Source organism: Pristiophorus japonicus, chromosome 14, assembly GCF_044704955.1.
Source record: "Pristiophorus japonicus isolate sPriJap1 chromosome 14, sPriJap1.hap1, whole genome shotgun sequence".
NCBI classification, from domain to species: Eukaryota; Metazoa; Chordata; class Chondrichthyes; family Pristiophoridae; genus Pristiophorus; species Pristiophorus japonicus.
In genome coordinates, this window is record NC_091990.1 from 10,501,448 (window position 1) to 10,623,612 (window position 122,165).

The 122,165-nt window shown below is 45.5% G+C and overlaps 3 protein-coding genes across 3 annotated transcripts; 1 reads left to right on the forward strand and 2 right to left on the reverse strand.

The window, feature by feature from the left end:
* Window positions 1-18,711: 18,711 nt before the first annotated feature.
* tmem234 (transmembrane protein 234) lies at window positions 18,712-31,002 on the reverse strand. Its single transcript, XM_070898412.1, has 5 exons — window positions 30,961-31,002; window positions 26,609-26,760; window positions 24,266-24,332; window positions 22,399-22,491; window positions 18,712-20,484 (listed from the first exon to the last, which is right to left on the reverse strand). Exons 1-5 carry the CDS (start codon window positions 30,971-30,973, stop codon window positions 20,408-20,410), a joined length of 402 nt encoding a protein of 133 aa, XP_070754513.1. The 5' UTR covers window positions 30,974-31,002; the 3' UTR covers window positions 18,712-20,407.
* A 42-nt stretch (window positions 31,003-31,044) lies between these two features.
* Window positions 31,045-64,840, forward strand: eif3i (eukaryotic translation initiation factor 3, subunit I). The gene is made up of 11 exons (XM_070898413.1): window positions 31,045-31,154; window positions 34,478-34,570; window positions 38,305-38,392; window positions 41,062-41,127; window positions 42,193-42,342; window positions 44,956-45,083; window positions 49,654-49,764; window positions 52,545-52,634; window positions 61,660-61,733; window positions 63,741-63,833; window positions 64,691-64,840. The coding sequence occupies exons 1-11, from the start codon at window positions 31,152-31,154 to the stop codon at window positions 64,770-64,772; spliced, it is 978 nt and encodes a 325-aa protein (XP_070754514.1). The 5' UTR covers window positions 31,045-31,151; the 3' UTR covers window positions 64,773-64,840.
* A 2,203-nt stretch (window positions 64,841-67,043) lies between these two features.
* LOC139280300 (L-threonine 3-dehydrogenase, mitochondrial-like) lies at window positions 67,044-90,776 on the reverse strand. Its single transcript, XM_070899971.1, has 8 exons — window positions 90,581-90,776; window positions 88,404-88,446; window positions 85,866-85,936; window positions 84,517-84,666; window positions 83,109-83,281; window positions 77,193-77,283; window positions 73,910-74,179; window positions 67,044-67,177 (listed from the first exon to the last, which is right to left on the reverse strand). The coding sequence occupies exons 1-8, from the start codon at window positions 90,774-90,776 to the stop codon at window positions 67,044-67,046; spliced, it is 1,128 nt and encodes a 375-aa protein (XP_070756072.1).
* Window positions 90,777-122,165: the final 31,389 nt, after the last annotated feature.

The following is a 122,165-nucleotide window of genomic DNA, read 5'->3' on the forward strand; positions in this document are numbered from 1 at the left end:
TGCTATTAGGCTGCAGAGTGACTTGGATAGGTTAGGTGAGTGGGCAAATGCATGGCAGATGAAGTATAATGTGGATAAATGTGAGGTTATCCACTTTGGTGGTAAAAACAGAGAGACAGACTATTATCTGAATGGTGACAGATTAGGAAAAGGGAAGGTGCAACGAGACCTGGGTGTCATGGTACATCAGTCATTGAAGGTTGGCATGCAGGTACAGCAGGCGGTTAAGAAAGCAAATGGCATGTTGGCCTTCATAGCGAGGGGATTTGAATACAGGGGCAGGGAGGTGTTGCTACAGTTGTACAGGGCCTTGGTGAGGCCACACCTGGAGTATTGTGTACAGTTTTGGTCTCCTAACTTGAGGAAGGACATTCTTGCTATTGAGGGAGTGCAGCGAAGGTTCACCAGACTGATTCCCGGGATGGCGGGACTGACCTATCAAGAAAGATTGGATCAATTGGGCTTGTATTCACTGGAGTTCAGAAGAATGAGAGGGGACCTCATAGAAACGTTTAAAATTCTGACGGGTTTAGACAGGTTAGATGCAGAAAGAATGTTCCCAATGTTGGGGAAGTCCAGAACCAGGGGTCACAGTCTGAGGATAAGGGGTAAGCCATTTAGGACCGAGATGAGGAGAAACTTCTTCACCCAGAGAGTGGTGAACCTGTGGAATTCTCTACCACAGAAAGTAGTTGAGGCCAATTCACTAAATATATTCAAAAGGGAGTTAGATGAAGTCCTTACTACTCGGGGGATCAAGGGTTATGGCGAGAAAGCAGGAAGGGGGTACTGAAGTTTCATGTTCAGCCATGAACTCATTGAATGGCGGTGCAGGCTAGAAGGGCTGAATGGCCTGCTCCTGCACCTATTTTCTATGTTTCTATGTTTCTATGCTACCGGCCCCGGACTAAAGTTGCCAAAACTCGTGGTTTGCGCCACGAGTCATCGTGCAATGCTGACTTTACCTAAAAGCCGAAATTTAGGCCTAAAAATGGTAGTGCAGCGAAAACGGTAATTTTGGCGTCAAACGACCGTTTTCGCCGAAAAACAACAATCTAGCCCGTTATATCTTTGTAATGTTACAAATCTCATTTTCAGCTTTGTGCAGAATCCACGAAGGTGGTTGAAATGTATGCCCCTGTGAGTATGCTCACAGGTCAGTTCCTCGTTGGTATAGTGGTGAGCATCCCTGCCTGTCACACGGGAGAGACCAAGGTTCAATTCCCTGACGGGGTGGAAACATTTTGGCAGTGGCCGCGTGGCCTAATGGATAAGGTATCTGACTTCGGTTCTACCCTTGATGTTATCAGAGGATTGCAGGTTCGAGTCTGGCCACGGTCAATTAACTCGAGGCGCAAAATTTTACCAGGGTGTCCCTGGAGATGGAGCACGCGGTGTCCACTGGTACGCTCGCGGCCTTCCACGAGAGGTGGGCACTGGAAGGACAAGAGTGCGTCATCACCCCCAGCAACCCAATTTTAATTTGATTTTAAATGTCTAAAGTTTAATTTGTTTATTGTGCCGTTTTTTGTGCCCACCCCCCATTTTAGCCAGGGGGCACTTGTATAATTTGTGTTTTTAGTGCCCTAAAAAAAAAAGGGCACTTGTTTGAAAGTCTTTGGTGTGTTCCCTCCAGCCCCCCCACTTTAATCAGGGGGCATATGATTTAATTGTTTTCTACAAAAATAGTTGTAGAGCTGTTGCATTGTGAGTGGCTTAGCCAGTCATGTGATGTTCACAAGACTCAATAAAACCCCAGTTAGCTGGGTCTAGGTCATCTACGATGAGGTACGCAGTTGTGAGCCTGGTGGATGAATTGGTAACGTGTAGTGTGATTGTTAAAACTTTGTTAATAAACCAACTAGTTCTTAATAGCAATGTGTTGCTACAAATTCTTAAGCAAAGAACCCGTGAAGCAAATACATTTTCAAAAAAATATTTTCAGCTAATTGAATGGATCACCGTTATTTATTGGTAGCATAGTTGTAATGTTACTGGACTAATAATCCAGAGTCCTGGACTAATGATGCAGAGACAAGAGTTCAAATCCCATCAAGATGCCATGGACTTGAGTGGACATATATACATGTGGACCTAGATATTTGTCTCGGGTGGAGACACAAAACGGGTGCTATCGGATTTCAGTAAGTAGAACTGAATATGACCATCTCCAACAAGAGAGTCTCTAACCACCGCCTCTGATGTTCAACGGCATTACCATCGCCGAATCCCCCACCATCAGCATCCTGGGAGTCACCATTGACCAGAAACTTAACTGGACCAGCCACATAAATACTGTGGCTACAAGAACAGGTCAGAGGCTGGGTATTCTGCGGCGCATGTCTCACCTCCTGACTCCCGAAAGCCTTCCCACCATCTACAAGGCACATGTCAGGCGTGTGATGGAATACTCTCCACTTCCCTGGATGAGTGCAGCTCCAACAACACTCAAGAAGCTCCAGACCATTCAGGACAAAGCAGCCTGCTTGATCAGCACCCCATTCACCACCTTCAACATTCACTCCCTCCACCACCGGCGCACCGTGGCTGCAGTGTGTACCATCTACAAGATACACTGCAGCCACTCGCCAAGGCTTCGGTGTCAGCACCTCCCAAACCCACGACTTCTACCACCCAGAAGGACAAGGGCAGCAGGCACATGGGAACACCATCATCTCCACGTTCCCCTCAAAGTCACACACCATCCTGACTTGGAAATATATCGGCCGTTCCTTCATCGTCGCTGGGTCACAATCTTGGAACTCCCTCCCTAACAGCACTGTGGGAGCACCTTCACCACACGGACTGCAGCAGTTCAAGAAGGCAGCTCACCACCACCTTCTCAAGGGGCAATTAGGGACGGGCAATAGATGCTGGCCTTGCCAGCGATGCCCACATCCCAGGAACAAATAAATAAAACACCAGGCATTGCGTATAACGGGCGGCTGATCCGATACCGTCTGTTTTGCACCATCGCCTGAAACAAATTCTGAGCCTGTGATATTTATACTTGGATAGAAAGAAAACATTCAAGCCTCCTCTCCTAATTTATATTTCTTCTATTTATGACACTGGCGACACATTTTTGGCAGAATTTGGCCGAAATGTCATTATTATTGCCGTTCTTTGTTACAGTCACATGGACCAATAAAACATGGCTTACCATTGACCAATGGCAGGTTACATTTTTCAGTCACATTGCTACCACAGACCAATCATTGCACTCAAAAACAAAGAGCAATGGTCAGCAGGGACCTAAAGAACCCAATAATGTGCCTTAACTCTGAGCACTGAGGATCACTTCTGTGCCAGAGTAAGTTTTTCTATTTCTAGTGCCAGCATCTATAATGTTTTTCTATGAAAAATCTCCAATTCGACAGGTGCCAAATTATGGGCAGTTTTATACTGTGGGTCCAGGCCTGGTACATCAAGATTATCCAAACTCATTTCACATAGGACTCTCACAGCTGGCAGTCAGAGAAGACAATCATCCTCAGTCCAAACTTGTTTGGAACCCAAGTCCCAAAAAGAACACTCGATCTCCTGAACATTATTTTTCCACACAGAAGATGATTGTGGCCCTTATTGAGCTGATGGGAATATAGCAACATTGGAACAGAAGGAGGCCATTCATCCCCTCGAGCCTACTCCACCATTCAATGAGATCGTGGATGATCTGCGACCTAACTCCATTGACCCATCTTTGGTTAATAAAAATCTATCAATCTCCGATTTAAAATTAACAATTTATCTAGCACCAATTGTCGTTTGCAGAAGAGAGTTCCAAATTTCTACGTGTAGAAGTGTTTCCTAATTTCACTCCTGAAAGGTCTGACTCTAATTTTTAGACTATGCCCCCTAGTCCTAGACTCCCCAACCAGCGGAGATAGTTTTTCTCTATCTACCCTATCTGTTACCCTTAATATTTTGAAAACTTCGATCAGATCACACTTAATCTTCTAAAAGTATTATTTCTTTTGATTATATTTTATAATCCCTTAAGACGACGTCATTAAAACATTCTGAGAAGGAAGAAGTTAATTTTAGAAGTTGCTGTAAACATTAAGTTGTTGCTCAGAATAATTAACTTGAAATTTGATGGGTTAGGTAAGCACGACCCTTTTCTTACAAAAACCCTTGTGCTGCTTCTGATATAAGGAAATACCTGCAGGACTTAATTGCTGGAGTTTGTTCACTACTTCCCTGGTAATTTCTCTTTAAATGGTGATTGCTCCCTTTACAGTTGCTGCATTCAATGCATTTCTGTAGAAAGAGAAGGTAAGTATCAAATATTAACTTTGTTTTTGAAGTGACTACACTTCAAAAAGTACTTAATTGGCTGTAAAGCGCTTTGAGATGTCCAGTGGTTGTGTCAGCTGTGGCTCAGTGGGCAGCACTCTCGCCTCGGCATCAGAAGGTTGTGGGTTCAAGTCCCGCTCCAGGAACTTGAGCACATAAACCTAGGCTGATGCTCCAATGCAGTGCTGAGGGGGTGCTGCACTGTCGGAGGTGCCATCTTTCGGATGAGACATTAAACCGAGGCCCTGCCTGCTCTCTCAGGTGAACATAAAAAATCCACTATGGTAATCCAAGGAAATGGCATACAAATTGGCCAGAAATTGCAGCGAACCTGGGGACTGGGAGAAATTTAGAACTCAGCAGAGGAGGACAAAGGGTTTGATTAGGGCAGGGAAAATGGAATATGAGAAGAAGCTTGCAGGGAACATTAAGACGGATTGCAAAAGTTTCTATAGATATGTAAAGAGAAAAAGGTTAGTAAAGACAAACGTAGGTCCCCTGCAGTCAAAATCAGGGGAAGTCATAACGGGGAACAAAGAAATGGCAGACCAATTGAACAAGTACTTTGGTTCAGTATTCACTAAGGAGGACACAAACAACCTTCCGGATATAAAAGTGGTCAGAGGGTCTATTAAGGAGGAGGAACTGAGGGAAATCTTTATTAGTCGGGAAATTGTGTTGGGGAAATTGATGGGATTGAAGGCCGATAAATCCCCAGGACCTGATGGACTGCATCCCAGAGTACTTAAGGAGGTGGCCTTGGAAATAGCGGATGCATTGACAGTCATTTTCCACATTCCATTGACTCTGGATCAGTTCCTATCGAGTGGAGGGTAGCCAATGTAACCCCACTTTTTAAAAAAGGAGGGAGAGAGAAATCAGGGAATTATAGACCGGTCAGCCTGACCTCAGTAGTGGGTAAAATGATGGAATCAATTATTAAGGATGTCATAGCAGCGCATTTGGAAAATGGTGACATGATAGGTCCAAGTCAGCATGGATTTGTGAAAGGGAGATCATGCTTGACAAATCTTCTGGAATTTTTTGAGGATGTTTCCAATAAAGTGGACAAAGGAGTACCAGTTGATGTGGTATATTTGGACTTTCAGAAGGCTTTCGACAAGGTCCCACACAGGAGATTAATGTGCAAAGTTAAAGCACATGGGATTGGGGGTAGTGTGCTGACGTGGATTGAGAACTGGTTGTCAGACAGGAAGCAAAGAGTAGGAGTAAATGGGTACTTTTCGGAATGGCAGGCAGTGACTAGTGGGGTACCGCAGGGTTCTGTGCTGGGGCCCCAGCTGTTTACATTGTACATTAATGATTTAGACGAGGGGATTAAATGTAGTATCTCCAAATTTGCGGATGACACTAAGTTGGGTGGCAGTGTGAGCTGCGAGGAGGATGCTATGAGGCTACAGAGTGACTTGGATAGGTTAGGTGAGTGGGCAAATGCGTGGCAGATGAAGTATAATGTGGATAAATGTGAGGTTATCCACTTTGGTGGTAAAAACAGAGAGACAGACTATTATCTGAATGGTGACAGATTAGGAAAAGGGAAGGTGCAACGAGACCTGGGTGTCATGGTACATCAGTCATTGAAGGTGGCATGCAGGTACAGCAGGCGGTTAAGAAAGCAAATGGCATGTTGGCCTTCATAGCGAGGGGATTTGAGTACAGGGGCAGGGAGGTGTTGCTACAGTTGTACAGGGCCTTGGTGAGGCCACACCTGGAGTATTGTGTACAGTTTTGGTCTCCTAACTTGAGGAAGGACATTCTTGCTATTGAGGGAGTGCAGCGAAGATTCACCAGACTGATTCCCGGGATGGTGGGACTGACCTATCAAGAAAGACTGGATCAACTGGGCTTGTATTCACTGGAGTTCAGAAGAATGAGAGGGGACCTCATAGAAACATTTAAAATTCTGACGGGGTTAGACAGGTTGGATGCAGGAAGAATGTTCCCAATGTTGGGGAAGTCCAGAACCAGGGGTCACAGTCTAAGGATAAGGGGTAAGCCATTTAGAACCGAGATAAGGAGAAACTTCTTCACCCAGAGAGTGGTGAACCTGTGGAATTCTCTACCACAGGAAGTAGTTGAGGCCAATTCACTAAATATATTCAAAAGGGAGTTAGATGAAGTCCTTACTACTCGGGGGATCAAGGGGTATGGCGTGAAAGCAGGAAGGGGGTACTGAAGTTTCATGTTCAGCCATGAACTCATTGAATGGCGGTGCAGGCTAGAAGGGCTGAATGGCCTGCTCCTGCACCTATTTTCTATGTTTCTATGTTTCTATGTACTATTTCAAAGAAGAGCAGGGGAGTTATCCCCGCTGTGCTGGGCCAATATCTCAACCAACATAACAAAAACAGATTATCTGGTCATTATCACATTGCTGTTGGTGGAGCTTGCTGTGCACAAATTGGTTGCTGTGTTTCTCATATTACAACAGTGACTACACTTCAAAAAGTACTTCATTGGCTGTAAGTGCTTTGAGACATCCGGTGGTCGTGAAAGACACTATATAAATGCAAGTCTTTCTTTTTGTTTTGGTGCCTGCTATGATGTAAACAGCAGTGTACAAGCTAAGCGGACAATGAAGTTAGTTCTTTGAAGCACATTATATAGTAATTATAGTGAACTGTTTGATGAATTGGATCAAGATTTCACCTTAGGCTACCAAGATTGCTGGGCTACTGAATGTCAAAAGTTGTGAAGCTGATTTACCATTTATTTTGCCCTGTTGAGATCCTTATTTTATTTAACAACAAGCATAGTGCCCTCATCAAGTAGGAACAGGGTTCACCACTTTTCGTTGTTTCACTACTGTTTCACATTCATGTGCATCTGCTGATGTGCAACTATTCCATCTGAGAGGAGTCTGTTGGCTAAATGCATTTTGTAAGTTCAAGTAGGACAGAATGGATTATTATTTTAATGGAGCACAGCCTCCAAACATTAGGAGGCATTGCATAAAACTAGATACTAAATAGGCAACTGGACAAGACTTCCACGCCCCCACAACCTTAAGCCAGAAAGAAGGAAGGAAAGGAAGGAAGGAAAGGAAGGAAGGAAGAAAGGAAAGAATGAAGGAAAGAAGGAAGGAGATGGAAGGAAGCCAATTTGTGCACAGCAAGCTCTCACAAACAGGAATGTGATAGTGACCAGATCATTTGTTTTAGTGATGTTGATTGAGGGGTAAATATAGGCTGCAGGATGCTGGGGATAACTCCACTGCTCTACCTCAAAATAGTCCTGTGGATGTTTTATGTCCACCTGAGAGAGCAGATGGGGCCTCGGTTCAACCGTCTCATCTAAAAGGCGGCACCTCCGACAGTGCAGCACTGCACTGGAGTGTGTCAGCCTGGATCTTTCTGCTCAAGTCTCTGGAATGGGTAATTGAATATGAATGGCGGCCTTGCAGAGAGATTTCCGCCATGAAGATCAAGCCCACTATAGGGCCCAGCCGCACAATCCCAGTTGTTCTGCAGCGGGAATTTAAAAGGGTAGAAAGGCCTCAAAGATTACGGGGTCAGCAGCCTTGTAGGCCTTGACATGGATTGAGATTTGCTCAGGTTGAGGGCTTCTACTGTTGGAGAGACAGCTTCTACTGGGCACTCTCCTTTCATGCCCGGAACTCGAGGCCACTATCCATCGGACGACCATGGGAAGCAGAGTAACTGGGTCAGACGGGAGGGAAATGGGCTTAGGGGTTCCTGGGCCCTGTGCTCCTGGCAACATCTGAATCCAACTCAGGAAATGGGTGGTCAGTGGTGATCCAAGCTGGGTGGGGGAGGGAAACAGAAGTTGGGGCGCTGCAGTCGCAGTAGGCCTCAGTGCTCGATTTTGCCTCATTCACCTCCACTAGCCCCCACCCCATTCCAGCTGGAATCACAGAGGAAATTCTGAGTCAGAAGGTTGTGGGTTCAAATCTCACTCCAGAGACTTGAGCACAAAAATCCAGGCTGACACTCCCAGTGCAGTGCTGAGGGAGGGCAGAGGTGTCACCTTTCGGATGAGATGTTAAACCGAGGCCCTGTCTGCTCTCTCAGGTGGACGTAAAAGGTCCCACAGCACTATTTCAAAGAAGAGCAGGGAAGTTACCCCGGTGTCCCGGCCAATATTTATCCCTCAATCAACATCACTAAAAAACAGATTATCTGGTCATTATCACATTGCTGTTTGTGGGAGCTTGCACAAATTTACTGCCACATTTCCTACATTAGAACAGTGACTACACTCCAAAAGTACTTCATTAGCTGTAAAGTGCATTGCGACATCCTGAGGTCATGAAAGGTGCTATATAAATGCAAGTCTTTCTTTCTATCCCTCTTTGTATTTATGTGTACATAGAGTCACATATAGGACAATAATGATTGGTAACTATGTATTTAACTTCAGAAAACGATACTCTTTTTCACATGTCATGTTCTGCTCCTAACAGTTATGAAGATAACATCTGAATGTAGCAGATTTGCATCAGACTTTAAAGAGAGACGTGAAAAAATTCTGCGTCTCATAACCTCATCATTTATGGCCACATAGAAGCTAATGGTTACTTGTTTAAAGGCTTATTAAATATGAGGATTTGTGGCTACTGTGAATTTCCAGAATTATTCTAGATTGAGCACCATTATATAAGCAAAGGAGTGGAAATAATAACATCAAATAGGTGATAAATCAGGGGGCCTGTACACAAATGGGATAGAATAGTGAATTATTTACGATAGTTGGCTGGAACCACTCCAGGCAACACTGCTGGTTTCTTGCATAAAACCTAATACCGTTTGGAGGCCTACCGTTATTTCTTGCAACGAGAAAGCTAGAAAATTGGCTTTTTTATTCTATGTATGTTATTATAAGTCTAACTATACTGAGCTGTTTTTCTATCACTTACCTCCCGTGGGTACTTTTTATTCTGCTCAATAGCTTTCCTCACTTTTGTACGGACTGAAAGCACTTCACAATCCTTGGGAAGAGCTTTAATCTCTGTATTTAATTCCACTGGCTCAGCTTGAGGCTCAGAGTCCACCGATACCTCAGTCATGCTTTTAAAAAACCTGTAGAGAAAAATATATATATATTTCACTGGTTTTCTGAGGCTGTAAGCCCAACTCAGTATTCAGATTAGAAATTGTTTTAGGCTTATTCCCTTTGCCTATGATGTAATTTGAAAACCTCATTGTGTTTATAGCCTTGTAACCTCACCAATCATCCATTATTCCTTATATAATTGAACACTATTTCATATACACGGCATATATATATATATATATATATATATTACATCAAAGATATGTCTGTATTGTATACACATTGTTTAAAAATATATACTTGCCTTTTATTTCCCAGTAATTAAGTGGAACATCACATCACATCACTACATTACATCATTAATCCATGGTAGTGGATACCAAGACATATTAACGACTCAGAGCATGCAGCCTATCAATATCTGCAAAGACATCTATCACTGGGGGAAAGGGATGGTGGGTGGGTCAAGCACATAATAAAACCTTTCCATGAATTCAACAGTATTCATTGTAGAAATAATAGATATATGGAAAGGGGTAAAAATCGATCAACATTCCCACTCCTAACTGTTATCTAGTGACCCATGCTGCACTTGTGTTTTGTATGTGGGGTGAGGGCAGACTGGGGATATGGTTGTGATGCTTGGTATGATTCAACAGTCTGCTGATGATCACTGATGACAAAGGCCACTTGGATGAGGCTACTGACACCTGTGGAACCAAATCCCTGAATAAATTGTCAGGAGTGGTGGTGGGTGGGATGGTTGGGGGGAGGCGGGAACACCCTCTAGAATTTGTCAGAAGCAGGTTAACTATTAAAATCTTGTCAACATCAGAGACTTTGGGGGAGAAATTGCCCTGCGCCCCGATTAGTGGTGGTAACCTTCTGGGGCCGGTACATTCTGCGGCCAGCGCAGAAGTCCCGCGCCCCGCCGAGGAATTGCCCTTATTGCCCCTCAAAGGAAGCGGACGCAATCTCGCACTCTGCACTTCCTTTGGGGGCGGTAACCGGGCGCTACTGGGGAGCTGAAGGAAGCGCCGCGTACCGCTGACGTGCGTCAATGCACCTCCCCTTCAATTAAAAGGGCCACCAGGACAGTGTGCGACCGCGCCTGTAGCCCGGCACCCAAGACAGAGCGCCAAGCTGCACGCTGGGGCCGGCATCGTTGAGCCGACCCGAGAGTCGGCCGACAAAAGAAGATGGCGGCCCGTAGCGCTGGCGCCCTCCCCTTTAAGGGACGGCCAGAGAGCGGATGTCCGCCAGCCTCACGGGCTTCAGGGCTATTCCCCCTGCCCCGCCCCGCCCCCTGGCCAGGGCGGTAAGGGGTTGGCGCCTGGTAGTGAGTGGTCATCGCGCACGGCAATGACATCATCAACAGTTGCATGGAGACCCGGGGCGCTAACCTCGAGGTGCGCTCCGCAAACTCCCAGCCAATTTCCCAGGAGGCGGTAGCATCCCTCCAGGGGGCTATAAAAAGGGGCAATTTCACCCTCTGTATGTTTTATTTTAAGACATGAAGAAATATACCAGTGACTGCATTGGTCAACTGACTCCCAATTCAATGCTGGTGAGTTAAAGGCCCAGGGCTGCCTCTCACCCAAACTTATTTGCTGCTAATTTGTTGAGCATTGTCACTTTTCAGCCAGAACCCTCTCGGGTTCCGCAAGATCCTGCAAATCCCTTGGCAGGACAGACGCACCAACGTTAGCGTCCTCGACCAGGCCAACATCCCCAGCATCGAAGCACTGACCACACCCGACCAGCTCTGCTGGGTGGACCACATTGTTCGCATGCCCGACACAAGACTCCCAAAGCAAACGCTCTACTTGGAACTCCTACATGGCAAGCGAGCCCCAGGTGGGCAGAAAAAACGTTTCAAGGACACCCTCAAAGCCTCCCTGATAAAATGCAACATCCCCATCGACACCTGGGAGCCCCTGGCCAAAGACTGCCCTAAGTGGAGGAAGAGCATCCGGGAGGGCGCTGAGTACCTCGAGTCTCGTCACTGAGAGCATGCAGAAATCAAACGCAGGCAGCGGAAGGAGCGTGCGGCAAATCAGTCCCACCCTTTCCCTCAATGACTATCTGTCCCACCTGTGACAGAGATTGTGGTTCCCATATTGGACTGTTCTGTCACCTAAGAACTCACTTTGAGTGGAAGCAAGTCTTCCTCGATTTCAAGGGACTGCCTATGATGAGATGGGAGCAGAGAAGTAGCCCTGTTTGAATCATGCCTGCTGCTGGTTTAACGTGGAGTGTCGTGAGTGATTGGGTGCGGTTTGCAGCCCCCACCATTGCGTCTTCCAAGATATAAACATAGAAAATAGGTGTAGGAGTAGGCCATTCGGCCTTTCGAGCCTGCACCGCCATTCAATAAGATCATGGCTGATCATTCCTTCAGTACCCCTTTCCTGCTTTCTCTCCATATCCTTTGATCCCCTTAGCTGTAAGGGCCATAGCTAACTCCCTCTTGAATATATCCAATGAACTGGCATCAACAACTCTCTGTGGCAGGGAATTCCATAGGTTAACAACTCTCTGAGTGAAGAAGTTTCTTCTCATCTCAGTCCTAAATGGCCTACCCCTTATCCTAAGATTGTGTCCCCTGATTCTGGACTTCCCCAACGTCGGGAACATTCTTCCTGCATCTAACCTGTCCAGTCCCGTCAGAATCTTATACGTTTCTATGAGATCCCCTCTCATCCTTCTAAACTCCAGTGAATAAAGGCTCAGTTGATCCAGTCTCTCCTCATATGACAGCCCAGCCATCCCTGGAATCAGTCTGGTGACCTTCGCTGCACTCCCTCAATAGCAAGAACGTCCTTCCTCAGATTAGGAGACCAAAACTGAACACAAATATTCCAGGTGAGGCCTCATCAAGGCTCTGTACAACTGCAATAAGACCTCCCTGCTCCTATACTCAAATCCCCAAGCTATGAAGGCCAACATACCATTTGCCTTCTTCACCGCCTGCTGTACCTGCATGCCCACTTTCAGTGACTGATGAACCATGACACCCAGGTCTTGTTGCATCTCCCCTTTTCCTAATCTGCCGCCATCCAGATAATATTCTGCCTTCGTGTTTTTGCCTCCAAAATGGATAACCTCACATTTATCGACATTATACTGCATCTGCCATGCATTTGCCCACTCATCTAACCTGTCCAAGTCATCCTGCAGCCTCTTAGCATTCTTCTCACAGCTCACACCGCCACCTAGTTTAGTGTCATCCGCAAACTTGGAGATATTACACTCAATTCCTTCATCTAAATCGTTAATGTATATTGTAAAGAGCTAAGGTCCCAGCACTGAGCCCTGCGGCACTCCATTAGTCACTGCCTGCCATTCTGAAAAGGACCCGTTTATCCCGACTCTCTGCTTCCTGTCTGCCAACCAGTTCTCTATCCACGTCAGTACATTACCCCCAATACCATGCGCTTTGATTTTGCACACCAATCTCTTGTGCGGGACCTTGTCAAAAGCCTTTTGAAAGTCCAAATACACCACATCCACTGGTTCTCCCTTGTCCACTCTGCTAGTTACATCCTCAAAAAATTCCAGAAGATTCGTCAAGCATGATTTCCCTTTCATAACTCCATGCTGACTTGGTCCGATCCTGTCATTGCTTTCCAAATGCGCTGCTATTTCATCCTTAATGATTGATTCCAACATTTTCCCCACTACTGATGTCAGTCTAACTGGTCTATAATTACTTGTTTTCTCTCTCCCTCCTTTTAAAAAAAGTGGTGTTACATTAGCTACCCTCCAGTCCATTGGAACTGATCCAGAATCAATAGACCGTTGGAAAATGATCACCAATGCATCCACTATTTCTAGGGCCACTTCCTTAAGTACTCTGGGATGCAGACCATCAGGCCCCGGGGATTTATCGGCCTTCAATCCCATCAATTTCCCTAACACAATTTCCCGCCTAATAAGGATATCCTTCAGTTCCTCCTTCTCACTAGACCTACTGTCCCCTGATACAATCGGAAGGTTATTTGTGACTTCCTTTGTAAAGACAGAACCGAAGTATTTGTTCAATTGGTCTGCCATTTCTTTGTTCCCCATTATAAATTTACCTGAATCCGACTGCAAGGGACCTACCTTTGTCTTCACTAATCTTTTTCTCTTCACATATTTATAGAAGCTTTTGCAGTCAGTTTTTATGTTCCCTGCAAGCTTCCTCTCGTACTCTATTTTCCCCTCTTAATTAAACCCTTAGTCTTCCTCTGTTGAATTCTAAATTTCTCCCAGTCCTCAGGTTTGTTTATTTTTCTAGCCAAATTATATGCCTCTTCCTTGGCTTTAACACTGTCCTTAATTTCTTTTGTTAGCCATGGTTGAGCCACCTTCCCCGTTTTATTTTTACTCCAGACAGGGATGTACAATTGCTGAAGTTCATCCATGTGATCTTTAAATGTTTGCCATTGCTTATCCACCGTCAACCCTTTAAGTATCCTTTGCCAGTCTATTCTAGCCAATTCACACCTCATACTGTTGAAGTTACCTTTCCTTAAGTTCAGGATCCTAGTTTCCAAATTAACTGTGTCACTCTCCATCTTAATGAAGAATTCTACCATATTATGGTCACTCTTCCCCAAGGGGCCTCGCACAACAAGATTGCTAATTAGTCCCTTCTCATTATAAATCACCCATTCTAGGATGGCCAGCTCTCTAGTTGGTTCCTCAACATACTTGTACTTGTAGCGTGAGTACCCTGCAAGCAGCAAAAAGTATAATTGACGTGGTGTCCTTCAGCAGCTGAAGTGCCTTTAAGGTCTTCCCTGAACAAACTTAAAAAAATGAAATAAAAGTTTCAGACTTTAAATCATTTTGATCGAAGAGGTGGTATTTTGCACCAAATTACTTAAAAAGTGCAAACTGGAAATATTCCCAACATATAAAGTATTTATACAGGATTATATGTTACATAGAATGTTCAGCACAGAAACAGGCCATTCTTCCCAACAGGTCTATGCCAGTGTTTATGCTCCACGTGAGCCTTCTCCCACCTTTTATCTCACCCTATCAGCATTACCTTCGATTCCTTTCTCCCTCACGTGTTTATCCAGCTTCCCATTAAATGCATCAATGCTATTCGCCTCGACCACTCCCTGTGGAGTGACACATTCTCACCACTCTCTGGGCAAAGACGTTTCTTGCTCTTTTTCATGTTTATTAAACTTACCTGCTGCACAGTGTAAATGCTAAATTATTAAGTGAAAAAATGATTGACTTATTAGAGCTGGATAAACCCGAAGAGTTTTCCAAACAGACTGAGCACCAATGGGAGAGAAACGTTCAGATATCGAACGAGTATCAAAGATTCTAAAATGACAAATACAATTGTTTCCCAGCGATCACCTTAGTAACAGAGATTCTTAACTAGATACTTGTGATGTCACAGAGCAAGAGAATCTGCAACCTTTTATCGTTATCATTTACTAAGACTGGAATCTATAGACACTTTGACTTTCATTTGCAATGTTGTTTCGTCCCACAAAATCTGTAACATTAGGGGCTGGATTTCCGACTTTGATGTTTTTCGGGCGGTAATGGCGGCGGGACGGTAAAGTTAGCGCCCGGGAACAGTTTGCGCCTCAGTCGGTAAGTTTGGGCAGCTGGGCCCTGAGTAAGGGGACGCAGTGCGAAGGGAGGCGTTGTACACCTCTCTCAGGACGCTAGCATGGGAAACTCCCGAGCTAAAGAGCCGGGCCGGGAGCACTCCGAGAGATGCCATGGGGGGGGGGCACCCTAAAAAACCCCCACTAAAACATTCCCAAAACATTGCCCATGTCACAACACAAATCGCAAAAAAAAATTAAAAGAAAAAACAATCGCACTTACCTTTGGAGTCCATTACTCACCTCTCCGCTGTCGAGATGGTTGGACCGCCCGATTTCCCAGGCGGTCAGTGTGGGGCGCGCTGCTGGGCGGACAAGAGTCAAAACTCGCGCTGGTGTCGCAACCAGGGGCATTGCACACTGAGCGCAGCTCTTCCGGGCACTGCTAAACCGGACCCGGGGATCACTGCGGGTGCTAGAGGCTGACCGCCCGCCCAGAGCACCTTCCCGCTGCTCCGGGACACAGAGGAGCCAAAAATTCGCCTCCTATAGATTTAAATCGGTGTTCAATATAGGTCCCAATTTTCCTTCCCTCCCTTCTGCCTGGGCATAGTTCAAGCGAAGCGCACCCCACTCGATATGACCTGCAGCCGCCTGTTTTTCCAGGTCTTGGTCAGTAGCATTGGCCCAAAGTTCCCGAAGCCATAACAAGGGCCTGCACCCAGCTCCTGTTGTTCCAGCTCAGCAGCCAGACAGCCTCCAGCCCAAAGGTCCCTGTAACCAGTTTTTGCAAAAATGGTCCCACTTGCCTTTTTCAGCCTTTTGTGGCCTTGCTGCTTGTCCCATCAGATCCTCTAACTAAGTGTGTGTATGGAAATAAAGCATAACATTTAACTTCTGTGTCTTCTGGTGGCCCTTCCTAATGGATGGGCCTATCACACTTTCAGGAAAATGAGGCAGAGGACATATATTTAAGGCAATTGGCAAAAAGAACCAGAGGCGACATGAGGAGACATTTTATTTACACAAAAAGTTATTATGGTCTGGAACACACTGCCTGAAAGGGCGGTGGAAGCAGATTCAATAGTAATATTCAAAATAGAATTGGATAAATACTTGAAGGGATTTTTTTTTTTTTTTTTTACAGGCCTATGGGGAAAGAGCAGGGTGAGTGAGACTAATTGGATAGCTCTAACTAAGAGCCGGCACAGGCCCGATGGGACGAATGGCCTCCTTCTGTGCTGTACGATTCTATGGAGCTGCAATTGCCCTTTTCTATAAGGCCCATTACTGTCTGAAAGCAGCGGCCACGGGTCAGTGCGCTGACTGCCGCCGTTTTGTATATTGCCCTCGTTTCGTTTTGGAGCGGTGTAGAAGACCCGCCCGTTTCCCCGCCGCATCGTGCACATACCGACCCCTTATTGACCGGCAGCGACCCCTTTCCGAAATTGTCCCGCGGGAACGGCAGCGCCGGTCGGTGCCACTGACAGCCTTTTCTGTCGGTACCCTTTCTGTGGCTTGGGGCCGCCCTTCAAGGGGAGGTGGCACCACCGGCAACTCCCATTTTTTTTTTTTTTTTTAAGTGCTGACTGCCAGGTCGGGCCAACAATTATGCCCACAGGTTCGGCCGGGCTGCCAACCCCCTCTTGGGTGCCAGGCCGCTCGTCCGGCCGATACCCTCCCTGGTGGCCCAGTGTTGTGTCACTAAAGCGGCTGCAGAGTTCACAGCGGCCCTCCCCTTTTACTGAATGTCGTCGGGCCGGCCAGCAAGGAGGCCCCGAGGCCAGGGCAGCGGCAGCGAGGCCCGACGTCGGCAGGGTCATCATGTCCGGATTCCAGGACATTTTACGAACTCCGGACGACTGTCCCAGAATTTGGACTCCGGTACATTCCGGACCCTCAACGCTGCACCTGTAACATCAAGATTCAGCAGTGGCAGAAAATCCTTGTGCCAATACAAACCTTTATCAGTAACAGCGGGGGGCAAGTGGACAATGAAGGGATAATTTTCAGACTGTGCACTACTAGAAAATTACACAATTAGAATATTATATTCCTGGTTGCAGTTTTAGTTCCACACTATCGTCTTTATCTTTTCAGTAGTCTTTGGTGTTTCTAAAATTGATACTTTATACAAAAAAATAAACTAGATTTACTTCAGTGGGCAGCATTTAGATATATATATATATTTTTAAAAAGGTCCTGAACATGCTTCCATGATGCAAACTGTCATTCAATAAACTACTTTTATATGCAGTGAGAATACGCATGGTGTGGGCTTGTTAGCTTTTTATTGCGATATGTGAGCGCACTAGACCCGTGCGGCAGAGCAGGTCTCCAGTCGTCTTGGTTAACAATTGCCAGTGGACCAAGACCGAGCTCTGTCAAGCCCGTGCGGTGCCTTGTGTGCAACGACCACCCCATGTTAAAAAAATCCACAGGCATCTTCCACTCTTCAAGATTTAGTTTGGGATCTGGAATTTTAGGTCCTTCATTGAAATATCTGTGAACTTTTTGACGTGGAAGCAAGTCATCCTCGATTCGAGGGACTGCCTATGATGATGATGATGATTTACATGCTGGCCCTGTTCAGTAAAATAATGGTAATATTTATCTATTTATCGATTAACAATCAATGCAGAAGGTCCTTTGCTGGATTTGCAAGCTTTCTTAAAAGAACTTGCATTTATATATCTGCTTTCGCCACCTCAGGATGTATCAAAATGCTTCACAGCCAGTTTTAAAGTGTAGTCGCTGTTGTAATGTGAGGGAACACAGCAGCCAATTTGAGCAGAGCAAGGACCCACAAGCAGCAATGATATAAATGACCAGATTGTGCGTTGGTGATGTTAATTGAGGGATAACAGGGGAACTCCCCCGGCTCTTCTCTGAATAGTGCCGTGGGATCTTCTACATTAACCTCAGAGGAAAGACAGATGGCCTTAGTTCAACATCCCGTCTGAAAGACCACATCTCTGACAGTGCAGCATTTCATTATCACCACAGTGAAATGTCAGCCAGTTGAGGTACTGATGATGCAAATCAGGAAGCTACCAGATTTCATCTTTGGTCAGCGCTGTATTGGCAAACTCGGGTGAGACATCAATGGGAGCAACAATAACTTGTGTTTTCCCGAAGGCAGCTTTCTCCAGGGGCAGCGGTGAGCGCCTTTGCCAATATTGAATTCAACCACAGGTCCTTATCGACATTTGTATACCATGGTTTTAATATTCAAACTGGCAATGGATTGGGTGGCTATTGCATATGAATCCAATGTCTACATTTCTCCCTTTTGTGCCTATATTCTGCAATGCCTGTTCATACTATAGTACAGGTTGCACCTTCCTTATCCGCGACTCCCTTATCCGGCATGATTCTGGTGGCCGGGGGCGCATGCGCAGAACGTGGCCGACCTCCACCCCAACGTTGGGACCCGCCGACACTCGGCCCACTGGCGACCAAGCCGACACCCGCTGGAGCCTGCCGACACTTCAGGCCCGCCCGGGCACTGACTCCTCCCCCCCGACCTCGAGCCGCCCCCCCCTGCCTCCTTCCCCCCCCCCCCACCTCGGGCTGACCTCCCTTAATCCGGCAAAATCCCTTACTCGGCACAGGCCAGGTCCCCAGGGTGCCGGATAAGGGAGGGTCAACCTGTATTTTATAAGCCTGTTGTTGAGAGAAGAAATGGCTATCCCCGCCATATTCAGCTCAATCTACTGCCTAGCAGTTTTCACACGACCTACTATTTGGAAGAGGAAGAAATTTCCTGCATGTACACACATGTATTAGGAAAATCCAGTGACGAAAGTAATTTAAAAAAATAATAAAAATGGTCTTTTAATTAAAGGAGTTCAAATGCTACACAATCACCCTCAGCCAAACATTGTATCTGGCTAGATAAAAAATGTTATTCAACAAGATGACTTCACAATAGGTCATTCCACGTCATCACAAAAAACCCCTTTTTGCATGTCGTCCAATTTGTCCTTCAGACTCAAGCTCATCTTAATGCAGCAGGTAAATTATTTCCCGTATCCCACAGCTCCCTGTAGGAAACTCCATACATATTCTATCATAATTACAGGCACACCGATGAAAAAGGATATGTTATTTGGGAAAATCTTAGAAATTCCACAAAATATTGTGAAGATACTGTATGTGCTCATAGATTTAGGGATATAATAATCAGTTCCTGTTAAAAAAATGCTTTATAAATGCATTAATACCATCTAGTGGCAAGAAAAAAGTATCACAGACTTAAAATTTACTGGTCAAACTCTAATCAATTATTCTGGGATTATGCTTAAAATAATAAAAAGGTGTTAAGAGCAATGTTCCCTCAAAGATTTTTGAGGCCGTGTGACCCATTCAAAATTCCGCGCACGTGCGATTTTTCTGTTTAAAACCCTTCAATTAAAGGGGAGAGCCACTGTGAGCTCTGCATACTTTTAAGTTGGGTCCACTGGACCACCAGGGAGGGTTTTGGCCGGGCCAGCGGCCTGGCACCCAAGAGGGGGTGGCAGGCTGCCTGTTGGCGGCCCGGCCAAACCCGGGGGCATAACTGTCGGGCTGACCCAGCAGTCGGCCGACAAAAAAAATAACATGGCGGCCGCGGCAGTGCGCCCTCCCCTTTAAGGGCGGCCGCGGCAATGTGCCTCTTTAAGGGCGGTCGGGCCGCCATGCTACAGGGAGTGCACCGACAGCAAAAGCTGTCAGGGGGCACCAATCGGCGGCAGGGCACTACCGGGAAAGGGGCCATTTTGCGAGGGGGTCCCCGCTGGTCGTGAAGGGGTCGGCGTGTGCTCGTCGCGGCGGGAAAACGGGCAGAGCGGTCCCGTGCACCGCTCCAAAACTGAGATAGGGCAATTTACAAAATGGTGGCCCCGCCGCGGAGAGCCGGCGGCTATTGCACGCCACCCTGCGGCCACCGCTTTCAGGCGGCCAGAGGCTTTATCGGGAGGGGCAATTTCGGCCCCTCAGAGCGCCTGGCGGGTGTGCAGCTTCAAGGGAACATTGGTCAAGAGTGCAGTACACTGACTTTGCTTGTCACTACTGTTCAGCTTTGCACAGTGGATCTACCTTTGCAATCAGCTGCTGCATGGCTTCCAGTCTTTGATGTTCAGTATTACAAAGCCTTTCACTTCACTGGAAGAAAAATATACATGATTGTTTTATGCCAGGGCATGGCTGTGTCCTTGCTGCAATCAAGAATTGAAAATTACTGGCTTCTAACCCAACACCAGCTTGAAGATAGCTGTTGTCTTTTTTTTCTGTGCAGATCTCCGGTATCATAAACACACCAACTGCATTACAGTTTTATATTTACAAAGTGCTTGTCTTAGATATTGACTATCCATTCTGCTCCAATTCGGAGATACATCCAGATAAGAGTTTTGTTCGTTTGCCATTCTGCACTTTGTTTCTTCCTCGTTTGATGAGATGATCAAATATAGCTGTAGAACTAAAGGCTTGATTGCATCCCTTTGATACATCAGGTTCCCTCTATGTCAAGTCTCCATGCTGGTTGTACTGGCAACACACAAAGTTACACCCACGATAGTCAGCAGCATTCCCGTCATAGCCTCTGGAAATAAGACATAAAAAAGGAAAACCGGAGCATGTTTTTAAAGAACGACTTGACAAATACAAAATAAATAAAGAAGATTCGCAATGTCATCACAATGCCCCTATTTACAAGAAGTTGGTGTGTGTTCATAAAAATTTGCTGTTGATTGATGGCTAAGACAGTGGATAATGCAGTGAAGGTTAAGGTCAGCAAATCTGACTTTGTTCATGCTTTATATGAACTTCAGTATAGACAAGAGATGATGCATTTTAGTAGGAAGAATAAGGCAGCAACATACTCAACAACAGTTTGTATTTATATAGCGCCTTTAACGTAGTGAAACGTCCCAAGGCGCTTCACAGGAGTGTTATGAGATAAAAACAATTTGGCACCGAGTCACATCAGTAGAAATCAGGGCAGGTGACCAAAAGCTTGGTCAAAGAGGTAGGTTTTAAGGCGCGTCTTGAAGGAGGAAAGAGAGGTAGAGAGGTGGAGAGGTTTAGGCAGAGAGTTCCAGAGCTTGGGGCCCAGGTAACAGAAGGCACGGCCACCAATGGTGGAGCGATTATAATTAGAGATGCTCAAGAGGGCAGAATTAAAGGAGCGCCGACATCTCGGGTTGTGGGGCTGGAGGAGATTACAGAGATAGGGAGGGGCAAGGCCATGGAGCGATTTGAAAATAAGGATGAAAATTTTGAAATCGAGGCATTGCTTAACTGGAAGCCAATGTAGGTCAGTGAGCACAGGGGTGATGGGTGAGCAGGACTTGGGTGCGAGTTCGGACACGGGCAGCCGAGTTTTGGATCACCTTTAGTTTGCATAGGGTAGAATGTGGGAGGCCAGCCAGGAGTGCATTGGAATAGTCAAGTCTAGAGGCAACAAATGCACGGATGAGGGTTTTAGCAATGGATGAGCTGAGGCAAGGGCGGAGACATGCGGTATTACGGAGGTAGAAATAGGCGGTCTTAATTATGCTACGGATATGTGGTAGAAAGCTCATTTCAGATACTATTTGGAAAATAGTGTCTAAATGGGGTGGAAGAGCAGAGGGATCTGGGGGTACAGATATAGTAATTATAAACGCTGTGAAGCAGGTCAATAAGGCCATAAAACAGCAAACAAAGCACTGGGGTTCATTTCTAGAGGGATAGAATTGAAAAGCCAAGAAGTTCTGTTAAACTTGTATAGAACCTTGGTTAGACCACACTTAGAGTACTGTGAACAGTTCTGGTCATATTGTAAAAAGGATATAGCGGCACTGGAGAAAGTGCAACAAAGATTTACAAGGATAATACCAGAACTGAGAGGTTATACCTATCAGGAAAGATTAAACAGGCCGGGGCTCTTTCCTCTAGAACAGAGAAGATTGAAGGATGACCTGATGGAGGTCTTAAAGATTATGAAAGGGTTTGGTTGGGTAGATGTAGAGAAGATGTTTCCACTTGTGGGGGGAGACCAAAACGAGGGGTCTCTTTGGAAAATAAGTGTCTAAATGGAATGGAGGAGCAGAGGGATCTGGGCATACAGATACACAAATCACTAAAAGTAGCGATGCAGGTCAATAAGACCATAAAAAAGCAAACAAAGCACTGGGGTTCATTTCTAGAGGGGTAGAATTGAAAAGAATATAAGACAGACAGTCACCAATAAATCCAATAAAGAATTCAGGAGAAATGTCTTTACCCAGAGTGGTGAGAATGTGGAACTTGCTACCACACAGAGTGGTTGAGGCAAATAGTGTCGATGCATTTAAGGGGAGGCTAGACAAGCATATGGGGGAGAAGGGAATTGAAGGATAGGTTGATGGGGGTTAAATGAAGTAGGGTGGGAGGAGGCTCGTGTGGAGCATAAACACCGGTACGGACCTGTTAGTCCGAATGGCCTGTTTCCGTGCTGTAAAAGATTTTGTATTAATATACATATTGTACTTACGTTTTCCGCCCATTTCTTCCCCAAGCAACTTTCCAGTTAGTAATGTGAACAGAAATGTTAGCGAATTTGATAAGAGCACAGCCAACGACAGGTCTGTAAAGACAGACATTTTCACTCAATAATTACCTCCATAAGTTATGAGAGTAAGAGTAAGTATGTGCATCTACTATCGTCATTAAATAAACACATTTCAAAAGTGAATCGAAATGAAAGCTAAACATATTAACCTTTCTCGATTCTGTCCATTTACCCTAGAGCTTGACAGTACTTAAACAAGTTAAGTTTTAGTTGATGAAGTTGTCGAAATTCTGCTTGAAATTGATCCAACCTGATACACTGGGCACCATGTACAGTGGGTAAATCGTGTTTGCACGAACGAGCCCGCTATAAACGGTGAGGACTGTAGTTGCAATGACAGACTCCCATCACACAATGCTCACCAGCAACGTTCCCTGTAAGCTATGCAGCACCAAAAATAATTACGAAGAACATTGGTCACTAGTGCAGCTGTAACTGCGATGTCACTTATCAAGTGCAGGGAGCTGATGCATGTACGTCTAGATCACAATTGTTTTTAAAGTGTGGAGATTCACTAGGTTGATTCTGGGGATGAGGGAGTTGACTTATGAAGATAGGTTGAGTAGGTTGGGCCTCTGCTCATTGGAATTCAGAAGAATGAGAGGTAATCTAATCGAAACATATAAGATAATGAGGGGGCTCGACAAGGTGGATGCAGAGAGGATACTTCCACTCATAGGAGAAACTAAAACTAGGGGACATAGTCTCAGAATAAGGCGCCGCCCATTTAAAACTGAGATGAAGAGGAATTTCTTTTCTCAGAGAGTTGTAAATCTGTGGAATTCTCTACCCCAGAGAACTGTAGAAGCTGGGTCATTGAATATATTTAAGGCTGCGATAGACAGATTTTTGAGCAATAGGAGAGTAAAGGGTTATGGGGAGCGGGCAGGTAAGTGGAGCCGAGTCTAGGATCAGATCAGCCATGATCTTACTAAATTGTGGAGCAAGCTCGAAGGGTCCTGCTCCTATTTCTTATCTTCTTATGACTCCTAGTGTCAGCTGAGCCGATCACATCGATGCTTAGCATATTTTCCCGAAGAAAGAAAACATCGGAGGTTGAATCAACCCACACTATCATAATGCACCTCTTACAGGGCAGTTACAAAACATCACTGGCATTGGTCCAGGAACTGGCATTTTTGGTCAGGAAAGTTATTGTATTGAGAAGCTGAAAAGGAAAAGTGACAGATCAAGATAGCAGCTAAGCAGTACAATCGAGCTCCTGGTCCCCGATTCCTGGCAATAGTCACTAATGTTGCAATAAGAACCAGTAAACAGCATTTACTTTAAATTGTTCACATGTAAAAAAGATTTGAATGAGAACAACATGAGAAATTTATTCTTAAAGAAAATTTGCAGGCAGCCAACAAGATATCCACGCTGTTACACCGGAAACTTTGGCCTGGATATCCAACTTGGATATTGACGTTTGATTTGCTTTGCTACTGCCGTACGAAAGAAGAAAGAAAATTCCATTACAAAGTTGTTTTTTTGGCAAAGCGAAGGAGATGGGAATAAATAGAAGGCTCCAGATTATGCCTCCAGTTTCAAGTAATTGGAAAGGGCTCAGAGAGTGGCATTTGATGAAGAGGCTGCTGTAAAAGGCAACAGCTTTAATAAAACGGCGGCAATGTAAAGCGTCTATTAGAATGATCATCATAGGCAGTCCCTCGAAACAAGGATGACTTGCTTCCACGCCAAAAAGGGATGAGTTCACAGGTGTTTCAATGAAGGACCCAATATTCCAGATCCCGAACTACATCCTTGTATAATGAATAAGTACACTGACCTGTAGAAGCCAATGTGAAGTAATAGATAACTGATCCACTTTGGTTTAGAAGAAAAGGCACCAAATACTGAAAAACATAAAGGAAAACAGACAAGTGAACACTGTTTCTCAGTTCTTCCAACACTAGCACATGGGTTGCCTGGAGACTGGAACAGGTATGATGCTTTGCTCTAAGCAGACTAATCCAGGTAATTGGAGCTGGTTTGAACTACTGCGGGTATTTATGGGGCAAGTGTGAATCCAGGTTCAGCTCAGTGCTAGATAACACTTTTGCATATACCAGCGGATCTCCCGCAATTTTGCTCATGGTGAGTAAAAGGATACACTGTTCTGTGCTGTGCAATACACAAATTATAAGTACATAAGAAACAGGAGCAGGAGTAGGCCATTCGGCCTTCGAACCTGCTCCGCCATTCAATAAGGTCATGTATAATCTTGTACCTCAATTCCGCTTTCCCGCATCTATCCCCATATCTTTTATCCCGTAGTATCCAAAAACCTGTCATGAATATCTTCAATGACTGAGCATCCACAACTCTCTGGGGTAGAGAATTCCAAAGGGGGGAGATGGCAAGGGAGGGGGGAAGAAGCAAGGATTAAACCAATGACTCAGGATTGTCAGAGTTGGAGAATTGGGCAGGGCTAGTGAGACAGCATTAAACCAGTGAAGTAGAACTTGGGTTCAGTTGAACAGTCTGGTAGGGTTAGGGAATAAGCAATGAAAAACAGAAAGGTACTCTGGCATAACTGCAGGGTGCAGCGGGCTGCAAATAAAGTGCTAAAAGAATGCAAGTTTTTTTTGAAAGGCAATAAGAGCTGAAAAATGCATTTTTTCACTTGGTTTTAATTTTTTTAGTTTTGAATGTATTGCCCCTTTAATTAATCGGCACTTTAATTGCTCAAAATGCCGTGCGAACTCCCAGAGGCTGTAAGAAGCAGCAATGCTGACTGTGGACGGAATCTTCGGTTTGGAGGCCTCTGTTAAAGCCACTAGCAGGGCGCTGCGCTGTGCTGTAAGTTAGAGCTGTGCTCCACATCGCCAACCCCCAGAGCCAAATTTTCAACGGTAGCACAGTGGCCATTTTCGCTGGCCGCTAACTCTGGGCCGTGAATTGCGGCCTCTCCGGGCGTGTACGATGTGCGCACGCGCCCCAAATAACCAGGGCTGTAGAGAGGGCTTTAAACTAATTAGTGGTGGGGGGGGGAAGGATTCAAGTGAGCAAAAATGTAAAAAGTCAAAGAACAAGGAGAAGGCAATAGGGCAGGGAAGCACCGGGGGAAATGAAAACCAGAGCGTGCCAGGAAGGGGCAGAATGTATAAACATAAAGGTGAAAGTGGGGTCAAAGCAGGAAAAAATGGTAAAAAAACAAATTTAAAAGCTCTTTATCTGAATGCAAGCAGCATTCGTAACAAAATAGATGAGTTGACGGCACAAATAGATATAAATGGGTATGATCTGATAGCCATTACAGAGACATGGTTGCAAGGTGACCAAGGCTGGGAACTAAATATTCAGGGATATTTGACAATTCGGAAGGACAGACAGAAAGGAAAAGGAGGTGGGGTAGTACTGTTAATAAAGGATGAGATCAGTACGTTAGTGAGAAACAATATTGGCTCAGAAGATCAAGATGTTGAATCAGTTTGGGTGGAGATAAGGAATAATAAGGGGAAAAAGTCACTGGTGGGCGTAGTCTACAGGCCCCCTAACAATAGCTACACTGTTGGACGGACTATAAAGCAAGAAATAATGGAGGCTTGTTAAAAAGGAACGGCAATAATCATGGGCGATTTTAACCTTCATATTGATTGGACAAAGCAAATTGGCCAGGGTAGCCTTGAGAAAGAGTTCATAGAGTGTATCCGGGATAGTTTCCTTGAACAGTATGTTGCAGAACCAACCTGGGAGCAGGATCTTAGATCTGGTACTGTGTTCATTGGTGGTCCAGGCTCACGTGATCTCAGGTTGCGCTTACATTCCTGGGATGTGTGAGCCCATATGCTGGGCTACGAATGGAGGCCCTTGGACCATAAGTATACGTTCCTCCGGGACCACCAGGTACTTTCATTTAAAAAAAAATTTGGTCAAAGGTGTTCGCCCGCAGGAAGGCTCCGACCGCAAATTCTGTGTTTTTTGGTGTTAACAAATAAACACAGATTTCAGAGCGGAGAAGAGACTGATGGTAAAGCAAGGATAGGTCCAGAACCTAGACCAATCCACCAATTTTATTCTTATTTAAAATAAAATCGCAAAAAGTTCAGAAAATGGTGACTTCTCCATATGGCATTTCTCACGTGATATTTTGAAGAGTCAGTGCAGTATTTCAAAGTAATTTTCTTACCTTGTAATTGAGAAATAAAAATTTAATCTCTGCAAAGAGCTGAGTGACAAAGTTTCTGGACTTAACTTTCTCTATCCCCTCTGTGCCCTTCTTCAGAAAGGGGTTTGTTCCACCCCAAAGCAGTGCCACCAGGAGCAGGCAGGAAACTTCAACTGAGAGAAAAAACAAGGGATAGTCCTTAGCAGCTTCCTATTGACTGATATTCCTGTTACACTGATGGCAGATCACGGACAGCGCTACAATCTAAGACCAAACCACTGTCCTGCAGAATGTGACTGCTTTGTGGTAGGTTCTAAAAGAAGAAATGAATGTGAGGATTATGCCATGTTTTATGAGCGTACAATGCCTCAAGTCTTTACCAATAGACAGCTTGTCACAGACTGGCGCAGCACTTGGTACTCATATACATGCATATCAGGAATTATGCCCTGATGTCAAGCAACAAGAATGCAAACATCACAAATTTCAAAACCTCCATTTCAGGGACACAATACAAGGCATTGTTCAATTCGCTGCCTTTATCCAAAATAATCCAACCATATTTTAAGGCACATGTCATCATGGTCAATGTAAATCCTGGAGAAAATTTTGCATTTGCACAAGAGCAAAAGTTTTGATGGTGACTGGCTTCAACCTTGGACATATTGAGACAACTACAATCAGAACTTCAAGGACTGATGGGGCCTTTTGGAATGGATTGCAAAAAGCTCAAATATTCCAAAATTCTTCACCAACAAACATGATTGCCAATTCACTGAGGAATCACATTAGGTCCTTATACATGACCAAAAATAGATACCTAGAAGAGACCATAAGCATGGCAAACAAGCCTCATTGTTTCTAGGCTAGTTTAAGAACCTCAGTGAGAAATCAAAAATTTCAGATTGTTAGAACACCTAAAATTATATACCACTTTGTATAGCGTCCTGTTCATAGAATTATAGTCTAATACGGCACAGGAGGCGGCCATTTGGCCCAGCATGCCTCTTTGAAATAGCCATCTTTTCCCACATTACAACAGTGACTACACTCCAAAAGTACTTCATTGGCTGTAAAGCACTTTGAGACGTCCAGTGGTCGTGAAAGGTGCTATATAAATGTAAGTCTTTTTTCCCCCCAATTAGTTCCAGTCCCTGCTCTTTTCATATAGCCCTGCAAATTTATTCTTTTGAAATATTTATCCAATTCCCTTTTAAAAGTTATTATTGAATCTACTTCCACCGCCTTTTCAGGCAGTGCATTCCACATCATCACAATGCGCTGCGGAAAAAATGTTTTCCTCACATCGCTATTATGTCTGCAATGTACCTATGAATGACTCCACGAGGCACTGTGTTGTACTCAAACTGTAGTGATCTTGGTCCTTTATTCGTAACTCCAGAGGCACAAGCATGGTGGCTCCCCTTTTATACAGCCCCTGCCACCAGGGCAGGAAACCCCGGTCTCCACCAGTTGCACCCTCTAGTGGTGCCAGCATAGTATATATACAGAGTAAAGCTTATTGATAGTACATCAGGTAAACAAGTCTCCATCTCATGCAACTATACAGTGACTACACAGAGAGTATATCTGTAGGCTGCATATACAACAGTTGCGTCTGTTTTTTTTTTGTCAATTACTTTAAATCTGTGTCCTCTGGTTACTAACCCTTCTGCCACTGGAAACGGTTTCTCCTTATTTCATCTATCGAAACGTTTCAAGATTTTGAACACCTCTATCAAATCTTCCCTTTACCATCTTTGCTCCAAGGAGAACAAGCCCAGTTTCTCTAGTCTCTTCACATAACTGAAGTATTTTATTCCTGGCACCATTCAAGTAAATCTTCTCTTTACATCCTTCCTAAGGTGTGGTATCCAGATTTGGCCACAAAACTCCGGTTGGGGCCTACACAGTGTTTTATAAAGGTTTAGCATAACTTCCTTGCCTTTGTATATGCCTCTATTTATAAAGCTCAGGATTCCATATGCCTTTTTAGCACCCATCTCAATTTGTCCTGCCACCTTCAAAGACTTGTGTATGTACACCCCCAGGTCTCTCTTTTACAGCGCCCCCTTTAAAATTATTCCACTTTGTTTATATTGCCTCTCCTCATTCTTCCTACCAAAATAAGTCACCACACTTCTCTGGGTTAAATTTCATCTGCATGTGTCTGCCCATTTCACCACTCTGTCTATGTCTTCCTGAAGTCTGTTACTATCCTCCATATTTACAACCTTTTGAGAGTTTTGAGTCATCTGCAAACTTTGAAATGATGCCCTTAATACCCAAGTCCAGGTTATTAGTATATATCAAATAGAGCAGTGACCCCACAAGAATCAGGAGCTGTGCAGAGTTACTGCGAGAAGGCCAAGAGGGAGAAGTGATTCTCCGAGCTTAGGGTTAGCGGAGATACTTTGTCTCGATTATGTGACCAAAACCAAAAATCAACAAACGCACTGAAATATAGGAAGCCAGCTTGTTTATATATAGATAGAGAGATAGATAGATAGGCAAAGAGAGAGAGATAAAGAGAAAGATAGAGAGACAGAGAGAGAGAGATAAAGAGAAAGATAGATAGGCAGAGAGAGAGAGAGATAAAGAGAAAGATAGAGACAGAGGGAGAGAGATAGAGAGACAGAGAGAGAGAGAGATAAAGAGAAAGATAGATAGGCAGAGAGAGAGATAAAGAGAAAGATAGAGAGACAGAGAGAGAGAGATAAAGAGAAAGATAGAGAGACAGAGAAAGAGAGATAAAGAGAAAGATAGAGAGACAGAGAGAGAGAGATAAAGAGAAAGATAGATAGGCAGAGAGAGAGAGATAAAGAGAAAGATAGAGAGAGAGAGAGATAAAGAGAAAGATAGAGAGACAGAGAGAGAGAGAGATAAAGAGAAAGATAGAGACAGAGGGAGAGAGATAGAGAGACAGAGAGACAGAGAGAGAGAGATAAAGAGAAAGATAGATAGGCAGAGAGAGAGATAAAGAGAAAGATAGAGACAGAGAGAGAGACAGAGAGAGAGAAAGATAGAGAGACAGAGAGAGAGAGAGAGAGAGAGAGAGATAAAGAGAAAGATAGAGAGACAGAGAGAGAGAGATAAAGAGAAAGATAGAGAGACAGAGAGAGAGAGATAAAGAGAAAGATAGAGAGACAGAGAGAGAGAGATAAAGAGAAAGAGAGACAGAGAGAGAGAGATAAAGAGAAAGATAGATAGGCAGAGAGAGAGATAAAGAGAAAGATAGAGACAGAGAGAGAGACAGAGAGAGAGAAAGATAGAGAGACAGAGAGAGAGAGATAAAGAGAGAGAGAGAGATAAAGAGAAAGATAGAGAGACAGAGAGAGAGAGATAGAGAGATAGATAGATAGGCAAAGAGAGAGATAAAGAGAAAGATAGAGAGACAGAGAGAGAGAGATAAAGAGAAAGATAGATAGGCAGAGAGAGAGAGAGATAAAGAGAAAGATAGAGACAGAGGGAGAGAGATAGAGAGACAGAGAGAGAGAGAGATAAAGAGAAAGATAGATAGGCAGAGAGAGAGATAAAGAGAAAGATAGAGACAGAGAGAGAGACAGAGAGAGAGAAAGATAGAGAGACAGAGAGAGAGAGAGAGAGATAAAGAGAAAGATAGAGAGACAGAGAGAGAGAGATAAAGAGAAAGATAGAGAGACAGAGAGAGAGAGAGATAAAGAGAAAGATAGAGAGACAGAGAGAGAGAGATAAAGAGAAAGATAGATAGGCAGAGAGAGAGATAGAGAAAGATAGAGACAGAGGGAGAGAGATAAAGAGAGACAGAGAGAGAGAGATAAAGAGAAAGATAGATAGGCAGAGAGAGAGATAAAGAGAAAGATAGAGACAGAGAGAGAGAGAAAGATAGAGAGACAGAGAGAGAGAGAGAGAGAGAGAGATAAAGAGAAAGATAGAGAGACAGAGAGAGAGAGATAAAGAGAAAGATAGAGAGACAGAGAGAGAGAGAGATAAAGAGAAAGATAGATAGGCAGAGAGAGAGATAGAGAAAGATAGAGAGACAGAGAGAGAGAGATAAAGAGAGAGAGAGAGAGATAAAGAGAAAGATAGAGAGACAGAGAGAGAGAGATAAAGAGAAAGATAGAGAGACAGAGAGAGAGAGATAAAGAGAAAGATAGAGAGACAGAGAGAGAGAGATAAAGAGAAAGATAGAAAGATAGAGAGAGAGGTAAAGAGAAAGATAGATAGGCAGAGAGAGAGAGATAAAGAGAAAGATAGAGAGACAGATAGGTATTGAAAGATAGATAGACAGAAATATAGAAGAGAAAGATAAGAGAGATAGATCGATAGAGATTGGCCAAAATGAGTGAAAATTACTGGCTTTGCAACTTTTAACAAGAGACAGCGAGACTTACAGACGGTCGCCATGACAACGCCGGCCGAGTGACCTCTGACCGTCCACCGGAAGCCGTGCGGGTGGGTTTTCTTCCGGGGGTGAGAGGGCGCGGCGCCTGCGCACTGGCTCGCTGTGCTGTCCATGCTGCGGCGGTGCGGGTGAGGCGCGGAGGGAGAGTGAGAGGCCGCGGGCATCCAGCAACCAGCAACCATGGTGGGTCTGGGGTCTGCGAGTGTTCCCCCCGGGGGTCAGATATACCCCCCCCCCCCCCACCCCGGGCTTAGCCTGAAGCGCTCGGCATTCACTCTTTGATTCTAATTCTGCCCTCCTGAGCCTCCCCCCATTTTAATTACCCCGACCATTGGTGGCCGTGCCTTCTGTTGTCCAGGCCCCAAGCTCTGGAACTCCCTGCTTAAACCCCTCCTCCTCTCTACCTCTCTTTCCTCCTTCAAGGTGCTCCTTAAAACCTACCTCTGTGACCAAGGTTTTTGGCCCCCTGCCCTCATTCCTTATGATGTGGCTCGGTGTCAAATTGTGTTTGATAATTGCTCCTATGAAGTGCCTTGGGGGCCAATGTTCCCGCTACTTTTTTTTTGGATGGGGTGGGTGCTGCTTCGCTGCCCCTTCACGGTTATGTGCACGTCCTAAAACTTACCATTCAAAAATTCCGGGAAACTAAAACTAGGGGGCATAGTCTCGGAATAAGGGGACACCCATTTAAAACTGAGATGAGGAGGAATTGCTTCTCTCAGAGGGTTGTAAATCTGTGGAATTCTCTGCCCCAGAGAGCTGTGGAGGCTGGGTCATTGAATATATTTAAGGCGGAGATAGACAGATTTTTGAGCTTTAAGGGATTAAAGGATTATGGGGAGTGGGCAGGGAAGTGGAGCTGAGTCCGTGGTCAGATCGGCCATGATCTTATTAAATGGCAGGCTCGAGGGGCCAGGTGGCCTACTGCTGCTCCTATTTCTTATGTTCTTCTGTAAACCCGCGCAGCTTAGAGGGGATGTTGCTTGGGACGTCATGCCACGTTAAAGGCACTATACAAATGCAAGTTATTGCTGCTGGGATAAATTCGGAGCCCCTGGCATCACCGAGGGAGAAACCTCTGTGTCAGGAGGGTGAGAGGCCTGTTCCAGCATCATTGCCTTAATCACGTTGGAAAATGATTTGTAATTTCTATATTCCTGCACCAGAGCTTTATCTTCATGATTCCGAGCATTACTTTCATCTCTGTGTACTCTCTGACGCAAAATGGAAAACTTGCGCTGACCATCACCCTCCCCACCTTCCTCCTCCCAATTTTATTTTCTTAAAGGAAAGAATTTATACCAAATAGTCCCCCTTCAGGTGCTCTGAAAAGTCAGCCAATTCCTGACTTTGTTCTGACGAAAGGTCATCAACCTGAAATATTAACTCTTTCTCTCTCTCCACAGATGCTGCCTGACCTGCTGAGTATTTCCAACATTTTCTGTTTTTATTTCAGATTTCCAGCATTTGCATTATTATGCTTTTGTAATCTGTCTCTGATGTTGGTTGAGGAATAACTAGTGGCCAGGAATAGTCTCATGGGATCTTTTCCGTCTACCTGAACAGGCAGACAGGGCCTGGGTTTAATGTCTCATCCGAAAGATGATGCTTTCAGTGATTATGTGATCACTTTCTGGAATGGAGCTTGAACTCAAGATATTGTGACTCGGGTCAGAGGACTATCAACTGAACCAAGCTTGCACTGAAGACGACTGCTGGGATAAGGTTCATGTAGGAGATTTAGGTGCCCTTGTACAGGAAACACAAAGTTAGCAAGCAAGTAAAACAAGCAATTAGGAAGGCAAATGACATGTTGGTTTATTGCTTGAGGGTTGGAGTACAAAAGTAAGGATGTCTTGCTACAATTGTACAGAGCTTTGGTGAGACCACACCTGGAGTAATTTATACACTTTTGGTCTGCTTATCTGAGGAAAGACATACTTGCCATAGAGGCGAAACAACAAAGCTTCACTAGATTGATCCCTGGGATGAGAGGGTTGTCCGGTGAAGAGAGATTGAGTAGATTGAGCCTATACTCTGGAGTTTAGAAGAATGCGAGGTGATCTCATTGACACACACAAGATTCTGAGGGGGGCTTAACAGGGTAGATGCTGAGAGGTTGTGTCTCCTGGGTGGAGAGTCTAGAACTAGGGGGCATAGTCTCAGGAGAAGGGACTGGTCATTTAAGACTGAGATGAGGAGGAATTTCTTCACTCGGAGGGTTGTGAATCTTTGCAATTCTCTACCCCAAAGGGCTGTGGATGCTGAATTGTTGAATTATATTCAAGGCTGAGATAGATGGATAGATTTTTGGACTTTAGGGGAATCAAGGGGTATGGGGAATTGGGTGAGAAAGTAGAGTTAAGGTCGATGATCAGCCATGATCTTATTGAATGGCGGAGCAGGCTCGAGGGGCCATATGGCCTATTCCTGCTTCTAATTCTTGTGTTAGGTGCTGGGCTCCCAATGAGACCCTGATCAAGTTGCCATTGTTCACGTGAACCTGGGCAGTACCAATTCTAATCTGGTGCTGTTAGATGTTTTAATTACCAACTAAGTTATTGGGAACCTCTGCAGTAACAATTTAAAGGCAGTGGTTAGTGTCAGCAGAAGTACATGTAGTGTTATGTACTTGGCTCTTGTATCAGCTAAAAAAAAATTTAAATCACCCAGTAGTATTAATATACTTTGCAAGAAAACAGTTGTTCCTTATCTTTCAAACCATCCATTTTTTTAATTGGAGCAAGTGGTGGTGTGTGAAGACTGGCGGGGTGCTTGTGAATCCTAAAGTTACAATGCTTCCATGTCAAGCCAGTAGAGAATCAAGCTTGCATTTCAGACTGGAAACTGCTCGGCAACACTTCTGTTGTGAAGAGCCTAACGTTGAATGTAGGAGGCATTTTGCATCTCTTAAACTAGCCTCCGTGTCTAGTGGAAATTTCTTTTAGATTGAATGAGTGCAATTGTTTAGATACATGTACCTTTAAAATTAAATTAATATCGCACAAATTGACAAACCATTGAAATAGCTTAATAGTTTGGATGTCACAACAGAGGCTGAAACATTATAATCCTGTCTAGGTAAAACTGGCAGAACATGGTATCTTAATTATGCAGTACAACCAGTTTGATAAAACCATTTGACACTTCATCTGTTGGAATGACTGGAAATGAATCTGCATCAAAATGCTGTGCTTGCATCATGTGCATTGACCTAACTCCACTTTAGCTGCCTTCTGCATTGTTTCAGCTAATTCTGGTTGTCCTGTTACCTATGGCCACTTTTTACAGACACTGTTCTTTATGTTACAGTTGAATGTTTTCAGTTGTATTTCAGATTCAAAAAACATTAAACTTGAGAAGATTTAACGAGCTTTGGGAATTTATTTGCAAGTTTACTGAACTATACTTCAGGACATTAGCTTTGACGTGTTTATGTTGAATGATTTATCTATCATATCAAAATTGTGATGTATCCCAATTTCATTTTTTTTGCTCTATACTAGAAACCCATCTTGTTACAAGGCCATGAAAGATCAATCACACAGATTAAATACAATAGGGAAGGTGATTTGGTGTTCTCCTGTGCAAAAGATCCTGTAAGTATAATGTGTATATATATATAGTATATATATTAAAAATAACTTATTCTATGGAATTGGTATTGTCACACTTTATGAATGTATCAATAGTCAGGAATTTGTGAAGTAATGGCTGGGTGTATAATAACCCATATATGATCACTGTTGGTTGAAGCTAAACATTCTCTTGTGAGCAAAACTAGAGGCCGTCAATATAAGATAGTCATCAAGAAATCAGATGGGGAATTCAGAAGAAACTTCTCTACCCAGAGTGGTGAGAATGTGGAAGTGGTTGAAGCGAATAGTATCGATGCATTTAAAGGGAAGCCAGATAAGTATATGAGGGAGAAAAGAATAGAGGGTTACGCAGATAGATTTCGATGAGGAAAGACGGGACGAGGCTCGAGTGGAGCATAAACGCCGGCATGGACTGGTTGGGCCGAAAGGCCTGTTTCCGTACGAATATTCTATATAATTATATCTAAAGTCCCAGATAACTCGGTTCAGTGGCAGTACTGCTGAGTTTACTGACTTTCCTAAAAGCACAAAATTAAATCCGTACTATTACAATCAATTATGACGAGATGTTTTACCAAATCACGTTCTTCAATATCTACTTGCATCTTTAAAAGCACAAAGAATGCACCCATTTCTTGGTCCAGATGCATTTTCTTGTGGTCCATGTTACTTTTTCGCAGCGTGTAAAATGGTGGACTAACCTCTTGTTTGCTGCTGGTTTTGACATGATGCATTTTCCCCCAATATTCTCTTCTCCTCCATGTGCGTGGGCCCTCCTGTATATCACCCGAATATTTATTTTTAAGCTGGGCAGCGAGTATTGCAGGCTGTTTGACTTTGGAGCGCATCATTAGTTCTGTCCTTGCCCACTGTCAGGGGACATGGGCTGCACAGTGATGAGGAGTGGGAGCCCTGGCTGGTTTTATTTCCATGTTGTCTCCAGCCCAGAGGCAGGGAGACCGATTGTATTGCCCCAGCTGAAAGCTAATTCAGCACAGGCTGGAAATTGAATAGGTATCCTCTATCACTTTCTGCCGCTCAATGCAGTGGCATTAAGTCTTTGGTGGAACTATATTATATTTAACTCTTTCTGACATCAGTACTGCAAATGTGATACTGTTCCAAATGTATTTGTGTCATTGTGGCTGTAAGTACGTTAAACCATAATGCTTCAAAATGAATTGATACTTTTAATGTCAGGCTTGTTTAAAGACTAACTTCTGAGTTGTTTTTCCATTCCTTTGCTTGAGACTCCAATGCCACAATGCTATCTGCTTGTTGGCCCAGCCCGTAGCCAGAAATAACATCTATGCTATCATCATGAATCAGCAGTTTAACTGTAATCTCGCTGCTTGGCTCAATTCATATTCACATTTTTTGAGGAAAATTAAATTTTATATTATGGTTATTCTAAAGTTTATTAATGCACTCCTAAAGTTTAAACGAGAAACTCTAAATGGATGGCTTCAGCACAAATTGTTTCAAGTATGAGTGGCATTTTGTACACCACACGGAATAACAGTGATGACTGTCAGTCTGCCTATCTGCTCATGTCTTGGATAGCCACAGCTATGATGTTGCAGGTTTTCAACCAGTAATGTGCAGAAAAATATTTCCAACTTTATATTGTGAGGCCCAGAACCTTGATCCCTTTCTAATACGGAAAATGAAATGGAAACACGCTGCAGTTAATTTTCTCAATCAGGCTCCTCTTGATGACTGGAAGACCATCAAACAATAGGATTTTCCCCTGCCCCTGCACTTGCTTAAAAACCTGTTACATCTCTAACTTTTTCCATTCCTGACGAAGGGTCATCGACCTGAACCGTTAACTCTGTTTCTCTCTCCGCAGACGCTGCCCGACCTGCTGAGTATTTCCAGCATTCTCTGTTTAGATTTCAGATTTCCAGCATCTGCAGTATTTTGCTTTTGTATCAGACAATAGGATGTCACTTTATATATTCACGGTGCTCTCGCTGAGTCATACCTTTACAAAAGGCACAGTGGATTCAAAATCCCACGTGAACATAAGAAATAGGAGCAGGGGTAGGCCATATGGCCCCTCGAGTCTGCTCTGCCTTTCAGTACCATCGTGGCTGATCTTTTGCCTCAATTCCACTTTCCTGCACTTCCAGATCAGCCATGATCTTATTGAATAGCGGAGCAAGCTCGAGGGGCCAAATGGCCTACTCCTGCTCCTATTTCTTATATCCTTATTCCCATATCCCTTCCCTTAATATGCAAAAATTTATCGATCTTAGTCTTGAATATACTCAACAACTGAGTCTTCATAGCCCTCTGGGGTTCCCCCTTTCTCCAAACCCCCCTGACATCTATCCCCCCCCCCGACACCATTTCCCTACTCCAGACCCCCATTCTCCCTCTCTGAGCCCATTATCCTCTTCTTGACTCCCATTTTCCCTCTTTCTCTGACCCCCATTCCCCAGTCTCCCATCCACCAATCCCATTGCCGCTCGCTTCTCCCTGAGCCCCATCTCGCCCTCTTCTCATGTGCTAACCTTTCTGAGCCGACAACTTTCTACAATCCTAGCTGGCACATTATGTGCAGAATATAAATGTTAAATGTTTTAAGTAGTGCCAACATTTCACTGGCTAAAAGAAAATCTAATTTATAACGCAGCCCAAACAAAGCATTTCTTTATAAATGAGTGCTTCAACCCAAGGGCTTGTTAGATTAAAATGTAATTTATTTGTATTTTTATTAAAGAATGCAAGTTACCCACAATTTAAATTTCAAGATCAATGAGACTGAGCTGGTAGGGACAACGCTATTGGGTTTTGTGTAACAAAATACTTCTAGTTTGCTTCATTGATGGATGCAATACTGGTGAAAATTGAGGTGTATAAAATTATGAGGAGTCTAGACAGAGTGGATAGGAAAGACCTATTCCCCTTAGAGAGGTCAATAACCAGTGAGCATAGATTTAAAGGTTCTGAGGGGGCTTGACAGGGTCGATGCAGAGAGGATATTTCTCCAGGGGAAATCTAGAACTAGGGGGTATAGTTTCAGAATAAGGGGTTGCCCATTTAAAACTGAAATGAGAAGGAGTTTCTTCTCTGAGGGTCGTGAATCTTTGGAATTTTCTACCTCACAGAGCTGTGGAGGCTGGGTCATTAATTGTATTTAAGATAAACAGATTTTTGAAGGTTATGGGGAGCGGGCGGGGAAGTGGAGTTGAGGCCAGGATCAGATCAGCCATGATATTATTGAATGGCGGAGCAGGCTCGAGGTGCCAAATGGCCTACTCCTGCTCATATTTCTTGTGTTAATTGGTAGAAAGATTAGAGAGGAGTTTAGAACTTTTTTTTTCACCCAGAGGGTGGTGGGAGTCTGGAACTCACTGCCTGAAAGGGTAGTAGAGGCAGAAACCCTCATCAATTTAAAAAGTACTTGGATGTGCACTTGAAGTGCCGTAACCAACAGGGACCCATAATGGCCGACCGAAAAAGAGCTATCCAGCCTAATCCCTCTTTCCAGCTCTTGGTCCGTAGCCCTGTAGGTTATGGCACTTCAAGTGCATATCCACGCATTTTTTAAATGCGATAAGGGTTTCTGCCTCTACTGCCCTTTCAGGCAGTGAGTTCCAGCCAGACCTCCTCTGCCGTAAATTTCTATCATTGTAAGTGAAATTAAGTATTGAGAGAGTTGATATTACATAGTTCCTTATGGACAGCCATGATGTCTTCATTCTCTTTTTTTCTCTGTTGCGCAGGCTGTTAATGTCTGGTATTCTCTGAACGGCGAGAGGCTCGGCACTTACAGTGGACACACCGGAGCAGTATGGTGTGTAGACGTTGACTGTATCCTTATTGGCAAAGTTGCCATTTGTGTTTATCATCTCATTAGGTCGTAGCCAACATATGTACAGATAAATTCACTACATATATTCATAGTGAAAATCTAAAGTCTTGGTCAAGAATACCGTACAATGATCATGGTCAAAATTGCCGTTGGTAGAAATAGTCACAGTACCTTCATTTCGCAACCTAACTGTTGTGTATGTTTCCCACTGAAATACCAATTTCTCTAGATGTTTTGGTTTGATGGCAAATTTAACACAGCCAAGTATTGTTCTGATGTTGAGAAAACTTTGCTGTAAGCCCACAAACTGTTATTTTCTGTGTGTGTAAAACATTTTATTTGGCTTTAGATGTGCCTGGCCATCCTGCCTTGAGAATAAAGGCATGGCGGGATCGGCTCAATCAGTCAGTTAAAATTGTGAGATGGTTTCACAATGTGACCATTGGGGCATTTCTTCAACTTTCAGGGCGTAGAGTGCCCGTAAATTCCAGTTACTGCAAAGCCCTTCGGAGACTTCATAATTCTCCTCGGGAATACTCTTTGAATCTCCCAAGGAGTTTCCAAGAAATTGTAACACTGCATCATTTAAATTTTTAAAATTCTTACTGGAAGGAGCGTTACCCCTGCTATTGTGGGCATGATATTGTATTTGTCTTCGGGGAGCAATGTCAATTATTTTGCAGTATCATAAAATGAGTAATTTTCAAAAGAAATCACATTTTCAGTTCCTATGAATATTTACCCAATGGGCAAAAGTACAATGGCAAGGCTGAAAAGCCCATTTTGATTACATTTACTCTTGATAAAAGTAAGGAAGTCCTGGTACAACTGTACAGGGCATTGGTGAGACCACACCTAGAGTACTGCGTACAGTATTGGTCTCCTTATTTAAGGAGGGATTATACTTGCATTGGAGGCAGTTCAGAGAAGGTTTACGAGTTTGATTCCTGAGATGAAGGGGTTGCCATATGAAGAAAGGTTGGGCCTATACTTATTGGAGTTTAGAAGAATGAGAGCTGAGTCTAAGAGGACTGGACAGGATAGATGCAGAGAATGTTTCCTCTCTGGGGGGAATCTAGAACTAAGGGGCATAGTCTCAGAATAAGGGGTCGCCCATTTAAAACAAATGAAGAATTTCTTCTCTGAGGGTCGTGAATCTTTGGAATTCTCTACCACAGAGAGCTATGGAGGCTGGGTCATTGAATACATTTAAGATGGAGATAGACAGATCTGTGAAGGATAAGGAGTCGAGGGATATGGGGAGCAGGCAGGGAAGTGGAGTTGAGGCCAGGATCAGATTAGCCATGATCTCATTGAATGGCGGAGCAGGCTCGAGGGGCCAAATGGCCTACTCCTGCTCTTATTTCTTATGTTTTTATTATGTTCTTGTTGATGCACCTGGATACCATGCATGTCTATGTGGTGTTGAGGACCACAGAATCTCTGAAGTTTGATGCAGGACATTTAATGTTTGTGGAATCCATTTTATGAGTACTGATCACTAAAATCTGATGGGACTAGTGCAATTTATGCATTAACATGTTGTAAAATATCTTGGATTACTGCAGCTATGATTTTTGCCAGTTCTGAACCAGTAATTCTGCAGATAACTTTACATTGTGAGAGGTCGAGAAGCTTGATCCTTCTTTCTAATAAGGACACTTGCCTGACAACATCAAGTATTTGCTTATTACAGGGGGCATCTTCTCCATCAGACTGAGGAAATTCTTATTACCTGGCAGCTCTTAATTCCTCTAAAAGACCATCAGACAATATGACGTCGCTGTAAAGATATGGAGTGGTTCTCCAGAGTTGTATTTGAGCACTTTCCAATTACTACTTAAGAGCAATGATCCTGTCGGCCACGAGGTCTGGAGGCCCCGTGCAGGCTACCCAGCGGCTTTTAAATTGAAAAATCGCGCACGTCCAGAAATTTGAATGAGCTGCGCACCAAAAAAAAAATGAGCGCCTACGATGCTCGAGTATTCAATAAAACAGCATTATTTTAAAGGGGCTAAATTTGTTGCCTGGACATCTTTCGGTAGAAACATAGAAACATAGAAACATAGAAAATAGGTGCAGGAGTAGGCCATTCGGCCCTTCTAGCCTGCACCGCCATTCAATGAGTTCATGGCTGAACATTCAACTTCAGTACCCCATTCCTGCTTTCTCGCCATACCCCTTGATCCCCCTAGCAGTAAGGACCTCATCTAACTCCTTTTTGAATATATTTAGTGAATTGGCCTCAACAACTTTCTGTGGTAGAGAATTCCACAGGTTCACCACTCTCTGGGTGAAGAAGTTCCTCCGCATCTCGGTCCTAAATGGCTTACCCCTTATCCTTAGACTGTGACCCCTGGTTCTGGACTTCCCCAACATTGGGAACATTCTTCCTGCATCTAACCTGTCTAACCCCGTCAGAATTTTATATGTTTCTATGAGGTCCCCTCTCATTCTTCTGAACTCCAGTGAATACAAGCCCAGTTGATCCAGTCTTTCTTGATAGGTCAGTCCCGCCATCCCGGGAATCAGTCTGGTGAACCTTCGCTGCACTCCCTCAATAGCAAGAATGTCCTTCCTCAGGTTAGGAGTTGTTGCAGCACCCAGTGCGTGTGTGTCTTTAAATTTCCATACAGGTGATTCATTTTCTCCTTAATCTAATGATCAGGGGACACAAAACAAGTGTTAACCGGTTCTGCAGATAACTCGTGCAGACTTTGGGACTGTGAAACAGGTGAGATCTTGCAATATTACTGTTCCTTGTCTTGTAAAGTAGTAGTTACATTTGTTCTCAACTAGTTCGTTGTTACACCAGGTAAGGTTTTTTTTTTCCAGTTTCCTCCCTCCCTTTCGAAAGGCATTGCTTTCCAGCTAGAAATTGCATCCTCTGGTACCTTGCTCAATTGAACACTATTGATGTGCAAACCACGAAGGATGCTGTTCAATGTGCTAAGTATGAAAACTGTGCCTAACCCCGTCTCCCATACGTCCACCCATGTGTGGCTCAATCAGGGTTGCTGGATAATGATCAGGGACCCAGCAACATTGAGCAATCTTTTTCTCTTGCCTCTCCCTAACTTTGAGTTTACTGAACCCAACTGTGGCTGCCCTACCACGGCACTGGTTGAGATCAGCTACCTCAGCACAGAACAAAGCTTGAATGGCGGATTTCCTGATCTGTGGCTCGCTACTTGTCAGATATATTTGTTGAGTCATCGGGGAGATCTTGCCAGCTTAAGAATTCGCGTGCAGTTTCCAGAACCCGCGAGCTTCTCCCGCCTAGTAGGACAAGGGCAGCAGGCGCTTAAGAACACCACCATCTGCAAATTCTCCTCCAAGTCACACACCACCCTGACTTGGAAATATATCGGCCGTTCCTTCATTGTCGCTGGGTCAAAATCCTGGAACTCCCTCGCTAACAACTCTGTGGGAGCACCTTCACCACACGGACTGCAGCGGTTCAAGAAGGCGGCTCACCACCACCTTCTCGAGGGCATTTAGGGATGGGCAATAAATGCCGGCCTTGCCAGCGACGCCCACATCCCATGAATGAATTTTTTTTTAAAAACCTGGCGATCAACTTCTTTTTAATGAAGATTACAGAACTTTTCATATTCAGATTAGTTTCTTGTTTGTAAATTCTGACTATTTGTGAAAAAAAAATTGGGTTTGCTAATTTTGTTAAATATATCGAGCATTTAATTCAATTTTTCTTGTATATTTTTACCGTTTGTAGTACTGTACACTTTGCAGGCTCTGTTGGTTTCACATTCATCAGATTGATCATTTCCATTCTCAGGGAAGCAGCTTGCTCTGTTTAAAACCAGCTCAGCAGTCAGAACCGGCGGGTTTGACTTCAGCGGCAACATCATCATGTTTACGACTGACAAGCAGATGGGCTACAATTGTTATGTCAGCTTTTTTGACATCCGAGATTCTGCTCAAATCAGTAAGGATAATGCATTTTAATAGGAATTCCAAAACCCTTCCCTTCAAAGATTGATCGTCCCTGAAAGAGTATTTAAAAGACTGTTGCTCGAATACATTGCAAGCTCTTTAAGTTACAGAGCAACCCTGTCTAAGATGTGGTGTAAAATCAGGTCACGTATCGCAGTTTAATTTTTTTAAACCTCATGGACCTCTTGTACAGAGCATTTGTTTTCATAGAAATAAAGAAAAACTTGCATTTATATAGCACCTTTCAAGACCACCTGACGTCTCAAAGTGCTGTACAGCCAATGAAGTACTTTGACTGTAATCACTGTTGTAATGGTGGGTACGGATGAATAATAGCGACATTCTTAACACCCACATTTCCACAGAAGACAGGAACTTGGGTATATATAAATACTCCCTCCCCTCTCTCTCTTTCCCCCCCCCCCCCCCCCACGTCTCCTCCTCCTCCCCCCGGCTCCTCCTCTCTTTCCCCCCCCCCCCCATCTCCCCCTTCTCTCCTCCTCCCTCCCCCTTCTCTCCTCCTTCCCCCCCTTCTCTCCTCCTTCCCCCCCCGTCTCTCCCTCCCCCCCGGTCTCCTCCTCTCTTTCCCCCCCGTCTCCTCCTCCTCCCCCCCGTCTCCTCCCCTGCCCCCCCCCCACCATCTCCTCCTCTCTTCTTCCCCCCCCCCCCCCCGTTTCTCCTCTGCCCCCCTCTCTCCCTCTCCTCTTCGTGCCCCCTCCCCTCCCTCTCCTCTTCATCCTCCCCTCCCTCCCTCTCCTCCTCTTCCCCCTCCTCCTCCTTCACCCCCTCCCCTTGCTATCAAACAGAGAGAGAGAGAGACACTGACACAGACAGACACAGAGAGAGAGAGAGAGAGAGAGAGGCACTGACAGAGACACATGGTGGTGGGGGGCTGCAGTTGGTGAGTAGAAACTTATTTTTTTTTGTTATAAAAAAAAATTTTGTTTGATTTATTGATTTATTTATCATTTATTATTGACGATGGCTGTTTATTTGTAAAAGTGATGTGTTTCATGTTTCTAAATTTCCCTTCCCCCCCCCGGCCCTTCCTTACGCCTGATTTACTAATGTAGGCAAGGTTTTGTCTGAGCGTACAAAAATCTACACTTGCTCCATTCTAAGTTAGTTTGGAGTAAGTTTTCACTGCCTAAACTTTCAAAACGGGCTTAAGTGGCTCGACACGCCCCCTTTTGGAAAAAAAAATCTGTTCCAAAATGAAACTGTTCTAACTGATTAGAACTGGAGCAAACTAAATGCTGAGAATTGCAATTTCTTAGATACTCCATTCTAAACCAGTTGCTCCAAAAAAATAGGAGCAACTCAGGCCGAAACTTGACCCCTATGTTTCAACCCTGCTCTTGGGGAACTCCCTCCCCTCCCTCGTCACATTTGCAAACTTTTCAAAACATGGGCTTTATTCATTTGAGTTTTCAGTCACTATTTTCAAACCTCCTGGAAAGGCCCAGCACCTGTTCCCATTCTCCTGTCAGCTGTGGCTCTGTGGGTAGCACACTCGGAGATGCCGTCTTTCAGCTGAGACATTAAACCGAGGCCCCGTCCGCGCTCTCAGGTGGACGTAAAAAATCCTAAGAGCACTATTTCATGAAGAGCAGGGGAGTTCTCCCCGGTGTCCTGGCCAATATTTATCCCTCAATCAACATTACAAAAATAGATTATCTGGTCATTATCACATTGCTGTTTCTGGGAGCTTGCTGTGCGCAAATTAGCTCCCACGTTTCCCACATTACAACAGTGACTACACTCCAAAGTATTTTGTTGGCTGTAAAGCGCTTTTGAGACGTCCGGTGTTCGTGAAAGGTGCAAAATAAATGCAAGTTTTTCTTTTTCCTCAGATTTTTCTGTGTTAAAGGAGCTATTTTAATGCAAGTTGTTGGTGTCTTATGATTTGGGACTTGTGAAAATAGATGATAGTGTTAATGGGAACACAACATCTTTTTAGCCAATGATGCCAAATTCATTGTGTGGGATTGTTTTTCATTGACTCGTAAGATATATTCACTGATTATTGCGTTATAGCATGCACCCAATTTAATCCACAATAGTAATTTGTAGGCCGCCTAGTGTAAAGTTAAATTGGGTACGATGGCTCAGTGGGCAGCACTCTCGCCTCTGAGTCAGAAGGTTATGGGTTCAAGTCCCACTCCAGAGACATGCGCACAAAATCTCGGCTGACACTCCAGTGCAGTCCTGAGGGAGTGCTGCACTGTCCGAGGTGCCGTCTTTTGGATGAGACGTTAAACCGAGGCCCCGTTTACAAACTCAGGTGGACGTAAAAGATCCCATAGCACTATTTCGAAGAAGAGCAGGGAAGTTATCCCCGGTGTCCTGTCCGATATTTATCCCTCAATCAACATCACCCAAGCAGATTATCTGGTCATTATCACATTGCTGTTTGTGGGAGTTTGCTGTGCACAAATTGGTTGCCACATTACAACAATGAGTACACTTCAAAAGTACATCATTGGCTGTAAAGCGCTTTGGAACATCCTGAGGTCGTGAAAGGTGCTATATAAATGCACGTCTTTCCTTATTAAATTGTTTTAGAAGCTTTAATTTCCTTTTTAATTTCCCTGTTAATCTTTAGGTAATAATGAACCATACATGAAGGTTCCAGCCAATGACTCAAAAATAACCAGTGCTGTTTGGGGGCCTCTTGGAGAATTTGTCATTGCAGGACATGAGAATGGTGAATTGGTCCAGTATAGTGCTAAGGTAAGAGGAAACGGCAGAATGCTTGCCTAGCATCTCGTGGCAACACTGTAATATAAATGAAGTGGTGTTCACGCTTCCTGAGGCACGGATCATCACCTCTGCCTGCAGAGGCAAAGCAACAATGATGACAAAAGTAAATAGCTATTACTAGATTGGTTCCTGCGATGAGAGGGTTGTCCTTTGAGGAGAGATTAAGTAGATTGAGCCTATAACTCTCTGGTGTTTAGAAAAATGAGAGGTGATCTCATTGAAACATAAAAGTTTCTGAGGGGGATTGACAGGATAGATGCTGAGGGGTTGTTTCCCCTGGCTGGGGAGTCTAGAACCAGGGGGCACAGTCTCGCGATAAGGGGTCGGCCATTCAAGACGAAGATGAGGAGGGTTGTGAATCTTTGGAATTCTGTACCCCAGAGGGCTGTGGATGCAGAAGCATCGAGTATATTCAAAGCTGAGATAAATAGATTTTTAGACTCTCTGGGAATCAAGGAATTTGGGGATCGGGCGGGAAAGTGGATTGGAGATCAAATGTCAGCCATGATGCTATTGAATGGCGGAGCAGGCTCGAGGGGCCGAATGGCCTACTCCTCCTAATTCTTATGCTCTTACCAATGCTTCTAGTTTTAACATTGCTGGCCTATCCTTCTGAAATCAGACTGTGTGTATGACGAGCCATGAATACAGTTTTGTAGCAGCTGTAGTAAGAAGTAGGAGCTTGGAATAGGCCATTTGACCCTTTGAAAGTAAAAAGTAGATCAGGAATCCATATGCTTTCATACAATGATGTGGTACGTATGATCCATCTCTACTGCTGCCTCTATTGGTGTGTGCGAGGTAGGGAGTTTGCCTATACTGTTGTAAAATCATTTTAGGTTATAGCACAGGATCACTTTCCTTGAGAATTATTGGCAAATTTCCCTCTACTAGCATTAAATGAGAGCGCGCACAATGGAAAAAGGAGTCATCAGAGGATTATTCAGAACAGCAGGAATTGAACCAAACTGACCCAAGAAATAGTATGAGCATGCACAATAGACTGAAGGTGGGAATGGAAATGAATATGGTAAAAATAAAGAATAAAATAAAAATCTAATTAAATGAGGGATATCCATCATGCAGGCAAAAATAATAAAAGGCAAAAATAAAAAAGGGCAAACGGCAGCTACTACTTCACAAACTGGCATTATAAGAGAAAGGCAAAATACTGCGGATGCTGGAAATCTAAAATGAAACGAGAATGCTGGAAATACTCAGCGGGTCAGGCAGCACCTGTGGAGAGAGGAACACAGTTAACGTTTCAGGTCAGTGAGTTCTGACGAAAGGTCATCGACCTGAAACGTTAATTCTGTTTCTCTCTCCACAGATGCTGCCTGACCCGCTGAGTATTTCCAACATTTCCTGTCGGTACAACCTCCATTATTATGCTCGACTGATCTCCTTGTCCAGGTGTCTACTAATACCATTGCGACTTCGACCTGATTATCATTCAGACTTTACCTATGCTGTTGTAATTCCTATGTTGTCTGGAGCTACACAGAAGTTTATTTCAATTTTCTTCTTGTTGGGTAGAGGAGGATAGATAGCTAAGAATTTTTTTTTAATGATTGATCAAAATTAGAAAAGCTGTTCTGAGTATATTATAAAATGCTGTTAATTTCATTTATCACTCAAAATGCAATAGTCTTTGCACAAAGGTTCACCAGACTGATTCCCGGGATGGTGGGACTGACCTATCAAGAAAGACTGGATCAACTGGGCTTGTATTCACTGGAGTTCAGAAGAATGAGAGGGGACCTCATAGAAACATTTAAAATTCTGACTGGGTTAGACAGGTTAGATGCAGGAAGAATGTTCCCAATGTTGGGGAAGTCCAGAACCAGAGGTCACAGTCTAAGGATAAGGGATAAGCCATTTAGGACCGAGATGCGGAGGAACTTCTTCACCCAGAGAGTGGTGAACCTGTGGAATTCTCTACCACAGAAAGTTGTTGAGGCCAATTCACTAAATATATTCAAAAAGGAGTTAGATGAGGTCCTTACTACTAGGGGGATCAAGGGGTATGGTGAGAAAGCAGGAATGGGGTACTGAAGTTGAATGTTCAGCCATGAACTCATTGAATAGCGATGCAGGCTAGAAGGGCCGAATGGCCTACTCCTGCACCTATTTTCTATGTTTCTAACTAGGAAATTATCTTATTAATTCAAACTACAGGTTGAACCTCCCGCCGGCACCCTCGTGACCTGGCCTGTGCCGTGTAAGGGATTTTGCCAGATAAAGGGAGGTCAGCCCGGGAGGGGAGTGGGGGGGCGGCGGCCCGAGGTGGGGGGGGAGGAGGTTGGTGCCCCAGGTGGGCCCGGAGGTTGGCCGCGTTCTGTACATGCGCCCCCGGCCACCAGAATCATGCCGGACGAGGTTGGTGCTGGATAACGGAGATCCAACCTGTATTTGCTTTGCAGTTACATGGGGTAAATGGACCATGTGTTATCAGCGACCACTATATCACAATTCTGTGGCATTTGAATTCGTAGCGGAGTAAAAGTGTTGTACAAGGAGTTCTCCGACAACCACAACAGCAGCTTGTATTTATATAGCACCTATAACAAAGTAAAATGTCCCAAGGATCTTCGCAGGAGCATTACCAAACAAAACTCGACATACAGCCACATAAGGAGGAGTGAGGACAGGTGACCAAATGCTTGTTGAAAAGCAGGCTTTAAGGAGTATCTTAAAGGAGGAGAGAGAGGCCGAGAGGTTTCGGTGGGGGTAATTCCTGAGGTTAGGGCCTCGGCAGCTGAAGGCACGGCCACCAATGGTGGAGCGATTAAAATCAGAGATGCTCAAGAAGGCAGAATTAGAGGAGCCCAGATTCTTGGAGAGTTGCAGGGCTGGAGGATTTGAAAACTTGCCTCTTTTTTTTCTTCTCATCAGTCATGATGCAGGAAAGAAGATAAAGTTGGGTTATGTTGTTGGTCATTTCTGTTAATCCACCAGTCATCCATAGAAACATAGAAGTGTCACCAAGATAATTTTAATAATGTAAAAGCGTAGTGAATTTGTGATAAATTTAATACATAGCCATGTTTGATTTCTGTGGAATCTTTTCAAAAATTGGTTCGCATGCTAGAAATTAAAGATAATCTTGCCTGCTCTATTGATCTGCAATGTTACCGTGGTAACCTGAGAATTTGCAGCATCTGCCATCATTGTTTGATTCTGAAGTGCTTTTAAATTGTGATTGCCCCAATGTGACAATTGAGCTTCTCTGTCCACTTTTTCTGATCCTTCCTTTTGCTTTCCATTATCGCCCTGTACATTAGTTTAATGTTACTCTTGGCGAGGAATATTGTTGCTTCTATTGCTTTTGAAGACCTTAAAGGTGTTCCTCAAATAAGACATTTTGGTTTAGGGGTATGATCGGCCTGGATTAATGATCCCGAGACATGAGTTCAAATCCCACCACACCAGCTGGGGAATTTAAATTCAGTTCATTGAATAATTCTGGAATAAAAAGCTAGTATCAGTAATGGTGACCGTGAGATTGCCAAATTGTCATTAAAAACCCAGGGAAAGAAATCTGCCGTCCTTACCTGGCCTGGCCTATAAGTGACTCCAGACACACAGCAATGTGGTTGACTCCTAACTGCCCCCCGAAATGTCCGAGCACGCCATTCAGTTGTATAAGGCGGCTCACCGCCATCTTCTCGAGGACAATTAGGGATGGGCAATAAATACTGGCCTTGCCAGCGACGCATACGTCATATTTAAAAAAAAAAAAATTAGATCCATCCATTTTAAAAATCACTAGTCTCGAGAATGGTGACTTTCTAGTGGCCGTTCCTGCGTAGTGATGTCCTTTACAGCTTGTTTTCACTTGGAACGCATTTTAAGAACTGCAGTTCCATTTCAGTGCAACAGCATTACATAGGTTATACAGCACAGAAACAGGCCATTCGGCCCAACCAGTCCATGCCAGTGTCTTTGCCCCACTCGAGCCTACTCCCATCCTTCTCATCTAACTCTGTATTCCCTTCTCCCTCATATGCTTGTCTAGCCTCCCCTTAAATGCATCGATACTATTTGCCTCAACCACTCCCTGTGGCAGCGAGTTCCACATTCTCACCACTTTCAGGGTAAAGAGGTTTCTTCTGAATTCCCTATTCGATTTTTTGGTGACTATCTTATATTGATGGCCTCTAGTTATGCTCTTCCCCACAAGTGGAAACACTCTCTCTGCATCCACTCTGTCAAAACCTTTCATAATGTTCAAAACCTCCAATAGGTTGGCCCTCAGCCTTCTCGGCACTACCAATTCTAGATAATGCTCTTTACTCTTGTTCACTAATGTTTGGAGGGAAACGTATTTACACGAAAAGGGTGTTGCTGGTTTGTGTCTGTTCTACATCAGTCAGTGCATTTGAGCCATTGAGAGAGTCCTCCTTTGTCAATTTGGAGTCTGTTATTAAATATCTCTTTTCAAAATAAGACTTAAGCGATGGTGATTTGTTTGTGTTTTTTTGCAATTATTAACATTTCACTTATTTTGATTTATTGATTTTTTTTACATCTTTGACAGTCTGGGGAAGTAATGACAAAAATAAAAGAACACAACAAACAAATTAATGACCTCCAGACGTCCTTAGACCTGACCATGTGTATCACTGCTTCAAAGGATAATACTGCGAAGGTAAGCAATGTTTTCTTATTTAGCACTTAATTGATTCACATGTACCGCTTGTCATTTTTGTTCTAGTGCAAACTTAGCTGTGGATTCAGCCGGACTCCGAGAGCGCACTGCTCTAATCTGAGAGGGATTGATACATTGTGTGCAAAGTCTGTTATGCAATATTAAAATTGGGGAGTTCTGTTTAAAAGTAGGATTTGATCAGCCTGGTTGTCCCAGTTTTGTCAAGGCTCCTTGGTGTCTTACTCAGTTGAATGCTGCTGTGCTGTCATTGGCGGCTGCTCTCTGAACACCAGCACTCCACTCTTGCTTCCGTGTCTGGATTAGGGCTGGGACACGGTCAGGAGCCACATGGTTCTGGCAGAACACTAACTGAACATTGCCGATCGGTGTGTTGGTGTCACTGGCACTATTGATTACTTGCGGCTGGTTGGGAGGTGGCCAGTAGGGTGGTAATTGACCGGGTTAGATTTGTCCTGCTTTTTGGGGAGGGGAGAAGACATACCTGGTCACATTTTCAGGTAGAAGCCAGTGCTGTAGCTGCACTGGAATGGGGATGGGGCCAGCTCCCTCTGTTAAAGCTTTAGCACCACAGCTGTGATGTTACATTGGCCCGTGGCCTTTGCTGCATCCAGTATACTCAGCTGCTTTCTAATGTCGTGTGGAGTGAACCATTTTTGGCTGAACCTTGGCTCAGTGGGTAGCACCGTCGCCTCTGAGTCAGAAGGTTGTGGGTTTAAGTCCCAGAGATCTAGGCCGACACTCCTCCGCCATTCTGAGGGAGTGCTGCACTGTCAGAGGAGAGCGAGGGAAGTTATCCCCGCTGTCCTGGCCAATATTTATCCCTCAATCAACATCACTAAAACAGATTATCTGGTCATTAGCACATTGCTGTTTGTGGGAGCTTGCTGTGCAAAAATTGGCTGCGGCATTTCCTACATTACAACAGTGACTACACTTCAAAAAGTACCTCGTTGACTGTAAAATGCTTTGGGACGTCCGGTGGTGGTGGTGAAAGGCACTATACTATATACATGCAAGTCTTTCTTTATCAGTGATGGGGGTTACCTTGGGAGGAGGTTGACTAGAATTGTCATTGCTTGAATATGCAATGTTAACATGGCAACTTGCATTGTGGTGCCAGGTAGAATCAACTATTAATCAGAGCTGTTCTGCCAAGAGGATCTTACATGGGTCCTCTTGCAACGTTAACTGCTTTTTGCTGTAAGTATTACTGCAAAGCAGAGTGGTTTAGAGCAGATTAAGAATACTTTGGCCCTCGGATGGCAAGAATATTCAGGGCCTCCAACCTGCAAAAATTCTACGCACTCACCTGATTGTTCTGGAGGTTCGGACACTCCTGCTCCTGGGCCTCTACATGAAGGCCTGCGTATCCCAGGGGGTGCATGAGGTTCACGAGCGCCACGGGATCACCTGGGCCGGCCCAACCAATGAAAGAAAGGGCTTGATGTGTGCAAGGTGACCTCTGGCGTTTGTAATCTGACAAGATGATCTGACAAAGAATTGGAAAGATTGGCAACGAATTTTAAAAAAAGGGAGATCCCCATTCATACTTCGTACATACATTACAAAGCACGGAACCCCATAAGTATGAATGGAAATACCCCTAAAATACACATACCCTTAAAATAAATTAAAAACATCACATACTTAAAATTAATCAAAATGGCATTTAATTAAATATTTAAGATAAAATTACATTTTTTGAAAAATATATTTCCATGTTTTAAAAATAAACTTACCTTATTTTACATGTGTTTTAATGTTTAACTGAATGAAAAAAAATCTATGATGTCCTTTAAAAGTCTAATGTTGGTAAAAGCAAGCCTTAAGCATATTACTAAGCTTAAATGAAACAGCTCCAGTCGTTGTATGCAGGTTTTCTGCATTATGATGAGAATTTGGCTGGGAGCCCATTGGGCTATGCACAATTGTGGTGGTTAAAATCTTTGTGTATCTGTTGCTTAATATTGAATGAACAGGGATTAAATGTTAATCGATCCAAATTCATTCCAGAGTAAAGTCCATTAACTCCGATATAAATACAAATGATTTCTTCCTGCAAATTAACTCAACAGTTAATGCTCTTTTCAAGCTGCGTGGTCGCTCAGCGTCCCGGGAAGGTGGGGGGGTCCCGCGCAGCGCCCCGGGGGGTCCCGCGCAGTGCTCAAGCCGGTGAGCCGGCCTTTAAATTGAAAAACCACGCAGAATTCTGAATGGGCCACGCAGCCCACAAAAGAATTACAAGGAACATTGTCAACAGTAACTTGATTTTAATTCTTGTTCCAGTCTACGAATTTAAATTTTTGTCATTTGACTGTGTTTTGAATTTAAATTGAATGTAAACTAGATTACAGATCCAATCATTACAATGCAAAGCGACATTTACCTTGTGTGGCATATGGAGGGTTTTGTTGGATAACTTATTTATTGGGTAATGCAAGCACATTGGCGAAGGAATGATCTCTCTCTCGTATTTTAGTTTTTCGTGCCATCTGAAAAGAGGGTGATGAAAGTCCATCAGGCCTAATAAGCCAACCCAGACACTGTACACCATTAATATTCCCCCCGCCTTCCCCCGCCACAACCATGCAATTCCCCCAGAGGCAAGCGTTCTCTCTAAAGTTTGTGATTATACCGTTGATTTGCATCATCCATCCATGACAAGTCACATTGAACTTTGTAAACGTGCGTTTCATTCACAGTAAATTTAGTTGCTTTTTCAATGGTCTTGAAGTGTTCTTAATCTTTCTGTATACCAGCTCTTCGATTCTGCAACTTTAGAACACTTGAAGTCATTCAGGACCGAACGGCCTGTGAACTCAGCTGCTATTTCACCTCTTGTGGAGCATGTAAGTTACTTGATTTGCATACTTGATTTGCATACAAGAATTGTGCGCATGCATACTTAATAAATTATCGTTAAAAGCCCACTCGTGCACCACGAATTTTATAGCTAGAGATATTTTCTTCCTAAACTATGATGTTCAGCATAGTGAGAATTGCTGATTTGATGTCCACTTCCACTTCCTCTTTAATCTTTATGGCTGTGTATAATGAGTAATCTACTGGACAATGATTCCCGGAATGTTTTCTAGGCCATTTGAGCACCTTACTTTAAAGTTTCCAGAATGCACAAATAAAGAGAAGGTGGGAAAAGTGGATAACTCACTAGTGTCACAATAACTTCTGACTATTCACTAATCTAAATGCAATCTAATCAATAGAACGTGCTTGTAAGTTTCTGACTAGAGATCAGGAGAACCCAGTATTAATTAACCGGCTTGTATTTTTTTTTTTTAAATGGTTTCTACCTGTTACAAAGCAAATTGCCTCTACAGTTCATGCACATTTACCATCAGCAGTTGTTTACATGAATAGTTACACAGCGGATCCTGTTGTATATCACAAAAGTTCATTTGATCAATTTCTTTGTGACCTGATTTATTTGTAATTCCAAGTATTGACCGTATTCTGAAGTGTTCAACCTGGTTAGTTTTCTCATTGGAAATGTTCTTGTAAAACAGCAATCTAAATCCCTTCGGTGTTGCTGTGTCACAAGTTTCAATGCTGTTTTTTCATTGTTGTCCCTAATGGATAATTGGGGGGCTGTAATGAATTCAGATTATGTGACTTGGGTATTCCAATTCATTTAGTACCACAATGTTGTCCAGTGGAAACGGCCAGTGCAGCTGAGGAAGAAGATCAGTCATGATATTGAAGGGTGGAGTAGGCTGGAGGGGCCGAATGGCCTACTCCTGCTCCTAATTCTTATGTTCTTACTACATTGCATTGCAGACCTTTCACTTTTATCTTCCAACTCTATTTTTCACTGAAGTTGCCGTCCTTTCCCAATAATGGTGTAGATAGAGCTTAGCTGATACTGCTATCATTATCTCTGTGGATGCAATAACCTCCTCATACATCACCCTTAGTAGACATTCAGCTTAATGGAAAAAGTCATTTTCAATTAAGCTGTTTCTGCCTCACTAGCTGAGAGATGAAGGTTATTCACGTGGTAGTACTAATGTTATCAGCCTTTCTACTTGCTGTGACCGACTCTGAGTTTGGGGCAGCAGCTTTCCATTCTTATCCCCTAACGGGATGGTCATGGTCTGCTCGGTGACCACCGGTTTATCATTTAAACATTGCCCTCAAATTTCCTTCACTTTGTTCTTGTCCCCTGGTATTTTTGGAGGGAATGGGATGATAATACAAACCCAAACTGGTTTGTCTGTGAGGTTGGAGCGCTGTGTAGAAACCCTCAATCTGCTTTATTCGTACTGTAGAAATGTAGCCTGTGCTACTCATGATTTCATAAATGGAAAGCGATTTGGGACGTAGCTATGTATTTTATTTAGATGAAAACATAACGTAAGAAATAGGAGCAGGCCATTTGGCCCCTCGAGCCTGCTCCGCCATTCAATAAGATCATGGCTGATCTGATCTCGGACTCAGTTCTACTTCCCTGCCTGCTCCCCATAACCCTTGACTCCCTTATCTGTTCAAAAATCTGTCTTATCTTCACCTTAAATATATTTAATGATCCAACCTCCACAGCTCTCTGGGGTAGAGGCCCTCTGAGAGAAGAAATTTTAAATGGGTGACCCCTTATTCTGAAACTATGCCCCCTAGTTCGAGATACCCCCACAAGGGGAAACAACGTCCCTGTCAAGCCCTCTCATAATGTTATATGTTTCAATAAGATCACCTCCCATTCTTCTAACCTTCATGACTAGATTTGTAAGAAAAATAATCTCGTAATCGCCCAAATCGAGTCTAACCGGGCAGATTGTGCGAAGTCTGGAAAGGAAACAGGCTAGATGAACTGAATTCATTTTTCTCATTTCATACTTCTATGTTTCTGCATCAGAATTATTCATGAGTAGATGCTGTCCTTGTTTTGCCTCAATGATTCCTGGGATGGCAGGACTGACATATGAAGAAAGACTGGATCGACTAGGCTTATATTCACTGGAATTTAGAAGAATGAGAGGGGATCTCATAGAAACATAAAATTCTGACGGGATTGGACAGGTTCAAAACAGGAAGAATGTTCCCGATGTTGGGGAAGTCCAGAACAAGGGGTCACAGTCTAAGGATAAAGGATAAGCCATTTAGGACCGAGATGATGAGAAACTTCTTCACTCAGAGAATTGTGAACCTGTGGAATTCTCTACCACAGAAAGTTGTTGAGGCCAGTTCATTAGATATATTCAAAGGGGAGTTAGATGTGGCCCTTATGGCTAAAGGGATCAGGGGGTATGGAGAGAAAGCAGGAATGGGGTACTGAAGTTGCATGATCAGCCATGATCATATTGAATGGTGGTGCAGACTCGAAGGGCCGAATGGCCTACTGCACCTATTTTCTGTGTTTCTATGTATAATATTATAGCCTGTGGAATGTTAGCAAATGTTTTACATTGTCTGTTTATTAAAGGAGAACATTTTTAATCTAAAATACCCAACAGTCGTTCGATTCTAGCTTGGTGAATGTTGAAACTCCGAGATTGGTTTCTGGGCCTGAAACCTACAGATCCATGGCTCCACAGCAAGAGCCATATATTGAGAGATCTACTGTCCATGTCAGCAGTGATTCTGTTGTAGCTGGGGAAAGCTAATTGGGGAGGTGTTTCCACAGGTCTCCCCATAACCGAGAAATGTTATTCCTCAGAGAAATGTTATTCCTCAAAGAACTAATACTTGAGCAATGTTTCCTCTAAGCTGTGTGACCACGCAGCTCTGCAGTACAGAGGGACCTGGGGGTCTTGTGCATGAAACACAAAGTTAGTATGCAGGTACAGCAAGTGATCAGGAAGGCAAATGGAATGTTGGCCTTTATTGCAAGGGAGATGGAGTATAAAAGCAGGGAAGTCTTGCTACAACTGTACAGGGTATTGGTGAGGCCAAACCTGAAGTACTGTGTACAGTTTTGGTCTCCATATTTAAGGAAGGATGTACTTGCATTGGAAGCTGTTCAGAGAAGGTTCACTAGGTTGATTCTGGAGATGATTGGCTGGTGATTGGTGAGTAGCTTTTCTTTTTCTTTTTTATATTAGTCAGTAACTTTTAACATTGTTGCCAATTTAAGTATATCTAAGGGTTAAATCATGGCAGGAGAGCTCGGTCGGGTGTTATGCTCCTCCTGTACCATGTGGGAACTCAGGGACACTTCCGGGTGTCCCTGACGACTACGTATGCGGGAAGTGTATCCGCCTCCAGCTCCTGACGGTCCGCGTTGCGGAATTGGAGCTGAGGGTGGATTCACTCTGGAGCATCCATGATGCTGAGAATGACGTGAGTAGCACGTGTAGCGAGTTGGTCTTACCGCAGGAGAAGGGTCCACAGCCAGATAGGGAATGGAAGACCAGCAGGAAGAGTAGTGCAAGGAAGGTAGTGCAGGGGTCCCCTGTGGTCATCCCCTTGCAAAACAGATATACTGATTTGAGTGCTGTTGGGGGGGATGACTCATCAGGGGAGGGCAGCAGCAGCCAAGTTCATGGCACCGTGGCTGGCTCTGTTGCACAGGAGGGCAGGAAAAAGAGCGGGAGAGCGATAGTGATAGGGGATTCAATGGTGAGGGGAATAGATAGGCGTTTCTGCGGCCGCAACCGAGACTCCAGGATGGTATGTTGCCTCCCTGGTGCAAGGGTCAAGGATGTCTCGGAGCGGGTGCAGGACATTCTAAAAAGGGAGGGAGAACAGCCAGTTGTCGTGGTGCACATTGGTACCAATGACATAGGTAAAAAAAGGGATGAGGTCCTACGAAACGAATTTAAGGAGCTAGGAGCTAAATTAAAAAGTAGGACCTCAAAAGTAGTAATCTCGGGATTGCTACCAGTGCCACGTGCTAGTCAGAGTAGGAATCGCAGGATAGCGCAGATGAATACGTGGCTTGAGCAGTGGTGCAGCAGGGAGGGATTCAAATTCCTGGGGCATTGGAGCCGGTTCTGGGGGAGGTGGGACCAGTATAAACCGGACGGTCTGCACCTGGGCAGGACCGGAACCAATGTCCTAGGGGGAGTGTTTGCTAGTGCTGTTGGGGAGGAGTTAAACTAATATGGCAGGGGGATGGGAACCAATGCAGGGAGACAGAGGAAAACAAAAAGGAGGCAAAAGCAAAAGACAGAAAGGAGATGAGGAAAAGTGGAGGGCAGAGAAACCCAAGGCAAAGAACAAAAAGGGCCACTGTACAGCAAAATTCTAAAAGGACAAAGGGTGTTTAAAAAAAACAAGCCTGAAGGCTTTGTGTCTTAATGCACGGAGTATCTGCAATAAGGTGGATGAATTAACTGTGCAAATAGATGTTAACAAATATGATGTGATTGGGATTACGGAGACGTGGCTCCAGGATGATCAGGGCTGGGAACTCGACATCCAGGGGTATTCAACATTCAGGAAGGATAGAATAAAAGGAAAAGGAGGTGGGGTAGCATTGCTGGTTAAAGAGGAGATTAATGCAATAGTTAGGAAAGACATTAGCTTGGATGATGTGGAATCTATATGGGTAGAGCTACAGAACACCAAAGGGCAAAAAACGTTAGTGGGAGTTGTGTACAGACCTCCAAACAGTAGTAGTGATGTTGGGGAGGGCATCAAACAGGAAATTAGGGGTGCAGCAGTTATAATGGGTGACTTTAATATGCACATAGATTGGGCTAGCCAAACTAGAAGCAATACGGTGGAGGAGGATTTCCTGGAGTGCATAAGGGATGGTTTTCTAGACCAATATGTCGAGGAACCAACTAGGGGGGAGGCCATCTTAGACTGGGTGTTGTGTAATGAGAGAGGATTAATTAGCAATCTCATTGTGCGAGGCCCCTTGGGGAAGAGTGACCATAATATGGTGGAATTCTGCATTAGGATGGAGAATGAAACAGTTAATTCAGAGACCATGGTCCAGAACTTAAAGAAGGGTAACTTTGAAGGTATGAGGCGTGAATTGGCTAGGATAGATTGGCGAATGTTACTTAAGGGGTTGACTATAGATGGGCAATGGCAGACATTTAGAGACCGCATGGATGAACTACAACAATTGTACATTCCTGTCTGGCGTAAAAATAAAAAAGGGAAGGTGGCTCAACCGTGACTATCAAGGGAAATCAGGGATAGTATTAAAACCAAGGAAGTGGCATACAAATTGGCCAGAAATAGCAGCGAACCCGGGGACTGGGAGAAATTTAGAACTCAGCAGAGGAGGACAAAGGGTTTGATTAGGGCAGGGAAAATGGAGTACGAGAAGAAGCTTGCAGGGAACATTAAGACGGATTGCAAAAGTTTCTATAGATATGTAAAGAGGAAAAGGTTAGTAAAGACAAACGTAGGTCCCCTGCAGTCAGAATCAGGGGAAGTCATAATGGGGAACAAAGAAATGGCAGACCAATTGAACAAGTACTTTGGTTCGGTATTCACTAAGGAGGACACAAACAACCTTCCGGATATAAAAGGGGTCAGAGGGTCTAGTAAGGAGGAGGAACTGAGGGAAATCTTTATTAGTCGGGAAATTATGTTGGGGAAATTGATGGGATTGAAGGCCGATAAATCCCCAGGGCCTGATGGACTGCATCCCAGAGTACTTAAGGAGGTGGCCTTGGAAATAGTGGATGCATTGACAGTCATTTTCCAACATTCCATTGACTCTGGATCAGTTCCTATCGAGTGGACGGTAGCCAATGTAACCCCACAGGGAATTATAGACCGGTCAGCCTGACCTCAGTAGTGGGTAAAATGATGGAATCAATTATTAAGGATGCCATAGCAGCGCATTTGGAAAGAGGTGACATGATAGGTCCAAGTCAGCATGGATTTGTGAAAGGGAAATCATGCTTGACAAATCTTCTGGAATTTTTTGAGGATGTTTCCAGTAAAGTGGACAAGGGAGAACCAGTTGATGTGGTATATTTGTACTTTCAGAAGGCTTTCGACAAGGTCCCACACAAGAGATTAATGTGCAAAGTTAAAGCACATGGGATTGGGGGTAGTGTGCTGACGTGGATTGAGAACTGGTTGTCAGACAGGAAGCAAAGAATAGGAGTAAATGGGTACTTTTCAGAATGGCAGGCAGTGACTAGTGGGGTTACCGCAAGGTTCTGTGCTGGGGCCCCAGCTGTTTACATTGTACATTAATGATTTAGACGTGGGGATTAAATGTAGTTTCTCCAAATTTGCGGATGACACTAAGTTGGGTGGTAGTGTGAGCTGCGAGGAGGATGTTATGAGGCTGCAGAGTGACTTGGATAGGTTAGGTGAGTGGGCAAATGCATGGCAGATGAAGTATAATGTGGATAAATGTGAGGTTATCCACTTTGGTGGTAAAAACAGAGAGACAGACTATTATCTGAATGGTGACAGATTAGGAAAAGAGAAGGTGCAACGAGACCTGAGTGTCATGGTACATCAGTCATTGAAGGTTGGCATACAGGTACAGCAGGCGGTTAAGAAAGCAAATGGCATGTTGGCCTTCATAGCGAGGGGATTTGAGTACAGGGGCAGGGAGGTGTTGCTACAGTTGTACAGGGCCTTGGTAAGGCCACACCTGGAGTATTGTGTACAGTTTTGGTCTCCTAACTTGAGGAAGGACATTCTTGCTATTGAGGGAGTGCAGCGAAGATTCACCAGACTGATTCCCGCGATGGTGGGACTGACCTATCAAGAAAGACTGGATCAACTGGGCTTGTATTCACTGGAGTTCAGAAGAATGAGAGGGGACCTCATAGAAATGTTTAAAATTCTGACGGGTTTAGACAGGTTAGATGCAGGAAGAATGTTCCCAATGTTGGGGAAGTCCAGAACCAGGGGTCACAGTCGAAGGATAAGGGGTAAGCCATTTAGGACCGAGATGAGGAGAAACTTCTTCACCCAGAGAGTGGTGAACCTGTGGAATTCTCTACCACAGAAAGTAGTTGAGGCCAATTCACTAAATATATTCAAAAGGGAGTTAGATGAAGTCCTTACTACTAGGGGGATCAAGGGGTATGGCGAGAAAGCAGGAAGGGGGTACTGAAGTTGCATGTTCAGCCATGAACTCATTGAATGGTGGTGCAGGCTAGAAGGGCCGAATGGCCTACTGCACCTATTTTCTATGTTTCTATGAGGGGGGTTGACTTATGAAGGTAGATTGGGCCTATACACATTGGAGTTCAGAAGAATGAGATGATCTTATCGAAACATATAAGATAATGAGGGGGTTCAACAAGGTGGATGCAGAGAGGATATTTTCACTCATAGAGGAAACTAAAACTAGGGGACATAGTCTCAGAATAAGGGGCTGCCCATTTAAAACTGAGATGAGGAATTTCTTCTCAGAGGGTTGTAAATCTGTGGAATTCTCTGCCCCAGAGAGCTGTAGAGACTGGGTCATTGAATATATTTAAGGCGGAGACAGCTTTTTGAGCGATAAGGTAGTAAGGGGTTATGGGGAGCGGGCGGGGAAGTGGAGCTGAGTCCATGATCAGATCAGCCATGATCTTATTAAATGACGCAGCAGGCTCGAGGGGCCGAATGGCCTACTCCTGCTTTTATTTCTTCTGTTCCCTCTGCCGGTCTCGCACAGCCGAAGACCAGCTTTGGCAATATTGAATTGTGCACATGCACGAATCTGAGAATGGGCCACGCAGCCCTTTAATGGGGCCGCGCCCCCCCCAAAATGTATGGGGAATATTGTCCTTGATCCTGGCAATTTTCAGTGTGTTATCCTGGTCACATTAATTAAATAACGAAATAACAAATTGGCTTAAAACGCCATTTTGTAACCCCTCTTCCCCCCCCCCCCCCCCCCCCAAAGTTTTAATTGTAACAAAACCTTCATCTAGACCTTCTGTATTACAGCCAATGGGGAACATGTAACCTATGAAGCCAAGCAATTTAACTCTAGTTTCACTCTCTTACTCACTAGTTTGTCCAGTTTGATGTTGGTAGATTGGAAAGGTTTGTTCTCAGCACTGCTGTGCCATTTAGTACATAAATCCTCAATCAGAACACCAAGATCCTTTAGTATGCACAGCTCGAGTTGTATGCAGGTTAATCAGAATATTGATTTTAATCTTTACGTGCGGCCATTGCATGCGCCTCAACAGTACACTCCTGATCTAGATTAACTGCTGATACGGTCAGAGCTGCCAGGAAAAATAACGCAGTCAGTTACGAACCGATCCTGAAACAGTCCCGGTAATGGTTTAGAGCCATCACTGGTTGGGTTGAGCAGGCAACAATTCCTGGTTCTTAACATTGCTGTCGTGAAATTTTATCCAGTCAAGGTTAAAAGTGTTGGTGTCATTTTGTGACCCAACACGCTGTTCGTGTGAAATTAAATCACCAAGAGCACGAGTCATTTCTGGGCTAAGTCATCGACAGCGGGATCTTCAGGGGCAAAGCTGCACGGCAGCACTGTTCATGAAAAATGGCCCACTCTCCTGTTTAATTGACTGTATCCAATGCTGAGCTAGATCGTGATGAGACCAAAATAGATTCTTGGTGCAGCACACGCAGCAAACAGCAAAGGTTGATTGTTTTTTTTGTTAAACTCTGATGGTGTGCAGTTGGGTTTGCGTTTTACAGCATGTAAGGATGTGTTTCCATGTAGATGGGTTTTAACCTGTCACAACATTTAATTTGAAAACAGATATCGTAAAGCAGAATCATTACAGCTGCAACGTGCGTCTAAACATCGCAGGTTTTTTTCTAGAGTCGTGTTCCGCTGCTGATTGTGCGTGTACGGTATATTACACGTGTTCCAGTGGCTGCAAAAAGCTATTGTACTGCATTCCAGGGCATCCTGTGCTAGTCTGACCAGCGAATGAAATATACCTGCTATTAATCCAGTATTCGTCTAGTCTGCTGTGTGGTTGATTGTCCTAACACTAGATTTTGTTCTGATAGGTTGTCCTTGGTGGTGGTCAGGAAGCTATGGACGTAACCACCACCTCCACCAGAATTGGCAAGTTTGAAGCCCGGTGAGTAACCAACAGTGGTGTGGGATTAATTCACTGAGCTTTGTTTCGATACGTTATCTGTGCTCGCTTTGTGAGTTCAGTCCAGCATTATTACTTCTGTATTTGAGAACTATGCAAATAGGCTGAATTAGAATCACACAGATCGAACACTAGTTGGAGGTCTCTACATCCACAAACCCAAGAACTGGGAAAAGTTCAATTAAATGTACTGCAACCTGAATCTTTTCAGCAACAAAAGCTGAAGTCAAGACTCCCGGGTCCAAAGCTAAATTGCTCTACCAATAAAGCTTCTCAGCCGAGATTACTAATGACAGTATTAATTTAAAACCAGTACAAGAAGTTGTTTTGAAGACATAGAAACATAGAAACATAGAAAATAGGTGCAGGAGTAGGCCATTCGGCCCTTCTAGCCTGCACCGCCATTCAATGAGTTCATGGCTGAACATTCAACTTCAGTACCCCATTCCTGCTTTCTCGCCATACCCCTTGATCCCCCTAGCAGTAAGGACCTCATCTAACTCCTTTTTGAATATATTTAGTGAATTGGCCTCAACAACTTTCTGTAGTAGAGAATTCCACAGGTTCACCACTCTCTGGGTGAAGAAGTTCCTCCGCATCTCGGTCCTAAATGGCTTACCCCTTATCCTTAGACTGTGACCCCTGGTTCTGGACTTCCCCAACATTGGGAACATTCTTCCTGCATCTAACCTGTCTAACCCCGTCAGAATTTTATATGTTTCTATGAGGTCCCCTCTCATTCTTCTGAACTCCAGTGAATACAAGCCCAGTTGATCCAGTCTTTCTTGATAGGTCAGTCCCGCCATCCCGGGAATCAGTCTGGTGAACCTTCGCTGCACTCCCTCAATAGCAAGAATGTCCTTCCTCAGGTTAGGAGACCAAAACTGTACACAATACTCCAGGTGTGGCCTCACCAATGCCCTGTACAACTGTAGCAACACCTCCCTGCCCCTGTACTCAAATCCCCTTGCTATGAAGGCCAACATGCCATTTGCTTTCTTAACCGCCTGCTGCACCTGCATGCCAACCTTCAATGACTGATGTACCATGACACCCAGGTCTCTTTGCACCTCCCCTTTTCCTAATCTGTCACCATTCAGATAATAGTCTGTCTCTCTGTTTTTACCACCAAAGTGGATAACCTCACATTTATCCACATTATACTTCATCTGCCATGCATTTGCCCACTCACCTAACCTATCCAAGTCGCTCTGCAGCCTCACAGCATCCTCCTCGCAGCTCACACTGCCACCCAACTTAGTGTCATCCGCAAATTTGGAGATACTACATTTAATCCCCTCATCTAAATCATTAATGTACAGTGTAAACAGCTGGGGCCCCAGCACAGAACCTTGCGGTACCCCACTAGTCACTGCCTGCCATTCTGAAAAGTACCCATTTACTCCTACTCTTTGCTTCCTGTCTGACAACCAGTTCTCAATCCATGTCAGTACACTACCTCCAATCCCATGTGCTCTAACTTTGCACATCAATCTCTTGTGTGGGACCTTGTCGAACGCCTTCTGAAAGTCCAAATATACCACATCAACTGGTTCTCCCTTATCCACTCTACTGGAAACATCCTCAAAAAATTCCAGAAGATTTGTCAAGCATGATTTCCCTTTCACAAATCCATGCTGACTTGGACCTATCATGTCACCTCTTTCCAAATGCACTGCTATGACATCCTTAATAATTGATTCCATCATTTTACCCACTACCGATGTCAGGCTGACCGGTCTATAATTCCCTGTTTTCTCTCTCCCTCCTTTTTTAAAAAGTGGGGTTACATTGGCTACCCTCCACTCCATAGGAACTGATCCAGAGTCAATGGAATGTTGGAAAATGACTGTCAACGCATCCACTATTTCCAAGGCCACCGAAGTAAAGTCTCTGTCTCAGGAAGATTCCAGTTTGAATTCCTGGTGGGCGCGGAGTTCGCTGTGGAACTGTGTGACCAGTTAATCAGTGCCTTTTCCCTTTTTTTAGATTTTTCCATTTGTCGTTTGAAGAGGAGTTTGGTAGAGTGAAGGGTCACTTTGGACCAATCAACAGTGTGGCTTTCCACCCAGATGGGAAAAGGTATGTTGGTGCAGTAATTTGAAGGGCGAGAAACGTGTGTTTTTGAAGCTTTCCAATAAAGTCTGAAACAAGCAGGTAAAGACTTTTAGTTCTGTTGTTTTAAGTCCTGAATGTCACTGTTCTTCAAATAGACTTGATTGTTCCCAACATATTTTACTTCTGTTTAGAATTGGTTGCGACAATTGATATCCTACAACTTCTGACTTTCCTGATGCTGAGGATATCTAGCAAACTAAAGGCAGTTTATACCTGGCTACAATGTTCTCTTTAATTTTGGGGAGAGTGCGTGGCCCCTTTAAGGGGCTGCATGGCCCCTTCAAAATACCGCGCTTGCCCAGTTTTTCCGACTTAAGAGTCGGTGAGGAGGCTGCACATCTTAAAGACAGCATCGCCTGGCTGGCCAGTAAATTTAAAGCCCTTCTGGCTGTATCCCCATGATCAGTGCCCTAGTTTACCTTTTAATGCAATCAAATTACCACTACGTAAATTAAGAAAATTGTACCAAACTGCTGACTGTTTGGAAAACCTCCAGACGTCCACAGTGGCATTAGAGAAATTGTCTTCGCCATTTTATAGCTGTCTTGAGTAACAAATGATTCAGATGGAGGAGAACTTGCCCGAACAGATTGAATTTTGGAAAGCTCATTATTAAAATGCTGCAGGGACAATGGACAGTGTGAGTGAAGAGCGGGAGAAAGAATGAATGAAAGCGTGATTCCAGCGTTGATATTGTGGACATGTGTACCAATGCCACTTTTGTGCCGAATTCTTATTTACCCTGTTTTCGAATCCAAATTTTGGGGTAGGCTAGAATGCACAAGGATCGAATCTAATCACCTAACTGTTCTTCTTTACAGCTACAGTAGTGGAGGTGAAGATGGTTACGTCAGAATACATCATTTTGACCCACAATACTTTGAATTTGAGATGGAATTTTAAGGTGTTAAGGAGAAATTGTTGTTTTCAAATTGTGATGAATAAATTAATACAAAAGAACATTAACTAAACACCATTTACGTACTCTGTTTATTTCATTGATTCAGTTGCACTACTGAATTGGACTTGGTTACACAGTAAACATACAGTTTAACTGCATCTTTGCAAAAAGGCTCACAGAAAAGGCATTTGCCCCATTTATTTTGCTGCCAATTTGCAGATCCATATTTTGGACCAATAATTCTGATTGGTGGTTCCTTTTGGGTTTTTTTTACATTGGCTTTAATGGAACTAGGAGAATATTGAATTCAGTTAGCATCTGAATTGTATTCTGAATTAGCCCACTGCAATAAAGGACTGTTTCACAAAAGTTCTGAAATAAATATCAGTTATTTAAGCACACAAGTTGGTTGGTTATCAGTGATGTTTTAATCTATATTCTGCAATTTGTTGAAATCATTAATGCTTGGGCTGTTATACCTGGTTCATCTTTTGTGTATAGTGAAGACCTATTATAACACTGTGTTTGCCCAAGAAAGATGTTCTAACGGACTTTTGCACATTGCTCATATGGTTTAATGGGGCAAAAATTAGCATTAAAAACTGTCTTAAGATATGATTAAAATTGATCCTGAGTAAGCCTATATATACTGGCACACATTCATATTTGGGGAAAAAAATCTTGCCTTGATCTTTGATATTGAATAGTTACTAAGGTTTCTATCTCGACTTGTATATAACCTCTACTATGATATCTTTCACACAAGTGTTTGGAAAGTAAGTACTTGCTATTTGTGCATCTAATTCCAGTCTTGCCTAACATTTGATTACAGCTGTAGTTTACTGGGTGAAAACTAATGATGAATATTTTATGAATGTTGTCTTCTCAAAGCGCTGGAGAAACCATTGTTGAGGTTCGAAATTGATAATCTGCAATATAACAACTGCTGATAAAACTCTCTAAATTACTTTGGTTACTCCATTCGTGAATTGCTGGGTTCAATGTAGGCTTTTACATGATCTCACACACACAATGGTAATGGTTTGCTTGAAATCACTATTTCTTGTATATTAAAACTAAGTAGTAGTCTCCAGATTCTAAGTGTATTAAACCATTAAGTCACTGAATATATTTAAGAAGGATTTCTAAACACAAAGCATCAAGGAGTATGGGGAGAAAGCGGGAATATGGTGTTGAGATAGAGGATCAGCCATGATCATATTGAATAGCGGTGCAGGCTCGAAGGGCTGAATGGCCTACTACTGCTCCTATTTTCTATGTTTCTTGCTGGCGCAATTAACCTAGCGTTAAGTAACTAAACCGATCGAAATGGGACCTGACCTAACGTTACATAACAGCCCCTAACTGAGTAAGAAATGGAGACCCAATAGGATGAATACAGAAGGCATTTATCCTCCTCCATTGAGCAAGATTTCAACCACTTTAATCCCTCCCCCCTCTCGCTGACTGCATTTCCTGCTCCAATCCGCTCGCTGGCTAACGAGCCTTCTACCCCAACCCAGTGGCTGAGGTTGCCCCACACTGGCCTCCCTACCTTAGTCCATTATCCATTTTATAGTAATTCTCCCTCCCACCGGCTATATTTTTGCTTCACTCCTCGCCGTGGCTCAGTGGGTGGCACTCGCTCCTCTGTGTCTGAAGGTTGTGGGCTCACGTCCCACTCCAGGGACTTGAGCACAAAAATCTAGGCTGACTCTCCAATGCAGTGCTGAGGGAGTGCTGCACTGTCGGAGGTGCCGTCTTTTGGATGAGACGTTAAACCGAGGCCCCGTCTGCTCTCTCGGGTGGACGTAAAAGATCTTGTGGCACTATTTCGAACAAGAGCAGGGAGGTTATCCCCAGTGTCCTGGTCAATATTTGTCCCTCAATCACAGTGCTGTTTGTGGGGGCTTGCTGTGCACAAATTGGCTGCTGTGTTTCCTACATTACAAGAAGTGTCTACACGTCACCAAAAAAAAGTACTTCATTGGCTGTAAAATACTTTGGGATGTCCAGTAGACACTATAGAAATGCAGGTTTCTTTTAGGTGAGATGACCTTATGAGTATGTCAGTTTGGGCTGGAATGCTAATTGGATGGAGTTACAGCGGAGAGTACTGCTGAATTGAACACGGTGACATAAGGTTGCACGTCTAGGCAAATTATTGGCATTTATTGTTACATTTTTCAAAAAAGATTTGAGATCAAGTAAGATGTCCAAAGAGTCGCATATGCATAAAGAGGACTCGCTGCTGTGCTTTACGTAGATCTGACTTATGCATGATTGCTGTTCCTCAAACGGATGTGTCGGAGCATGTCAATCACCAGTTCCTGGAGACCATATGCGTGCTGCCATCCCCAGTCTCTTCGGGCATTGCTGTCCTCGAAGCTCATTGGCCAGCCATCAGCTAAAATAAGAAATATTTGAGAGAGAAAAGCAAAAAAATTATTATGTTTAGAAAAAAACCTTGCAAATGGGACCATTTATCTACTCCGACTTTGCCTTTAAAGTAGCATCGGAGCAGGCCGGGGAGCGGAAGGAGCAGCGCATGCTGGAGCAGGAGAGCAGAGGCAGTGAAGAGGGCCACTGGATTGGACGTCACCAAGATCCAGGTTGCTGGTTGGAGCGTGGGCAGGTACTGCAGGAGCGGCGAGGTCGGGGCGGAGGAGCAGCGAGAGATTGTAGAGGGACGTGATCGGGGCCCAGAAGAGGTGAGGTCCCAGGGGCAGCACGGGCCGGCCCACACTGCGATATGTGTGCGCACTGGGTCCGTGCAGCAGAGCTGGTCTCCAATCTTGGGTAATCCTTGCCACTGGACCAAGACCTAGCTCTGTCAAGCCCATGTGGTGGCTGGTGTGCAACGGTCACCACACGTTAAAAAAAATCCACGCACAGACATCTTCCACTCTTCAGGATGTAGTTCAGGACCTGGAATATTAGGTCATTCATTGAAACACCTGTGAACTTTTTGGCATGGAAGCAAGTCATCCTCGATTTGAGGGACTGCCTATGATGGTGAAAACACTGACAGTTAATCGCTGACCAACTGAATCAGGTTCACTTGAAAGATCTTCAGTTATTAACTGCAAGTGTTTGTTGGGACAAATGTTTTATTTCGTGTAGCTCTTCATCCCCAGACCTATCAGCAATTAGTACAAGGTCTTACAACCAGCCAGAGTGAGGCCGTTTGCAAAGCAGTTGAAGTTTTTCAGATTATGCAGGCCACCGACAAAATCGATGCAGGCAAATTGTTCATGGCCGGAGAGTTTATGGAATAAGTTAGTGGGCAAGGCCATTAAAACAAACCATGTAACTGGGTTCAAGGGCCAATTAGCTCCATTTCTTGGAAAGAGAAAAGACTGAGTAACCTTGATTAAAGAGCTTATTTAAAATCTCAAAAAAATAATCTTCTTTCAAATGAGCATGTTTTCAATTTATGGAACAGACGGTATGCCTTTTCCAGGATTTTGTTTTCTGGTTTGGGTTTACTGCTCAAAGCATAAAGGCAATAATTTATGACATTAATTTTGAACACAATAATACTTCATTTGATGTAATATATTGGCTGATTGCACTGCTAAAGGTGACATTCTCATTTAATTATGTGTGTTATGCTGCTGTGCGGAGCTGGAAAATCTTCTATTGTAACAGTTCATATAGTGCACACCTGATCACCTTCACACTACAGTGAACAAAATGTTGCTACACATCAGCAGCAAAGCCCATTTTAATAAAAAAATCTAATTCACTGCTATATATATTATCTCCTGTTATGGGATTACACACATGATTTTACAAAGTTGCCTTGGTAATGTGGGTTTGGGGCTGGGATTCCTTGCACAACAACAACTTGTTTTTATATAGTGCTGTTAACATAGTAAAATATCCCACGGTGCTTCACAGGCCTGTTGTAAAACCAAATTTGACACTGAGCCATTTAAGGAGAAATTGGGGCAAATGGACAAAGGGGATATGTTTTAAGGAACGTCTTGGAGGAGGATAGAGAGACTGGTTTAGGGAGGGAATTCCAAAGCTTGGGGCCTAGGCAGCTGAAGGCACGGCCACCAATGGTGGAGCACTTAAAATGAGGGATGCTTAGGCCAGAGTTAGAGGAGCGCAGATATCTCGGGGGTTGTGGGGCTGGAGGAGATTCATCATCATCATAAGTAGTCCCTCGAAATCGAGGAAGACTTGCTTCCACGCTAAAAGTGAGTTCTCAGGTGACTGAACAGTCCAATACAGGAATTACAGTCTCTGTCACAGGTGGGACAGACAGTGGTTAGAGGAAAGGGTGGGTGGGGAGACTGGTTTGCCGCACGTTCCTTCCGCTGCCTGCGCTTGTTTTCTGCATGCTCTCGGCGACGAGACTCGAGATGCTCTGCGCCCTCCCGGATGCTCTTCCTCCACTTAGGGTGGTCTTTGGCCAGGGATTCCCTGGTATCGGTGGGGATGATGCATTTTATCGAGGAGGCCCTGAGGGTGTCCCCGAAACAACTCCTGCCCACCTGGGGCTCGCCCGCCGCGCAGGAGGTCCGAGTAGTGCGCTTGCTTTGGGAGTCTTTGTTCGCATGCCCGACACATGTGTCGGGTGGTCAGTGCTTCGATGCTGGGGATGTTGGCCTGATCGAGAGCACCGACATTGGTGCACCTGTCCTCCCAGGGGATTTGCAGGAGCTTGCGGAGACATCATTGGTGGTATTTCTCCAGCGATTTGGAGGAGATTGCAGAGATATGGGGGTGTGAGGCCATGGAGGGATTTGAAAACAAGGATGAGAATTATACAGAAGTGCTCCCTGAAATCAATGGTGTCACTGGAGGGCAGCAAAAAGAGAACAAGCAGATTAAAGTAGGGGAGAAGTGGTTCCCACAATAACTGGGTATAGAGCAGCACTGATGGAAAGCACAGGCCTGGGAGTCAGTCCCAAACACACTCTAACCGGGGAAAGTAGATACTGTAGAACAAACAAGGTGAGAAAATGGGACAATATAAAACTAAAACAAAAAATGTACTGAATTGTCAATAAAACTTAATTATATGGAACCTGAACAAGAAAACCTTATTTCTGAGTATTCCTTTAAAAATAACTTGACTTAACATTTTATCATCTCCTGCCTTTATAATGTAAAATAACATACATTAAGCAAATCTTTACTTCATATAACGATAGTTTTATTTGACCCTTGAGAAATAAGGCTGTCCTTAATAATGGAATAAAATATACATTAGAGTTTGAGTAAACATCTGCTGCCCCCCCAGTGGTTAGCATTAGCTGCACATACGGTGCAATTATGTCAGCAACAATAGAGGGTTAACAGCCCTTGTGACTATCTTGTACACACCTTCAAGTTAGAAAAAAAGACTTGCATTTATATAGCGCCTTTCACAACCACCAGACATCTCCAAGCACTTTACAGCTAATTAAGCATTTTTGGAGAGTAGTCACTGTTGTAATGTGGAAAATGTAACAGCTCCCCCACACAGCAATGTGATAATGACCAGATAATCTGGGTTTTTTTGTTATGTTGATTGAGGGATAAATATTGGCCAGGACACCGGAGATGACTCCCCTGCTCTTCTTCGAAATAGTGCCGTGGGATCTTTTACGTCCACCTGAGAGGACAGACGGGGCCTCGGTTTAACGTCTCAGCTGAAAGACGGCACCTCCAACAGTGCAGCACTCCCTCAGCACTGCACTGGAGAGTCAGAAAGGATGATGCAGAGAGGGGAGAAGACAAATGGCCAGAAACTGATGGGCACAAAATAGGAATATAAAATGAAAATTAACTCTACATATTATCTATAAAGTGTTCAGATAATTTTATTGAGACAATCAAGCCTTAGTATTATATCTCCTTTTTAAAACTGTTTAATAAATGATTTTAGCTTTTATCTTTGCTCGAAATAATGCTGTTTTTAACCAACATTTCTCAATTTTGTTGACTCATTAGAAGTCCCTTCTGAATCAGCAGATGTGTGTAAATTGTTAGGCTGCTTCTAGTTTTAAAAAAAATCAATTTTGTTGGCTCTGCTGATGGCTCAGCAAATTTAGCAGCGAGAAGGCGATCAGAATGCACTATGTTCAATCCTCAGTTTGTGCTCGGTTAACTGATCTCAGGTTAAATTAGTCCTAACATCCTGGGTTATGAAGGGGAAAAATCAATCAATGTTCCTGTTCTTGACTGCTCTTCGGTGACCTCCTGTTGGCAGCTGTGTGTGCGTGTGTGTTTGCGCGCGTGTGCACATTGGATGGGAATAGCTGATCTACAGCGCAATCAAATGGTCCACTGACACTCATTGTCAAAGGCTCTTGCATGTATAATGAATGGGGGTAATTAAAGTGAGGTTTCAGTGTTCATATCCATGCAAGGAGTCGATGCCTGCGAGAGAGGTGGGGGAGAAAAAGCAGCAGGAAAACATTTCAAGTTAAGAAATAAAGCTTATGCCACCACCGAGACTGTAATCCTTCCTGCACTGTGTGTCAGCCGTGGCTCAGTGGGTAACACTCCTACCTCGGAGTCAGAAGGTTGTAGGTTCAAGTCCCACTCCAAAGACTTGAGCACAAAAATCTAGGCTGATGCTCACAGCGTTCTGCTGGACTGTCGGAGGTCCCGTTGGCTCTGTCGGGGGATGTAAAAGATCCCACGGCACAATTTTTCGAAGAAGACCAGGGGTTATTATCCCCGGTGTCCTGGCCAATATTTATCCCTCAACATAACAAAAAAACAGATGATCTGGGTCATTATCACATTGATGTTTGTAGGAGCTTGCTGTGTGCAAATTGGCTGCTGCATTTCCTACATTAGAACAGTACACTTCAAAAAGTACTTAATTGGCTGAAAAGTGCTTGGGGCCACCGATTGCCGTGAAAGGTGCTTATATAAATGCAAGTCTTTTAAATAAATTCAAACCTGCCCACGTACTCCACGAACAGTACACACCATTCATTCTCTCACATCTTATATTGTAAATCTACGTAGGGTGCCTTTGTGCACCAAGAACTGAGCAAGTTGCTTGCTCATCACAGCAGAGGAATCAATATTTGAGCTGTTGGTGAGATATGGAGCCAATATTTATTTGCTTCAGCACCTCCGATAGAGGAGACATGTATCCTGTGTCCCAATCAGCACTCTCAAAGGACACATATCAATATTAGATTTTGCACAGAAAATATTGTACATTCTCATGTTCTGATACATTACTGAAAAAGAGTTGGATTTATATAGCACCTTTCACGACCACCGGATAGCCCAAAGCACTTTACAGCCAATGAATTGTAGTTGCTGTTGTAATGTAGGAAACGTGGCAGCCAATTTGTGCACAGCAAGCTCCCACAAACAGCAAGGCGATATTGACCAGATAATCTGTTTTTAGTGATGTTGATTGAGAGATAAATATTGGCCAGGACACCAATAACTCCCCGGCTCTTCTTCAAAATAGTGGCCATGGGATCTTTTACATCCACCTGAGAGAGCAGACGGGGCCTCAGTTTAGCGTCTCATCAGAAAGACGGCACCTCTGACAGTGCAGCACTCCCTCAACACTACACTGAGTGAACTTTCATTTTATTTTGTACTCAAGTCTCATGGAGTGGGACTTGAACTCAATCTTTTGACTCCAAGGGCAGAGTGATACCCACTGAGCCACAGCTGATGCTGATAAAAGTTGATAAAATATTGCTAAAAGTATGCACATCTCTATGGCAGCTGGTGGAAAGATTATGGGCTGGACTTTCCTATGAGCCCCTCAACGCTCGATTGCCCGCTGAGAAGAACTGCTAACGTCTGGGGAGTAACGCTGGTGAGAAATTCCACTTTTATGTTTAAACTAATTAAAACTAATCGCCCACCGAGAAAAAGGGCATTGCACCTTCATTGTCGGCAGTTTTCTTGACGGTTAAGTGGAAACTAAGTAAAATGAGCGGCTCTTACCGGAATGGATGGCAAGTATTTCAAATTTAGTCCGAGGCTGCGATTGGGCCTAGGGAGGGAGATCTTTTCAAAAAAAAATTCAATTATAAAAAAAAATAACATAAAAAGCATTCCCAAGACATACCCAATCACTATTTTAAAATTTAAAAAAATTAAATAAAGAACCTTTAACTTCCCTATCTTTGCAAGGTACTCACCTACCGCCCTGTTTAAGCAGCTTTTACAGGGCGGGTCTCTCGACGATCTGGACATCGGCGGTTTGGTCCCGGCGGGCGTGTTTAGATGTGGGCAAAACCATAAAAAAAACTAAGGGGCAAACTTTCGCCGGGCGGAAAAACAGTTGTACCGCTGAGAAAATTGCAGCGAACCCGCCAAAAATTATAGGAAAATAACATGAGAAATAGGAACAGGAGGAGGCCACACGGCCCCTCGAGCCTGCTCCGCCATTCAATAAGCTCAAGGCTGATCTAATCATGGACTCAGCTCCACTTCCCCGCCCGCTCCCCATAACCCCTTATCGCTCAAGGAACTGTCTATTTCTGTTTTAAATTTATTCAATGTCCCAGCTTCCACAGCTCTCTGAGGCAGCGAATTCCACAGATTTACAACCCTCTGAGAAAAAATTTCTCCTCATCTTTGTTTTAAATGGGCGGCCCCTTATTTTAAGATCATGCCCTCTAGTTCTAGTCTCCCCCATTAGTGGAAACATCCTCTCTGCATCCACCTTGTCAAGCCCCCTCATAATCTTATACATTTTTATAAGATCACCTCTCGTTCTTCTGAATTCCAATGTGTAGAGGCCCAACCTACTCAACCTTTCCTCATAAGTCAATCCCCGGAATCAACCTAGTGAACCTTCTCTGAACTGCCTCCAAAGCAAGTATATCCTTTCGTAAATATGGAAACCAAAACTGCACGCAGTATTCCAGGTGTGGCCTCACCAATACCTTATATAGCTGTAGCAAGACTTCCCTGCTTTTATACTCCATCTCCTTTGCAATAAAGGCCAAGATACCATTGGCCTTCCTGATCACTTGCTGTACCTGCATACTATCCTTATAATATATTAGGTTGTTAATTTTTGTTGTCGAAATCTGCTGTTGATTAAACTGGCATGGGAGATAAGGTTAAAATCGAACATATGTTTTCCTGAGATAAGCAAGGCCGAAATTCCTCTCTGGGCTCCACATGCTGCAGGTACGTTACTTACCAATGCTCTGCCGCACTGCATCTGGCTTGTAGGAGACCTCCAGGTCAGGCAAGTGCTTGCAGACCTCAGAAACAAGTTCCTGTGGAGTGAAGCTCATGGCACTGATGTTGTACGTTCTCATGGTGAGACACGCGGCTGGGGCCTCCATAAACTCCAAGGTTGCCCGGTGACAGTCATCGATGTGCATCATGGGAAGTTGTGTATCTGATTTGAGGTAGCATTCAAATTTTGAAGTCTTGATAGCATCATGGAAGATCTGAACAGCATAGTCTGAAAGGAAAAAAAGTGATTAAAAAGGTGGTAGTAAACCGTGGAACTTAATCAGCAGATTCTACATATAGTGTATATATTATATACTGTATGTAATCTTGTTTGAATTGCACCTTTAGACACCTGCAAACCTAGGGTAAGGAGAGGAAGTGACACACACGGTCTATATTTTGCTAGCTATCTAGCAGCAACTCCCATGCCAGTTTAATCAACAGCAGATTTCAACAACAAAAATTAACATAACTAATATATTTAGTGAAATTATTATTGTTGGGACAAGAAGAGATGGCATCTTAATTTGGATCTGAAAATAAAGCGTATAAGAAAAAGAAAGACTTGGATTTATATAGCGCCTTTCATGACCATCGGACGTCCCAAAGCGCTTCACAGCCAATGAAGTACTTTTGGAGTGTAGTCACTATTGTAATGTGGGAAACACGGCAGCCAATTTGCACACAGCAAGCTCCCACAAACAGCAATGTGATAACGGCTGAATAATCTGTTTATGTGATGTTGATTGAGGGATAAATATTGGCCAGGACACCGGGGGATAACTCCCCTGCTCTTCTTCAAAATAGTGCCATGGGATCTTTTACGTCCATCTGAGAGAGCAGACCTCGGTTTAACGCCTCATCCAAAAGACGGCACCTCTAACAGTGCAGCATTCCCTCAGCACTGCACTGGGAGCATCAGCCTGGATTTTTGTGCTCGAGTCCCTGGAGTGGGTTTTGAACCCACAACCTTCTGTCTCAGGGGCGAGAGTGCTACCCGCTGAGCCACAGCTGGCATTGTAACAAATCAAAATCAAAGGGAATCGTCACGATTTGGAGAACCAAAATTGAACTTTATGAATTAAGCCAAAATCGTGCACCACAGGGGGGATGGGGCATGGTTCAATGATCCCAGACAGCCGAATTCCTGATGTTAGCTGTGTTACCTTGGGGATGTGAGAATAGAAGTTAGCTTCTTCCATCCTCAGGGAGAAAAGGGAAAAATTGTCCCAAGACCATTTGGCAAGCCTCTTAATATCTTGGAGGTACAAAAAAGCAGCAGGAAAAATAAATGTTCGAAATGGTTTGCAAATGAAGCACAATTTCTTCGGAACGCAATGAGATCTGAGTTATTAAGAAAATATTATTACATACTCATGATTGTATCTACAATATCTAGCCGATTATATATTTAAATGCTCTTTGGGTTTTGGTTTTGCATTGTTAACCCAACCTGCTACCGATTTACATAGAAACATAAAAAATAGGTGCAGGAGTAGGCCATTTGGCCCCTCGAGCCTGCACCGCCATTCAATAAGATCATGGCTGATCATTCCCTCAGTACCCCTTTCCTGCTTTCACTCCATACCCCTTGATCCCCTTAGCTGTAAGGGCCATACCTAACTCCCTCTTGAATATATCAAATGAACTGGCATCAACAACTCTCTGCGGCAGGGAATTCCACAGGTTAACAACTCTCTGAGTGAAGAAGTTTCTCCTCATCTCAGTCCTAAATGGCCTACCCCTTATTCTAAGACTATGTCCCCTGGTTCTGGACTTCCCCAACATCGGCAACATTCTTCCTGCATCTAACCTGTTCAGTCCCGACAGAATCTTATACGTTTCTATGAGATCCCCTCTCATCCTTCTAAACTCCAGTGAATAGAGGCCCAGTTGATCCAGTCATATGACAGTCCAGCCATCCCTGGAATCAGTCTGGTGAACCTTTGCTGCACTCCCTCAATAGCAAGAACGTCCTTCCTCAGATTAGGAGACCAAAACTGAACACAATATTCCAGGTGAGGCCTCACTAAGGCCCTGTACAACTGCAGCAAGATCTCCCTGTTCCTATACTCAAATCCCCTAGCTATGAAGGCCAACATACCATTTGCCTTCTTCACCACCTGCTGTACCTGCATGCCCACTTTCAGTGACTGATGAACCATGATACCCAGGTCTCGTTGCACCTCTCCTTTTCCTAATCAGCCGCCCTCAGATAATATTCTGCCTTCGTGTTTTTGCCCCCAAAATGGATAACCTCACATTTATCCACATTATACTGCATTTGCCATGCATTTGTCCACTCACCTAACCTGTCCAAGTCATCCTGTAGCCTCTTAGCGTCCTTCTCACAGCTCACACCGCCACTCAGTTTAGTGTCATCTGCAAACTTGGAGATATTACACTCAATTCCTTCATCCAAATCGTTAATATATATATTGTAAAGAGCTGGGGTCCCAGCACTGAGCCCTGCGGCACTCCACTAGTCACTGCCTGCCATTCTGAAAAGGACCCGTTTATCCCGACTCTCTGCTTCCTGTCTGCCAACCAGTTCTCTATCCACGTCAGTATATTACCCCCAATACCATGTGCTTTGATTTTGCCAATCTCTTATGCGGGACCTTGTCAAAAGCCTTTTGAAAGTCCAAATACACCACATCCACTGGTTCTCCCTTGTCCACTCTGCTAGTTACATCCTCAAAAAATTCCAGAAGATTCGTCAAGCATGATTTCCCTTTCATAAATCCATGCTGACTTGGTCCGATCCTGTCACTGCTTTCCAAAATTTAGGAAACATTGATATACAACACTTATTGCATATAGTTTAAACACAGGTACAATGTCTCAAATCCGGCTATCCGAAAATCGGAATTGTCCGAAAACTGGACATGTTTGATAAAATCCTGTTTGATATTCAGTAAAATAAAAGCCGGAATTATTGTTCAAAAACTGGCGGGCCAGACTAATTATTGGCTTCGCCGCTATGTTTTAAATGGCGAGCGATCGGTCGCCTAATGACCCTCGACCCAACCTGACCCACGCCACCATTAGTGCTTTGTCTGTCTCGGTAATATACGTACGCTCTTGGTTTTCTTGTCCGAAATCCGGAAAAATTCAAAAATCAGCACGGTGTCAGTCCCGAGGTTGTCGGACTTGAAACGTTGTACCTGTAGATGTATTTTTAACATTGTATATGAAAGCCTGAATGAACTATGTTGCAATGGCCCCGATGGCTCTCTCACCTGTTGTTCCTCCACCAGGCTCAGAGTCAGCGGAAATAATACCTGGATATCTGAGAGAGCGGAAATCCAGACCATATTTGTGATGATAATACTGAAATAGATTGCATTTATTAGAAACTTTAGTCAGAAAATACTATTTCAAATAAAGATCTCATAGCTTTCAATAAACATGCTCATTTTATTTCTAATAATTATAGCGTTAGACAGATCGAATGTGATGATGTACTGTTTCTTTTAAGTGTGGATTGGTATATATCTTTTTAAGACAGACAGAGTTGCATTGATATAGCGCCTTTCAAGACCACCGGATTCTCAAAGCGCTTTAAAGCTAATTAAGTACTTTTTGGAGTGTAGTCACTGTTGTAACGTGGCAGCCAATTTGCGTACAACAAGCTCCCACAAACAGCAATGTGATAATGGCCAGATAATCAGTTTTTGCGATGTTGATTGAAGGATAGTCACTGGCGATAATTCCCCTGCTCTTCTTCGAAATAGTGCCATGGGATGTTTTACGTCCACCTGAGAGACCAGACGGGGCCTCGGTTTAATGTCTCATTTAAAAGACAGCACCTCTGACAGTATAGCGCTGGAGTGTCATTCTAGATTTATGTGCTCAAGTCCCTGGAGTGGGACCTGAACCCATGACCTTCTGACTCAGAGGAGAGTGTGCTACCCACTGAACCACCATTGACACTGGTGACACATTGTACGAGAAAAGAGCATGGTCCATCCAGTACACCTTCGACTATCCTAGTAGTCCCATGATACGATGATAATGCAGTTGTTCACTAATCACGGCAATCAATGAGCAGATAGTAACGGATTGCTTGATGACAGAAACTATCACAATTAAATACCCAGTAACTAAATCAGTTGATAGCCAAGCTATTCAGTACTATGGATAATTTTTTTCAGAGCTAATAAGGAAGCCATGCCAAACAGAAGTTATGAAAGCTCAGTTCTCCATAGCCTTGAGAAAGAAGCAATAGAAATCTGAGCATTTTTGCATTCAACTTTACAATTTGTGGAAGTTACCCCGGTGTATCTGCCTTGATTTGTTCTGTGGAAATTTAAAACCCCTGAAGTTTAAAGGCTACAAAATTGGATTGGATAGCGCCTCTCGAGAGGGTCGGAACAGGAGCGCTAAAGGGTTTGCATTCGTGAGCGCCGGCATTCGTGCCACTCGGCAAATTCCACGTATCGGTACCGGCGGCGCTGAGGAGTATCGCCCGGGAGCATCATGCCAGAGTACAATGCCACTCCAGGGCTAAACCCCGAGCGCAAAGGACCAGAAAATCCAGCCATAAAACTCAGAGCCAGCACCTGAATTAGGGTTTGAGAGTTAGAATCAAACACAGGGTTAACGGGACTTGTGAAAACTTGGAAAACTTCACCTGCAGCAAGAAAATGATAACCCAATCGGCATGGGGCACTGACGCTGCACCCACCTGCCCCACACGGGGAAGGTGAGGGGCGGTCCGAATTGCGACTGTGGCCCTGAGTCCCAGACCCTGGAACACCTCACATCGACCGGCCCACTGAGATCTGTGGGTCCCAGACCCTGGAACATCTCACATCGACCGGCCCACTGAGATCTGTGGGTCCCAAACCCTGGAACATCTCACATCGACCTGCCCACTGAGATCAGTGGGTCCCAGACCCTGGAACATCTCACATCGACCGGCCCACTGAGATCTGTGGGTCCCAGACCCTGGAACATCTCACATCGACCGGCCCACTGAGATCTGAGGGTCCCAAACCCTGGAACATCTCACATCGACCGGCCCACTGAGATCTGTGGGTCCCAGACCCTGTAACACATCGATCGGCCCACTGAGATCTGTGAGTCCCAGACCCTGGAACACCTCACATCGACCGGCCCACTGAGATCTGTGGGTCCCAGACCCTGGAACATCTCACATCGACCGGCCCACTGAGATCTGTGGGTCCCAAACCCTGGAACATCTCACATCGACCTGCCCACTGAGATCAGTGGGTCCCAGACCCTGGAACATCTCACATCGACCGGCCCACTGAGATCTGTGGGTCCCAGACCCTGGAACATCTCACATCGACCGGCCCACTGAGATCTGAGGGTCCCAAACCCTGGAACATCTCACATCGACCGGCCCACTGAGATCTGTGGGTCCCAGACCCTGTAACACATCGATCGGCCCACTGAGATCTGTGAGTCCCAGACCCTGGAACATCTCACATCAACCGGCCCACTGAGATCTGTGGGTCCCAGACCCTGGAACATCTCACATCGACCGGCCCACTGAGATCTGTGGGTCCCAGACCCTGGAACACCTCACATCGACCCGCCCACTGAGATCTGTGGGTCCCAGACCCTGGAACATCTCACATCGACCGGCCCACTGAGATCTGTGGGTCCCAGACCCTGGAACACCTCACATCGACCGGCCCACTGAGATCTGTGGGTCCCAGACCCTGGAACATCTCACATCGACCGGCCCACTGAGATCTGTGGGTCCCAGACCCTGGAACATCTCACATCGACCGGCCCACTGAGATCTGTGGGTCCCAAACCCTGGAACATCTCACATCGACCGGCCCACTGAGATCTGTGGGTCCCAGACCCTGGAACACCTCACATCGACCAGCCCACTGAGATCTGTGGGTCACAGACCCTGGAACATCTCACATCGACTGGCCCACTGAGATCTGTGGGTCCCAGACTCTGGAACACCTCACATCGACCGGCCCACTGAGATCTGTGGGTCCCAGACCCTGGAACACCTCATATCGACCCGCCCACTGAGATCTGTGGGTCCCAGACCCTGGAACATCTCACATCGACCGGCCCACTGAGATCTGTGGGTCCCAGACCCTGGAACATCTCACATCGACCGGCCCACTGAGATCTGTGGGTCCCAAACCCTGGAACATCTCACATCGACCAGCCCACTGAGATCTGTGGGTCCCAGACCCTGGAACACATCGATCAGCCCACTGAGATCTGTGAGTCCCAGACCCTGGAACATCTCACATCAACCGGCCCACTGAGATCTGTGGGTCCCAGACCCTGGAACACCTCACATCGACCGGCCCACGGAGATCTGTGGGTCCCAGACCCTGGAACACCTCACATCGACCGGCCCACTGAGATCTGTGGGTCCCAGACCCTGGAACATCTCACATCGACCGGCCCACTGAGATCTGTGGGTCCCAGACCCTGGAACACCTCACATCGACCGGCCCACTGAGATCTGTGGGTCCCAGACCCTGGAACATCTCACATCGACCGGCCCACTGAGATCTGTGGGTCCCAGACCCTGGAACATCTCACATCGACCGGCCCACTGAGATCTGTGAGTCCCAGACCCTGGAACACCTCATATCGACCGGCCCACTGAGATCTGTGGGTCCCAGACCCTGGAACACATCGACTGGCCCACTGAGATCTGTGGGTCCCAGACCCTGGAACACCTCACATCGACCAGCCCACTGAGATCTGTGGGTCACAGACCCTGGAACATCTCACATCGACCGGCCCACTGAGATCTGTGGGTCCCAGACCCTGGAACATCTCACATCGACCGGCCCACTGAGATCTGTGGGTCCCAAACCCTGGAACATCTCACATCGACCGGCCCACTGAGATCTGTGGGTCCCAGACCCTGGAACACATCGATCAGCCCACTGAGATCTGTGAGTCCCAGACCCTGGAACATCTCACATCAACCGGCCCACTGAGATCTGTGGGTCCCAGACCCTGGAACACCTCACATCGACCGGCCCACGGAGATCTGTGGGTCCCAGACCCTGGAACACCTCACATCGACCGGCCCACTGAGATCTGTGGGTCCCAGACCCTGGAACATCTCACATCGACCGGCCCACTGAGATCTGTGGGTCCCAGACCCTGGAACACCTCACATCGACCGGCCCACTGAGATCTGTGAGTCCCAGACCCTGGTACACCTCACATCGACCGGCCCACTGAGATCTGTGGGTCCCAGACCCTGGAACATCTCACATCGACCGGCCCACTGAGATCTGTGGGTCCCAGACCCTGGAACATCTTACATCGACCGGCCCACTGAGATCTGTGAGTCCCAGACCCTGGAACACCTCATATCGACCGGCCCACTGAGATCTGTGGGTCCCAGACTCTGGAACACATCGACTGGCCCACTGAGATCTGTGGGTCCCAGACCCTGGAACACCTCACATCGACCGGCCCACTGAGATCTGTGGGTCACAGACCCTGGAACATCTCACATCGACTGGCCCACTGAGATATGTGGGTCCCAGACTCTGGAACACCTCACATCGACCGGCCCACTGAGATCTGTGGGTCCCAGACCCTGGAACACCTCACATCGACCCGCCCACTGAGATCTGTGGGTCCCAGACCCTGGAACACCTCACATCGACCCGCCCACTGAGATCTGTGGGTCCCAGACCCTGGAACACATCGATCGGCCCACTGAGATCTGTGGCAGGAGGCAACTCATTTCTCCACTCGGCGTCTCATGGAGAGCCAAACGAGACATCCCATAATAAACGGTTCCTGTCATACCAAACAACAACAACCAGATGATCATCATCACAGCTAACTGCCTCAACATTCAAATACATTTCTCATTTACTTTCATTGTGAAGAGTCTAACATTACCAGCTGACAATACTCTGAAGCATTGATGAGCCAAAGTAAGTGGCCGGTGCCCAGTGAGTCAAAGTCACTCCGGCATGGAATGGAGGGATACGAGTTTGCTACTTCCGCACTATTCCCAAAATAATGAGTTCCCAATCTATGCTGTGCCGTCAAAAAGAGGCACAATGCAAAGTTCCAGACACTCTTCCAGCCATCAGTAACTGCAGTCTGTTCAATACACCCAAGATCCTACAGTCTTCTCAGCTCATAATTTGGTTCCACATAAATCAGTGTTTTGCATCTGCCTTGTCCCGTCGCTTTCAATGTTGAATATCCAATCTGTCTTTGAACAATTTCCGCTTCTTCAGTTTTTCCCTCAATTTGCACTAATTACACTGAAAATCTAGTGACTGGAATAAGATATGTAATCAGATCTCAATTAGTACAAATCTGTTCTCGGAGGAAATGCTTCCTCAGTGCCCCATGGATCTCCAAGTGGACAACATAATCCCCTTCTAACATAAACTGCTTGGTCACTGTGGCTGCTCATGAGGTTTGACCACACATTTTTAGTCCCACTTCAGATTTTTATATTCATTCACGGGATGTGAGCATCGTTGGCATGTACTGTCCATCCGTGATTGCCCTTGGTGATGGTGAGCCCCCCCCTTCTTCAATTGCTGCAGTCCATGATCCTGCTTTGTAGCAGTTTGGGGCAATGGAGTGGCTATTTCAGAGCCAACCACATTGCTGTGGGTCTGGAGTCACATGTAGACTGAGTCACCAGACCGGGTAAGGACAGCAGATTTCCTTCCCTAGAGGACCACTGCAACTATATAGGGTTTTGGGGGTGGGGAAGAGAGAGACTGGGAGGGGAGGGGAAGAGAGAGACACACTGGGGGAGAAAAAGAGAGACTGGAAAGAAGTGATCACTACCCCAAACATTGTCTACCCCAAACATTGTAAACTAGATGGGTATTTATGACAATCCGATAGTTTCATGGTCACCATTTATTTAATTAACTGAAATTAACTTCCCCAACTACCATAGGTGGGATTTGAACTGTTTACCAGTCCAGTAACATTACCACTATGCTACCATTCTCCAGTTATTGATTGCTCTTGTTGTAAGTCTTTTAATCTCTGATCATGCCATAGAATATTTACTTCAAATGATGAGCAATTGGTTTTTGACCTTCCAGTCTGTGGCCTAGTCATTTATTTTCTCATCAGAAGGAAGCTGTGCGAATAGCCACAGGAAGATGCATTTTTTCCCCCCAATAATAACAGCTCACCTCACCCATTAGCTCTGCGTGCACCTTGGAGATTCCATAGATTGTCTGCGGTCTCTGGATACACAGGTCAGGGGTCGGGTTTCTGGGAGAGCTGGGTCCAAAGGCACCAATGGTGCTGGGGACAAAAAGACGCAGAGAGTTCTCTAGAGCAATATCCAGCACATTGTGAAAACCTGAGGAGGAATCAGCAGAAGTGTACTATTAAACTGCTGGTCAACGTCTGATTCATTCAGAAAGTGATCTGCCCGCCCAACTTAAATGTTAAAAATCAATACCATCCTTTTATCAAATCCATGCCTCACATTCACCAATCCCTTTTTAATCCTGTGTTTATAAATTTTTGAATGTCTAGAATATGCATTGGAAGAAACCTATCATTTTGAACAACAAAATGTTAATAATCACCTTGACAAGTGGGTTTCATTGGTTTTGGATGTATGCTTAAGACCAGCAGAGCAGGTCTCCAGTCGTCTTGGTTAACCCTTGCCACTGGACCAAGACCTAGCTCGGTCAAGCCCGTGTGGTGGCTGGTGTGCAACGGTCACCCCACGTTAAAAAAATCCACGCACAGGCATCTTCCACCCTTCAACATGTAGTTCAGGACCTGGAATATTAGGTCCTTCATTGAAACACCCGTGAGCTCATCCTTTTTTTAGCGTCGAAGCAAGTCATCCTCATTTCAAGGGACTGCCTATGATGATGATGAAAACCAAAACTGATAAAGAACTGTAAAAATCTGCATTATGCCTTTATGAGTATCAAGCACTTATTCTGTGCATACTGCACAAGTCCAAAGGGCTGTAAAGACCCAAATAATCTCAGTAATAGGGATAGAATACATGATCAACTAATGTACAAGGCTGATGTTTACGAGAATCAGTTGCATAATCCCAAGATAATATGTGCATAAAATTATGAGGGTTGTAGATAGCGTGGGTAGGAAGGACCTATTTCTAGCAGAGGGGTCAATAACCATGGAGCAGGATTAGAGGGGAGTTGAGGAGAACTTTTTTCACCCAGAAGGTGGTGGGGGTCTGGAACTCACTGCCTGAAAGGGGGGTAGAGGCAGAAACCCTCATTGCATTTAAAAAGTACTTGGATGTGCACCTGAAGTGCCGTAACCTACAAGGCTACGGACGAAGAGCTGGAAAGTGGGATTAGGCTGGATAACTCTTTTTCAACCAGCGTGGACATGATGGGCCAAATGGCCTCCTTCTGTGCCGTAAACTTCTACGATTCCATGACCACATCTTACTTCTAAAAACCTGAAACTGAGGCACCAAAGATAACATCTAACAAATTCTAAGTGTGGAAGAGTTTATAATGAAAGGCAAACAACATTCATAAAATGTAATTGTTTTAGTGAAAATCAGATACAGTTGATTGTGAAGCGAGACATGTAGCTTACCAATAATATTGACACTGCGGGCCAACGGGACATTCGCCTCCCCCACTGCACTGAGCAACGTGCTGTAATGGATCAGCCAAGTTATCCGGTTATTCACCACTAACTCCCGCAGATTCTTATAGTCAAGAATATCAGCAAAGATGAAGGGACCTGTAAATTGAATAAGTACATGTTCACCGTACACTGTAGCAATGTGTCAATCGTACAATTTGACAGGTGAAATTTTAACACCATTAACAATTAGTGATGTCGCCATCCGGCTGCCTATAATTATGACAAGGACAAACAGAAGTAAAGAGAGAACTACTTTTTAAACATATACCTCACGGTACAGGTCATGAAGTGATAATAAACTAGAGTTCTTTAAGCGTTGGTTTTCACTACGGTTAAAATCACTCTCTTGGGCTGTGCAATTATTACTAATCATAATACAATAAAACTGATGGTTTACAATCCGTACAAATTATGGTCACTTTCCCATTGTCACGAAGGTGGCAATATGGGTCTCTTCCACAAAGATTAGATTACGATGGACGGAAAGATTCCAATGTAGATGTCCTATCTCTTGAAGCCTTTCTGATCTTGTAGATTGAGGTTCTCCGTGTTCACGAGACAACTCTACCGATTAGACATCAAGGGCTGGATTTTCGGCCTTCTGTCGCCTCTGTTAGCGCCCCAGAGGGGCGGCAATGGCGGCAGTGAGCACTTCTGGGCGAGCGCCCAGCTTCCAGCGCCCTGCCAGGGTTTCCGAGGCCGGTTTTGGCGGGGCGCAGAGTATTACCGCCCGGGAGAGGCGATCCGGTGTGCAACGCCCCTGGTTGCGACACTGGCTCGATTTTTGCCTCCCGCTCGTTCGATCTGTAGCGCTCCATAGAGCGCCCCCTGCTGGGACCACCTGTGAAAGCAGGCGGACCGAGCTGTAGCGGCTGCTCTGAGGTAAGTAATGTCCACCTCAGGGAAGTGTGATTGTTTATTATTTTATTGTTTTCGCGATTTATGTTGTGGTGGCGTGAGTTATTTAGTGGCAATGTTATTGGCGGGGGGGGGGGGGGAGTTTCCCGTTTTTTTCTTTCTCCCCAGGCCTCTCTCAGAGCGCTCCGAGGCCGGATGTTTAGCTCCGGATCTTCACTTGCTCAGCCGGCCGAGCGCCCTGAGAGAGGTGTGCAACGCCTCCCTTGGCACTCTGTCCCACACTCAGGGCCCAGCTGCCGAATTTTGCTGACTGAGGCGCAAACTTTACCGCCCCGCCGCCATTACCGCCCCGAAATGAGCAGAACCGAAAATTCAGCCCACAGGGCTTCGTACATTGAATCAAATCATTACAACTGTACGTTTCTGTCCACACTCACCACTTTCAAAAACCTCAGCTAGTGGCTTGCGGATATCTGAAAGAATAACGTTGTTCTTTCCAAAAGACCTCCTATAGGATGGGGGGGGGGGAAAAAAGCAACAAATAAGTATTTCTCTTTACCGTTCTTCTCCTCCTTCCTTCTGCTCTCCTTGCTGGAGTGTGGTGCTGTGGATCCATTGGCCTCCAGCCACCTTGCACAGCTCACCGTTATTAATGTTCGAGCCTTGACAGTGGGTGTTGGCAGCTGGCCAGAACTCACGCATGAATAATGGCCACTTACGCAGGATACCCGAGGATGATGGATGCCAGCTACGTCAGCAAGGAGTCAATGCAAGAAAGTTGGTGAGAAAATAAATACTAGTGGCGAAATCAAAGTGGCATTCGGAAGAAACAAAGCAGCACATGTAGATCGAGAGCCCCCCATTATTCACTGGAGTTCAGAAGAATGAGAGGGGACCTCATAGAAACGTTTAAAATTCTGACGGGGTTAGACAGGTTAGATGCAGGAAGAATGTTCCCAATGTTGGGGAAGTCCAGAACCAGAGGTCACAGTCTAAGGATAAGGGGTAAGCCATTTAGGACCGAGATGCGGAGGAACTTCTTCACCCAGAGAGTGGTGAACCTGTGGAATTCTCTACCACAGAAAGTTGTTGAGGCCAATTCACTAAATATATTCAAAAAGGAGTTAGATGAGGTCCTTACTACTAGGGGGATCAAGGGGTATGGCGAGAAAGCAGGAATGGGGTACTGAAGTTGAATGTTCAGCCATGAACTCATTGAATGGCGGTGCAGGCTAGAAGGGCCGAATGGCCTACTCCTGCACCTATTTTCTATGTTTCTATGTATGTTTCTATTAGATCTGATTGCATCAATGTTACCGCAGAGTTTAAATGTACAACAACTTTGCGTGTATTATAGATGGGATCAAATCCAGCACCTTCTAGGAAGAAGAAAAAAAACAAAAGAAATATTTTACAGATTGGCAGTGAGAGCTTAGAATATTGCTGAATGAGAATTTTATTTTCACATGGAATGATTTATTAGATTCCAGGTGTACTTCAAAGGAACAGGACGCTCTCCTCATAAATCTGTCTCTAGTCTTTCATCTAACCCCAGGACAAAGCCAAGTTGTGAGAACCTTGGTACCAATTACTCCGATGGGACAAAATAATCACAACTGATTTAGCTCTGTCTCCTGTACCCTGGTAAACAATATTAAGTCATTCTGTCACCTTATATGAACTATGGTAAATAACTCTTGCTGGGTAGACTATCTCAGTTGCTCCAGGAACTTGAGCACATAAATCTAGCATGACACTCCAGCGCAGTGCTGAGGGAGTGCCACACTGTCAGAGGTGCCGTCTTTCAGTTGAGAAGTTAAACCGGGCCCTGTCTGCCCTTTCTGTTGAACATAAAAGATCCCATAACACTATTTCGAAGAGGAGCAGGGGAGTTATCCCCAGTGTCCCGGCCAATATATATCCCTCAATCAACATCGCTAAAACAGATTATCTGGTCATATAAATGCAAGTCTTTTATCGAGCCAGCAGTGATCATGCGTATTTTGCATTAGGTGATGTGCATCTCCTCCAACAGGTCATCAGAGAGACACAAACAGCTGGGAAATTATCAGCAACAGCAATTTGCATTTATATAGCACCTTTAACGTAATAAAATGTCCCAAGGCACTTCACAGGAACGTTATCAAACAAAATTTGACACCGAGCCACATTAGGAGATATTAAGACAGATGACCAAAAGTTTGGTTCGAGAGGTCGGTCAGCATGCAGCAATCACATAGAAAGTGAACAGCCATATTTCATTTTTTTTTAATTCATTCACAGGATGTAGGCGTTGCCAACAAGGCCAGGATTTACTGCCCATCCCTAATTGCCCTCGTGAAGGTGGTGGTGAGCCACCTTCTTGAATGCAACAGAGTGCAAGGCCATTTCAGAGGGCAGTTAAGAGTCAACCACATTGCTGTGGGACTGGAGTCACATATAGGTCAGACCGGGTAAGGGTGGCAGATTTCCTTCCCTAAAGGCCATTTGTGAACCAACTGGGCTTTTACAATAATCTGGTAGTTTCATAGTCACTAGTTTTTTTAGTCCCAGATTTTTATTAATTAACTGAATTTAAATTCCACAGCTGCCATGGTGGGATTTGAACTTGTGTCACCAGATCATTATTCCCAGTTTCTGGATTACTAGACCAGCAACATAACCACTATGCTAACGAACCATACAATAATCGGTGTTAAACATATTTGGAATTGTTTATGATTTAGAATGTGACAGAACCCCTCTCCATTTGTGGATATGAACGAGCAGCCATCATCTCATCAACATTCATCGTATACGCACATCCTGGGGTCTAGAACTAGTTTTGAAAATGCTAAAAATGCAAACAACCTGAGTGGCAGTATTACTCTAGTCTAAAAAGCCACTGCACACTCAAAGGCAAACTGGTCTGAAATTGGTGTGTTCAGTGTAGAGTTAGCGTCATCCATGGCCGTAACAAGAATACCAATTCTTACCTAAGGAACTTTGCAAGACCAAATCCGAGCTGGCCCAATCCACCTAAAGAAGAAATGTAAATCGTCAAACAGAAGACTTGAAACAGGAAACTCCTTAAAGAATTTGACCGGACTGCATTAAAAATAGGTCCACTGTGGCTCAGTTCTGGCACTTTGGCCTCTGAGTCAGAAGGTCATGGGTTCGAGCCCCGCTGCAGAGACTTGAGCACATAGTATAGGCCAACATCTCAGTGTAGTTCTGAGGCAGTGCTGCACTGCCGGAGGTGCCGTCCTCCAGCCGAGATGTTGAACTGAAGACATGTCTCTCTGTTCAGGTGGATACAAAACAAAATCCTGTGGCACAATTTAAAGATGGAGCTTTCCTAGTGTGCTTGGCAGCATTTGGCTTTCAACCAACACTACTAAAATGGGCCACCCGTCATACACCCCGCTTGATTTTACTTTCCACTGACTCAGGAACTCGACGTACATTGTTAGCTGCATTCACAGCACGCACTCCGTACTGCCCCCCCCACCACGGAACTTTGTTCAGCTGTCTTTACATGATCTAGGTGACTGTAAAATGTACTCTAAGCCTCTGACAGTATGGAGAGAAAATGAACTGCAGCTTGCCAACTATTGCCTTTCTGGGAATTATTGAATTTAACCCAAAGTTTGGAATTGATCCTTTAGGGAATAATTTGATGTGAGTTTAACTCTAAAGACAGAGATCTTGCCAATATATGAGCTGTTCCTGCTGTCCCACCCACCCACCAGAATTTAAAAAGTTAAGTCAATTGGGATGGAAATCCCAGTAAATTCCTCCCTTTCCTGGCTAGAAATTAAACATTTCAACAACAACTTGAAGTTATATAGCGCCTTTAATTTAGTGAAATGTCCCAAAGCACTTCACAGGAGTATTATGAGATAGAAATTTGACACCGAGCCGCATAAGTAGAAATTAGCGCAGGTGACCAAATGCTTGGTCAAAGAGGTAGGTTTTAAGGAGGGTCTTGAAGGAGGAAAGAGAGGTCGAGAGGCGGAGAGGTTTAGGGAGGGAGTTCCAGAGCTTGGGGTCTAGGCAGCTGAAGGCACGGCCACCGATGGTTGAGCGATTATAATCAGTGCAGATTTAGAGGAGCGCAGACATCTCGGGGAGGGGATTGTGGGTCTGGAGGAGATTACAGAGATAGGGATTTCTCATTCACCCTCTCTTTCCTCAGGAATTATGTGTCCAACAGTGCAGGAGTTTAATCAGCTCAGTGTCAGGCTGTGAGATGAGAAGACCAGAGTATGGGATTGGATCTTGAGGATTGCAAAAAAATAGACGTTCTAGAGTTTACTTGTTTACTTTTTGAGATCAGGAAGCATTTCTTCCGATCTTTCTCTGAGGAAATTCAGTAACTAAGGTCAAATCCATACTTGAATATAACACATTGGAATAATTAGGATATAGCAGTACAAATTCCCCTTCTTGTTCCATGCTTCCTTATAAGAACATAAGAACATAAGAAATAGGAACATGAGCAGGCCATGCAACCCCTCGAGCCTGCTCCGCCATTCAATAAGATCATTGCTGATCTGCTCATGGACTCAGCTCCACTTCCCCGCCCGTTCCCCATAACCCCTTATCCCCTTATGGTTTAAGAAACTGTCTATTTCTGTCTTAAATTTTTACAATGTACCAGCTTCCATAGCTCTCTGAGGCAGTGAATTCCACAGATTTACAACCCTCTGAGAGAAGAAATTTCTCATCTCTATCCTAAATGGGCAGCCCCTCACTCTAAGATCATGCCCTCTAGTTCTAGTCTCCCCCATCAGTGGAAACATCCTCTCTGCATCCACCTTGTCAAACCCCCTCATAATCGTATACATTTCGATAAGATCACCTTTTATTCTTCTGAAGCCCAACCTACTCAACCTACATCCTTATGTACTTTCTTATTACTAACATGCTCTAATGCACTTTATGATGGGTGGTCTTCTGTTCCTAACTGGTGGAGGCAACATGAATTAAAGAATGATGAAGTATGCCCCAACCTTTTCGGGGTCACACTGAGCTTCATAGGGAAATAATAGTGAAAGAAAGAAGGAACGTCAGCAAAGAACGGGGGTAGATCGCAGGGCATTGGCACCATTGGCGCAGAATTATAAAGCAGCAAGACGACAGCGCTGAAAGCAGTTAGCACTTTCCAGACCTGTGATCAGGATCCTGGGATGATGGGTCTCAGCGGCCTCTGTGTGCCTGTGGTCATCTTCTCTGGTGAACTGCCGAGGTGACCAGCTCAGAGCCCTAACCAACCCTCGAGGCAGGGTCTGAAACTTGCAACAGCCGTTCCGGCGAGCAGCCCTTCTGGATCCTTCAGACACAAATCGTTGCAGGCCTGCTAACATCTTTTGCCTGGAAAAAGACAAACAAAAACCATTTGCTAATCATTTTCGATCGAATTTCTATTTGCTTCGATGGAGGAGCACGCACATTGCTGAGTCAAGTTTGTGCCCACAGATCACAAACATAAAGGAAGCGACTATAAAGAGGAAGGCTATGGAACAGCACTATGGTCAGGTTGACCCTGACACAGATGCCTACATTGAATTCCTCTGCTCACACAAACCACAGCTCAATTTTCCCCAATGCCGTTTTTTGGCGTATTGCCAGAGTTACGCTCATTTTTTTGGCCCTTACTCCAAAAAAAAAACTAGCAAGTTTTCCCGTTCTATTTTTTTTAAATTGGTGGCGTGCAGCCTGTCTTGTAGCTTCGGGGGGGGGGAGGTGGGGGAGAGTGGTGGAGCCTAATGTCTGCGGCGAAAAAACAATGCTCCCCCCCTCTTCTGTGCAGGCGCAGGAAAAAAAAGGACGTTTTCACATAATTCCTATGGGAAAAATGTAAGCTTGATGATGAATATTTATGTGTTCTTGACTCCCTTCAAAACTTCACCTAAAAATAATGATGTCTTTCTACTGTGCGCTGGTTTTTCTTAAGTGCCCAGAAGGTTTTTTTTAGGAGTGGTTACATCCTAGGAGAATTGTAAGTTGGCCAAACTTGCATAATTGTGAAAAACATGCACCGACATCAGGTTACACCCCATATGATGCAAAAAAAAACACTAAAAAAATCGTAACTGAGTTACGCTGGCGCACAATCTTTGGGGAAACTTGCATTTTTAAAATTTAAACCAAAATAAGCGGCGTGCGCCAAAAAAATGGCACAAATCACCTGAATGACATTAAGCTACCGATTTTTTAAAAAATTCATAACCACATGGAGAAGTTATTTCGAGATGTCACACACGTAAGCTAAACTAAATCAATAATACACCTGAACAAGGTCAGGGTTTTTAATGGCAAGAAGAGATACGAGCGGTACTGTCAGCAATGCTAGTAGATGCAGTCTATCTTGGAATGGCAGGAATATGAAAGAAGCTTACTGCCTTACCTCAGGCTCTGAATAAATAGTTTTGTTATACTGTAGGGTCTATTATTTATTTTAGGTAGGCTGTCCTATTAAGATTGACCAGTCAAGCCTTTAAGGAGTGTGGAATATCGTCATGGTGTGCTTATGTAGGACCATGAATACCACATCTTCAGCAATTATTCAAGATGAGGATTTGAGATATTTTGCCACATAAGGTTTGAGATTAAAGGACCTTTGAATCCATTAGAAAAGCACTGTGCCCATTTTCTTTTAAAATCTACCTCTTTACTGAATATTTCACTCAAGGGACCATGGGATAGATCCCTTGATATCTTCGTTCGGTTGAGTAACAGTTCGTTTGCTCAATGGAAGGAGGGACCAAGAGTCCTCGATGTGCTTACTCTTCCAATTGAAAGGATTGCAATTTTCGCCAATCTAACCTAAAAAAAGAAATGCGATTCTGAGATTGCACACAGCAAATCTTCCAGGTGTAAATTCTCACTGTTCTAAGAATTTTTAGCACAGAAACCTTATATGCATTTTATTCTGGAAATGATTAATTGCATTCTGTTATATATATAATATATAACTGAAAACATCTGACAGGAGATGTTCCTCCAGCGATTGGAGTTAAAATCAGTTTGTCTGTTGCGTCAGTCAATACCCCGGTCAGAAAGGAGGCTGCCGTTTGAACTGATGAACACGATTCTACGTCAGTCTCAGATGTGATCTGCTAAAATATTGCCAAAGCTACAAATTGTTCTTTACCGCCAGCTAAAATGCAAAAATCGGAGCGGGACAAAACGACTCCCCCAAAAGCCACCAAGCCGAAGTTATTCAATTTTAAACTTGATTTGCATTTTGACATTTGCTGGGGCGGATGGTTTTATTTCATTATATGAAAGTTTCGCAGGGTTTATTTTGACCAGGATTGTTCGCCCCCATTCAGTCGGAAAGACTGTCGCTGCCTCTCATTTTTTGTCTCATGCCATTTAAAATCCTACTGTCCCATCAGGCGTAAATCACAAGCGATAAAAGTTACAGTCGGATATCCCACAAACCAAAGGGTGATTTTCACCCCTCCTGTCAGTCCAATATTTATTGAACATACACAATTGGAAAAATTGTTTGAAATATATATATATAAATATTCCAAATGTTTATAGAATGCAACTGATAGATCTCCACCAGCAATAACGCGTAACAAGCACAACCCTTGTATAATGGTGATTTGAAGCATAAAATTCAACAATTTGAATTTATGTAGCGCCTGTAAAACGTCCCAAGGCGCTCCACAGCAATGTTACAAGAGCAAAATAAAATACTTTGACACAATGGTATAAGTGAAGCAAAACTGAGCTCCGGAGAACGCAAAATAAATCAGAATAAAATAAAAATCAACTACTACTGTACAATATAAATAAATATAGAACAAAAGCGATAGGCATTAATCATTAAATCAGATGCTTCTCTTTTTATCTGTTTGCCAAACCTTCACGTGTTACTGTTTTTTAAATACTGTAAGATAGAAACTTTAAGAGTGATTTGTTTTCCCTTACCCTGCACAATGTCCTGTTCTGCAGTATCTGGGCTGCACGATTGCCTGTAAGGGTCAGGGCAAGTATCCTCGTCAGCTCTCACCACTGGCTGTTCAAATAAGTAGTTTATGAACACCCAGGATTACAGATCTCCTTGGGATAGGTTGTCCCCGATGACTCTGCTGTTTATTGGGCGATTGTCACAGGGTGTCCCGGCACTCTGGGGGTTGTAGTCGGTTTCCTGGCGTCTCATGCGCATTTCACCTGACAGTGACTACAGCTCCCAGATTGAAGTGCGGTCCACCTGCGTGGGATGCTCAGTGCACGTATTAGATGGATGCTGTGGTATAATCCGTTTATTCCAGCTCGGTGCAAGGTCATGTACCAAATAAAAATGCTGTCAGCACTTTAAAAAACTAGCCTCACTTGCTGCGTGCAACTTTCTACACTCGAACAACAGTCACCAGGCAAATATTCCGAACAATTTAAAGGAGTTTTACAGGACTCAGCGGAGCTGCAAATAGGTTACATGTCCTTCACACCAAATATAATGTTTTAAAACAAAACAAAAAATCCTCTGTAAATAACCAGGAAAAATTGTGCATACACACACAGTGGGTAGAATAGTCTGAAGGTAGCACAGTGAAAGGGGCCAATAGGTCCCGTCTGCCCTCTCAGATGGAGTAAAAGATCTCATGGCACTAATTCGAAGCAAAGCAGGGGAGTTTCTCCACTACCCAGGGCCACTATTTATCCCTCTATCAACATCACTGAAACAGATTATCTGGTCATGTCATCATTGTTATATATGTAAACATTGTAACTCTGTTAGACTTGCCACCAGAGGGCGCAACTGTTGGAGGCCCAAGGGTCACCTGCACACCACGTGCAAGGGAGTATAAAAGGTTGTCTGCCATGCTGCTTAGGCACTCTGGAGTTGTATTAAAGAGACTAAGGTCACCTCAGTTTTAGCTCACAGTACTCAATCTTGTGGAGTTATTTTAAACATAACAATCATCATCATCATAGGCAGTCCCTTGGAATCGAGGAAGACTTGCTTCCACTCCTGAAGTGAGTTCGTTGGTGGCTGAACAGTCCAATATGTTAGCCACAGACTCTGTCACAGGTAGGACAGACATTCGTCGGGGGAAGGGGGGTTTACCACACGCTCCTTCCGCTGCCTGTGCCTGACCTCTTCACACTCACGGCGTTGAGATTTGAAGAGCTCAACGACCTCCCGGATGCAATTTCTCCACCTAGGGCGGTTTTTGGCCAGGGTCTCCCAGGTGTCAGTGGTGGTGTCGCACTTTACCAGGGAGGCTTTGAGGGTGTCCTTGTTACATTTCCGCTGCCAACCTTTGGTTCGTTTGCCGTGAAGGAGCTCCGCATAGAGCAATTGCTTTGGGAATCTCGTGCCTGGCATGCGAACTATGTGGCCTGCCCAGCGAAGCTGATCGAGTGTGGTCAGTGCTTCAATGCTGAGGATGTTAGCCTGGACGAGGACGCTGATGTTGGTGCTCCTGTCCTCCCAGAGGATTTGCAGGATCTTGCGGAGACATCGTTGGTGATATATCTCCAGCGACTTGAGGTATCTTCTGTACATGGTCCATGCCTCTGATCCATACAGGAGGGCAGGTATTACTACAGCCCTGTAGACTATGAGTTTGGTGGTAGATTTGAGGGCCTGGTCTTTGAACACTCTTTTCCTCAGGCGGCCGAAGGCTGCACTGGTGCACTGGAGGTGGTGTTGAATCTCCGCATCAATGTCTGCCTTTGTTGATAAGAGGCTCCCGAGGTATGGGAAATGGTCCACATTGTCCAGGGCCGCGCCGTGGATCTTGATGACTGGGGGGGGCTGTGCTGTGCGGCGAGGACAGGCTGGTGGAGGACCTTTGTCTTACAGATGTTAAGCGTAAGGCCCATGCTTTCGTATGCTTCGGTGAATACATCGACTATATCCTGGAGTTCAGCCTCAGAACGTGCGCAGACGCAGGCATCGTCCACGTACTGTAGCTCAATGACAGAGGTTGGGGTGATCTTGGACCTGGCCTGGAGGTGGGGTAGGTTAAACAGCTTTCCATTGGTTCTGTAGTTTAGTTCCACTCCAGCGGGAAGCTTGTTGACTGTGAGGTGGAACATGGCAGCGAGGAAGATTGAGAAGAGGGTTGGGGCGATGACGCAGCCCTGTTTGACCCCGGTCCGGACGTGGATTGGGTCTGTAATGGATCCACTGGTAAGGATCACAGCCTGCATGTCGTCGTGGAGCAGGCGAAAGATGTTGACAAACTTTTGAGGGCATCCAAAGTGGAGGATGACGCTCCATAAGCCCTCAGGGTTGACAGTGTCAAAGGCCTTTGTAAGATCAAAAAAGGCCATGTATAAGAGTTGGCACTGCTCCCTGCATTTTTCCTGCAGCTGTCGGGCTGCAAAGATCATGTCCATTGTGCCCCGTAGGGGACGAAATCCGCACTGTGACTCCAGGAGGAGCTCTTCGGCCACGGGGAGAAGACGCTTGAGGAGAACTCTAGCGACAACATTCCCAGTGGCTGATAGCAGGGAGATTCCTCTGTAGTTGCCGCAGTCGGACTTGTCTCCCTTTTTAAAGATGGTCACGATCACTGCATCTCTGAGATCTCCCGGCATGCTCTCATTCCTCCAAATGAGAGAGATGAGGTCATGAATCCACGCCAACAGCGCCTCTCCGCCATACTTTAGCACCTCAGCAGGAATTCCATCCGCACCCGTGGCCTTGTTATTCTTGAGCTGTTTTATGGCTTTGCCTACCTTGTGCAACGTTGGGGTTTCACTGAGGTAGTGGCGGGTCACATTCTGCGAGATGGAGCTGAGAACACTCAAATCAAAGGGAGAGTATCGATTGAGGAGATCTTCAAAGTGCTTCTTCCATCGGGCCCTGACAGCTTCGGTGTCCTTGATGAGTGTTTCCCCGTTCTTGGCCAGGAGTGGGGTGGGGCCTTGGGAGTTTGGATCATAGGTGGCCTTGACTGCAATGAAGAATCCTCGCATATCGTGGCTGTCGGCCAGTTGTTGTATCTCCTGTGCTTTCTCCATCCACCACCTGTTCTTTAGGTCGCGGGTTTTTTGTTGGACCTCAGCCTTGAGCCGTCTGTAACGTTGCTTTGCAGCTCCCAAGTTGGGTTGATGCTTGAGGCTCAGAAATACTCTGCGCTTACGATCTATTAGTCCTTGGATCTCCTGATCATTTTCATCAAACCAGTCCTGGTATTTTCTGGTTGAGTAACCAAGTGTCTCTTCACAGGCACAGGTTATGGAGTCCTGGAGGGCAGACCAAGCTGTGGGCATTCAGCATCTCAGGGTCATCAAGGCATGGTAGATTAGCTTGAGGTGCTGGCTGTATAGGGCTCTCTTAGCTGGGTCTTTAAGTGCCCCGGCATTAACTTTTTTTGCGGCACTGCTTCTGCTGTCCCCTCTGCTTTGGGGCTATGTTAATATCGATGATGCATCGGATTAGGCGATGGTCCGTCCAACGGTCGTCAGCTCCTGTCATGGCGCCATCCTTGCGATCCCTGGCTTGGACAATGACATAGTCGAGCAGATGCCACTGTTTGGAGTGAGGATGTTGCCATGATGCCTTGTATTTATCCCTCTGGCGGAACAGGGTGTTGGTGATGAGGAGTTTGTGTTCTAGACATTTTGTCAGGAGTAGGGTACCACTGGAGTTGGCTTTCCCTACCCCCTCTCTGCCAATCACGCCTCCCCAGAGGGCTGTGTCTTTGCCGACCCTGGCATTAAATTCACCTAGGAGGATCAATTTGTCACCCGTGGGGACGCGGGACAGGGATGTCTCGAGGTTCGAATAAAAACCCTCTTTAGTCTCATCCGTTGCATCGAGTGTTGGGGTGTACGCACTGATGACTGTGGCGCATTGGTTCCGGAATAGGGTAGGGCAAAGAGTCATGAGGCATTCGTTAACCCTGCAGGGGGAGTCTTTGAGGCGGTCCACCAGCTCATTTTTGACGGCGAATCCAACTCCATGAAGGTGGCGTTCTTCCTCTGGTTTTCCTTTCCGCTTAGGGCAGCGATGTCGATGTCAAAATGTCTATAAAATTCTGAAAGGTTTTGATAGAGTGGATACAGAGAGAATGTTTCCATTTGTGGGGAAGAGCATAACTAGCATAACTAACTTACTGGAATTCTTTGAGGATATAACGAGCATGGTGGATAGAGGTGTACCGATGGATGTGGTGTATTTAGATTTCCAAAAAGCATTCGATAAGGTGCCACACAAAAGGTTACTGCAGAAGATAAAGGTACGCGGAGTCAGAGGAAATGTATTAGCATGGATAGAGAATTGGCTGGCGAACAGAAAGCAGAGAGTCGGGATAAATGGGTCCTTTTCCGGTTGGAAATCAGTGGTTAGTGGTGTGCCACAGGGATCAATGCTGGGACCACAACTGTTTACAATATACATAGATGACCTAGAGGAGGGGACAGAGTGTAGTGGAACAAAATTTGCAGATGACACTAAGATTAGTGGGAAAGCGGATTGTGTAGAGGACCCAGAGAGGCTACAAGGAGATTTGGATAGGTTAAGCGAATGGGCTAAGGTTTGGCAGATGGAATACAATGTCGGAAAGTGTGAGGTCATCCACCTTGGGAAAAAAAACAGTAAAAGGGAATATTATTTGAATGGGGAGAAATTACAACATGCTGTGGTGCAGAGGGACCTGGGGGTACATGAATCCCAAAAGGTTAGTTTGCAGGTGCAGCAGGTAATCAGGAAGGCAAATGGAATGTTGGCCTTCATTGCGAGAGGGATGGAGTACAAAAGCAGGGAGGTGTTGCTGCAACTGTATAAGGTATTGGTAAGGCCGCACCTGGAGTACTGCGTGCAGTTTTGGTCACCTTACTTAAGGAAGGATATACTAGCTTTGGAAGGGGTACAGAGACGATTCACTAGGCTGATTCGAGAAATGAGGGGGTTAACTTATGATGATAGATTGAGTAGACTGGGTCTTTACTCCTTGGAGTTCAGAAGGATGAGGGGTGATCTTAAAGAAACATTTAAAATCATGAAAGGGATAGACAAGATAGAGGCAGAGAGGTTGTTTCCACTGGTCAGGGAGACTAGAACTAGGGGGCACAGCCTCAAAATACGGGGGAGCCAATTTAAAACCGTGTTGAGAAGGAATTTCTTCTCCCAGAGGGTTGTGAATCTGTGGAATTCTCTGCCCAGGGAAGCAGTTGAGGCTAGCTCATTGAATGTTTTCAAGTCACAGATAGATAGATTTTTAAGCAATAAGGGAATTAAGGTTACGGAGAGAGGGCGGGTAAGTGGAGCTGAGTCCACGACCAGATCAGCCATGATCTTATTGAATGGCGGAGCAGGCTCGAGGGGCTAGATGGCCTACTCCTGTTCCTAATTCTTATGTTCTTATGTTCTTATGATCTAGAGGCCATCAATATAAGATAGTCACCAAGAAATCCAATAGGGAATTCAGAAGAAAATTCTTTACCCAACTAGTGGTGAGAATGTGGAACTCGCTACCACAGGGAGTGGTTGAAGCGAATAGTATCGATGCATTTAAGGGGAGGCTAGACAAGCATATGGGAGAGAAGGGAATAGAGGGTTATGCTGATAGATTTAGATGAGGAAAGACGGGAGGAGGCTCGAGTGGAGCATAAACCCTGGCATGGACTGGTTGGGCCGAATTACCTGTTTCTGAGTCATATATTCGATGTAATCCTATGTAATGAAATAATATTCCTGCACAAATCTATACATAGATATGTTGCCAAACCAGTGCCCATAGACAGATTTCCTACAGTTAATTTAACCTTCCGTTTGATGATGGAAGTACCCATGTACTGCAGTTAGTGCACGAACACACTCTAGTTATGTCAGGACAGCAGGAACTGAATGAGCCATATTATGATGATAAGAGGATGTTATTTGAGCTAAAGAAGACAAGACGCCAGGGCCCGATGGGATACATCGAAGATTCTGAGGAAGATATGGTAAGAAATTGCTGAGGCCCTAGATATGATCTTATATTTCAGGGCTCCATTGAGTGCGGATGTGTGCCCCAGATAATGATGAGCCGATATAAAACCTTACGACTATGTCGGTTAGAGCACTGTGTGCACTTCCTATAGTGCTCACACTATAGGAAGGATATTGAGGCTTTAGAGAGGGGACAATGTAGATTAACTAGGATGCTGCCTGGTTTGAGGAAATACAAATATGAAGAAAGACTTCAAAAACTTAATTTTCTCCATTAGAATAACACAGATAAAGAGGCGATATGATAAACGTGTTTAAAATTACGAAAGGTTATGATAGAAAGAAAAGAAAGACTTGCATTTATATCATAGGCAGTCCTTCGAACGAGGATGACTTGCTTCCACGGGTTCACAGGTGTTTTGATGAAGGACCCGATGTCCTAGTCCAATTGAGGGGGTGGAAGATGCCTGTGCATGAATTTCTTTTTTAACATGCCATTGCACACCAGCCACCACACGGGCTTGGCAGAGCTAGGTCTTGGTCCAGTGGCAAGGATTAACCAAGATAACTGGAGACCTGCTCTACTGCACGGACCTAGTGCGCACACATATCGCAGTGTGGGCTGGACTGTGCTTTTATATAGCGCTTTTCACAACCACCAGACGTCTCAAAGTGCTTTATTACCAATGAAGTACTTTTGGAGAGTAGTCACTGTTGTAATGTGGGAAATGCGGCAGCCAATTTGTGCACAGCAAGCTCCCACAAACAGCAATGTGATAATGACCAGATAATCTGTTTTGATGATGTTGATTGAGGGATAAATATTGGTCATGACACCGAGGATAACTCCCCTGATCTTCTTCAAAATAGTGCCATGGGATCTTTTACATTCACCTGAGCAGACAGATTTAACATCTCAACTGAAAGGCAGCACCTCCGACAGTGCAGCACTCCCTCAGCAATGTACTGGAGTGTCAGCCTAGATTTTTATGCTCAAGTCTCTGGAGTGGGACTTGAACCCACAACCTTCTGACTCAGAGGCAAGTGTGCTACCCACTGAGACACTGACTGACACAGTCTAATCTGGCGATAACTTTGCTATTGTTCACTGTAATATCCCTGTGAATATTTAGACGCGTAGGCCCAATGAATCAGTTTTCAATGGTTGAATCATAGAAATGAATAGATCTGGAAGAACATTGTTTGTCTCTGAGTTTTATCAAGTGCTTGAAAGCACCTACTTTCGAAGGAAAGAGTGGTCCAATCAAAAACCATCATTGATATTTTGGGGGAATTCTCTGAACAGCCCCTGCCACCCCCTAGGTTCAGACTATGTAGATTGGATAGGTGAATGAAGGAAAAGCGGTTGAAGGAAGATGGGAACAGGGCTGGCAAATACTATTAGCTGGCCTGGAGGGTAAACACCACAGGCTCAGGCTGGTCCCAATGGCCTGTTTCTAGGCATTTCTGTGTATTTTACATCTGTATTGTGAAACAGATTGTGCACATCAGCAGAGATCCAGATCTTGAATCATAAAAATTTACAGCACAGAAGGAGGCCAGTCGGCCCATCGTGTCCGTGCCAGGTGACAAAGAGCTATCCAACTGATCCGACTTTTCAGCTCTTGGTCCATAGCCCTGTAGGTTACGGCACTTCAAGTGCACATCCAAGTACTTTTTAAATGGGGTGAGGGTTTCTGCCTCTACCACCCTTTCAGGCAGTGAGTTCCAGACCCCCACCACCCTCTGGGTGAAGAAATTTCTCCTGAACTCCCCTCTACACCTACCAATTACTTTAAATCTGGTTATTGACCCCTCTGCTAAGGGAAATAGGTCCTTCCTATCCGCTCTACCTCGGCCCCTCATAAATGTTTACACCTCTATCAAGTCTCTCCTCAGTCTCCTCTGTTCCAAAGAAAACAACCCCAGCCTATCCAATCTTTCCTGATATCTAAAATTCTCCAGTCCTGGCAACATCCTGGTAAATCTCCTCTGTTCCCTCTCCACTGCAACAACAATATAAATCTTGCAATAAGATAAAACACGAGTGAGATTAAAGAGAAATATTGGAAAAACACAGCAGTTTATTGATGTTCTATAAATATATTAAGAGCAAGAGGATAACTAAAGAAAGAGTCAGGCCTATTAGGGACCATGAGGGTAATCTGTGTGTGGAGGCGGAAGATTCCAAAAGGCATTCGATAAGGTGCCACACAAAAGGTTTCTGCAGAAGATAAAGGTACGCGGAGTCAGAGGAAATGTATTAGCATGAATAGAGAATTGGCTGGCGAACAGAAAGCAGAGAGTCGGGATAAATGGGTCCTTTTCCGGTTGGAAATCAGTGGTTAGTGGTGTGCCACAGGGATCAATGCTGGGACCACAACTGTTTACAATATACATAGATGACCTAGAGGAGGGGACAGAGTGTAGTGGAACAAAATTTGCAGATGACACTAAGATTAGTGGGAAAGCGGATTGTGTAGAGGACCCAGAGAGGCTACAAGAAGATTTGGATAGGTTAAGCGAATGGGCTCAGGTTTGGCAGATGGAATACAATGTCGGAAAGTGTGAGGTCATCCACCTTGGGAAAAAAAACAGTAAAAGGGAATATTATTTGAATGGGGAGAAATTACAACATGCTGTGGTGCAGAGGGACCTGGGGGTCCTTGTGCATGAATCCCAAAAGGTTAGTTTGCAGGTGCAGCAGGTAATCAGGAAGGCGAATGGAATGTTGGCCTTCATTGCGAGAGGGATGGAGTACAAAAGCAGGGAGGTCCTGCTGCAACTGTATAAGATATTGGTAAGGCCGCACCTGGAGTACTGCGTGCAGTTTTGGTCACCTTACTTAAGGAAGGATATACTAGCTTTGGAAAGGGTACAGAGACGATTCACTAGGCTGATTCGAGAAATGAGGGGGTTACCTTATGATGATAGATTGAGTAGACTGGGTGTTTACTCCTTGGAGTTCAGAAGGATGAGGGGTGATCTTGTAGAAACATTTAAAATCATGAAAGGGATAGACAAGATCGAGGCAGAGAGGTTGTTTCCATTGGTGGGGGAGACTAGAACTAGGGGGCACAGCCTCAAAATACGGGGGAGCCAATTTAAAACCGAGTTGAGAAGGAATTTCTTCTCCCAGAGGGTTGTGAATCTGTGGAATTCTCTGCCCAAGGAAGCAGTTGAGGCTGGCTCATTGAATGTTTTCAAGTCACAGATAGATAGATTTTTAAGCAATAAGGGAATTAAGGGTTACGGGGAGAGGGAAGGTAAGTGGAGCTGAGTCCACGACCAGATCAGCCATGATTTTATTGAATGGCGGAGCAGGCTCGAGGGGCTAGATGGCCTACTCCTGTTCCTAATTGTTATGTTCTTCTTTATGTTCTTATGTGGGTATGGTTCTTGATGAATACTTTGCGTCTGTTTTCACAAAGGAAAGGGGAAATTCAGATACTGCTATCGAGGAGGAGTGTGATATTCTGGATGAAATAAACATAGTGAGAGAGGAGGTATTAAGGGGTTAACAGCTTTGAAGGTGGATAAGTCCCCAGGCCCGTTTTGGATTTCCCCATTTAGAATATGCATCTACTACGACAAAAAACATCTTTCCTCAGAACGGGCCCGCAAACTCAATGTGGATCCTCGACCATGGTTTGTGTCATGTTTGTAACTACACTGTAACACCACTGTATTACTGTATACACTCAACTTAGAAGCACACCTTGACCACAGGGGGTGAACTTGTGGGAGACAATCCTTACCTGATCACACAGGTATATAAAAGGAAGTCCCACGCAGGGTCATCACTTCCGGAGTCCTGTAATAAAGAGCTAAGGTCACAGAGTGGCCTTGTCCCTGGAATGTGCCTCGTGTGGTTTCATGCTGTCGAGTAAGGACTTGACATTGGCGACGAGAAACGGGAATTCACGACCCACGAGAATGGCCACCGGTAGCACAGAGGAACGGCACTGTGTTGGGGAAGACTGGGAAGATTTTGTTGAGAGGCTTCAGCAAAGCTTCGTTACTAAATACTGGCTGGGGGGATACAGCGGCCGACAAGCGACAGGCTCATCTCCTGACCAGAGACTTATGCGCTCATGAAGGACTTACTGGCACCCGAAAAGCCGTCGGACAAAACCTTTGAAGAGCTCAGCAAATTAATCGGGGAGCACCTCAAACCGCGAGCAGCATACAAATGGCTCGACACAGATTCTACACCCACCGACGTCGTGAAGGACAGAGCATACCGGACTTTGTGGCGGACCTCCGACGTTTGGCCAGCCTCTGTAAGTTCACAGACGCCTGCAGGGGGGAGATGCTAAGGGACTTCTTCATCGAGGGTATCGGTCATGCGGGAATTTTTCGCAAGTTAATTGAGACCAAGGATTTGACCTTGGGAAGTGGCAGCGTTGTTAGATTAAACTTTAATGGCGAGGGAGGAAGAGACGAAAATGATTTACGCGTGCAATTCTGCCTCTAACGCAGTGATGGATCAGGGAGTCAACATCATAAATGTTACTCAGAGCCCTGCAGGCAGGCAGGGGCAGTCCGACATTTACCAGGCAGCAATAGATCCCAGAGCAGGATCTCAACAGAGACAATGGCAGGCTGAGCGGACGTCCACGCCATCACAGTGGACAATGCGGCCCGGGATGGGGCCATTGACACCCACTAATAGGGTACTTAAGAGCAGTCAAAGGGACAGTCAGCATGGAATTACTGGCCATAGTCCCTTTGTCCCCAACAATGGAAACTTTAACATGCTGGAGGTGTGGGGGAAAATACTCAGCCAGATCTTGCAGATTCCAACATTTTGCCTGCATAAACTGCAATCTCAGTGGCCATTTAGCTCAAATGTGTAGAAAACCTGCAACCAGACTGATATATGAGACAGATGGACCAGAAGAGGGTTCTGTGAGGCAGGATGACTTTTGGGACAAATCGATGGACGCCGAGATTCAGTGGGTCCATGCGGCGAATATTCACAGTTCATACACCAAAACGCCACCAATGATGATGAGGGTTTTGTTGAATGGTATCCCAGTATGCATGGAGCTGGACACTGGGGCCAGCCAGTCACTCATGGGCGTTCAGCAATTCGAGAAGCTATGGCCACTCAAAGCCAGTAGACCCAAATTAGAACGTATTGAGTCACAATTACGGACTTACACCAAGGAAATCATTCCGATGCTAGGCAGTGCAATGATGGCTGTCACACACAATGGGTCAGTGAATCGGCTGCCACTCTGGATTGTCCCAAGCAATGGTCCCGCACTGTTGGGGAGGAGCTGGTTAGCCGAGATGAACTGGAAATGGGGGGATGTTTACGCAATGTCCTCGGTGGAGCGAAGTTCGTGCTCACAAGTCCTGCAACAATTCAAGTCACTATTTCAGCTGGGCATCGAGACTTTCAAAGGCACTAAAGTAGTGATACACATCACCCCGGATGCCAGGCCAGTGCACCACAAAGCCAGAGCGGTGCCGTATGTGATGCGGGAAAAAAATCGAGAGCGAATTGGACCGGCTGTTGCGAGAGGGCATCATCTCGCCTGTTGAATTCAGCGACTGGGCGAGTCCCATCGTTCCCATTCTAAAAGCGGATGGCTCTGTCAGGATCTGTGACGACTACAAGGCCACCATCAATCGGGTGTCCCTACAAGACCAATACCCGCTCCCAAGAGCGGAGGACCTCTTCGCCACGCTGGCAGGCGGCAAGCTGTTCACCAAGTTGGACCTCACTTCAGTCTATATGACCCAGGAACTGGCTGACGAATCCAAACTACTGACCACCATCACCACGCACAAGGGACTGTTTGCGTAAAATAGGTGCCCGTTTGGCATTCGATCAGTGGCCGCAATTATTCAACGTAACATGGAAAGCCTACTTAAATCCATTCCGGGAACGATCGTATTCCAGGACGACATCTTCATCACGGGTCAAGATACCAAGGAACACCTCCACAACCTGGAGGAGGTGCTACGCCGACTGGATCGGGTAGTCTAATGTGTGTTTTTAGCTCCCGAGTTTCTGGGCAGGAGGGTTGCTGCAGATGGGATTCAGCCCACCAAATCCAAAACAGAGACAATTCAACGAGCACCCAGGCCCTGCAACACATCGGAGCTGCGTTCATTCCTGGGACTGTTGAACTATTTCGGGAACTTTCTGCCGAACTTGAGCATGTTGTTGGAGCCACTACACGTGCTCCTGCGTAAGGGTTGCGATTGGTTTTGGGGGGACTATCAGGAACGGGCTTTTGATCGGGCACGAAACCTACTGAGTTCAAACAAGTTGTTGACCCTGTACGACCCCTGTAAACGTTTAGTTCTAACTTGTGATGCATCATCCTATGGAATTGGTCCGTGTTGCAGCAGGGTAATGCTGAGGGTCAGCTACAACCTGTGGCTTATGCCTCCAGGTCACTCTCTCAAGCAGAACGGGGATATGGGATGGTCGAGAAGGAAGCGCTTGCATGTGTCTATGGTGTAAAAAAAATGCATCAGTACCTCTTCGGTAGGAAGTTTGAGTTAGAGACGGACCACAAGCCACTCACATCCCTGTTGAGAGACAACAAGGCTGTCAATGCCAACGCATCAGCTCGCATACAGCGATGGACTCTCACGCTGGCTGCTTATGACTACTCCATCCAGCACCGGCCCGGCACTGAAAACTGCGCTGATGCACTCAGCAGGCTCCCACTGGCCACTACCGAGGGGGCAGCTGAGCAAAGCGCTGCGATGGTCATGGCTGTCGATGCCTTTGACAGTGCAGACTCCCCCATCACAGCCCGCCAGATCAAAATCTGGACAAACAGAGATCCCCTCCTATCCTTGATTAAGAAACGTGTCCTGACTGGGGATTGGGCGCCCGCACACAGAGCATGCCCTGAGGAGGTCAGACCGTTCCACAGGTGGATGGATGAGCTCTCCATCCAAGCTGACTGCCTACTATGGGGCAGCCGGGTAGTCATGCCCCAGAAGGGCAGGGAGGATTCATCAGGGAACTCCACAGCGAGCACTCAGGCATTGTGATGATGAAGGCCATTGCCCGGTCACACATTTGGTGGCCTGGAATTGATTCAGACCTGGAACACTGTATTCGCAGGTGCACGACCTGTGCCCAGCTGGGTAATGCCCCCAGGGAGGCCCCGCTCAGCACGTGTCCCTGGCCCACCAAGCCATGGTCACGCATTCACGTTGACTACGCGGGCTCGTTCATGGGGAAGATGTTCCTCATTGTAGCAGATGCGTACTCGAAATGGATCAAGTGCATCATCCTGAATTCATGCACATCATCCACCACTGTGGAAAGTCTATGTGTGATCTTTGCAACCCATGGCTTGCTGGACATCCTGGTTAGTGACAATGGCCCGTGTTTCACGAGTTATGAATTCCGGGAGTTTATGTCAGCCAATGGCATCAACCACATCAGGACTGCACCATTCAAGCCGACCTCCAATGGCCAGGCGGAGCGGGCAGTCAAATCATTAAGCAAGGTATGCTCAGGATTCAAGGACCCTCCCTACAATGCCGCCTATCGCGCCTCCTGCTGGCCTATAGATCCCGCCCGCACTCGCTCACGGGGGTCCCGCCCGCAGAGCTACTCATAAAACGGACACTCAAAACTCGGTTGTCCCTCATCCACCCAGTCCTGACCGACATAGTTGAGGGCAAGCGCAAGTCACAAAACGAATACCATGACCGTAATTCAAGGGGAAGATGTATCGAAATAAATGATCTTGTATTTGTCCTCAATCACACCATGGGGCTCAAATGGCTTGAGGGTACTGTAATTGGCAAAGAGGGGAATAGGATCATCGTGGTAAAACTCAACAATGGCCAGATATGCCGTAAGCATCTGGACCAAGTAAAAAAAAGGTTCAGCATGGACACGGAGGAACCTGAAGATGGAGCTCACACTACTGCCAGCGAATGTGCAACAAGAGCAATCGGAAGAATGCACAGTCCCTGAGGTCAGCCCGGACAGGCCAGAATCACCATAGGTGACAGACACTCACATCAGCGTCCAACAACCAGAGCCCCAACTGCGGCGCTCCACGAGGGAGCGTACACCACCTGAAAGACTGAATCTATGATCCCAGTAAGACTTTGGGAGGGGGAAGGTGATGTCATGTTTGTAACTACAATGTAACACCACTGTATTACTGTATACACTCAACTTAGATGCACACCTTGACCACAGGGGGTGAACCTGTGGGAGACACTCCTTACCTGATCTCACAGGTATATAAAGGGAGGTCCCACGCAGGGTCATTACTTCCGGAGTCCTGTAATAAAGAGTTAAGGTCACAGAGTGGCCTTGTCCCTGGAATGTGCCTCGTGTGGTTTCATGCTGTAGAGTAAGGACTTTGCAGTTTGGATGGCCACTACCAAAGACTCAGCGGAGATTCCGCTGGTACTTTACTTAGCTGCATGCAAGTATTGCACTGATGCACGCATTATTCCAGATCAGAGTCAATTCCAGGCCACCATACATGAGACCTAGCAACGGACTTCATCATGACAATACCAGGATGAGTGCTATGAAGTTCACGTACAAATTTTTCTCGACCTTTCTTAGGCATGATTACACGATTACCCCGCAGTAAACAGTCTGACTGATTGGACAGCTCATCCTTGCGATGGTTGTAAAGTTTGTTCTCCTCACGCATCTCCATAGGTATGGCAGACCATTCACGACTGAGTACACACCGTTTCACAACTGATAAAATAGGGTCATGGCTGGTCCAGATCCTAACTTGTTGAGCAGTAAAGAGTCTGGTTACTGTAAACTCACTCAGGTACAACCTGATCCATCTTTATTCCAGCCCGAGAGTGCCAGCGTGACAAAGACACCCAGCTCATATACAGGTGACCAAGCACACATGCCACATGCGTACAGCCCGATGACCTCCGACCGTGGCGCCCTCTGGTATCTGGTGACCCCCAACCATTAATACATAACAGTGGAGGGGTCAATTACGAGGGGCATAGATTTAAGGTGGTTGGTGGAAGGTTTAGAGGGGATTTGAGGGGAAGCTTCTTTATGCAGAGGGTTGTGGGGGTCTGGAACTCACTGCCTGGAAAGGTGGTAGAGGCAGAAACCCTCACCACATTTAAAAGGTGTTTGGATGGGCACTTGAAGTGCCGTAACCTGCAGGGCTATGGACCTAGAGCTGGTAAGTGGGATTAGACCGGATAACCTCTTGTTGGCTGGCACAGGTACGATGGTAAGTACTTCAGGGAATCTCCTGGACTAGTTTTGATTGTCTGGATGGGTCGGAGAGAAATTTTCACAGATTTGTTTCCCCAATTGGCCTGGGTTTTTATCTGTTTTTTTGGTCTCTCCCAGGAGATCGCATGGCTCCGGCTGGGGTGGAGTATAAAATTTTGTGATACATGGGGTATCGCAGTTGTGTGGGGTGAATTGGTTGGGCTGGGCGCTCTTTACCTTTCCGTCATTGTTCATAGGTTTATATATAACCTTCAGGGCCGCTGACCGAGGGCCATGCGGCTCTTTGTCGGCCGGCTTGGACACGATGGGCCGAAATGTCCTCCTTCTGCGCTGTAAATTTCTAAGTTTCTATGTTTCAGGCAGTACAGTCTCGGGACCAGGGAAATGTTTTAACGTTAATGTATTGTTCCCTTTCAAATACTGACAGATCGGCTATGTGTAATTTCTACATTTTCCGTTTGTATTTCCTATTTCAAGCGTTCGCAGGTTTTCTTTCATCGTTGAACCGCCAATCTGGAGTGAATAAATTCCAGCTGCTTGAGACATCCCCAGAAGACCTCAGCTTGTCCCTTTGCATTCTCCACAAGATGGCAATTGGGATAATATAATTTCATGGAGTAATGCTCGCACAACCCATCCAGTCTGAACATTTTGCCAGTGGAAATTCCCCCTGCTTAATGACCTATTTCCATCACATAAAAAAAGTCACAGAAAATTAACTTCCTGATTCCATAAACGTTAATCTTCTCAATTGCACACCCACCAAGAGGGCTGCATTGCACGACATGGGACAATTGTTCTTCGCTTATGAGGTTTTCAATCAGTGAACAGAGATGAAAGGGTCACTTTAATTGATTTTTTTCATCACTAATACAGCAAACTCTTTACCTTGGCTAATAAACAGCATGCTGCAGGAGAAATATTATACCATCTATGACTAACAGTGCTTAAAATAAACTTCCCTAGAAATTAATTGGGTGAGAGGGAAGGATTGTGAGATAGATTTAATTGGACTGCGCTGAAACTGCCCGCTGAAATAACGACAATGTGAAGCAGGATTTCGGATTGGTCCACACATACTCACTTCACACGGGCTGGCAATCCAATCTAACACAGTCGGTGCTGAATGAGACTTTTTGCATGATTTCGTTGTTCCCTGATTAAGCTGCTGCACTGATATTGAATGTCTCAATGACAGAGAGCAGACTGAGAGTCGCTGCTGGCACAGAACATCAGCCAGAGACAGAATAAAATCCCAGTCGTCTGAAATTGAAACGCCAATATATCAGGAACATAGCTCCCTCTATCAAAGATTGATTTCAGGCCTGAATTATAACACCAACATTGAAATGGTTATAAATGGAGCCGTGCTTGCGATTTATGGGGTCATTTCAACCATTGAGTGAATTGAGTGCTTTATAATCCCTCCTAGTTATTCATTATCTTCTAAACTGTATAATAATTTCATGAGCCTGATATCTCGAATTCTGGCTATGATAATGGATGACACAGCAAGCATTGTGCCCACACACACACACACAGAGCTGCAATGGAATGTTGGCCCTTATTGCAAGGGGGATGGAGTATAAAAGCAGAGGGTTCCTGCTACAACTGTGCATCATCATCTCTAGCGACAACCTTCCCAGTGGCTGATAGCAACGTGGACCACTTCCCATACCTCGGGAGTCTCTTATCAACGAAGGCAGACATTGATGCGGAGATTCAACATCGCCTCCAGTGCGCCAGTGCAGCCTTCGGCCGCCTGAGGAAAAGAGTGTTCGAAGACCAGTCTCTCAAATCTACCACCAAGCTCATGGTCTACAGGGCTATAGTAATACCCGCTCTCCTGTATGGATCAGAGGCATGGACGATGTACAGAAGACACTTCAAGTCGCTGGAGATATATCACCAACGATGTCGCTGCAAGATCCTGCAAATCCCCTGGGAGGACAGGCGCACCAACATCAGTGTCCTCGCCCAGGCTAACATCCCCAGCATTGAAGCACTGACCACACTCGATCAACTTCGCTGGGCAGGCCATATAGTTCGCATGCCAGACATGAGACTCTCTAAGCAATTGCTCTATGCGGAGCTCCTTCATGGTAAACGAACCAAAGCTGGGCAGCGGAAACGTTACAAGGACACCCTCAAAGCCTCCCTGGTGAAGTGCGACATCATCACTGACAGCTGGGAGTCCCTGACCGAAGACCACCCTAGGTGGACAAAGTGCATCCGGGAGGGTGTTGAGCTCTTCGAATCTCAACGCCAGGAGCGTGAAGAGGCCAAGCGCAGGCAGCGGAACGAGCGTGTGGTAAATCAGTCTCACCTCCACCCCCTCCCTTCCCCCGATGAATTCTGTCCCACCTGTGACAGGGTCTGTGGCTCCCGTATTGGACTGTTCAGCCACCAAAGAACTCACTTTAGGAGTGGAAGCAAGTCTTCCTCGATTCCGATGACATCATCATCATAGGCAGTCCCTCGAAATCGAGGAAGACTTGCTTCCATTCTAAAAGTGAGTTCTCAGGTGACTGAACAGTCCAACATGGGAATTACAGTCTCTGTAACAGGTGGGACAGGCAGTCGTTGAAGGAAAGGTTGGGTGGGATAGGTTTTCTGCGCTTGATTTCTGCATGCTCTCAGCGATGGGACTCGAGGTGCTCAGCGCCCTCCTGGATGCACTTCCTCCACTTAGGGCGGTCTTTGGCCAGGGACTCCCAGGTGTCAGTGGGGTTGTTGCACTTTATCAAGGAGTATAAAAGCAGGGGTTCCTGGTACAACTGTACAGGGTATTGGTGAGGCCACACCTCGGGGACGAAATTGATCAGAGAAGGTCGACTCCGGAGATGTTAACTTATAAGGATAGGTTGAGTAGGTTGAGCCTATACACATTGGAGTTCAGAAGAATGTGAGGTGATCTTATTGAAACTTATAAGATAATGAGGTGGCTCGATAAGGTAGATGCAGAGAGGATATTTCCACTCATACTAAAACCTAGGGGACATTGTCTCAGAATAAGGGGCCGCCCATTTAAAACTGAGATGAGAAGGAATTTTTTTTCTTTCAGAGGGTAAATCTGTGGAATTCTCTGCTCCAGAGAGCTGTGGAGGCTGAGTCAGTGAATATATTTAAGGTGGAGATAGACAGATTGTTGAATAATAAGGGAGTCATCATCATCATCATCATAGGCAGCCCTTCGGAATCGAGGAAGACTTGCTTCCACTCTTAACATGAGTCCTTAGGTGGCTGCACAGTCCAATACGAGAACCACAGTCCCTGTCACAGGTGGGACAGATAGTCGTTCAGAGAAGGGGTGGGTGGGACAGGTTTGCCGCACACTCTTTCCGCTGGCTGCGCTTGTTTTCTGCATGCTCTCGGCAACGGGACTCCAGGAGCCAAGCGCCCTCCCGGATGCATTTCCTCCACTTAGGGCGGTCTTTGGCTAGGGACTCCCAGGTGTCAGTGGGGATGTTGCACTTTATCAGGGAGTCTTTGAGGGTGTCCTTGTAACGTTTCCACTGCCCACCTTTGGCTCGTTTGCCGTGAAGGAGTTCCGAGTAGAGCGCTTGCTTTGGGAATCTCAAATTTTGGCATGCAAATTATGTGGCCTGCCCAGCAGAGCTGATCAAGTGTGGTCAATGCTTCAATGCTGGGGATGTTGAAGGGTAATGGGGAGTGGGTTGGGAAATGGAGTTGAGTCCATGATCAGATCAGCCATGATCTTATTAAATGGCGGAGCAGGCTCGAGGGGCCAAGTGGCCGACTCCTGCTCCTATTTCTTATGTTCTTATGCAAATAGCTTGCAATATCTAAATATTAACATTTCTTACACATTCAGGTCTCAATGAAAAGACACTGCTTATTAAAAAACTTCTCAGTCCCGAGGGTGCCAGGCACCCAGTAATTGATGGAAGGGACGGAACAGCAACAAGACACGCAATGGACCTTCACCCGCCCGTCTCATTGACGCTCCTCTGGGAAATTGGGTTAGCTATGTCCACGGGAAATAAGACAATTAACGAGAAGTTCCGTTTCTCAAAGAACGACAACGTGTATTTCTGAAGGCTGCATTGCATCCTGTCCGGACCATGTAAGACTGGTATTGGCAAAGTCCCACTGCACAACCTCAGGCCTATACTCGCCTGGGGGAGACATCACATCACAACTCACGACCCTGGTCAGACAGATTGAATATTTCACTCGCGCATGCAGTTTAAAGGCCAACTCGGGGGCGGGCATGAGTCACAACAGTCACAAATATCTCAGATCGACCTTTTCCTAGAAATAAATGCGTGAATATTGATCTGACTGTAGCTCACGGTTGGGTTTCTGCAGCAAGTGCCAGACTCGCTTCATTTTGCTCAACTCAGTAGCCTCATCATCATCGTTGGTAGTCCCTCGAAACGAGGAAGACTTGCTTCCGCGCCAAAAAAAAAGGATGAGCTCACAGGTGTTTCGAATGAAGGACCCGAACTACATCCTCAAGGGGAGAAGATGCCTGTGCGTGGATTTGTTTAACATGTGGTGGTAAGATCATGCGTAACTGACCTGACAGGGGAGTAACCATGACCCCAACGTGGTTCTCCCTGGATCAGGAAGGTGGTTCTCCTATCCTTTTTGGAAATAGGAGGTGGGTGGGGTGGCTTGACTCATCCACCTCCATGGCACGAACCTGGTATTGCAGTACTTCCAGGAACGGTGCTTGGGCTCTAGGCCTTTTGGCTAAGAGCATTAGCGCAGGGTGATCCTTGATGTGTGCAAGGTGACCTCTGGCGTTTGTGATCTGACAAAGAATTGGAAAGATTGGCTACGAAAAATTAAAAAAAAAAATGTGGTGGCCGTTGTACACCAGCCGCCACACGGGCTTGACAGAGCTAGGTACCTTGGTCCAGTGGCAAGGGTTAACCAACTCAGTAACACGCCAACATTGAATACATCCCAGGACCAGTTCCCGGTCATTTATTAACATACTTATTTACTGAAAATACAAATGAGAAATTCTAGAAAACGCCTGTTCTTTTTTAACCTGTGTTTGCAAGGGTGCAATCCATGTGTGTACACGCTGGGTCACATACGCATCTGTACAGCAAGTGAGAGCAAAGTGACATTGGAACAGCAGACAGCACTCTGGCTACAGCTCACCCTCGAGTGGCCCACGACATTGCATCTGCAGCTCCCTCTCTAAGGCCATTCCCCGCGGGGAGACACCGAGCTCAGAGCCGACGGTCCCTCTCTGGGAGAAAAGGGGGAAAATCTGTGTCACACTGTGTGTCACATCAACATCATCATCACAGGCAGTCCCTCGGAATCGAGGAAGACTTGCTTCCACTCCAAAAGTGAGTTCTCAGGTGACTGTACAGTCCAATACGGGAATTACAGTCTCTGTCACAGGTGGACAGACAGTGGTTGAAGGAAAGGGAGGGTGGGGAGTCTGGTTTGCCGCACGCTCCTTCCGCTGCCTGCGCTTGTTTTCTGCATGCTCTCGGCGACGAGACTCGAGGTGCTCAGCGCCCTCCCGGATGCACTTCCTCCACTTAGGGCGGTCTTTGGCCAGGGATTCCCAGGTGTCGGTGGGGATGTTGCATTTTATCAAGGATGCTTTGAGGGTGTCCTTGTAACGTTTCCTCTGCCCACTTTGGGCTCACTTGCCGTGCAGGAGTTCTGAGTAGAGTGCTTGCTTTGGGAGTCTTGTGTCGGGCATACGGACGATGTGGCCCGCCCAGCAGAGCTGGTCGAATGTGGTCAGTGCTTCGATGCTGGGGATGTTGGCCTGGTCCACACCCAGTGGGTGACAGAGGTCCAGGACAAGGCCCGCTGCTCCCCTCTCACTCCCATTAAGAGCAAGAGGATAACTAGTGAAAGAGTAGGGCCTTTTAGAGACAACAAAGGAAATCTTTGTGTGGAGGCAGAAGATGTGGGTATGATTCTTAATGAATACTTTGCATTTGTTTTCACAAAAGAGAGGGGCGATGCAGACTTTGCAATGAGGGAGGAGGAGTGTGAAATATTAGACAAGGTAAAGATAGTGAGAGAGGAAGTGTTAAGCGGCTTAGCAGATTTGAAAGTGGATAAATCCCCAGGCCCAGATTAAATGTATCGCAGGCTGTTAAAAGAGGCAAAAGAGGAAATTGCAGAGGCTCTGATCACATTTTCTAGTCCTCACTGGCTACCGATGTGGTGCCGGAGGACTGGGGGACTGCTAATGTTGTACATTTGTTCAAAAAGGGAGAAAGGGATAGACCGAGTAATTGCAGGACAGTCAGCCTAACCTCAGTGGTGGGGAAATTATTGCAAAGATTCCTGAGCGACAGGATAAATCTTCATTTGGAAAGACATGGATTAATTAAGGACAGTCAGAGGAACATTGGAGGAAGTGAGAGGCTGCTTGAAGAAAGGGCTTATGAGGAGAATTAAGTTGTGAGTTATTCTGTGAAGAACAGAAGAAGTGTATACCAATTGAAATATTGCCTGCGGGATAGATCGATGCTGGAGCTGAGACTGAACCTCAACTTCCCCTCCCACCACCATCCGATTTGGGACACACTGTCGTAATGAAGTGGAAGACTGTCATGATCAATCTGAAGCGCCACATCTAATCATGGATCTAATTCTGGTGGGCAAGAAACGAGAGGCATTCAGGCAATATAGCGAGCTGGGGGCTGCGTCCTTGTGTCAGTGGGAGGAAGGCGTAGACTCTTCAACCAAGAAAGAGGGCACCTGACATCACCTGAGGTATACAGCACAGTTAAAGGAATGGAAATTACTTTCCTTTAGTACTGCAAATCCTGAGTAGGGCAAGGGGTTCTCATCTGGAATTGTGAAGTGCAGCATTTCCTCTTTGAGCTGAGTTTGAGTCATTTTTTGGAAACGAACAGGTATCAAACAAACGGAGCTGCCCACAGTTTACTGCATCTTTGCATTGGATTCGTGTACTCGTCGCCAGTTGTTGTGTTCCTGACATAGATGAGACTGCACACAGGGAGGTTAAAATAACAGTGACCTCAGTCTTTATTAAGATACTCCAGTGTGAGTAACAGGCTTTAGGGGTTGGCTTATATACAGTGCTCCCAAGGGATGCTGGGATCCCTTGGGACTTCAGGGGATGCGCTCCCTGGTGGCCGAACATGGGAGTGCATGCTTTACAGATACACAACAAATTACTTCCTCTGCAGGGACCTAGGCCGTTTTTCTTCAGGCTATTGGTCATGGTTGAAGATGGGCTATAATTACTCACACAAGCAGTAGACAAGTGGAGTGCACTCAATCAGCACATGGCAGGTTTAACTCGGATACAATGAACTTTTTGATCCAGCATTTGTTGCTCCAATTGCACCTTCCTCAAGGGAAGGTAGTACAGGTATTTGCAATTTATTATCTGTCAGTTCATTGGATATATTCAAGAGGGAGTTAGATATGGCCCTTACGGCTAAGGGGATCAAGGGGTATGGAGAGAAAGCAGGAAAGGGGTACTGAGGGAATGATCAGCCATGATCTTATTGAATGGCGGTGCAGGCTCGAAGGGCCGAATGGCCTACTACTGTAACTATTTTCTATGTTTCTATGTTAAGGGCCTTACTGAATCTTTGGCAATCATTTGCTCACATTTCTATTTATTGAGTACAAAATTTAGGGCATTTATAGCAATAGTGATGGGGTCTGTAATTTCTCTACCATTATTGGTCAATAATCACATGCTGCAGACTGAAGATGGGAGAAGGTATAAGAACATAAGAACATAAGAAATAGGAGCAGGTGTAGGCCATACAGCCCCCTCGATCCTGCTCCGCCATTCAATAAGATCATGGCTGAACTGATCATGGACTCAGTTCCACTTCACTGCCCACTCCCCATAACCCCTTATTGTTCAAGAAACTGTCTATTTCTGTCTTAAATTTAATTACTGTCCCAGCTTCCACAGCTCTCTGAGGCAGCGAATTCCACAGATTCACAATCCTCTGAGAGAAGAAATTTCTCCTCATCTCAGTTCTAAATGGGCGGCCCCTTATTCTAAGATCATACCCTCACATATTGTTGCTTTTTTGGGTATGGGGCTTGTATTATTGGCCCCAAGTTTCCACATGATTTGCTCCTAATTTTTAGGAGCAACTGGTGTAGGATGGAGTATCTTAGAAATCGGAATTCTCATCATTTAGTTTGCTCCAGTTCTAGTCAGTTAGAACAGTTTCACTTTGGAACAGAATTTTTTTTTCAAAAAGGGGCGTGTCCGACCACTTACGCCTGATTTCAAAGTATCGTGAGTGAAAACTTACTCCAAACTAACTTAGAATGGAGTAAGTGAAGATTTTTGTACGCTCGAAAAAACCTTGTCTACACTTTAGAAAATCAGGCGTAGGGAATGGAGGGGGGGGGTACTTAAAGAGAAGTTTACAAACATTAAACACTTCAGTTTTACAAATAAAGAGCCATCATCAATAATAAATGATAAATACATCAATAAATCAACCAATAACTCAATCAAAAAAAATTAATAAGAAATAATTTTTTTTTTAAATCAATAAATAAAACATTTTCTACTTACCGACTGCTACACCGGGAGCCCTCCAACAGCGTGCTGGGATGCCCCCCTCAGTGTGTCTCTGTCAGTGTCTCTATCTCTCTGTCTGTCTGTGTGTGTGTCTCATTCTCTGTCAGTGTCTGTGTTTCTGACAGCGAGGGGAGGGGGAGGAGGGGGTTAGAGGGAGAGAGGGGGGGAGCAGAGGGAGGGAAGGGGGAGGAAGGGGGAGGGGGAGAAGAGGGAGGGGGGAGAAGGGGGGAGGGGGGAAAAGGGGATAAAGGGGAGAAGGGGGAGAAAGGAGATGGGGGAAAGGAGATGGGGGGAAAGGGGATTGTGGGGGGGGAAGAAGATTGTGGGGGGGAAGGAGATTGTGGGGGGAGGAGATTGGGGGGGGAAGGAGATTAGGGGGGGGAAGGAGATTGGGGTTGGGGACCAGATTTACAGGTAGGTGGCGTTGGGTCGGGTCGGGGGGGTGGTGGGAGGGAGAGGGAGGTCAGGTCGGGGGGAGGGAGGTCAGGTCGGATCGAGTCCGGGGGCGGGGGGGGGGAGCGGGTGTCGGGTCGGGTCTGGTCTGGGGGCTAGGGGGGGTGAGCGGGTGTCGGGTCCGGTCCGGGGGCGGGGAGCGGGTGTCGGGTCCGGAGGCGGGTGGGGGGGCCGGGAGGGGGTGTCAGGTCTGGTCCGGGGGCAGGGGGCGAGTGGGTGTCGGGTCCGGTCCGGAGGCGGGGCGGGGGGGGGGGAAGCGGGAGTCAGGTTGGTGTCGGGTCCGGTCCGGAGGCGAGAAGCAGGAGTCGAGTCGGGTCGGGAGGAAGCAGGAGCTGGCCGTGGGAGGAGCCTTATTCACGCAGCCCCAGTGAGGCCATTCGGCCAGGGCTAGGGGCTGCGTGCTTCGGGCCCCTCCCACACAGTTTTGGGCGCCTGGAGCTACTGCACTTGCGTGCCCACTGTAGCGCGCATGTGCAGAGGTCCCGGCACAGTTTTCAGCGCAGGGACCTGGCTCCGCCCCCTACAGCTCGTGCTGCGCTGCGCCGAGGGCCAGAGGACCTGCAGGGAGGTGGAGAATATGGAGGTTTTTTTTAGGCGCTCTTTGTGGCGTGAAAAATGGGCGTCTAGGTCGGGACTGCGCCGTTCTAGGCGTGGCTCGAAACTTGGGCCCATTGCGTTATTTTGTATGACCCAGTCATTGGTTTTGCCACTTGTACCCAGCCTCATCTCCAAAACTACCAGGCCTGCAGAATGTTTGAGTGATCACGAGCTGATTGAGTTCACTCCACTTGTCTACTGGATGTGTGAGTAATTATAGCTCACCTTCAACCATGACCAATAGCCTGAAGAAAAACGGCCTAGGTCCCTGCAGAGGAAGTAATTTGTTGTGTATCTGTAAAGCATGCACTCCCATGTTCGGCCACCAGGGAGCGCATCCCCTGAAGTCCCAAGGGATCCCAGCATCCCTTGGGAGCACTGTATATAAGCCAACCCCTAAAGCCTGTTACTCACACTGGAGTGTCTTAATAAAGACTGAGGTCACTGTTATTTTAACCTCCCTGTGTGCAGTCTCATCTATGTCAGGAACACAACAACTGGCGACGACTACACGAATCCAATGCAAAGATGCAGTAAACTGTGGGCATCCTGGAGAAGTTCTTGGAGGGTGAGGACTGGGAAGCCTATGTCAAACGGCTAGACCAGTACTTTGTAGCCAACGAGCTGGATGGAGAAGGAAGCGCTGCAAAAAGGAGAGCGGTCCTCCTCACGGTCTGCAGGACACTGACCTACAGTCTCATGAAGAATCTTCTGGCTCCGGTGAAACCCACAGATAAATCGTATGAGGAGCTGTGTACACTGGTTCGGGAGCATCTTAACCCGAGGGAGAGCGTGCTGATGGCGAGGTATCGGTTCTATACGTACCAGCGATCTGAAGGTCAGGAAGTGGCGAGCTACGTCGCCGAGCTAAGGCGACTTGCAGGACAATGTGAGTTTGATGGCTACCTGGAGCAAATGCTCAGAGACTTTTTTGTACTGGGCATTGGCCACGAGACCATCCTACGAAAACTTTTGACTGTAGAGACACCGACCCTCAGTAAGGCCATTGCGATAGCACAGGCGTTTATGTCCACCAGTGGTAGAACCAAACAAATCTCTCAGCACACAAGTGCTAGCAATGTTCATAAATTAACTGGAACTGTGTTTGCGAGCAGAAATGTACCGGGCAGAACCCACGAGTTTGCAACTGCCAGCAGGCCTCAGGTGGCCCAGATGACTCAGACTCCGAAACAAAGGATGAATGCAAGGCAATTCACACCTTGTTGGTGTTGTGGAGGCTTCCATTCAGCCTATTCATGCCGCTTCAAAGGGTATGTTTGCAAGAGCTGTGGAACAATGGGGCACCTCCAACAAGCTTGCAGATGAGCTGCAAGCTCTGCAAAACCTGCTAACCACCACGTGGCAGAGGAAGATCGGTCCATGGTGGATCAAAGCAATTTCGAGCCTCAGAGAGAAGAGGCAGATGCTGAAGTACACGGGGTGCACACATTTTCGACGAAATGTCCACCTATAATGCTAAACGTAAAATTGAATGGCTTACCCGTAGCCATGGAACTGGACACTGGCGCTAGCCAATCCATCATGAGTAAAAAGATGTTTGAGAGACTGTGGTGCAACAAGGCAATCAGACCAGCCCTGAGCCCCATCCACACGAAACTGAGAACATACACCGTAGAGCTTATCACTGTCCTGGGCAGCGCCATGGTCAGGGTCACCTACGAGGGCTCGGTGCATGAACTGCCACTCTGGATTGTCCCGGGCAATGGGCCCACACTGATTGGAAGGAGCTGGCTGGGCAAAATCCACTGGAACTGGGATGGCATCCGAGCGCTATCACATTTCGATGAGGCCTCATGTACCCAGGTTCTAAACAAATTTCCTTCCCTTTTTTAACCAGGCGTTGGAAACTTTTCCGGGGCGAAGGTGCGGATCCACTTGATCCCAGAGGCACGACCCATTGACCACAAGGTGCGAGCAGTACCTCACATGATGAGGGAGAGAGTAGAAATCGAGCTGGACAGGCTGCAACGCGAGGGCATCATCTCCCCAGTGGAATTCAGCAAGTGGGCCAGCCCGATTGTTCCAGTACTCAAAAGTGATGGCACGGTCAGGATTTGCGGCGATTAGAAAGTAACTATTAATCGTTTCTTGCTTCAGGACCAATACCCGCTACCTAATGCAGACGACCTATTTGCGACGCTGGCAGGAGGCAAGACGTTCACCAAGCTCGACCTGACTTTGGCCTACATGACGCAAGAGCTGGAGGAGTCTTCGAAGGGCCTCACCTGCATCAACACGCACAAGGGACTGTTCATCTACAACAGATGCCCGTTTGGAATTCGGTCGGCTGTAGCGATCTTCCAGAGAAACATGGAGAGCCTACTCAAGTCAGTACCACGCACGGTAGTTTTTCAGGACGACATATTGGTCACAGGTCAGGACACCGTCGAGCACCTACAACACCTGGAGGAGGTCCTCCAGCGATTCGATCGCGTAGGGCTGCGGCTGAAGTGGTCGAAATGCGTCTTCATGGCAACAGAAGTGGAGTTTTTGGGGAGAAAGATCGTGGCGGACGGCATTCGGCCCACAGACACCAAGACAGAGGCTATCAGGAACGCGCCCAGGCCACAGAACGCCACGGAGCTGCGGTCGTTCCTGGGACTCCTCATCTATTTTGGTAACTTCCTACCAGGGTTAAGCACCCTTTTAGAGCCCCTACATGTGTTATTGCACAAAGGTGAGAACTGGGTATGGGGAAGAAAACAAATAATTGCTTTTGAGAAAGCCAGAAACATTTTATGCTCCAACAAGCTGCTTGTATTGTATAACCCGTGTAAAAGACTCGTTCTAGCATGTGATGCGTCGTCGTACGGAGTCGGGTGTGTATTACAACAAGCTAACGTTGCGGGGAAGTTGCAACCTGTCGTCTATGCTTCCAGGAGCTCGTCTAAGGCCGAGAGGGTCTACAGCATGATTGAGAAAGAGGCATTAGCGTGTGTGTTCGGGGTAAAGAAAATGCATCAGTACCTGTTTGGCCTCAAATTTGAGCTGGAAACCGATCACAAGCCCCTCATTTCCCTGTTCGCTGAAAACAAGGGGATAAATACTAATGCCTCAGCCCGCATACAAAGATGGGCACTCACGCTATCAGCGTATAACTATACCATCCGCCACAGGCCAGGCACTGAGGACTGTGCGGATGCTCTCAGTCGGCTACCATTGCCCATCACGGGGGTGGAAATGGCGCAGCCTGAAAACTTGTTGATGGTGGCGCAGCCCGCAGACTTGTTGATGGTCATGGAAGCGTTTGAAAATGATAAATCACCTGTCACGGCCCGCCAGATCAGGACTTGGACCAACCAAGATCCTCTGCTGTCCCTAGTCAAAAACTGTGTACTGCATGGGAGCTGGGCCAGCAGCCCCGTTGAAATGCAAGAGCTAATCAAGCCATTCCAGCGGCGAAAGGATGAGCTCTCCATTCAGGCAGACTGCCTGTAGTGGGGTAACCGCATAGTGCTACCCAAAAAGGGCAGGGAGACGCTCATCTTGGATCTCCACAGCACACGCCCGGGTATAGTAATGATGAAAGTGATAGCCAGATCCCATGTGTGGTGGCCCGGTATCAACTCTGACTTCGAGTCCTGTGTACGGCAATGCAGTGTATGTGCTCAGTTGAGCAATGCGCCCAGAGAGGCACCACTAAGTTTGTGGTCCTGGCCCTCCAGACCATGGTCGAGGATCCATGTCGACTATGCGGGCCCGTTTCTCGGTAAAATGTTCCTGGCAGTGGTGGATGCTTTTTCAAATGGATTGAATGTGAAATAATGTCGGGAAGCACCGCCACCACCACCATTGAAAGCCTGAGGGCCATGTTTGCCACCCACGGCCTGCCTGACATACTGGTCAGTGACAACGGGCCATGTTTCACCAGTGCCGAATTTAAAGAATTCATGACCCGCAATGGGATCAAACATGTCACCTCGGCCCCGTTTAAACCAGCCTCCAATGGGCAGGCAGAGCGGGCAGTACAACAATCAAACAGAGTCTTAAGCGAGTCACAGAAG

Bases quoted from the DNA above. Each gene is read 5' to 3' on its own strand.
- tmem234 (XM_070898412.1), bottom strand. The intron at 22,492-24,265 runs GTCAGTGTACTT...CTGTCTTTACAG, and splicing joins CTTCACATTGGCTTCTACAG to ACCTGTCGTTGGCTGTGCTC. The intron at 20,485-22,398 runs GTAAGTACAATA...TCTTATTTCCAG, and splicing joins GGAAGAAATGGGCGGAAAAC to AGGCTATGACGGGAATGCTG.
- eif3i (XM_070898413.1), top strand. The intron at 41,128-42,192 runs GTGAGATCTTGC...TTCCATTCTCAG, and splicing joins ACTTTGGGACTGTGAAACAG to GGAAGCAGCTTGCTCTGTTT. The intron at 63,834-64,690 runs GTATGTTGGTGC...TCTTCTTTACAG, and splicing joins TTCCACCCAGATGGGAAAAG to CTACAGTAGTGGAGGTGAAG.
- LOC139280300 (XM_070899971.1), bottom strand. From the start codon at position 90,776: ATGTTAGCAGGCCTGCAACGATTTGTGTCTGAAGGATCCAGAAGGGCT. The intron at 88,447-90,580 runs GTCTGGAAAGTG...TTTCTTCTTTAG, and splicing joins TCCCAGGATCCTGATCACAG to GTGGATTGGGCCAGCTCGGA. The intron at 77,284-83,108 runs GTGAGCTGTTAT...AATCTATTTCAG, and splicing joins ACGCAGAGCTAATGGGTGAG to TATTATCATCACAAATATGG.